At 41.3% G+C, this 121,896-nt stretch overlaps 1 protein-coding gene across 1 annotated transcript; it reads left to right on the forward strand.

Moving 5' to 3' along the window:
• The first annotated feature begins 78,848 nt into the window (after window positions 1–78,848).
• LOC126162992 (chromosome transmission fidelity protein 8 homolog) lies at window positions 78,849–119,401 on the forward strand. Its single transcript, XM_049919847.1, has 3 exons — window positions 78,849–78,982; window positions 100,214–100,331; window positions 119,043–119,401. Exons 1-3 carry the CDS (start codon window positions 78,963–78,965, stop codon window positions 119,247–119,249), a joined length of 345 nt encoding a protein of 114 aa, XP_049775804.1. The 5' UTR covers window positions 78,849–78,962; the 3' UTR covers window positions 119,250–119,401.
• Window positions 119,402–121,896: the final 2,495 nt, after the last annotated feature.

Genomic DNA, 121,896 nt, shown 5'->3' on the forward strand with positions numbered 1-121,896 from the left:
AATACCTTTTGGCTTTATTTAAATTTACTGCAAATACAAGATTGGTTAAAGGAAAAATGGTGTAAGTCATTTGGGCCCTTCAAAAGACACATAATTTTGTATTAAACCGTTTTCAATTATGAACACATTGAAACAATGACACCTTCCTGTGATGTAAAACACAAAAAAGTGGTATTGATTTCTTGTGGAATTTATTATAATGCTTCTCACAAAACCTTCTGTTTCTCAAAGTGCATGAAACATGACTCACACCACTTTGTCTTTAACCCCCTCATATATACAACTACAGAAATCTGTAATTATTGATACATGTTCAATTACCCGAAAGTTCCTAAATGCAATGTAACATATACCGTACAGTTAAAAGGAAGTCACGCTTGATCAAGGTCTGCATCACTTTCCATTTTTAACCAGACATAACGTCTGAGAAAGGAAAGAAATAATAATAATAACAGAACACAAAATACTTGTTTCATTTACACCATGCAAGAAAATCAACAGATTACTCACTCTCAAACTAGGTTTTCACAGTTAAGCACAGTGTAAACACTCAGAAATTAACATGGACATATGAATAATAGAAATGAAAACACAAAAAAAAAAAGAAAAAAAAAAAAAAAAAAAGGAGGACCTAAGAATTTAAAGCCTTAATATGTGCAACATTCTTATACCTTTCTCAGTGTTACCACTGGGGTTCACTGTTACTTAAGAATTGTCTCCAGGGAAATTTTTTACTCTCAAATGACCTTCGTATAGTAGATAAAACCTATAAATCTTTTTCTTGATTAGATTTGATTGCAGGTGATTGTGAAGCAGCACCAAGTCTCCTTCTTCAACAGCAAGCATCTTTGCAGTGCAGTCAAGGCATTCTTTCCTTAACTTCTCCTTCCTGTGAATTCTCCTTATAGCAGTAGCTAGCTTTGATTCAAAATCTATGAACAGTGAAGGAGATAATTTTGCTGCTGCTCTTACCAGTGTTTCTACTGACCCACCTAGCATTAACGCAGGTGAGGAATAGCCAGTTGTGTCACGTGTCAGTCTTTTGAAGATATCTTCAAACTGGGTCATGTGCTGTATCTACCACATGTGCTTCTTGGAACAATGAATCTTTGCCAGCTTTCCTGCCTTGTGGAAGCACCTATCAACCAGGTTCACTGTCACATGGTAGACACTCATTTGGTGCAAGGTTACTTCTCACTAATGTGTTCTGAAGATACAAGTCTAGGGAGCAAATTGTGGGCCATTGTTCTCCATTCACATTCTACAGTGTGCACCCAATGGGAGTCACTCTCCTGTATATTCAAATTTGCCAATGGAATCCATTGTCAATGGCAACACAACTTCTCTGGTGACATACAGGAGTGTCTTCAGCCAACAGTACAACTTTTGGCTCTTCCTTCATGCACTTTCAACTTGCATTGACATTAAGTTTCCTCCTCCTTGGGGATACTGATGTGAATTGTTTCCTTGTCTTCACCCTGGCAGATTGTCTACTCATCTAGACCTGTCGTCATTACTGTTACTGGAGTTTAGGGACTGTTGTCACTGCAACTCTTCCCCTCTCTGATGGTGTTATGTCAGGTTCTCTCCTCACAGAATTCATCTGACATACCCATTAATTCTAATGGTTGTTCTATGCTTACTATTGGTACTGCCAGGAGCTGCCTCCTTTCCCATCAGTTTATCTATTACAGTATGGCTAGATACTCATTTATACCAACTTTCTTCAAAGTCTAAGAAGTTAATAACTGCAGGGGATTTTAATGACAGTTTTCTAAATGAGAGCAGTAGTAAAAATATCCATCTGAGTCTTTTAACCTGGTGACACAGTACGTTTTTTGGCAAGACTGACTGATAACTGTCAAAGTCAGATTGATAATATATGAGGGTCACTCCAAAATAAATGCACACTATTTTTGTAAAAATACAGTTTTCATTCTGCATTTGTGAAAGTTTTACAGTGTGTAGATATATCCTTCCTGCTTGTTTTCAAACTTAGTTCAACCTGCTCCCGTGAGTGGTGCCATCACAACATGTCTTCAAGATGGAAGCTACACTTGATGTTCGTCAGAAGCAATGTGCTGTCATAGAATTCCTGTGCTGTGAAAACGAGACAGTGGGAAACATCCACAAGAGGTTGAAAAAGGTGTATGGAGATGCTGCTGTCGATTGCAGTACAGTTAGTCGGTGGACAAGCATGTTAAATGATGAAAGTGGGCACGGCAACATTGAGGATTGTCCTCACAGCAGCAGGCCTCGTACTGCACACACTCCACACAATGTGCAGAGAGTTAACAAACCACTATAAATTCTGATGCATATGTGATGACACTGAAGAAACATCAAGCTCGACTGAGTCGTATTTGACCACATTGACAAAAGCAGGATATTTTGCTGTTGCATGACAATGCATGGCCACATGTCAGTCAAAAAACCAAGGAAGCAATCACAAAACTCGGATGGGCAACACTGAAACACCTGCCTTACAGTCCTGACCTGGCTCCATGAGACTATCATCTCTTTGGGAAACTGAAAGACTCTCTATGTGGAACAAGGTTTGAAGATGATGACTGCCTTGTGCACACTGCCAAACAGTGGCTCTAACAGGTTAGTCCAGAATTTTACCATGCAGGTATACAGGCGCTGGTTCCAAGATGGCGTAAGGCAATTCAGAGGGATGGAAATTATGTGGAGAAATGAAAATATCGTCCCTAAAGGATGTATCTACATACTGTAAAACTTTCAAACATGTAGAATAAAAGATGGATTTAAAAAAAATATTGTGCATTTCTTTTGGAGTGACCCTCGTATTTATAGACAAGGAAAGAATCAACAGGGTTAGTGTGCATCCAGTCATTAATGGCCTTTCGATTATGATGGTCAATTGCTTACAATCACTGACATCAGTTTGTGCAACAGGGCTGTACATTCTTGGACATCACTTAGGACAATAAATGATGGGGGTCCTTAAAAATTTCAATTACAGCCTGCAAGAAGTTGACTGGAGTCCAATTTTCAATGAAGCACATATAAATAAAAAGTATATTACATTTTTAAATTAATTCATGTTGCTCTTTGAAGCTAACTTCCCAAAAAAAAATTATAAACTATCCTGTAGGGACTGACAAGAAAATACAGCTCACTGCAGGAATAAATACATTCTGCAGAACAAAAATTATGCTATATAGCTCTCTCAGAACTTGCAAAGATGCAGCAGCACTACAGTCATTACTGTACCACCTTAGAATAGGTAATAAATAAATCGAAGTGCATAAAATCTGAAATTGAGAAATCAGAAAACAAAACAGAAAACATCTGGAATGTGATGGAGAGGGAATCTGGTGGAAAAATGAGGAACATGACACACACAGTAATTTAAAAAAGATAATAATATTGTACAGAAATGTGGAATGGTTGCAGAAATATTAAACAAACATTTTTGACAGCAGCAGAGAAGGCTGGCTGGACCTGTGGATGAAGCAATGGCTCTTCTACAGAAAGCTATGAGCAATGTAATGCTGCAGATTTCTCTACCTCAAGTTACAGTAAATAAGCCTGAAAGAACAATTAAGTCAACAAAGATTAAAAAATCTGTTGGTGTGGAAAATATTTCTAGTAAAATATATAAATATGGTTATAATAGAAGGAAACATTCCACGAAGGAAAAATATACCTAAAAACAAAGATGATGCGACCCACCAAACGAAAGCGCTGGCAGGTCGACAGACACACAAACGAACACAAACATACACACAAAATTCAAGCTTTCGCAACAAACTGTTGCCTCATCAGGAAAGAGGGAAGGAGAGGGAAAGACGAAAGGATGTGGGTTTTAAGGGAGAGGGTAAGGAGTCATTCCAGTCCCGGGAGCGGTGTGTCTGTATATGTGTGGATGGATATGTGTGTGTGAGCGAGTGTATACCCGTCCCTTTTTCCCCCTAAGGTAAGTCTTTCCGCTCCCGGGACTGGAATGACTCCTTACCCTCTCCCTTAAAACCCACATCCTTTCGTCTTTCCCTCTCCTTCCCTCTTTCCTGATGAGGCAACAGTTTGTTGCGAAAGCTTGAATTTTGTGTGTATGTTTGTGTTCGTTTGTGTGTCTGTCGACCTGCCAGCGCTTTCGTTTGGTGGGTCGCATCATCTTTGTTTTTAGGTATAAAATATATAAATATTGTTATAAATATGTATGTCCAGTATTGTGTAACATATTCAGTACACTGAGGTGACAAAAGTCATGTGACGGGAATATCACATATACGGATGGCCACAGTATCATATACACAAAATATCAAAAGGCAGTGCACTGGCAGAGCTGTCATTTGTACTCAGTTGATTCATGTGGAAAGGTTTCTGATGTGAGGCATGACAGGGATTAACAGACTTCATTGACTGGAAATGGTCATGTTTGGCTAATTGGAGACCATTTGTTGTAGGCAATCATATACTTTGTGTCCCCAAACAATAGTGGAATTTTTATGGACGACAGTGCACTCTGTTGCTTGGCCACAGATGTTTTCAGTTGATTAGAAAGCATTCTGGACAATTCGCGTGAGTGGTTAGCCACCCAGATCACCCTGACAGGAATCCCGTCGAACATTTATGGTACGTAGTCAAGAGGCCAGTTCGTGCACGGAATCCTGAACTGACAACATTTTTGCAATTATGGATGGCTATAGAGACATTATGGCTCAATATTTCTGCACTGCATTTCCAATGACTTGTTGAGTCCATACCATGTCGAACTGTTGCACTGGAAATGCCATGTGGCTAGGGCCTCCCGACGGGTAGACCATTCGCCTGGTGCAAGTATTCAGAGTTAATGCCACTTCAGTGACTTGCACGTTGATGGGGAGGAAATGATGATGACAAGGACAACACAACACCCAGTCCCTGAGCGAAGAAAATCTCCAACCCAGCCAGGAAGCAAACCCGGGCTGTTAGGTATGACATCCTGTTGCGCTGACCACTCAGCTACCAGGGGCAGACAACTGTTGCATTATGCTGGGCAAAAGGAGGTCCAATACAATATTAGGAGATAATCCATGACTTTTGTGACCTCAGAGTATACCTCTGCAAGAAGGAGTTGTCCTTGATTGACTAAAACTGCCTGTAATGATACTACTCCATAAAAAAGTGATAAAACTAATGTCACAGACTATTACCCAATATTCCTTTCAACTATTTTTCAAAAATTTTTGAAAGCTCAGGCACAGAATGAATGTCATTGATCTAGACTTCTACAATATCCTACCATAAGTCAATTTTGGTTTCATCCTGGTCTTTCTACTAAAGAAATAATATTCTCTTTTAATAATCAAGTTTTGAAAGCCTTTAACAAAAAATTTCATCAGTGGATATTTTTTGTGAGCTCTCGAAAACCTTTGATTGTCTAAGCCATCAAATTCTCTTGAAAAAAGGGAGAGTATTATAGTTTAGAAGGTGCTGTCAGATCATGGCTTCAGTCATATCTAAAGGATCGAAAGCAGATTGTAATGCTGAAGAGCTGATCTTTCATGTAAACTGCTATTTTGTAATTTCATTAATGACCACCTACTTTGTTCTGATACAAAGTGTAAATTTACCCTCTTTGCAGGTGATACCACAATCTTCATCAACAAATTGTCAAAAAATAGTCTCGAACAAACTGCAAAATCTTAGACTGGTATTGCTCAAATGGTCTCTCACTCAATGCAGATAAAATCTGTTGTCTGAGGTTCCATACACCACAAAGAAGCCATGAAGAAATTGACATGAGGTGTAGAGATCAATCGATACAAAATGTTGATGATACAGAATTCCAGGGTGCTTTATAGACAGTAAATGTAGTCAATTCATGTACTTCATCTTTTCAAAAGGCAACATTTACTCTTTGGATTATTGCTTCAGTGGCTGAAGTAGACACCATTAATGCTTCCTGCTTTGGCTACTTTCATTGATTAATGTCATATTCACTTATATTTTTGGAAAACCACCCTCTTGCAAAAAAAAAGAAAAAAATCATTGCACAAAATAAAGTCATTAGAATGATGAATGGTGCCCATCACAGGCATTCTTGCAGATACCTATTTTGAAGGAAGGGGATCCTTTTCACAGCTTCACAGTATACTTTTTGCTTATTGACTTTTGCCTGTAATAATGTTTTCCTCTAGAAAGACAACAGCAGATAGATTAGTTTACAAGATGGCCGCGAGTGTAGAAGTGTGTGAATCTAACTTGAGAAATAGTTATAGTTATGCTGTTAAAAAGGGTGTTTGTAAGAATTGTAACACTGCAATAACAACGCTAAAAGAACGAATTGCTAGCTTACAATTCATAGTCAGTTCCTTGAGAAGCGATATTGACTCACTCAAGAAAGAAAATCGGGATCTGCGATCGAAGCCAACACTTAGTGAAGTGATGCAAGACAAAAGAAATATATCGTCCGAGTGGGTAAAAGTGCCGTACAAAAATAGTGTTCCAACTACAAAAAGAACAACAAAATCTGCTAAAAATGTCACATTTTCGGAGAAAAACAAATATCATGTTTTGCAAACAAGTGACTGTGATAACGACTCTCCAAATGATCGTGAACTTGAAAAAGACAGTGAACTGAAAATGAATAGCGTTTTTTCAAATAATGTCAACAACAAACACAGATCATCAGGGAAAAAGAGTAGTGTACTATTACTAACAGACAGTCATGGCAGGAATCTATCCAACATGCTCCGTGAGAAAAATCGCGACTTAGCAGTGACTAGTGTAGTGAAACCGGGAGCGGGATGTAAAAATGTTGTAGACATTAACTCTCAGACGAAATTAATGCAAGAAAATGACTTTATCGTCTGTATAATGGGTTCAAACGATGTGGCAAAAAGTGAAGCAGAGGTTTGCGTGAAAACGCTACAGAATTTTTTACAAGCCAATAAATGCAGAAACACAGTAGTTGCCACACTTCCTCATAGGCATGATCTGATTTATAATTCGTGTGTAAACAAAGAAATTCGGAAAACAAACATTAAAATAAGGAAACTGTGTTCTCAATACACTAAGTGCGATGTACTGGATATAAGCAAGCTACATGGAAATCTGCACACGAAGCATGGAATGCATTTGAACTATGATGGGAAAAGATTTGTTTGTGACCTTGTTAGTGAAATAATCAAAGAAAGACTTGTAAGGGATAGAACAATTTATCAGCTTCCTGAACATCCTTCCAACAGCGAGGAAAACAAAATAAACAAGAAAGAAGAACGAAAATACAACGCTGCTGACGTTCCTAATTTAAACTAGAGGTATGTGATGCTGTAAATATGATTCCCAATTACCAAATCGTGAATACGCCCGAACTAAAAATTTATCACCATAATGTGCAATCCCTGCGTAATAAGATCGATGAAATTAACGTTCTATTAACACATGAACTTAATGATATCTCAGTGTTATGCATTTCAGAGCACTGGCTTAACCCAGAATTAATCCAGAATACGAAAATAAACAAATTTGTCTTGGCTGCTTACTACTGCAGGAATAACAGCAAACAGGGTGGGGTAGCAATTTACACAAAGGATAATGTAGATTTTATTACACTACCTGCCTTAACTAGGGCAAATGTCGAAAAGGATTATGAAATTGCAGCTATAAAAATTACTCAGTTCAACCTGGTTATTGCTACAGTTTACCGATCACCGTCCGGGAATTTTGAACTTTTCTTAAACAAAATGGAGTCATTGCTAAATAAAGTAAATAAAATGGATTGTGAATTGATAATCTGTGGTGACTTCAATATTGACTTCCTCACGAATAGTGGAAATAGGGAGACCATTTTGAACCTTGCAACGTCCTACAATTTAAAGGCTGAAGTAAAAGCAGCTACCTGAGTATCAGAAACTTGTCAAACAGCTCTTGATCAGTTTCTAGTAAAGAAGAGTTTACACAACACCTCACTAAAAATTTTCAATGCAGGTTTTAGTGATCATCTTGCTAAAATATTAAGCATAAAAGTACAGGGCAGTATTATTAACAACATGTCTTTTAGAATAGCATATCGAAGTTATAATCAGCATAATGTGAACTACTTCAACAACTTATTACAGAAAGAAAAATGGCTAGGAGTGTACAAAATGAACGATATAAATGAAAAATTCGACACTTTCATTGATACATTAACCCATTTCTTTGAACTTGCATTCCCGCTGAAAACATTAACCATAGAGAGAAACTCTAGAACAAACAGCTGGATCACAAAGGGAATAAGGGTTTCATGCCAGAAGAAAAGACTACTTCATGAAATATGTAACTCAAAAAATTCCTCACCTGTAGTACGCGCATACTATAAAAAATACTCCAAAATATTAAGAAAAGTAATAAAAGCAGCAAAAATAATGCATAATGATGAAATCATTTATAATTCAGCTAATAAATCAAAGGCTATGTGGAGTGTTATAAAAAAAGAATGTGGAGAATACAGACAACCTTGGAAAAATATAACACTATCACATAAAAATAAAAAAGTAACAAACCCCTTAGAAGTAGCTAACACATTTAACAACTTTTTCACAGGTGTTGCTGAAAATGTGTTACAATCAAACTTTAAGAGCATCCAGGCAAATGAATATAAAATAAGTACATGTAGAGGATCAATGTACATCAGTTCTGTTTCACAAGATGAAGTAGCTAAAGCAATAAAAGGACTAAAAAATTCCAAATCGGCAGGTATTGATGGTATACCTGCAACAATGTTAAAGAAGAGCGCATCAAACCTAATTGAAGTACTCACACATTTATGCGACTGCTCACTTCAGGCAGGCACTTTCCCTGATGTGTTAAAAACATCAAAAGTTATTCCTGTATTTAAAAAAGGGGATAAAGACAATGTAAATAACTACAGACCCATCACAATTTCCTCCTGCATCTCCAAAGTACTGGAAAAAGTTATGTATGAGAAACTTATGAAATTTATAAATAAAAACAACATCCTATGTAATGAACAACATGGATTCAGAAATAAGAGGTCAACGACAACTGCTGTCTATGAGTGCATCAATTCCATCCTAAACCTGTTGGACAAAAAACAGGAAACAATAGGAGTCTTTATTGACTTGTCAAAAGCTTTTGACATGGTGGACCATAAAATTCTGCTATCAAAGCTAGAAAGATATGGTATTCGAGGTCTGTCCAACAAGTGGATCAGTTCCTTCCTGACAAATCGTATGCAGGCAGTGTGCGTCAAGCACACAAATATTGAACTAAAAACTGTATCTAATCACTTATCTGACTATAAACAAATAAAATGTGGTGTACCCCAAGGATCCGTATTGGGACCCCTTCTGTTTCTTCTGTACATAAATGATCTAAGCTTAAATATTGATGCACACAAATCAATCATATTTGCAGATGACACCACGATTCTACTAAAAGGAGACGACGATGAACAGTTACAGCAGTCAGTAAACACGGTCACGAAACAACTTAGCAGCTGGGCACAGAGTAATCAGCTTGTAATAAACAGTAAGAAAACCGTTGCTCTAAAATTCCACAATGTTCCTAACAAGGATATGTTTATCCCATCAGTCTCTATCAATGACGAACCAGTTGGTAACAGTACTGAAACCAAATTCTTATGACTTTGGCTGCAGAGTAACATCAGATGGAATAAGCATATTGAATGTCTCAATGCAGAACTGAGCAAAACATGTTATCTTCTTTGTTCATTAAAATCATGCTGTAGTGAGAAAACAGTATTGAATGCATATCATGCGTACTTTCATTCTCGTCTTAGATATGGGGTCACCTTCTGGGGAAACACTAAAATAGCTAATAGCACTTTTAAACTACAAAAAAGGGCCATTAGAATCTTGTTTGGGTGCAAGCCTAGAGACTCTTGTAAACCCCTGTTTAAGAAATCTGGTATTCCCCCATTACCGTGCGTATACATTATGGAAACCCTTTTGTTCTTTAAATTAAATGTAATAGGCAAGGACCAGAGGCTACAAAAAAACTGTGATATACATGAGCACTTTACCAGACAAAACAGGAACTTACATATGACTCGAATCAGCACAGCACTGTGCCAAAAAGGTACTTTTCACATGGGAGTTAAGCTTTATAACAAACTTCCTGAAAACATAAAAGCTATCACTGAGGTCAATACATTTGGAAAATCTCTAAAGTCATATTTACAGCATCACTGCTTTTATTCCATTGAAGAATATTTAAATTTATGAAATGTGTTATATAAATACTTGTGTGTAAAGTGTATTATTGTAAGCTTAAATATGTATGCCTTGAAATTACTTTCAGCCTGTATATTTATAACTTGACTTGTCCAATGTCTTATGCATAAGCTGCTATGTAGACAACAGGACCAATAAAATACAATCTACAATCTACAATGATTACAACACAAGAATCGAAAAACAGTCTGCATATTGAACTGAAAAGTCTTAATCTGGTTCAAAAGGAGTTTATTACTACAGCATTAAACTTTTTAATGCACTCCCATCACATATTAAATGTCTTCATAATCAATTGCCCAAATTTAAACAAATTCTCAAAGAGTACCTAATAGAGCAATGTTCTTCTACAACTGATGAATTTCTGAGACAAAATGAATATCACTTCTAAATTTACAATCATTCTAAAACTAGATTTGATAAATTTTGCATCGGGACAGCTAATCTAAATGTGATTGTGGTGCACTAATTAACAGTCTGTGCAAACTACAGTATTTTAGTCATATTTTCATCTTTTTTATATTGCTGGCCTTACAATTGTTTTTGAACTATTATTGACTAATTTTATGTTAGGAATTCCATTTTAAAAATAACTGTTGTGCTCCATGCAAGAACAGTGTAACATACTTTGTCTGTATCATATATTTGTTCTTTATTATCTTCTTAAGTATGTGCTAAGTTTAAACAATTATCACACTTATACTTATTTTGGACACTATCGCAGCCAAGTGAAAATTTGGCATTTGTATTGATATAATTCTTTATTGTAATAGTTAGTATAATTTTTCTCTCTGTATATATTACTTGTCCTCCCACAGTGGCACACAATTTTCCATCAATTCAGTGTCTGTTCTGTATCTGATATTTTATTTCCATTATACAGGGTGTTTCAAAATGAACATATTGGTTTTAAGGCATTGTAGCATTTATTACATTCAACTTACAATTGTAAATAATACACCAAATGAAAGAGCAACTCAAACAGTTTTGTTTGTATACCTGTTGTATTGTATTTTTGTATTTTTTATTGATCCAGGCAATCATAGTATTGTACAGCTGAACATATGATATTGGATAGGTCAAGAGAGCTATTTACAAGTAATTTTTACAAATTGATTTTTACATTATTTTGTAGCAAGGAAATTATCTATCTTAAACAAAACAGTTAATACAAATTTTTACAAATTGATTTTTACATTATTTTGTAGCAAGGAAATTATCTACCTTAAACAAAACAGTTAATATAAATCATAGAATTGTAAGGTTGTACATACGATATTGGACAGGTCAAGGGAACATATTTACAAGTAATATTTAAGAAATTGATTTTACATTATTTTGCAATGAGGAAGTTAGCTATCTTTAACAAAACAGTAAATACAAATGTTGCATGGTAAAATACAAACAGCCAATAAAAATGTAATATTAAGTAGTCCAGTGTATTTCATAGACATGCACAGTATATAATAATCCAGTATATTTCATAGAGATGCACAGTATATAATTTTCAGACCTAATTGAACATTTCTCATATTGTTTACATTTTTAACCCCTTTCAAAAAAATGATCAACTGCATAAAAACAATGGTCCAAGAGATATTTTTTTAACTTATGTGAGAAGGCTCTTGGGTTCTTTGTTGCTTTGATTTCATTGAGTAAATTATTATACATTTGTATCCCAACATTTAAAACACTGTTTTGGTAGCAGATAGTTCTGGACTGAATCATATGTAGGTCAGATTGCTGCCTTGTTGCATAGTTATGAATATCTCCATTGAATTTTAGTATGCAGTCATTGTTTAACAGGTATGACTTGACAAATGAGACAATATTATAAATGTAAACAGAGGGCAGTGTCATAATGCCATTTGTTTTGAAATGTTGTCTGCATGATTCGTTATGTCTTAGATTACATATTATGCATATTGCCTGTTTTTGCATTTTGAAAATATATCTACCTCCAGGTGAGTTCCCCCAAAATATGATTCCATACTGTAATGTAGAATGGAAGTAAGCATAATATATTCTGTCCTTCTATAGCATGTACTGTACTCTATTGTATTATATGTATGACTTTGTCTATTGCTGTAATGGCTTAAAGACAATAAAATTATTATTATTATTATTATTATTATTATTATTATTATTATTATTATTATACATGTATGAGAACAGATTTTGTGACTGATTTTTTGAGTATCCTTAAAATGTAACACACAGTTGAGAGCTTTTTTGAGATATAATTTGTGTGAGTCTCCCACTTAAGATTTCCTTCAAGCCATATGCCAAGAAACTTGACAGAGTCCACAAACATAAGCTCTTGGTTATTTAGAATCACATCAGGCATTTCTTGTTTTTGGGATGAGAGTCTGAAGTTGATGTACGTTGTTTTCTGTATGTTTATAATCAGTTTGTTCTCGTTGAACCATTTGCTGAGTGATGATATAAGCGGTTTAATTTTTAGGTTATGGTCCTCTGTATTAGTACCCGTTATTAGTATACTTGTGTCATTGGCAAATAGTGTGGTATGTCCTGTAGCAAGCTTCGTGCTTATATCATCAATGTATAGCAGAAATAGTATGGGTCCCAGGAATGAGCCTTGTGGCACACCATATCTAATGGGCATTGTGTCAGAGGAGTGAACAGTAGATCGATGGGTGGTTGTATTCTTTTTTTCAAAATTAATTTCAACTTTTTGAAATCTGTTTTATAGGTAAGATTCTAACCATTTCTTTGCAATTCCTCTTATACCTTTATTTGCTAACTTCTTAAGGAGTATGGTATGGTCAATTACATCAAAGGCTTTGGATAAATCTAAAAAGATACCAGTAGTGATTTCCTTATTATCCAGTGCTTTTAAGGTTTTGTTGAGATACTCATAAATAGCTGTGGTAGTTGTCTTTTGCTTTCTAAAACCATGCTGGTGTTTTGTCAATATGGATAGTTTATTAGTAAAGTCTTCCAATCTGGTGTAAAATAATTTTTCAAATATTTTTGAGAATGAGCTGAGTTGTGCTATGGGCCTGTAATTGGCTACATCATTTTTAGAGCCCTTTTTGTGAAGTGGGGTAATTTTAGAAGTCTTTAGTAGGTCAGGGAAAACTCCATTTGTAAAGGATGCATTTATTATGTGGGTTAGGGGTTCTACAATGGATTCTCCACATTTCTTTACAATTAAATCAGGAATGTTGTCACTACCACTGGAGTACTTATTCTTTAGTCCTTTTATAGCTGTAAGTACTTCAGTATTGGAGACTTTGTGAAGAAACATTGATGCCTGTACTGGTATGGTTTCTATTAGTGTTTGGTGTTGAGTATTTGGTCTGTAGCAGTTGTTCTTTATCAGGTTTTCTGCTATTTTGCTAAAATAGTCATTAAAACCTGTTCACAGTGGGAAGAGTATGGAACGACAAAGAGTGACTGAAAAACGTGTTGAACAAGTGCGAGTCTTTCACTCGTAACCCCAAGAAATATCCCCATGGAAAGTTTATGGAGCCTTCTTTTTCTGTGAATCAAATTAATGTTTCTTATCTCAATGTTCTACAGCTATGGCCCATCCCTCAGTGGGAAGAACAACACATCTTTATTTGGGAGCAAGATGATGCACTGCCTCACTTGCGTAACTCAGTACACAACTGGTTAAAGGACATTGTATCAGACCGGTGGATTGGGCGCAAGGGGCCAGTTGGCACAGCAATTTATGCATGACCTCCATGTTCACACATAATCTGATGCAATCATGTGTATGTGCCTCCGATACCAGCTGATCTATCCAACTTTAGAAACAGTGTTATTGCAACAGTTACTCCTGACACATTGATCAAGGTTTTGGAACAACTCGCCTATTGACTCAATGTGTGATCGGTGTTTACACTGAATAATTGTAATAGAAACTGTTTGTGTTTCTCTTTCATTTGCTGTATTATTTATAACTGTAAGGAGAATGTAATATGTGTTACAAAGCCTTAAAACCAGTATATTAATTTTGAAACACCCTGTATTTTTATTGTAAGGTAAATTATGTTTCAACTCTGTACAACTTTACACATTCCATATCCTTGTGATTCATGTGCTGCCTGGATCTACAGAACATGAAGTAAATAAATAAAATAAGTATCTCTTTACACAGGTGATTATCAGAAAACAACATTAGCATTAAAAAGAATCAGATGTTACTGATTCTCTTGGACAAATTATGCATTATTCAAGTGGTAATTAACTATAGAAATATACCTTTGCGGTTTCTGTTGTTAATAGTACAAGTAATTTGATCAGAGAGTGGTTTTGACCCTCACTTGACAAATATGGATTTTAATGTTAACTTTAAAAAAAGTTACTTTTTCAAGTGCTGTTCGTTAATGTAATATGTGTAAAAATATAACTAGAGTTCTGGTATTAACAAAAAAAAAAAAAAAAAAAAAACCACACACAAAGGAATTATCAGAATGGAGTGGAAATTGTTAGATGTGATGTACATGTGCAGATAAAGCGATGATTTATTCAAGACAAAGGGCTTCACAAACTGAGCAAGTCAGTAAAATGTTGGTCCACCTCTGGCCCTTCTGCAAGCAGTTGTTCAGCTTGACATTGATTACAGAGATGTTGGATGACTCCTGAGGGATATCATGCCAAACTCTGTCCCACTGGCACATTAGAACATGAAAAACCCCAGCTGGTTGGAGGGCCTTGTCCATTATGTTCTAACTGTCTCAGCTGTGGCTGAGCAAATTTGTTTTTTTGACCTTACTGGTCAAGGTAGGGTTTGGCACGCAGGAAGACAAGTGCAAGTGGACACTATCTTGCTGAAGTGTTATCCCAGGATGGCTTGCCATGATGGCAACAAAATGGGAATATTGCTGACATAACATTGTGATGTAAGAGTGCTGTGGATGACAACCAAAGAGGTCGTGCTGTACAAAAAAATGGCACTCCACCATCATTACTGGTTATTGGGCCATATGGAGAGTGACAGTCAGGTATCCCACCACTGTCTGGGGCATCTCCAGACATGTCTTCAGCCTGAAAACTCACTGACTGGGGTAGAATGGTTGTTTAAACTGAATTTTTACTGTTGAAAATATGTCCAGCTTGTGTAAACAGATGTAGTACTGTGTACTGGGTTTTTGTAATGTAACAAGCATATGTGAGTGATGTACAGGATGTTTCAGAAAGGACTTTACAACTTTAAAAATTCATATAAATTTATTGAAAGAATATATAGAGCTGGGCTTAGTGTTATTTTGTAGTGAAACACATAAAGTTTTTTTTTTAAAAAAAAAAAAAAAAGCTGTTGTATGTGGCTTCCATTGGTTATCCTGCTTATCCTGCACACATCTCATTGGAAATAAATTTCTTCCCAAACTTTCTGTAGCATTGCAGGTGTAACTTATGTAGTGGAGGCATAAATTCTTGCTCTAAGGTCAGGTAGAGAATCTGGCACAGGAGGTACAAACACAGTATCCTTGATGAAACCCCATTTAAAAAATTGAGTGGTGTCAGGTCTGGGGAACATGGGGGCCATGCAGTTGGTGCATCACGGCCAATCCATTGACCTGAAAAGCAGTCATTGAGAAAATCCTGGATGTTAGCCAGGTAGTGGGTCGGTGCACCATCTCGTGTGAAGTAAACATTTCATTCTTGGTCATCCTCATTTCTCTGTCTGTTACTTCTGATGTAAATGTTATAAAAATTAATCTTGTGGCTAAATATTTATCTCAATGATTATTAGACTGTGGGACAAGGTTGTTTAGGTTTGTGGACTCTTTCCGGGCTCTTTTGTTGTGAGCAAAATTCATCTTCCTGTATTTTGCAGATAATAGGACTTACTATGTACTGGTAATGAAAGAAACTCTGCAGGAAATATATGACAAAACTGCCTCTGTACACGAATTTTGAGGGCATACTAATTTCAAGATCAATCAAGATAACGAGTGAAAATTAGAAAGAACAGAGGAGCTCCAAACAATGTGTTCAGCGATAACCAAGATGAATATAAAGTTTAAATTTACATTTTTTTGTTTAAACAATTTGTGATTACATCAACAATCATGATCATCATTGAAGAAGTGAATAAGTCAATCACATATAAGTCAAGATTTAGATGATTTGCAAATTGATAAGAAACCAGTTCAGGAATATATATTGAGAATACTGTTGGCCAAAATAGGAAAATTCAAAACCAAACTGACAAGGTAAATTCAAAATTAGAAAATGTAGTCTCAGCTATGAAAGTAAACAATGATTTGTTAAAGTTAGAACTGCCAGGTGACATGGACTCATCTATAAAAGCCAACAGTGACCTTTTAAGAGGTGAAATGAAAAACATCAACAAACTTTTACAATTGACTATAAAATAAAATAATGATCTTTTGAAAACAGAAACCTTAGAGTTAAAAAATCATTTAGTAGAAGGTATAAAACATGTGAATCCCAGAATAGATGTAATTGAGAATAACTACATACTTTTAGAAAATGTGTTTGCCAAAGAAGAAGTAGTGGAGGAGAAAGTCATTAACTTAAGTTCTGAAACAGAGGGAAAAATCATTAAGTTATTTTCAATAGTAAATGGGGTACATGAAACTGTAACAAACAGAGCAAACGTATTAGACAAAAATATTAATGAAATTCAGTTAAATTTAACATAAAAAACCTATGTATGAGTAGTGGCACTGTATAGTCTAGTGTACCTGTGAAAAACTTTCCTCATAACATTTTACACCCTGCAACACTGTAAACACAACTTTGTGTCTGGTATGTAAGATCATTTAAGGATTGAATTTCTCAAAATGTTTCTTAGAGGAGAGGCATTGTCTTGAGCTAATCAACATTTTAATCAGTGGCAAACCATTAAAAATTTTAAGAAAGGTTTCTTGAATAAGTTTTGGTCTGAGTTTGAGAAAGCTAGAATCACGAATGATTATTTAAGTTGACCTATTTTCAGAGTTCAGAATAGAATGCTGAAAGATTTTCATAGGGACCACTTAAAGAAACTAGTACTTTTAGACAAACCCGTTGATGAAATGACTCAGATAGATACACTCAAAAGAAGGTTCCCAGTAAGATTACAGCGAGGTTTAGTTCATGGGCCAGACAATTCAACTGATCAGTTTCTCAAATATGTAGACAAATTAGATAAGACTATGGAGAGGAATCTTTCATATAACTTTGCTATTGAGAACTATCACAATGGGAGTTGCAATTCATATAACAACGGGCAGAATTTTAGAAGACGGGATAATGGGAACTTTAGGTATGAAAACCAGAATAACAGGGCAAGAGAGTATAATGCTAATGTAAGAGGTGGAGGCTGGAAACAAAATAGTGATAACAGAAATGGAAAATGGGATGGGGGAAACATAATGCAAAAAAAAAAAAAAAAAAAAAATAAAAATAGAGTTGGGATCACTGCAGAAACCGTTTAGAAATCACAGGAACACCTCAGTCAGAGTCTGCAGTTTTGTGGCAAACTGGTCAGATTATAACAGGACCTCTAACTTTTACTGGAATTCAAATAAGCATAATAACCGTGCCAAACAAAGTCAGACTGAGCATAGGGAGCATCAGATGAATCATATAAGTTTTGATACAAAGATATGGGATACTATGAGGAACAGTGATCCACTACAAAGCAAGTTGTGACATTCGCCTGCTTTATTTCTTTGTTGATGATCCTCGGTTTGTTTGTTTTGCTTTGGGTGATAGTCTCAATGTACCGCGTTGTTATACTGGCTGAAAAATGTGGGGCAGAAGTTCAGCACTGACTACCATAAATGATGTAGCCAATAGGTGCACAGTTGCATTTCACAGTTCTTTACTTTCATTGTTCACAACCCCCCAATGTACACAGTTGATATGGCCAGTTAACTATTGGAAAATTTTGATAAGCCTTATTAGTAGGTTGCAGGCAAACTTCACTATACTACTATGACAGTTTACTGTTGAATATCTATGAGCAGTAAAAACTTAACCGCACTGTTCTTGCAGCATAATACAGTATGTATTGTTTTAACACACAGCCTATTGATTTCACAGTTAAGTTGATAGCATTGTTGTTGACCTAACCAATACACATTCCTTGTCTGAAAATCGGCCATGGCCTGACTGTCGGCCCTTAAATATCATCACGGTAATAGGTACTGAAACTACACATTGCTTGATGTGTAATTTACAGAAATTGCAATTAAAACTTGACTCATTAAATCAACTGAACACTTCGAAAACTTCCATCTTTTATACGTTTCTCCTAGTACAAGGGTTTAGCTGAATTATTAGTTTAAATCATGAAATTAAAACACATAGTTGCAAACAATACTTTTGACAAAACTTTAATACTTTGGAATTAATTTAGGGCTGGCTTTGCTAACATGTTTTCAAATAGAGCCAAATAGATCCTTTAAGAATACTATTAGTTATTACTCAAAATTTTTATAATTAGTACAGAATTTATATTTGTTTGTAAGTCAACAATATAATTTAAATTACGAAACAATTACTGATTTCACTCTATAACAAAAGATATTAACTAGAGATAATCAAAATAAATTGGAAAATCAAGTACCTACATAACACTAAGCATGAAACTAGATCTGGTATTATATTCTTTAAAACTGAGGGCCAACCTTTCTCTTTTAAGAAAATGCAGATCATACTCATGTATGTTAATGGTAATTAGTCAAAATGAAAAAACGAATTTTAAGGAGGCAGATGGCAAAACAAGATGGGAAGTAAACATATCCCAGCTCGCTTCATCACAAAGTGTGTTAAAAACAACAAGTAGAAAATCCAGATTTGGGTGTGGAGGCTCTAACTGATTTTTGCAACTGAGTGGAAAGTGAGGTTCAAAATAATAATGAGAGGAGTGGTAATTGTTTGGTTCAAAATTGGGGTTGGGGGGAGGGGGCTTATTGGGAAGAGAGCATGTGATGACTTTGTGAATGTTTCTACTGGACCACAAGAAGCTGGCCGGTTAGCCTTATGTCTGAAAGAACGAATACCATCTTCATATAATTAAGGCTAACTGGCCATTGACCTTCTTCATCTGTGCTGGATACACACACATTGCCCGAACTCTTATGGGACTCAGTAAGATTGTCTGCCACGAGTAAAAAGCGTAATGGACAGGGGCACTACAAATGTAGTGTTTGGACATTAAGTTGGGGATGTGCGTCTCACAGGGAGCGTGCAAGGGATAAATCCCTGCAGTCGCACTATTCTCTGTGCTCTTGGTGGCTCAGATGGACAGAGCGTCTGCCATGTAAGCAGGAGATCCCGGGTTTGAGTCCCACTCAGGGCACACATTTTCAACTGTCCCCACTGATGTATATCAATGCCTGCCGACAGCTGAGTGTCTTGATTTAATTATCATTTCATTATAAGAGAGCTGCATGGTCACCTATGGTATCTGTTCTTTCGGACATGTCTGAAAGAACAGATACCATCTTCATATAAGTATGATTTGTTTTCTGTTCAGCCAATGCCTGAAATTACTGTAGACTCTGATCCCTCTGTGGGTGCGAGTGGCTTTTTTAGTGAAGTAACATCCTGAACACCACTTTAAATGAATATTGCTTCATTGCAAGTAACACATTTACATAAGTCAACCCCACAGTTCAATAGTCAACTGGAGACTGCATGACTCCTTGGCAGGCACCAAAGACCTCTGTACAGATATTTCATATTCCTCAATGCATTGATTTGCCATGCCTTTATTAATTTAGTGGAAACTGAAAGGGATGAAATTGAGGGAAATTTTTAAAATGTTGAAAATAATTTTTTGTATCAAGTATGTGAAGGGAAGGGAGTTGATAAAGAGCTAGGTTGTCCTTACATTAAAGCTGAAGTAGATCAATGGGAACATAAATGCTTAATTGACACAAGAAATCTTATTTGTAGAATTTCAGTGAAATTTAGGGATAAAATCAGAAATAGGAAAGACTTTGCAGCAATGCCAATAATTAACTGGAGTGAAAAATTCGAGGATCCACTAGGAAGCAAAGCAAGTTGGCGTAGAATCAAGTGTTATTAACTTTCAGAATTGAAAATTTAACTCTTGTACAAGAATGTCTGGTGATACCAAATTTGTATGAAAATTTTATTCTTGCAATGGATTGGGTGCTAAAAGTTGGTGGAAGCTTTAGTTGTGATGAAAATCGAATGTTAATTACACAACCTAAGACTAATGTAGCTTTGAAAACTGATCTCTATATTCTAAATTGTGGCAATAATTGAAGCCATGTCAGAGGTATAGATAGCTATGGTGCAAATCAATTTCTTTGTAAGGACAGTAGTCATATCAGAGGTATAGTGAGCTATGCTGAAAATCAATTGCTTTGTAAGGACATGTCTTTAGATTACACAAGTGAACAAGATTTTGTATAACTGGTAAATTTCAAGGTAAGTGAAGCCATAAATATAAAGGTTAAATCAGAACCCCCCCCATGAACCATGGACCTTGCCGTTGGTGGGGAGGCTTGCGTGCCTCAACGATACAGATGGCCATACCATAGGTGCAATCACAACGGACGGGTATCTGTTGAGAGGCCAGACAAACGTGTGGTTGCTGAAGAGGGGCAGCAGCCTTTTCAGTAGTTGCAGGGGCAACAGTCTGGATGATTGACTGATCTGGCCCTGTAACACTAACCAAAACAGCCTTACTGTTGTGGTACTGCAAACGGCTGAAAGCAAGGGGAAACTACAGTTGTAATTTTTCCCGAGGGCATGCAGCTTTACTGTATAATTAAATGATGATGGCATCCTCTTGGGTAAAATATTCCGTAGGTAAAATAGTCCCCCATTTGGATCTACTCAAGAGGATGTCGTTATCAAGAGAAAGAAAACTGGCATTCTACGGATCGGAGCGTGGAATGTCAGATCCCTTAATCGGGCATGTAGGTTAGAAAATTTAAAAAGGAAATGGATAGGTTAAAGTTAGATATAGTGGGAATTAGTGAAGTTCAGTGGTAGGAGTAGCAAGACTTTTGGTCAGGTGAATACAGGGTTATAAATACAAAATCAAAAAGGGGTAATGCAGGAGTAGGTTTAATAATGAATAAAAAAATAGGAGTGTGGGTAAGCTACTACAAACAGCATAGTGAACGCATTATTGTGGCCAAGATAGACATGAAGCCCACACCTACTACAACCGTAGTACAAGTTTATATGCCAACTAGCTCTGCAGATGATGAAGAAATTGATGAAATGTATAATGAGATAAAAGAAATTATTCAGGTAGTGAAGGGATACGAAAATTTAATAGTCATGGGTGACTGGAATTCGACAGTAGGAAAAGGGAGAGAAGGAAACATAGTAGGTGAATATGGATTGGGGCTAAGAAATGAAAGAGGAAGCCGCCTGGTAGAATTTTGCACAGAGCATAACTTAATCATAGCTAACACTTGGTTCAAGAATCATGAAAGAAGGTTGTATACATGTTTACTTGTTTGTGTCTGGTAGGTGGCAAACTGTTGCAGAGCAGAGCTATGAGTATTCATCTAGTATATTCATTCCTTGGGCTATTGATTTTTGAACAAGATAATTCACTTCTGTTTTGATGCAAGCTGCGGATAATTTTAAGAATTACGAAATCAGTTTGTATGTTAATTGGGTGGTGGTTCTGTGCTACTAGGTGATGAGCAAATGTTGAATGGTGACTATCAGTTTTTAATGCTCTGGGCTGCAACATGCCAAAGATGATTCACGCTAGCATTGCACTGCCCGACAAGAAAAGTAAAGCACACGGAAGACATAGTCGGCTATTAATATAACTTCGCGCATGTACACACCATCAGTGTGTATGTAAATGATTAGAGTTGCGGTTCTCAGTGGCATGGCTCTGAGCACTATGGGACTTAACATCTATGGTCATCAGTCCCCTGGAACTTAGAACTACTTAAACCTAACTAACCTAAGGACAGCACACAACACCCAGCCATCACGAGGCAGAGAAAATCCCTGACCCCGCCGGGAATCGAACCCGGGCGTGGGAAGCGAGAACGCTACCGGACGACCACGAGATGCGGGCCTCAGTGGCATGTACAACACTCATTGGAGTGTATTAGTGTCATCGTATTCAGTGTTTTTACCAAGTATGGTATAAGGGGCGTGAACATCGTCTGATATTCAGTGATTACTGTGATAGGCAAAGAGATGCCGCATACTCGTACGAGAGAGTTCAGAAGGGGCTCATTGTGGGTTTTCACTTGGTCGGTCGGTCGAATCATGCAAGTTGCGGCGCATTCGAATGTTACAACAACCCGACGTTGGAGTAAATGCGACTGTGAGGGCAAATATACTCGTCGTCCAGGTTCCGGATGGTCTGACCACCACAAGGGAGGGTTGCCATTTTGCGCACCAAGCACATTGTGACCTGTTATGCGAGTAAAAGTATCAGCAGCCGGACTGTGAAATTATTGTCCGATGCCTAGGCTGCAGCTAACACCACAACACAAACGGCTGCATTTAGAGCGGTGCCATGACCGACAAACATGGATACGTCGCAGTTCTACACTATCATCGGTGAACATCGTTGGTATGGCGGGGACCAGGGGAGAGGTCCCATTCTTCCAATGTTTTGGAAGGTATAGTGGTGTTAGTCCTGGTGTCATGATGTGGGGAACCATCCAGTATGACTTCAGAACAAGGCTGGTAGTGATTGAGGGAATTCTGATGGCACAATGAAACATCACGGACATCCTCAGTGACAGTGTCATGGCGCCATTTTTCGAATGGACAATTTTCTTCATACATGGCACCTGTCTCTATGAATTGTCTGAGTGGTGCTGAGATATTCCTGTGGCCAACAAGATCCCCAGATCTGTCCCCAATAGAGCATGTGTGGAATCAGCTCAGACGTCAGTATCCATGATATCAAGGACAGTTACAATAACTTACTTCGTGAGGGTATAATTTTTTTCACAAAAAATTATTTCCATGTTCTTTACCAGCTTTTCAGTTGCTTTCCAGCTATGATTCTTTTTGTCGGAGCGTGGTTGCTTATTTTAGTGATTAAAGCGTCAGAAAGCTGGCTGATTTTGCATGCTTCTATTCGTTAAAGGCACATACAATAATTTCATGGCACAGTTCCGTACTTAGACAGTAAGCATTTAGCATTAACTACAAAGAAATATCCTATAAGGATAATATCTTTGCCTTCTATGTACCTACTGTAGGTAACTGGTAGGGGGAAAATGTAGACGTACTAACAACAGCCTGATAATGCATTTGCTTTCATATGAAGTTGTTGCGAAGAACCAGTTAGAATTTGAAAACAATAATAACATTCATAAACAAAACACACTGAAAAAATGTAGTTCGCTACCCATACCTTATCTTTCAAGGAGCAAAGTATGCAACAATGAAGGTATGTGACCACTCCCTCTTCCTGGCGGTAATAAAAACAGTTTTGAAACCAAATAAAATCAATTCTTCTTGACAATTCCTTCTATTCAATAGATACCTTTCTGAATAAATGATATACCTGTATGGTTCTATTGCCATTATTAACTTTAATTTTCCATTAAGATTCCTAAAACTATTTATGTAAATCGTCATCGTGTAGACACGCCACATGTGATTGAGGAAATATTTAATTATTATAAATCTCTGTGGACTGCAGACTGCGAAGCAGTCAAAAAACCTTAGAAATGTACAACCTCTGGAAAATTAACCTCCGAGAAGTCCGCCTGATGCTGGTTAACACAGACATTCTTTGCTCCCAATAGTCTGACTACTAAATTGTAAATATGTGCTTTTAGCTTGCGCAATGTTATTAGCAATGAAGAGTCTTCTGTCCACCATCACTTTGGGTTTGTGTACTTCTACTAACTTCCCGAAGGCGACAACTACAGTTTTGGCTGTAGAGCACAGCAAATTTTGTTAGTTTACCACCTACGAAATGCATGCAACAATGCTACGCTACACCCAACAGTGTAGTAACCACAAGGAAAACTGAATTTTGGACAAATCATGGAAAGTAGAGATCATCAGTGCGATCTGCAAAATATTTTCATGTGCTCAGATGCCAGCCTAAAACGTGAAAGTGCACCAACACTGTCAATGGTATTAGTGGATGTGAACAATACCCACAACATGAACACTTATTGGGTGATTTTACGCCTTACAATCATGGTGCATCACAGCAACAGCAATTTGTTCTTGCAGTGCATTCGGTTTATTATGACGGACATTACGGCGCGTTATCGGTTCCTTCCGCCCTGGTCACTGGATACGCCAACCAGTTCACCGTTAATTATGGAGCCCAACAGTTTGGGTATGACATGTCTCCTATCACACCGCTAACGCCTCACGAGCTTTCGTCCACTGAGATTATCACGCTCCGATCCCCAAACTACCAGCTTTCCAACCCGACCATGCAGCCACGTGGTTCCACATCGCCGAAGTGATCCTACAGAGCCACGGCATTACAGACGACTTATGGAGATTCGCGGCATTATTTATCGACATCTCCGGACATATGTATTTGACCAATGGCTTCATAAATGCAGCGCACATTACCAGCAGATAGGAGATAGCTAAAGCTGCACTCTTACAATGCACTGGAACAACAGATACGTGAAGTTTTGGCGAAAAACAGATTAGCTTGCGAACACTTTCGCAAGTTTGGAGTCATTCGCAAGCCACAGTCGACCTTAGCATTATGCCAGACGTTGCACTATGGTCTGTTTCGATGCTACGATTACCTCCCTCACTGTAGTCAAAACTAATGTTGAAGGAATAGGACCCCACTGCTATTAAACTAAATTTAGCAGACAGACTTTCTACTGTCCAACAGATACAACAAGAAGCATTTGTAAGACACAACAATGTCTTGGATTTCAAACCAACCGCGCCGTTGTGGCAGCCACGATAGCGCAACAAGTCTTGACACCGAGCCAGCACGAGTGCCGCCGACAACAACCAATCACAGGGTGTCGACTCGTTGACGTGCTTGATCCTCCCCCCCTCCCACTGTGAACAATAAAAGTGCGATAGCTGACGCGCGGGCGTGGCCTTATCTTTGCTCGTTTCACACACGCTTGCGCAGCAGAGGACGCTGCTGTTCGACTCTTTGCGAGTTCCCAAATTCCGACGGCAGCCCAAGATAGGTGCACTAGACTACCCAACGAAATGGAGACGCCTACACGAGAAGAAAAACCAAAACTGTTTAGCTATTACTACACTCGACACTCTACTCCAGGTTTTTTATCACATGTCAAAGAAGCAATTCTTGGTGGGTACAGAATCGACAATCAGTGTCATCCTAGGGGAGCAACACCGTCGACAGCAGGATCTTCTCACGCAACTGAGAGCAGCTAATGACATACCAGTGCGACAATCACGAACTGTCAAATTAGCGGTAGGTATAGGACTGGCGACAACGAGCACGTGGCAGTTCGTAATAACAGACGTGTGTGAACCGATGTTAGGAGATTTCCTTTACCAATTTCACATTCTGCCGGACCTAGTAAAAAAAGCACTTAGGCCAACCACTTCAGGTGAAATTGTGCACGGATACGCCGATTTCACGGAAGAACTTCATACCTCGAATCTACAACGCTGTCCCCCCACAGGCAAACTGAACCCAGTAATACCGTGCGGTATCGGGCGCCATCCGGTCGGCCGCACTTTAAAACACGCGCGCCGCCAGTCACCCCGCCATGTTTCCTACAGCCGCTACCGTGGGAGGAGGGCGCTGCCACGAACGATTACGCTGCTGCCACTGACAAGCATCCCCTCTGCGGATCTCCAGCGGCGGGTCTGCCAAGTTCAAACATCGATGCACAGAGTCCATTTTGCGTGTTTGCCTTTTCGTAACATTTACAGACTTCCATAGTGATCAGGGCTGGTCATCAGTGGAATAGTCATTGCAGTGAAGACTGACTGAGTTGTAAACCTTTGTATCTGTATATATTTCAACACTCAGGTCTAATGAAACTTCCTAGCAGATTAAAACTGTGTGCCGGGCCGAGACTCGAACTCGGGACCTTTGCCTTTTGCGGACAAGTGCTTTACCATCTGAGCTACCCAAGCACGACTCATGACCCGTCCTCACAGCTTCAATTCTGCCAGTACCTCGTCTCCTATCTTCCAGACTTCACAGAAGCTCTTCTGCGAACCTTGCAAACTATCACTTCTGGAAGAAAGGCTATTGTGGAGACATGGCTTAGCCACGGCCTGGGGGATGTCTCCAGAATGAGATTTTCACTCTGCGGCAGAGTGTGCGCTGATATGAAACTTCCTGGCAGATTAAAACAGTGCCTGACCGAGACTCGAACTCGGGAAGTTTGGAAGGTAGGAGACGAGGTACTGGCAGATTTGAAACTGTGAAGACGGGTCGTGAGTCGTGCTTGGGTAGCTCACATGGTAGAGCACTTGCCCGCAAAAGGCATAGGTCCCGAGTTCGGGTCTCGGTCCGGCACCCAGTTTTAATCTGCCAAGAAGTTTCATATCAGCGCACACTCCGCTGCAGAGTGAAAATCTCATGCTTCAAATCTAATGTTAGCAACTGATGCTGCAACTACGGCAACAAAGTTATCTATTACTTTCACTATTTGATATTAGATGTGGAATAAACTAATATCTGAATGCTCTGTCCACGAACTGCATCTGTTCCTTGCTGCTGTACCCACTAAATAACCACAAAGTGTGCAATGGAAGATACAAAATATCGGACGCGGTCGTGCTGCACAAAGCAGGCAAGTATGAAACACAGCAATTACCGGGGGGTGACTGGAGCATTTAAAACTTCAATACAGACAGCGCAAGAAGATTACCGCAAGGTGCATGCACGTCTCACGAAAGTACAATGCGTATGGCAACAGTGCCACATACTTCAGCATCAACGTCAACATCGTACACCAACAGCAGCCACTGCAATAGCAGCATTCCAGCAAACCGTGCCTAGAGCAACAGCCACGATCCTCACCGAACTTCAGGTCAGTCACTGCAGTATTAAAAGTGTGCAAGTGTTCCCATCATGTGGTGCTCATATCAAACTATCGCTAAGTGGACAGGGTTCACAGCGGGGAGTCAAACACGATACTGTGCAACACATACATACTACACCTCGACTGCCGATGCATTTTAAAGCATGGCACCTAGCGCCAGACAGACTGCGTGCAGCTAAAACTGTGGCTGATGAGCTACTGCACGCGGAAACAGTGCAGCCATCAGATAGTTCGTTGCCCTCACCCATACATTTAGTACCGAAAAGGGGCGGTTCATACAGACTTCCTGGAGACTATAGGGCTCTGAAAGTACGAACAATAAAAAATGGTTCAAATGGCTCTGAGCACTATGGGACTCAACTGCTGTGGTCTTAAGTCCCCTAGAACTTAACTACTTAAGCCTAACTAACCTAAGGACATCACACACATCCATGCCCGAGGCAGGATTCGAACCTGCGACCGTAGCGGTCGTGCGGTTCCAGACTGTGGCGTACGAACAATACCTAATAAATATATCCAATCCCGAATATCCTTTTCCCATCCGTTGTCGGGTGCCACCATTTTCACCGAAATGGACTGCAAGGAAACATATTTTCAGATTCCTATGACGAGCGAAGATGTGCCAAAAATGGCTGTCATCACCCTGTTCGGATTCTAGGAGTTTTTTTGTTTATGTCACATGGGTTAAAATATACTGCACAGTCCTGGCAGCACTTCATTGGCAAACTGTCGCTCCAATTTCCATTTTGCTTTTGTTACCTAGATATCACCCTAATTTTCTCAGCTTCCCCAGATGAACACAAGGAAGCTCCATACAGTTTTTAATGTGCTAGAACTGTATGGCAATGTTATAAATGAAAACCTAGGTCGTCAGGCAGGCATCGACCCCGCACGGGAATATACAGAACTTTTGCAAGCACTACCTAGCTCTCCCAGTTACCAGAAACTGAGGAGATTTCTTGGAGTGTCATTCTCACAGGTGTCATTTACCTCGGGCAGCAGCACTACAGTACCCTCACTAATGCCCTCACAAGAAAAAAACAAAACAAAACAAAAAACAAAAAAACAAGGCGCAAGCAGAGCAACACGCGTTTGACAACATCTAGCTATGCTTACAACAGGCAGTCACACTAGCACACCTCGTACCTGATGCTCATCTCTTAAGTTCTTAAGTTCAAATGGTTCAAATGGCTCTGAGCACTATGGAACTTAACATCTGAGGTCATCAGTCCCCTAGAACCTAGAACTACGTAAACCTAACTGACCTAAGGACATCACACACATCCATGCCCGAGGCAGGATTCGAACCTGCGACCGTAGCGGTCGCGCGGTTCCAGACTGAAGCGCCTAGAACCGCTCGGCCACCCCAACCGGCTTGATATAAGTGATACAGCCATCGGTGCGGTGCTGCAGCAATTCGCAGACAGTAAGCAACAAGCACTATTCTTTTTCATGGGTGCTCACGCACTCGCAACGAAAATGGGCAGCATTCGATCGCGAGTTGTTAGCAGTGTATGAAGCGGTACGCCACATTAAGGCCGAAGTGAAAGGTAGGCAGTTTACTGTCCTTACAGACCACTGCCCACTAGCAGAAGCAATAAGAAACCCAAGCAGCGACTGTTCACCAAGACAGCTTCAACATCTTGGCTGCCTGTCAGTTCACTACTGACGTACAGCGCATCAGGAGAACCGAAAACGTGGTGGCCTGCTATCTGTCGCGAATCAATGCATTGTCCACGAGCATAGATTACGAAGAGCTTGCGGCAGCACACGAACGAGACCTCCAAATTCAGTAACTTTTGCACAACGTGAGAAACAGCCTCCAGTTCGAACATCGTTCGCTCCCTGGCTTGGTGAAGCAGATTTGGTATGCCATTTTGCAGGGCAGGGCTTGCCCCTTGGATCCTTCGACTGTGCGGAAACATGTCTTTGAATGCTTGCACCGATTGTCTCATCCAGGGTTACAGCCCTGAACGAAATTGGTAACATATCGTTTCGTGTGACTGGAAGTAAAACACAACTGTAACCAGTGGACACACAAGCATGTGCAGCATGTTCAAAAATGTTCAAATATGTGTGAAATGTTATGGGATTTAACTGCTAAGGTCATCAGTCCCTAAGCTTATACACTACTTAACCTAAATTATCCTAAGGACAAACACACACACCCATGCCCGAGGGCGGACTCGAACCTCCACCGGGACCAGCCGCACAGTCCATGACTGCAGTGCCTTAGTCCGCTCGACTAATCCCGCACGGCATGTGCACCATGTCAGCAGAGCAAAACAAGACGTCACGCCTCCACCCCGCCGTAGGCCCATTCGCTACCCCTACAAGCAGATTATAACATGTTCACTTAGACTTGGTTGGGCCCGTTCTGGAGTCAAATGGTTATAATTACATTCTCTCGGTGATTGACAGTGTGACACGCTGAGTGGAGGGAGCACAATTGGCAGACATTCCTGCAGAATCAATAGCTAAAGCATTCATACGGTAGCAGATTCCTAGATTTGGTTGACCGGGTGTTATTACCAACGACCAGGACCTTCAGTTCGAGTCAGCGCTGTTAACGGAACTTTGGAGGCTTCGTGGCTTCAGGCGCTTTCACACTACCGCCTACCACCTTCAAAGCAACGGGTTGGTGTAGCGGTGGAATCGCTCTGTTAAGGCAGCTTTAATTTGCCACGGGGTCAATGGTGCGACGCACTTTCTTGGACGATGTTGGACGTACGCACTGTCTTCAAAGAGGACTTGCAGGCATCACTAGCAGACGTGTTGTACGGCGAACCTTTACATCTCCTGGAAGAATTCGTTGAACCACCGAAGTCGCAGTTACCGAAACCAGCAGAGTATGAAAACTCATCGCACGAATCCACACACACCTTCGCCACAACCACAGAGCATACGAAAAGTTTTCGTGCGTAAGGCACTCGCACATTGTAAGTATGTGATGTGAAGAGACGACCCCATATGTCCGGCCCCACATATAGTTCTCCAAAAATAGTTTATAATATTACTGCACGACAAGACTACAATGGTCTCCATTCACCTTTTGCAACCTGCTGTGGTCCCTCAACGCCGATCCATTTACATACGCGTCAGTCGCTGTGGCGAACACGATGGAGGAGCCCCCCATTTATCGCACCGCATCGTACAAAAAACATTGCGTCCAGGTGCGCTCACACCCATGAGTCCGAACGACGAACAGCGCTGCTGTTTCACACGCGCCCGCCGTCCACAGCGGCACTTCAGGACTACATTCTGGACTGAGTGAAAGCAACGTGCTTCCCCCACCTCCTCAACTGTGCTGAGGGGGGGGGGGGGGAGGGGTTGGCTGGTGGAACTGCAAACTTCGAAGCAGTCAGAAAACATTACTAACGGACAAGCTCTGACGAAGTAAACTCTCTGACGTCCGCCTGAGGCGGGTTAACGTAAATATTCTTCGCTTCCAGCTGTCTGGTTCTACTAAACTGTAATTATGTGCTTTTAGCTTGCGCAGAGCTATTAGCAATAGAGAGTCTTTCATCATCCGTAATTTCAGGTTCGTGTACTTCTATTCACATCCCTACGGCGATAACTACAAATCTGTCGACACACTTCACATCATACCGAACTGGTGCGAGCATGATTCACATAACATGCAAACAACCTAGCTACACTAATTAGCAAATTACTTTTCCACATTTACAGAATGAAGCACGTAATTTTCTTCCCTAATGAAGGCAGTTGCATGAATTAGCAGCAATCTAACCAGGAAATAAACTGTAACTTAACTGTTACTCTCAAATTACTTAACTTTTTACAAATTTAAAAAGTACTTGCTTCCACTGTATATTTATCGTTTGGTAATGAAACTGAAGCTGTTGCTGTGGATGAATGGCACTTACTGACCTTATTTTTTAAGCTTTGTTTGTTTTCTCTGAGTTTATATCGCGCAAAGATATTTCCAAAAACGTCTGCACCTATAAAAACTTTTTTCCTAACTTTTAAAGCTGTTGACAGGTTTATGGATTTCAATAAGCTGTAATTAAATTAATATGGTATTTCTCTTCGTTTTTCCGTGGTGGTCACGTGCACACAAAAATTAATTATCAGGGGAAATAAAATCTGCCACGGTACATTTTGTAACATAAAGCGTTAATAGTGGGAAGTTCTCATGTTTGATTATCTTACGTCGCCACTACCGAAATCTGCCTGGAAGTTTCATACAACTCTTTGTCCGTGGACATACCACCTTCTTTATCTTTGACGTCATTTAGACTCGCAACAAACGGGGACAACATAGTAACCGTGCAACTCGATGTCAGCTGCTTCTTAACTGACATTGTGTCAGGATTAGTGCTTGGCTGTTGGCTACATTTAAATTAACAGTGGTTGCCGTCGACCGTCAGCGCTATTGCTGCCATATTATCAAATACTCCACAGTTAGGGCAATAAAATACGATCCTGATGAACCGGAGGCAGATTAATGAAGGTCGAGAAAACAAGATTGTACATTATCACTATTACTCACAATCAGACCACAGACGGTTCGAGAACACTTTTGCACACAAGCGTCATATTATTTAGTACCGCCCTCTCCCCGTCCGTTTTCAAACATCAGCTGCCTTTACTTAGAAATAAATGTAAATCTAGTTATCGAAAAACCGGTTGTTTTCTCTTTTAAAATAAATACTGCATAGACATTCCTCTGCAACAGTAATAAATTATTGAATCCTATTCCAATTCTAAATATTAAAAGATGAAACAATTCATTTTACTTTTAGGTAATTTTTGAGATCTTTAAAAGCTTTTTGTGAAAACAGAGACAATTAGGCATGTTGTACTAATATCGGTTAAAAATATGCTACCTATTAAATAAATAAGGATGAAAACATCAATTTTCTATTATTTTTTAGTTTCATAATGAAACTTTTTAATTATATAGTTCACCATTTTTATCTTTTCATGGAGAAAGTGGGACAGAAGCATAAGAAAAATTATTTTATTTTGTGTTGACATGTTAAACATAACAACTTGCTAAAGTAGTGTTGTGTTTCTTGTTAAAGTAGACCTTGTGTGAAATTTGAGCGCACTTAGATGGTGATATAATAGAAAAAATTCGTCAGATACATTAATCCCTCTCCAGATCGAAAAATATTGCTACCGTTTGGCGTTTCCGGAGAAAATTGTTCATGATATAAGTGGAGAGAGCAACAAGATGGTCAACTGCAGAACGATGCTTCCGAAATCCGCATTGGGCTGGTGTTAAAAGACTGCGGGATTCCAGCCACCAAGCTAAACGGTAATTCACCATACGCTCCAAAACCTTACAGACACTACTCGTGAGAGAAATAGCTAGAGGGGAGATGTTTGTCCTTTCCAGGTTTCGGAACGGGAACGACAACAGCTTCCCGCCACCGTCTGGGAAAGGTACTGTCGGTCCAAATTCGATTATAAAGGCGAAGGAGGTAACGCAGACTATGGGTTGATAAATGCAGCAACATTTGGACATGGATACCATCCGGTCCTGGCGCGGAGGAGCGAGAAGAAGAGAGGGCATGTTGGAGTTCCCGCATGGAGAAAACAGTATTGTAGCTTTCGTGATTTTGAGAGGAGAAAGCAAGATGTCGCACTTCCGCTGCACGTTTCTTCGGGAGAAACGCTGGCGGGTAATTGGAAGAGCTCGAAATCTCAGCAAAGTGCTGACCCAACGAGTTAGAAATTGCGACGGGGTCCACTATGGTATCATGCGCGACAGTGAGCCCAGAGACCGGGGAGAAACTAGGCGCGCCTGAGAACCGTCGAAGCCGACTCCAAACTTCCGAGGAGGGAGTGAAGGTGTTAAATGAGCTAATAAAGAATTTCCAGCTTGCCCTCTTGCTATCGCGGATGACGCGACGGCATCGCGCACGGAGCTGCTTATAGCGGATACAGTTGGCCAAAGTAGGATGGTGACGGAAAATGCGAAGAGCACGTCGCCGCTCACGTATTGCGTCACGGCATGCCTCGTTCCACCAAGGAACTGGGGGGCGCCGGGGCAATTCGGAGGTGCGTGGTATTGAACGTTCCGCAGCTGTAAGAATAACGTCGGTAATATGTGTGACCTCATCGTCGACGCTGGGAAAGCGACGGTCATCGAATGTCGCTAGAGACGAAAAAAGTGTCCAATCGGCTTGGGCAAATTTCCAGCGTCGCGAGCGCATATATGGCAGTGGAGGCTGCAGTCTAAGGACACATGGAAAGTGGTCACTCGAGTGTGTATCATCAAGGGCGAACCATTCGAAGCGCCGAGCTAGCGGAACAGTACCGACCGCAAGGTCCAAATGAGATAAATTTGTCGTGGAGGCAGACAAAAATGTGGGGACCCCAGTGTTGAGGCAAACTAGATCCGCTTGGTGGAAGACGTCTAGCAATAGAGAGCCACGTGGACAAGGATGTGGAGATCCCCAAAGCGGGTGGTGGGCATTGAAGTCCCCAACCAGCAAATAGGGGGGTGGAAGCTGACCAAGAAGATGAAGGAGATCAGCTCGTGCCATTGGTGTGGATGATGGAATGTATACAGTACAAAGAGAGAACGTGTATCCAGAAAGGGAAAGACGGACGGCGACAGCTTGGAATGAAGTGTTTAAGGGGATTGGGTGATAATGGAGAGTATCATGGAGAAGAATCATGAGTCCTCCATGGGCTGGAGTGCCTTCAACAGATGGGATGTCATATCAGACGGACTGAAAATGAGGGAGAACAAAGCGGTCATGGGGACGCAGCTTTGTTTCCTGAAGACAGAAGATGACCGGCGAGTAGGATCGTAAGAGGATCGCCAATTCATCCCTATTGGCTCGAATGCCGCGGATATTCCAGTGGATAATGGACATGGGGTGAACAGAAAATGGAGGAATGTGACCAAAGTTGCTGTCAACTCAAAGACTGCTCGGAGCTAGCAACCGACAGCATGGAATGGCATTCAGCCGAAGGCAGAAGATCCTGATCCATAGGTTGGTCAGGAGCAGCGCCTGCCACCAGCGATCGGCCGGTTGACCGGCCACCAGCAGTGCGCCTCGGCGACACAGAAGACGGCCGAGGGCGATTTCCGCCAGGTGGTGCTGTAGATGGGACACGCCTTGGCGGAGAAGGAGAGGAACTGGGTTTCTTTGTAGCCTTCTTGGAAGTATGATGTTTAGATGAAGGAGGAACCGATGGTTGTGAAGTTGCGGTACGTAAAAACTCTTCACGAGTATGCTCTTTTTTCGAAGACTTGGCGTCTGACTTTTGGGCTCGAGATTTAGCAGAACCCGACGAAGGGTGAGCCATAGAGTGGGCAGGCGAAAGTGGTGAGGTTGAACGAGCGATCTTTGCGCTGGCCGATCTGACGACCGTGGCACTAAAGGTGAGGTCACAAGTCTGCGTGGCCGCCTCCTTTGTTGGCCGAGGAGAAGCAAGGACAGTGCTGTATTTTCCTGTCTGAGGCACGGTGGGCTTGCGACTGGCGAATAATTTTCGAGCAGCAAAGGTCGACACCTTTTCCTTCACTCTTATTTCCTGGATGAGCTTTTCGTCCTTAAAAACGGGGCAATCTCGAGAGGAAGCAGCGTGGTCACCCATACAGTTGATGCAGCGAGGGGATGGAGGTGGACAAGCACCCTCATGGGCATCCTTGCCACACTTAACACATTATGCCGGATTGGAACAGGACTGGCTGATGTGATTGAACCGCTGACACCGATAGCAACGCGTAGGGTTTGGGACATAAGGGCGAACGGAAATTATCTCATAGCCTGCTTTGATTTTCGATGGGAGTTGAACTTTGTCAAATGTCAAGAAGACAGTGCGGGTTGGAATGATGTTCATGTCAACCCTTTTCATAACTCTATGAACAGCCGTTACGCCCTGGTCAGACAGGTAGTGCTGAATTTCTTCGTCAGACAAACCATCGAGGGAGCGTGTATAAACGACTCCACGCGAGGAATTTAAGGTACGGTGCGGTTCCACCCGGACAGGGAAGGTGTGGAGCAGAGAAGTACGCAGCAATTTTTGTGCCTGGAGGGCACTGTGTGTTTCTAACAACAGGGTGCCATTCCGTAATCTGGAACAAGACTTTACAGGACCTGCAATTGCGTCGACACCTTTCTGAATAATGAAAGGGTTGACCGTGGAGAAGTCGTGACCTTCATCAGACCGAGAAACAACAAGGAACTGTGGCAACGATGGAAGAACTGTGGCATACGATACCTGTTGGAGGACAGGCATCCTCCGCACACTGTTCACTTGGGCTTTCGAGGCCGGCTGCCCCTTTTTCTTCGCGAATTTGTGGCAGAGCGCACTTTTAGGGTGCGGGTGAACACTACTCTCTCCCGTACTTTCTCCCAAGAAAACGGGGTACCCCAGGGATCCGTGCTGAGTGTTGTACTGTTTGCCATCGCCATAAATCCAATTATGGATTGTCTCCTTCCTGATGTCTCGGGCTCCCTCTTTGTGGACGATTTTGCGATCTACTACAGCTCTCAACGGACCAGCCTTCTTGAACGACGTCTTCAAGGATGTCTCGATCGCCTCCACTCGTGGAGCATCGAAACCGGCTTCCGTTTCTCACCCAGTAAGACCGTTTGTGTCAATTTTTGGCGACGTAAGGAGTTTCTTCCGCCCTCCTTACATCTAGGTCCTGTCAACCTTCCGTTTTCAGATGTCGCTAAATTCTTGGGTCTTATGTTTGACAGAAAACTGTGCTGGTCCTCCCACGTTTCCTATCTTTCGGCTCGCTGTCTGCGATCGCTTAACACCCTCCGTGTCCTGAATGGTACCTCCTGGGGAGCGGACCGAGTGGTCCTTCTCCGCCTCTATCGCGCCTTAGTGCGCTCGAAATTGGATTATGGAAGCATAGTCTACTCCTCTGCTCGGCCGTCTATTCTTCGGCGTCTCGACTCTATCCACCACCGTGGATTACGTTTAGTGTCTGGAGCTTTTTATACTAGCCCTGTGGAAAGCCTTTATGCTGAGACTGCTGAACCTCCGCTGTCCAATCGGCGAGCAGTCCTCCTGAGTCGTTATGCTAGCCATCTGTCTTCCATGCCTGCTAATCCAGCCCATGACCTTTTTTTCGACGCCTCCTTTGATGTAGGGTATGCAGGCCGCTCCTCCCTACTACCCCCGGGAGTCCGCTTCCGTCAACTGCTCCATTCTCTTTCCTTCCGCTTTCCTAAAACCTTCTTGACAACTTGGGGTACAGCACCGCCTTGGCTACGTCCCCGGATCTGCCTGCTCCGTGACCTTTGTCAATTTCCCAAGGATGGTACCCCTCCACTTGTTTATCGTCGGGCATTTGCTGCTCTATGTGCAGAAATGACGGACGCCACATTTATTTACACCGACGGCTCGAAAACATCGTTAGGTGTAGGGAGTGCCTATATTGTTGGCGACACCCCAAATCGCTTTCGGCTTCCCGACCAGTGTTCGGTTTATACTGCGGAGCTTTACGCTGTTCTCCAGGCTGTCCACTACATCCGCCGCCATCAGCGGATACAGTACGTTATCTGCTCAGATTCTCTCAGCTCTCTCCTCAGTCTCCAAGCTCTTTACCCTGTGCACCCTCTGGTCCACCGGATTCAGGACTGTCTGCGCTTGCTCCACCTGGGGGGCGTCTCGGTGGCGTTTCTCTGGCTCCCGGGACACGCTGGTATCTGTGGGAATGAGGCGGCCGATATAGCGGCCAAGGCTGCAGTCTCTCTTCCTCGGCCAGCTATTCAGTCGCTTCCCTTCACCGATCTACGGAGCGATTTATGTCGCAAAGTTGCTCATTTATGGCATGCGCATTGGTCAACACTTCCCCGTAATAAATTGCGGGAAGTGAAAGCCCTTCCTTGCGCTTGGACCTCTTCCTCCCGAACGCGTCGTCGGGAGGAGGTAATTTTAGCTAGACTCCGGATAGGGCACTGTCTTTTTAGCCATCAACATCTTTTAAGCGGTGATCCTCCCCCACTCTGTCCCCACTGCTCTCAGCTGTGGACGGTAAGACACCTTTTAATTGAATGCCCCTATTTTAATCTGTTACGCTCCCGTCTACAGCTATCGCCTGATCTATCGTCGATTTTAGCAGATGACACGCGCTCAGCCGACCGCGTTCTCCAGTTTATTAGTGACAGTGAAATGACGTCAGTCATTTGAAGCTTTTTTTGGGGACAACCACCCCCTTTCTGTAGTGGATTTTTAAGCATTCCTTCTACTTTTAGTTTCTCGTATTTTATGACTTTGTTCCCATTGCTGCTGGTTTTCAATTTCGGTTTTTTACTGTCTTAAGTCACGGGCTGGGCGCTAATGACCATAGAAGTTTTGCGCCCTAAAACCACAAACAAAAAAAAAATAAAGATACATTAATAAAAACTACGACAATATTTGATACGAAGGTCAATGGGGGCTCGTAACGGCAAATTACTTAAGTACCTCATAAACAGCTGTTTTGCGGATCCATGTTCACTAGAATGTTTTTGCTTTTAATGTTACACTGCCGGAAAAAATCAACACCCTCAAGGACTATGTTCTGTGGCACCAGGACACAGTATGGACATACCGAGAGGTTGTAGTGTTTCCTTTTCTTTTTGAGTCATCAGCCTTCCGACTGGTTTGATGCAGCCCGCCACGAATTCCTCTTTTGTGCCAAACTCTTCATCTCAGAGTAGCACTTGCACCATACGTCCTCAATTATTTGCTGGATGTATTCCAATCTCTATATTCCTCTGCAGATTTTGCCCTCTATAGCTCCCTCTAGTACCATGGAAGTCATTCAATGGTATCGTAACATAAGTCGTATCATCATGTCCCCTCTCCTCGTCAGTGTTTTCCACATATTCCTTTCCGTTCCGACTCTGTGCACAACCTCCCAGTTCCTTACCTTATCCGTCCACCTAATTTTCAACACTCGTCTGTAGCACAACTCAAATGCTTCGATTCTCTTCCGTTCCGGTTTTCCCACAGTCCCTGTTTCACTACCACACAATTATGTGCTCCAACGAACATTCCCAGAAATTTCTTCCTGAAATTAAGGCCTATTTTTGATGCTAGTAGACTTCTCTTGGCCAGATATGCCCTTTTGCCACTGCTAGTCTACTTTCGATGTCCTCCTTGCTCCATCTGTCACAGGTTATTTTGCTGCCTAGGTATCAGAATTCCCCAACTTCATCTACTTCGTGACCATCAATCCTGTTGTTAAGTTTCTCGCTGTTGTCATTTCTGCTACTTCTCATTACTTTCGTCTTTCTTCGATTTACTCTCAATCCGTATTCTGTACTCATTAGACTTTTCATTCCATCCAGTAGATCTTGTAATTTTCTTCACTTTCACACAGGATAGCAATGTCATCAGCGAATCGTATCATCGATACCCCTTCACCTTGAATTTTAATTCCACTCCTGAACGTTTCTTTTATTTTCATAATTGCTTCTTCAATGCACAGATTGAACAGTAGGGGCGAAAGAATATATGCCTCTCTTACATGTGCTTGCACATATTTATTGTCTATCCGTCTCTCCCTACAGCTTACCCTTACGTTCCTCAGAATTTCGAACATCCAGCACCACTTTACACTGCCGGACGCCTTTTCCAGGTCGACAAATCCTTTGAACGTGTCTGGATTATTCTTTAGTCTTGTTTCCATTATGAACTGCAACGTCAGAAGTGCCTCTCTCGTGCCTTTACGTTTCCTAAAGCCAAAGTGGTCGTCATTTAACACATCCTTAATTTTCTCTTCCATTCTTCTGTATATTATTCTTATCAGGAACTTGGATGCATGGGCTGTTAAGCTGATTGTGCTATAAATCTTGTACTTGTCAGCTCTTGCAGTCCTCGTAATTGTGTAGACGATATTTTTCCGAATGTCAGATGGTATGTTGCCAGACTCATACATTCTACACACCAACTTGAATAGTGATTTTGTTGCCACTTCCCCCAATTATTTTAGAAATTCTGATGGAATATTATCTATCCCTGCTCCCTTGTTTGATCTTAAATCCTCCAAAGCTCTTTTAAATTCTAATTCTAATACTGGACCCCCTACCTTTTCTAAATCAACTCCTGTTGCTTCTTCTAACACATCAGACAAATCTTCCCCCTCATAGAGGCCTTCAATGTACTCTTTCCACATATCCAATCTCTCTTCTCCATTTAACAGTGGAATTCCCGTTGTGCTTATAATGTTACAACCCTTGCTTTTAATTTCACCAAAGGTTGTTTTGAGTTTCCTATATGCTGAATCAGTCCTTCCGATAATCATTTCTTTTCGATTTCGTCACATTTTTCATTACGTCTTAGTTTCCCTGCACTTCCCATTTACTTCATTTCTCAGAGACTTGTTTTTCTGTATCCAGAATGTCCCTGAACATTTTTGAACTTCCCCCTTTCATCGATCAACTGAAGTATTTCTTCTGAACCCCAGGTTTCTTCGCAGTTACTTCCTTTGTACCTATATTTTCCTTTCCAGCATCTGTGACTGACTTTTTAAAGACGTCCATTCCTCTTCAACTGTACTGCCTACTGAGCTATTCCTTATTGCTATATCTATGGCCTTAGAGAACTTCAAGCATATCACGTCATTCCTTAGTACTTACGTATCCCATTTCTTTGCATGTAGATTCTTCCTGAGTAATCTCTTAAAATTCAGCCTACTCTTCATGACTACTACATTGTGATCAGAGTCTATATCTGCTCCTGGGTACGTCTTACAATCCAGTATCTGATTTCGGAATCTGTCTGATCATGACGTAATCTAACGGAAATCTTCCCGTATCATCTGGCCTTTCTCAAGTTTTAGTGTTATTGATTCATTTGTCACGGACGTCGGAGAACAGATGGTACTTAGGAGTCTTGCCTGTGCGCCACTTGGTCTTGCCTAACTGTGGGGTTTCAGAGGTGAATAGTGTTTGGAACAGTCATTCTATGGTACAACCATATACCACAACCGAGTTCGTACTCTTGTTGAACAACTACAGCCATTTGAACTGGATAGCATCATAGGTCTGCAGGAAGCTGATCGGACGCATCGACGGACTGCTGCACCTGTTGGGCACAGTGTATTGGCGGTGTGTTGCTGTTTTCAGCAATTAAATATGTCCATACCAATTAGACCAGATTTTGGACGCTCGAGTACTACACAAGCACGTCAAGATCGATTCATTGTGCGAACAGCAGTGGCCGACCAAACATCGTCCAGGGAAGAAATACTGGCAGATTTTCCACCTGCTGTGTCACCGAGAACCAATGGGAACCACCTGCTTGCAGCAGGACTAAGATCACCTATGCCGCTGGCCAAACTACCACTGACACCGAGACACTGCCAAGCATGGCTACTCTGTTGTCGTGAAAGGGTCGACTCAAAGACCTTGTAAAAAATAACTAGACTCACTGATGGCGCTGCAGTCGCGGGATAATTTGAAGCTTCGGCTGGGCGCCATTATAGTGGTTGTAGTCTGATGTGTTGTGTAGTACTGTTGTTTATGAAGACCCTGATTCAACGTTGTATATTTGTTGGGGCGTACATACAGTATTTGTTACTCGTAATTCTACTGTCTGTACGTTCCAATCAAAAGAAGTACAATGGTGAAGAGTTGTGCAGCGATTAATTGTACAAATAAATTCGAGAAAGGAACGAATATTACATTTCACAGGTATGTGGATATTTTAAGTTGTTTTTTATGTCAGTGCACTTGCTTAGTAAATGTTTTTGTAACACGGTATTAGCAAAATGTCTGTGCATATATTTGCAGGTTTCCTTTCTCAAAACCATAGCTGTTACAAAAATGGTTACACGCTGTCAGAAAGCTGAAAGATGATGCTGTTCCATCCATCTTTCGTTTTCCAGACCATATACAGTAGAAGATAAATTTTTCTTTGTGAACCACATTTTATTTTAACTATAAAAGTTGAGTTGCAAGCAACACGAAATTTGAGTTAGCAGGCTTTTTATCGTTATAAAATGCAACTGAATGTGTGTAATTGTAATCTGATTTCACAACTTCTCTCGATGGAACAGTTGTTGAGTTTTATTTATTATATGAAAAAACCACACATATAAACTGAAGTGTACATCTTCGAAAGTAAATATTGTGACTAATGCGATACTGGATGCCTACCTAAAGTCTTGTTTGTTGTAGCTGGCTGATCGGTAGTGTTTTCATGGTCTAGGTTAGGTTGAAACTTGATAATTTGGTCGTGAGTTGCGAAAACACTACGCCATATACAACGCACTTTTCGTCATAAAATCTAAAGCAAGGTAGAGTCAGAAAATATCTATTAACATAGTGGGCAAATCTTAGAGTATTTTTATGCATTTTGCGTACATCTATCGTAAATGAACTACGAAAAATGCTAGGGGTCCAGTGCATAACTTTTAGCTACGGCAGATTCCATGTACTACGTAACATAAATTCATAAACAGTCACTAGTTGCTGTTTGTTCATAAATTTAAAATTATATTGTAGTAACGTATTTAAATGAGACATTATGTTTGTGACCTAACTCTAGGGAAGGCATTTTATAACCAAAAGCGATGCATAAACATTCGAAATCCGCGCGTCAGTTTACCACTCTAATGACCGCCGGCCAGCTATTCAATTTGTCCGCTCTTCACAGTCGACCACTCATGCGGTTGTGGGGGCCTGGGTCGACTGGACAGTGGAATGGCACTCTGTCGTCTTAAGTGATGAGAGTGGGTTCCGTCTGTATGCGAGTGATTGACGTACACGTGTCGGCATAGACGTGGTGAGTGGGCTACTCCAGAGTGCAGCCGCAAACAACAGATCCCACCCCACGCCTTATAGTGAGGGAGCCATCAGTTACAACTAGCGGTCACATTTGGTGTTTCTGCAGTATAAAGTGACTACATTGCACAGGCTGTCATCTCCGTGCTTGCGCCAGGAAGATGATGTGCTTTCTCAGCATGATGATGCACGACCTCATACGGCCGCTACTATGCAACGTGCCCTTCGTGGTGTACATCTGCTCTGGCCAGGAAGAGCACCAAAGCTCTCGGTAACTGAGCACTTATGCGACATGGTGAAGTGCGAACTTACTCCTCCTCTACAGCACATAATGCATCTTCTTGCCATTCTGTTGCATTCTATTACTTGTTGAACAATATTCCTCTTGTCTGCAGCAATAGACTACTCTGTTATCTTGGCTTTCCATTCTTGATGCAGAAAGCTGTGGACACATAGATGTTTACAATAAATAGACTTATTAAAGGCGGACTTCAATGCGAGACGCCTGTAACACTTTCCACAACGAAAATTTGTCTCGAAACCTGGCAGAAAATCCAAAGAGATTCTGGTCGTATGTGAAGTAAGTTAGCGGGTAGAAACAACCAATGCCTTCTCTGCGCGATAACAATGGAGATACTATCGAAGACAGTGCTGCTTCGAATCGAGAACAGCTGCCGACATGAGTAACATAGAAGTAAACATCCTCAGAGTAGTGAAGCAATTCAAATCTCTTAATAAAAGCAAGTCTTCTGGTCCAGACTGTATACCAATTAGGTTCCTTTCGGAGGATGCTGATGCATTAGCTCCATACTTAACAATCATATAGAACCGTTCGCTCGAAGAAAGATCCGTACCCAAAGAATGGAAAGTCGCAAAGGTCACACCAATATTCAAGAAAGGTAGTAGGAGTAATCCATATCGTTAACGACGATATGCAGCAGGATTTTAGAACATATATTGTGTTCGAACATTATGAATTACCTGGAAGGAAACGGTCTATTGACACACAGTCAACATGGGTTTATAAAACATCGTTCCTGTGAAACACAACTAGCTCTTTATTCACATGAAGTGCTGAGTGCTATTGACAAGGGATTTCAGATCGATTCCGTATTCCTGGATTTCCGGAAGACTTTTGACACTGTACCACACAAGCAGCTCGTAGTAAAATTGCGTGCTTATGGAATACCGTCTCAGTTATGTGACTGGACTTGCGATTTCCTGTCAGAGAGGTCACAGTTCGTAGTAGCTGACGGAAAGTCATCGAGAAACAGAAGTGATTTCAGGCGTTCCCCAAGGTAGTGTTATAGTCCCTTTGCTGTTCCTTACCTATATAAACGATTTGGGAGACAATCTGAGCAGCCGTCTTCGGTTGTTTGCAGATGACGCTGTCGTTTATCTACTAATAAAGTCATCATAAGATGAAAACAAACTGCAAAAAGATTTAGAAAAAATATCTGAATGGTGCGAAAAGTGGCAGTTGACCCTAAATAACGAAAAGTGTGAGGTCATCCACATGAGTGCTAAAAGGAACTCGATAAACTTCGGTTACACAATAAATCAGTCTAATCTAGAAGCCGTAAATTCAACTAAATACCTAGGTATTACGATTACAAACAACTTAAATTGGAAGGAAAACATAGAAAATATCGTGGGGAAGGCTAACCAAAGACTGCGTTTTATTGGTAGGACACTTAGAAAATGTAACAGACCTACTAAGGAGACTGCCTACACTACGCTTGTCCGTCCTCTTTTAGAATACTGCTGCGCGGTGTGGGATCCTTAACAGGTAGGACTGACAGAGTACATCGAAAAAGTTCAAAGAAAGGCAGCACGTTTTGTATTATCGCGAAATATGGGAGAGAGTGTCACAGAAATGGTACAGGATTTGGGCTGGACATCATTAAAAGAAAGACTTTTTCGTTGCGAGGGAATCTTCTCACGAAATTCCAATCACCAGTTTTCTCCTCCGAATGCGACAATATTTTGTTGACACCGACCTACATAGGGCGGAACGCGCGCTATATGAGATTGGAATAATAGAAAATTGTGAAGGTGGTTCGATGAACCCTCTGCCAGGCACTTTAATGAATATATATATATATATATATATATATATATATATATAATGAATGGACGAAAATGGGGAAGAAATGCCTTTAAATATTTTTGTTATTCACTCTTTCAGTACGAACTTTGTTGTAGAACCCTTTTTTTACGTGTGGTAATAAAAATTCATTTAGACAGAATTAAGCACATTTAAAATTACGTGAACTTTAGCAACTCTCTCATGCTGATAAGTTCAAACTAACTGATTAATAACATTTGTGACTTTGAAAATTATTTAAATTAAATTTTTTTGCGTATTTCGGCCTTGGCCCACATTTTGTAAATGCAGTTTTTTTTAAATATTTACTGAATTCTTTCACGGCGTTAGCTATGGAACACAAGACTGTCTCTGTTAGCATAAAATGGTTAAATATTGCCAAGCCGACCTGAACGTTTAATTATCATTGACAAAACACACTTCACTATACGTTTAAGTTATTTGCTTTAGAAATTGAAAGAACCAACAGGTTAACAACTTCAACGTTAATTATCCGCCTATGAATGCACAAATGTAAAACCAGTAATAAATTCAGTCAGCCTCAGGATCGCTGTAAAAGAAAAATATTTCGTAATTCACTGCTAATTTTACCTGCTCCCGATTTACGGGTTTCGTTAATTTTATAGCGGAACAATTTTTTAAATGTGCCGCCGTTGCAAATCGTTCAGTCGCGGCACAGCCCAGCAACACCAACGATAATCGCTAAAAGTGCTGAAAATTCTTTAAAGAAATATTATAGATGACATGGGCAAGCTAATTTACATTAGTAATACACAATTTTGATCAATTATAATGTATTTAGACCACAACAATAATTAAAATTACACACCTTTATAATTTCTCCTCTAATGGCGGCTAAAAACAGATACAGACAAGAGAAGTCTACTCCTGCATATAATGCTACGTCAAAGGTTACTCTCTCTCTCTCAGCTCTCGAGGAAGACGACAAAGAAGGCACATGTAGTGCTATTTATACTATTGCTGATTATTAATATCTCTTTGTAATCTTACAACATTATTTTCCTCTGTGGCTATATTTTACATTTTTTCATCGCAGATATTAACATATTTCGTAATTACATTATGAGTATAGAAATATTACAATCATCGAGAATATTGTTACAGAAAATATTACAATAATAACCAACGTCCTTTATAAAAAATTAAATAATATTTTTGTTAAACAATTACAGTACATACGAATTTCTTCATAGCGGCGTACATAGTACAATTAAACGTCATTTCAGTTTATTAACAGTGTGTGTGCTGCCAGGGAACGTTACAGCACTTAAATGTGATTTGCAGAGTATCCATGTAGATGTAGATGTAGAAAGCCTTCTTTTCTCGACGCAAGCGTCTCGTAAACTGTACACTTTAGGCTTAGACGTACGTACGGATAGCGAAGAAATGACAGCGCTCACGCAATCCAATTATAAAAATTAGAATTGCCCGAGTGGTGGGGGTGGGGGGACTTGCACACCATTTGGCGAAACGTCAGTACTCCGGCGCCCCGACGCAATTAGCTGAGGGTGTAATGACGTCGACACACATACATTACGCCACTGACCATAGTGAGAAGAGGGAAAACTATTGATGTATTCCAACAAAGGGTGCAAGATATTTGGAACACTCTATTTCAGAGTGTCATTTGGTACCTTTATCATCGTTTGCATGCGAGAATTCCCGCTTGCGTTGCCGCCAGAGAGAGCTGGGGGCTACACCATGTGTTGATGCGACACAGTTTGGTCACCCTTTCTTGTGTTTTCATTCCGTCTGGTTTTGTTGTCACACATTCCATACTGCTACAATGACGAACCATCTGTCACATCGCTTGTCAGTAAAATTACCTTGCCCTTGTAGGGATTGCACTTTTTTTACGAAAGTTTCTATACTTGGACCTTAATCCGGCCGTGACTCAGACACAGCGGAATGTTTAATGTGCCTCTAATTGCATTCTCTCTTTTCTTGATGTCCTCATAAAAATTCTTACTTCTACAGGATGGAAGTAAGAATGATCGACGGCAAGGATATTAGAGACAAAGAATGACCTACGTCTGCACAAGGTTGGGAAGGAAACCGCTCAGTGCAAGTGTCTCGGTACATCTACAGGACTCTGGCAGGTTTGAGAACATTTTCACACCACACTTTTTCCTCGTACACGTTCATCTGCGTCAGTCTTCCCAACTAATTGCTCTTCAGCTTGGTGCCCCAAGTGACAGTTACTTATTGTGTTACGTGCTGTGTAGATGATGATGATGATGATAATGATAATTTCGTGGTGCTCAGTGGTCTGGCCTTTAGTCTTTCAATAGGACGCCACTTTGGCGAGTTGGGTGTCCCTTACCTACCCCACTTAACCAACAGGGCAAAGGGGACCTACAGTTTAACGTCGAATCAGAATCACATGATATTTCTGGTGACTCCACACAACGTTTAGATGTGAATGCTAGGTTAAGACGCTACTGGGATTCAATTCCACGACCTCTCTGTCTCCAGGCACACGCTATAGCGCTAGACAATCAGGCCCAACAGCTGTATAGAGATCCTACAGTTGACTTCCCAAGTGGCAGCTGGGCGAGAAATAGGGCTGTTGATAAAATATCGATACATCGATGTTTTTACTAAGAAGTCGGAGAGATGTTTTCCCACTGTGTATCGATACATAGATATGGAACTGGCAATATCGAGTGCCGACATTTTTATTTTATATTACGTTATTTTTGCAATTTTCGATAAATATATGAAATTGTTCTATTGAGATTGTAGCAGAACATAATTTTACTTTCTCTGTGTGAACGAGTCTTATCACTTTTTGAGCTCCCACCACGTCCAGTCTCTCTCTTTGGCTGTGTGAAGCATGTATAGGGGATGCAGAGAAGAAGTCCGACTGCACTGAGGGGGGGGGGGGGATAGAATAACAAGATTTGCGATGTGAAGAAATAGCACACAAGTTGCGAAAGAAAAGAAAAACAAATTTTAACGCAACTAGTGTACTATTTCTTCACATCGAATTTCTTCAAACACAATTGCTGAAAAGGACGACCATAATCTAATTGGCAAGATTGGTTTTTGCAGTGGACGGGGACGTGTGAGGAGAATATGCTAACGTAACCGGCGCTTGGAGCTACCAACAGGAAGTGCAACGCTTTAACTTCACTACGCTTTAACTTCGCTACAACTGCTAGGTCGCTGGCGTTTGAGCAAATGAAAGAACAGGGAAGGCAGCATAAGGTGTTGCAGGCAAGTGCACTATGTGACGAAACCGAACGACAGACCCTCAGACACCTTTTATTGTGTCACTTATCTGCAGTTACCATTATTAGCAAAGTGGCTATCGCCGAGCGTGAATGTGCATCGTTTTCCTTTCAGTTCTTGCTATAAGGAAGACAAACAGGCAGCTGTCTTGTTGACGTACAGAATATCTAATAATAAATCAATACTTAGATATACAAATAATAAACCGGCAGCATATTTACAAAATGAAGCCGATATTTTTATAGGCCGGTACGTCGATACTTTTTTCGTCGATATATCGATACTATTTTTGCGTATATCGAAGACCGATAATGAAACTTTTTTAAATGTTAGTATATCGGGTTCCCGATATTTTTAAAAATATCGACAGTCCGTGTCTGAAACCGGCCCTGCCAGAACGACTCCACTGCCAGTGTATGAAAGCGCAAAACTGAATCGGCATAGTGTGAATCTTCTACAAGTGCCTAATCACACATTATCACCTTATTTGCCATATTCATGATGAGACATCCTCTAACGGGTCAAACTGATCTTGTAAATATTGTGTTGTCGTATATCGATTAAAGTGCAAGAACATGAGGTCACCATGCACAGCAACGACCAGTGCTGATTGGCTTAGCAGGTCGTACAGATTTACCGGACACTTAGGTCATGAATGTTTGTGGTCAAACCAATTGTCGTGTACCATTGCAGTTAGAAATGCATCGAACCAAAGGTTACGTACGACCATAAATATGGAAATCCGATCGTTATTAAAATGGTGTATTAATTTTAATTCAGACATAAAATTGAAAAACTATAAAAACACTTCAAAATATAATTTAACCAGTGAAGCTCATAGCGAAGCAATCAGAAAGTGCAAAAAACGTTAAGTGGAGTGGTATATGTTCCTTTCTCTTGACAAGTATAAGCATCTGAGGTTACTATGTCACAGTATGATTAGTCTGATTCAGAGACGGCAGTTTCGGCTCCTAGTGAAGGAAAAATATTGCCACGCCAATTTTTAGCCCATACGAGGAGAGGTAATATGGAATTCTTGATTAACGTCCTGGTTAATTACAGCTTCTTATTAGATGAGGAAACGGATGCAGGTGAGAAAGTCGTATTTTCCTCGCTTTTCTTTTATTGTCGTTTTCAGTCCTTCACTCATTTTCAGTCCCTTGACAGGTGGGAGCAAGCGTCTGCAATGCAGATCTATGCTCTTCATCTTTCTGGTAATGAAAAACAGGAAAAATTTTGTGAAATTTAAGAAGTACAAAATATTTAAACGTTTCAAAAGTGTTAAAACTGTGGCAAAGGTTTATTGTATTAGAGGTTCTTGTGGCTGATGAAGTTAACTTTCGGTGCAAACACTTGAGGTTAACCCTAACCATGGCCATTATCAAGAACAAATGAAATACAAAAATAACTGAAAAAGTGATATATATTGATTTTCCCACTACGCGTTTCGAAAGACCATATCTCCATCATAAGGTAGATTTACATTTATTAACAAAACGACTTTGTGGGCCACCTCTGAAAATATCAAGCCACAGAGAACATAAAAAGAGTTTTACGTGAATGCTTTGAGTGCAATGAAAACTCATTATATTAATACTTACTAATGCAAGCAAAGCACTCATATAAAACTTTGAACTGTGATATAAAATATTTCTTTTTTTATCCTCTGTAGCAAGTCAGTGTCACAGGCTGTCCAGATAAACTGTACGAATATATAGGAATAGTCCACAATGTTGACTGAGGTACAGTCACCCGGTATGCGCAGTGAGGGAGGAAAGAAAAGTGACTGGTTACATACATTTGAGTATTTCAGTACAGCTGTTCACCAATACTGATGAATGAGGAAAGTGTGATGGTAGAGAAATGAGCAGAACTCTCACTGAGGAAGGCTAAAAATTTTGGAAGAACGAAGGTGTGAAGATGTACGATATGGAGCAACATTAGAACACGTAGGTTAGAATGTAGTGTAGAGACCAGTGGTGAATGATCTTTGCAGTGGATTGTGGTGCGGGGCTACTAACGGTGTGGAAGGCCTGCAGTTCATCAACCTGGACGTGGTTGCAGCGGTGTGATAGGCAGGTACCAGCGAGATACCCGACGTCACGTCTTGGAGACAGATTTTACAGAGCATTTTTGGTTCCATGCCAGAACACATTAGTTACCATTTGTCTCTGAAGTTACTCACGTGTATGATAGCTACACATGTATTCTGGCATAGAATAACAGATTCTCTGTAAACTTGCCCCTGCACTTATTGTATATAACCACCAAACAGTTCCAACTCGTCGTAAGTCAAGGAAGAGTTTTGTCTACGGACATTACCGCTACAAGGCCGACATGAGTTTCGCCTCGTGTCTACACCTACATCTACATGACTACCCTGCAGTTCAGCCGGCCGGAGTGGCCGAGCGGTTCTAGGCGCTACAGTCTGGAACCGCACGACCGCTACAGTCGCACGTTCGAATCCTGCCTCGGGCATGGATGTGTGTGATGTCCTTAGGTTAGTTAGGTTTAATTAGTTCTAAGTTCTAGGGGACTGATGACCTCAGAAGTTCAGTCCCATAGTGCTCAGAGCCATTTGAACCATTTTAACCTGAAGTTCAGACTTAACTGCCTGACAGAAAGTTCATCGAACCACTTGCACATTATTTCTCCACTATTCCACTGTCACTCAGCGCGCGGAAAAAACGAACCTTTTAAATCTTCCTGTGCGAGCTGTGATTTCTGTTATTTTATCGAGATGATCATTTCTCCCCTTGTAGGTGGGCGTCTACAGAATATTTTCACATTCAAAGGAGAAAGTTGGTGACTGAAATTTCACGAAAAGATCTCGCGACAACGAAAACCACCTTTCTTTTAATGATTGCCACTCCAACTCGCGTGCCATAACTGTGACACTCTTTTCCCTTTATGAATAAAATAATCTTGGGTATTAGGCCGCGTTATTATAGAACACTACAGCGACTAAATTGCCGATGTACCGACCGGCTTCCTGCGGTCCTCTTCAGCGTGGTTAATTGGCCTGAAGAGAACCGCAGGAAGACGGTCGGTACGTCGTCAATATGGTTGCTTTAGTGTTCTATAATGAGGCAGCCTAATACCCAACATTATTTTATTCAAAATAACACTGGTGGTGCAAGCTGACGAACTCTATCCCCTTTTTTGGGGTAGTTCAAATCGAGCTGCCCTTCTGTTAACTTTATCGATGTTCTCCGTCAGTCCTATCCAGTATGGATCCCAAACAGCACAGCAATACTCTAGCAGAGGATGGGCAAGCATACGATTAGTGTCAGCAGTCTCCTTAGTGGACTTGTTGCATCTTCTAAGTGTTCTGCCAATAAAATGCAATTTTTTTCACCTTACCCACAACATTATCCATGAGATCGTTCACCTTAAGTTGTTCATAATTGTAATCCCTAGTTATTTAGTGGAATTCACAGTTTTTAGATTTGTGCGATTTATCGTGCAACCGAAATTTGATGGATTCCTTTTAGTATTCTCATGGATGACCTCACACGTTTCATTATTTAGGATCAATTCCCACTTTCTGCAGAATACAGACGTCTTTTCTGATCATTTTGCAACTGGTTATGATCTTCTGACGACTTTACTAGAGGGTAAATGACAGCTTCATTTGCAAATGATGTAAGACGGCTGCTCAGATTATCTCCAAACTCGTATACACAGATTAGGAACAGCAGAGGGCCTATAACACTCCTGGGGAACACGAGATATCACTTCTATTTTATTCGATGACTTTCCATTAATTACTACGGACTGTGACCTTTCTGAAAGGAAATCACGAACCCATTGGCACGCAGTTTGATTATAAGCCGCTTGCAAGGAACCATATCAAAAGCCTACTGAAAATATAAAAATGTGGAATCTATATGAGTTCCGCTGTCGATAGCATTCATTATTTCATGAGGATGAGGAGCTAGTTGTGTTGCACACAACCAATATTTACTGAATCCTTGGTCGTTTTGGCTCTGAGCACTATGGGACTCAACTGCTGAGGTCATTAGTCCCCTAGAACTTAGAACTAGTTAAACCTAACTAACCTAAGGACATCACAAACATCCATGCCCGAGGCAGGATTCGAACCTGCGACCGTAGCGGTCTTGCGGTTCCAGACTGCAGCGCCGTTAACCGCATGGCCACTTCGGCCGGCCCTTGGTCGTTTTCTGTGAGATAATTTACAATGTTCGAACACAGTATATGTTACAAAATGGTAAAGCAAATCGACGTCACTGATATGGGTCTGAAATTCAGTGGATTACTCCTATTTCTTTTCTTGCGTATTGGTGTCACTTGTGCAACTTGACAGTCTTTAGTTACGGATCTTTCGTCTAGCGAGTGGTTGCATATGATAGCATAGTATGAAGCGTACTCTGAAAGGAAGCTAATTGGAATGCACTGGGAACCACAACACTTACCTTTATGAGGAGATGTGAGATGTTACGCTACACCGTGGATATCAACTTATAAATTACTCATGCCGATAGCTGTTCTTGAGTGTAATTCTTGAATATTTACTTCGCCTCCCGTGTTGTTGTTTGTTGTTTGGTCTTCAGTCCTGAGACTGCTTTGATGCAGCTCTCCATGCTACTCTATCCTGTGCAAGCTTCTTCGTCTCCCAGTACCTACTGCAACCTACATCCTTCTGAATTTGTTTAGTGTATTCATCTCTTGGTCTCCCTCTACGATTTTTACCCTCCACGCTGCCCTCCAATACTAAACTGGTGATCCCCTGATGCCTCAGAACATGTCCTACCAACCGGTCCCTTCTTCTCGGCAACAAGCTTTCTATAAATTCTAAAACACTGAGATGCAGGGTTAGCAAACAGCCTCTTGTCACGGCCATTGGCTGTGTCGCCCTGGGCAGCGGGCAGCTTGGTCAGCACTCCCGCAAAGTAGTGCTGACACAATCCCTGAAGCAGGACAATAGGGAGCTTAGGCGGCCACGCCAGCTGGTGCGAGACACACTGGAGGGTGCGGAATCAAACTGTGGACCCCAGGACGGACGGCGGCAGCTCACAGTGGCGATGTGTGCCTGCACAGGAAATGGCGAACAGCTACAGAGTGCCTGCAGAGGCGATGGCAGCTCGGTGGCTAGGTGGCCCAGGGACGAACTATGGTCCCCCAAGATAGTCAACCAACGAAGCGACTCAGCAGATGGCCCGCCAGTTTTTAGGCGCCATGTCAGGGGCATTCGGACTTGGAACAGACACCAGGCCTGCAGCTAATGGAGCCAGTGTCTGCCGGTGGAAGGTTAGTGACCCATTTCTTAGTAACGCCTGTCGTAGTCTTCCACTCGTAGCTTCTGACTGAATATTGACTATTTGAAAACAGTAGTTTTTTTCCTTTGTAGTGGATTCCACAGCAATAAATTTATTAAAAGTTGGTCGCATTTTTCATTTTGGTGTGTTTATTTCATTGGTTCGCAACTAGATTCTGCCTTTGAGACCATTCTGAAGTGATGTTCTGTCTGAAGGAGAATGCACTATGTTACTTTCATGAATAGAAAAACTGTGATATGAATGTGAATATACTGGAACGATATTCTGTTGCAGTAGAAAAATGTGCCATATCTATTGAAATGTATGTTAAAATTTATGTTTTCTATTCGTGTTGGTCCACATACGCTGTCTTGTTGGTTTGACAGCTTCCCATTTACAACGGCTAAAATTTTAAACGTGGCTACACTCATGAGTGATGCACATAGAAACTCGATACAGTTGGAAAGTAACATCCGACCAGTTACAGAATTGAAGGTTTATTAAACCTTTACCATGATTTCGACAAACATAAATTTGTCTTCTTGAGAAGGAAAATTGACTCATAAAATCGTATATTGACATAAACGGACGTTGAAGCCATAAGGCATTTTGTCTAGTACAGTGTGCATGTCACCCACAAATATCAATTGATAATTGAAGGTAGCAACCCAATGCTGTAGGCCTTTGTCGTAAAAGTTTAAAATAAAATACATGTGATATTGACACCAGCAGACATGGCGCATTACAAGGCTTGTGACATGAAGTGACTAAGATGTGCAGGCACTGGCGACAGGTAACTATGGTACGTGGCGCTTACTGAGTGACCGAGTGTGCACATAGCTGCACTGAGCAGCCATCTCAGCTTCTTTTTCCAGGCATAGTAGAATCGAGACACGAGGCGTGGCATTTAGGCAACCAAGACCACTGCTCTAGTTTTTCCGTTTCGTCGGCAGGTTCATCGTCCTGGCTGTGATGTTATAGTTTAGTATTTTTTCCTTTCAGAAGCCTAGCCTGATACTGCTGCAATGTCAGCATAGCCCGTATACGGCTTTTGTCCCAAGAACACCTATGCTGAATTTTCTTGGATCACCCTTGCTATGACGTCTCCGTGTAAGTCGGTCACACGAGTCCGTTGTTACTCCAGGCGAGGCAATGGCACAATACGACTCCGAAGAAAGCGGACTGATCACCACCTGGGTGGTATCGCCTCGTCAGAAGCAGGGTGAGCGCAGGAAAAGGAAATAGAGACGTGTTCGTAAAGTCAGCGATTGGGCTGGCAAGGCGGAATCTTTTGAGTAGGGTTCGCCTGAGGCTTGGAATATCGCTCGCAGAAATAATGTTATGAAAAAGTATATCTTTGGGCTCGATATGCTAAAGTCGATGGAGTATTTTCGATCTTCTTTTGTAAAAACCTTCGACCATAGATACTAGTAGACTGGCCTTGCTGTGCAGAAGCTAAGGGGCTAGTGTGGCTCCAACCACGTCACTGTTGGCAAAACGTGGCGGGATTTCAAATCATCGGTGTGCCATCCTATGTTTGTATCGGGTTTTCCCCACATTTCTCAATTGACCGCCAAACGCTTCCAACAAAAATTACTTTTTTATTTGTGAAAAATTATGCCAGAACTACATTTGACCTGGATTTGTTCACAGTACCACTTATAAAATGTAACAAATACATCGAACGCCACTCTGGTGTGCAGTGGGACGAAATTACTATAAACTATCAATTAAAGAAAAATGTCGTTAAAATTCTTTTAAACGGTAAGAGTGGGCTCGTGTCAAAACTTTAAACATTGTATTCGCCACGGTTTGAGCTCTAGTCACTTATAAAAGAAAATGGGATATGGGAATTGTGTCAACTATAGGTGTCAAAATTGTTGACTTTAGGAGCAGGTCCATTTTAGAGTATCAATTTTAGGTGCACTTCAAAGGTTCAGTTCCCACTATTTTTACAAAAGTTTAAACTATCAGTTTTAAAAAAAGTGAAATTTTAGATGAAAGGTGAGACTTTGAAGTTTCAGAAAATAATTTTGGAGCCTAGTTTTAAAAATGACAGACACTGTAATTACAAATTATAGATATACATTGTAAATAATAACTAACCTATCAAAACACTTCTCCGCGAAGTGCTTCGAGCAAAGGCGCGTATGTGCAAATGGCTTAAAGTTTTTCCGTTTCAGGGCCTGTATCCAAAGCTGCCTTCGGTTTTCATCCTTAGGGAACCTATGAGTAGGAACGAGAAACGATTATACTTACTTCTGTAACCGAATTATCACAGATACTTTCCAAAATGTAATCTGAGTCTGGCTTTACAGGCATCACTTTCAACACTTTAATTGTCGTAATACTCTATTTCAAGTGCAAAAAACATATAAAAGTCACTTCAGCAGATTTAAATAAACGCATCTACATCATCATAGAAACACTTACACGTGAAATGTAATGCCATATCCCCCGACAAAATGCTGAGTCCAGCCATAAGCGCAACACGAAACAACCATGTTTTGCCAACATTCACGTGACTTCAGCCCAGAGATGTTGGAGCCACGAAAATGACGTCAGGACCAGTCTATTATATTTATGGTCGAAGGTAAAAACACAAGGAAGGCTCACTAAGAGTTCTTGCACTTCACTTGATTTCTTCTCCTTCTGCTGTCTAGATGCATGTAAGGAAGAGATATTTGTAATTTTAAGTAAACTGAGAATAATAAATTTTCTGGTGAGTTAAATAATTCGTTGTTCATTGAATTTATTTCTTATACGTAATTTATTATTCCCATTAACAGATTTTATGGTTCAGCTTACAAATTCCCCTGGGAAGTGCAAGTTTGGTGATGTGATGACTACGCGCCTTCCACGTGTGCGTATTTGCGTCCTCTTTTCCAGAAGCTGCAGTCTAATGTTATTTACAATACGAAGTCCATCAGATTCGTTAAGGACTGCGACATATTTCATCGCATTGTGTTACATTTTAACGCAGTCAACCATCACCCAACTTACCGCGCTGTCCTATAGAGATCTGTGCGCCTATCGTCATCACAACAGGAAAAATAATGGTAACATGCGCGGTATCAGATATAGTGAAAGTTTACACAAATCGTTTCCTAATTCAAAGCCGATCAGATCAATTCCACTCCCGCTGTAGCTCTTGTAATACTGGGTGTATCAAAAAGAATCATCCGATATGGCACGTCTATACTTCTAAAACTAAAAAACATATACAACGAATTTTCTCTTTTGATGAACGGGAAACTTAAAAAGTTTTTCTTTCGTATATTTTCATAGATGTTCAGTATGCCCGTGCGGTATTCAAATTGTTCCCACACTGCGGTGAGCATGTCTGTGTTACAGCTTCAACAGCTGCTGTAATGCAGTATCAAAGTTCATTCATTGTTGTTGGTAACGGAGGCACATAAACAGAGTTATAAGTACTCACAAGGAATAATCACATACAGTCAGGTCCAGTGACCTTGGAGGCCAGTAATGTAAGGCTGAATCATTTGGTCCAATTCGAGCGATCCATCGTTCAGTAATCCTTTGATTTAAACATTCCCGCACTTCCAGATGCCAGTGTGGCGGTGCCCCATCCTGTTGGTAAATGTAGTCGTTCGAATCAAATGGTTCAAATGGCTCTGAGCACTATGCGACTTAACTTCTGAGGTCATCAGTCGCCTAGAACTTAGAACTAATTAAACCTAACTAACCTGAGGACATCACACACATCCATGCCCGCGGCAGGATTCGAACCTGCGACCGTAGCGGTCGTGCGGTTCCAGACTGTAGCGCCTAGAACCGCTCGGCCATTCCGGACGGCCCGTTCGAATCAGTCCCCAACTGTTGGAAAAGAAAGTTCTCAAGCATATCGAGGTATGTGCTTTCTTTAACAGTGTTCTTGGCAAAGAAAAATGGACCATACACCTTCCGTGAAACTGCATAAAACACATTACATTTTGGAGAGTCCTTCTCATGTTTTACAACTTCATGTTGTCGTACTGTACCCCATGTTCTCATAATATGACGGTTCGCCTTTCCTTTTAAATGGAATGTTGCCTCGTCACTAAACTCTAAGCTTGGAAGAAAACTATCTTCCTCCATCTTGCCAAGAACGAAATTACAGAACTCCACAAACTGTTGTTGAGGGACATGAAAGGGAAGCAGTGGTTGGGAAGGGAGTAAGACAGGGTTGTAGCCTCTCCCCGATGTTATTCAGTCTGTATGTTGAGCAAGCAGTGAAGGAAACAAAAGAAAAATTCGGAGTAGATATTAAAATCCAAGGAGAAGAAATAAAAACATTGAGGTTCGCCGATGACATTGTAATTCTGTCAGAGACAGCAAAGGACTTGGAAGAGCAGTTGAATGGAATGGACAGTGTCTTGAAAGGAGGATATAAGATGAACATCAACAAAAGCAAAACGAGGATAATGGAATTTAGTCGAATTAAGGCGGGTGATGCTGAGGGAATTAGATTAGGAAATGAGACACTTAAAGTAGTAAAGGAGTTTTGCTATTTGGGGAGCAAAATAACTGATGATGGTCGAAGTAGAGAGGATATAAAATGTAGACTGGCAATGGCAAGGAAAGCGTTTCTGAAGAAGAGAAATTTGTTAACATCGAGTATAGATTTAAGTGTCAGGAAGTCGTTTCTGAAAGTATTTGTATGGAGTGTAGCCATGTATGGAAGTGAAACATGGACGATAAATAGTTTGGACAAGAAGAGAATAGAAGCTTTCGAAATGTGGTGCTACAGAAGAATGCTGAAGATTAGATGGGTAGACCACATAACTAATGAGGAAGTATTGAATAGGATTGGGGAGAAGAGAAGTTTGTGGCACAACTTGACCAGAAGAACGGATCGGTTGGTAGGACATGTTCTGAGGCATCAAGGGATCACCAATTTAGTATTGGAGGGCAGCATGGAGGGTAAAAATCGTAGAGGGAGACCAAGAGATGAATAAACTAAGCAGATTCAGAAGGATGTAGGTTGCAGTAAGTACTGGGAGATGAAGAAGCTTGCACAGGATAGAGTAGCATGGAGAGCTGCATCAAACCAGTCTCAGGACTGAAGACCACAACAACAACAACTTTCACGAAGAGCTTGTAGTAGCTGAATTTTGTACAGTTTCATGTGTAAACGTCGACGCAACACACGCCAGACGGACATTAATGGCATGTTGAGATGTCGAACTGCATGGTGAGCGGTTTCTGCGGATTCCTTGTGAAACTAACGCCGATGCGTTAGATGTCTGCGTCAGACACTCGAGGACGGCCTGGCGATTTGCCTTTACAAGAACAACCTCTTTCTCGGAATTGTTCATGCCTTCGTCTAATGCTTTGTGATGTAGGAGGATACACACCATACCTAGTACGAAAGTCACGCTGAACAATTATTACTAACCCGCACTGCGCAGAACGTAGAACACAAAACGCCTTCTGCTGTCCCGACACCATTTTTACTAGAACTGAAGTCGGTGCACACTACTGCTACCTAGCGGGAACCGTGTAAGACTCGAGTGTTTGCTCTTTCCAACAGTACGTTGTTCACGCACATATCTCAAATAACATAATAGTTATGATTTTTTTTAAATCGGGTGATTCTTTTTGATACACCCTATATTACGCGTACAAATTTGTTGTCCCCCCCCCCCCCCCCTCCTCGAACCATAGACCTTGCCGTTGTTTGGAGGCTTGCGTGCCTCAGCGATACAGATAGCCGTACCGTAGGTGCAACCACAACGGATGGGTATCTGTTGAGAGGCCAGACAAACGTATGGTTCCTGAAGAGGGGCAGCAGCCTTTTCAGTAGTTGCAGAGGCAACAGTCTGGATGATTGACTGATGTGGTCTTGTAACACTAACCAAAACGGCATTGCTGTGCTGGTACTGCGAACGGCTGAAAGCAAGGGGAAACTAGGGCCGTAATTTTTCACGAGGGCATGCAGCTTTACTGTATGGATAAATCATGATGACGTCCTCTTGGATAAAATATTCCGGAGGCAAAATAGTCCCCCATTCGGATCTCCGGGCGGGGACTACTCAGGAGGACATCATTAACAGGAGAAAGAAAACTGGCGTTCTACGGATCGGAGCGTGGAATGTCAGATCCCTTAATCGGGCAGGTAGGTTAGAAAATTTAAAAAGGGAAATGGATAGGCTAAAGTTGGATATAGTTCGGTGGCAGGAGGAACAAGACTTTTGGTCAGGTGAATACAGGGATATAAATACAAAATCAAGTAGGAGTAATGCAGGACTAGGTTTAATAATGAATAAAACAATAGGAATGCGGGTTAGCTACTACAAACAGCACAGCGAACGCATTGTTGTGGCCAACTGTGGACCCCAGGACGGACGGCGGCAGCTCACAGTGGCGATGTGTGCCTGCACAGGAAATGGCGAACAGCTACAGAGTGCCTGCAGAGGCGATGGCAGCTCGGTGGCTAGGTGGCCCAGGGACGAACTATGGTCCCCCAAGATAGTCAACCAACGAAGCGACTCAGCAGATGGCCCGCCAGTTTTTAGGCGCCATGTCAGGGGCATTCGGACTTGGAACAGACACCAGGCCTGCAGCTAATGGAGCCAGTGTCTGCCGGTGGAAGGTTAGTGACCCATTTCTTAGTAACGCCTGTCGTAGTCTTCCACTCGTAGCTTCTGACTGAATATTGACTATTTGAAAACAGTAGTTTTTTTCCTTTGTAGTGGATTCCACAGCAATAAATTTATTAAAAGTTGGTCGCATTTTTCATTTTGGTGTGTTTATTTCATTGGTTCGCAACTAGATTCTGCCTTTGAGACCATTCTGAAGTGATGTTCTGTCTGAAGGAGAATGCACTATGTTACTTTCATGAATAGAAAAACTGTGATATGAATGTGAATATACTGGAACGATATTCTGTTGCAGTAGAAAAATGTGCCATATCTATTGAAATGTATGTTAAAATTTATGTTTTCTATTCGTGTTGGTCCACATACGCTGTCTTGTTGGTTTGACAGCTTCCCATTTACAACGGCTAAAATTTTAAACGTGGCTACACTCATGAGTGATGCACATAGAAACTCGATACAGTTGGAAAGTAACATCCGACCAGTTACAGAATTGAAGGTTTATTAAACCTTTACCATGATTTCGACAAACATAAATTTGTCTTCTTGAGAAGGAAAATTGACTCATAAAATCGTATATTGACATAAACGGACGTTGAAGCCATAAGGCATTTTGTCTAGTACAGTGTGCATGTCACCCACAAATATCAATTGATAATTGAAGGTAGCAACCCAATGCTGTAGGCCTTTGTCGTAAAAGTTTAAAATAAAATACATGTGATATTGACACCAGCAGACATGGCGCATTACAAGGCTTGTGACATGAAGTGACTAAGATGTGCAGGCACTGGCGACAGGTAACTATGGTACGTGGCGCTTACTGAGTGACCGAGTGTGCACATAGCTGCACTGAGCAGCCATCTCAGCTTCTTTTTCCAGGCATAGTAGAATCGAGACACGAGGCGTGGCATTTAGGCAACCAAGACCACTGCTCTAGTTTTTCCGTTTCGTCAGCAGGTTCATCGTCCTGGCTGTGATGTTATAGTTTAGTATTTTTTCCTTTCAGAAGCCTAGCCTGATACTGCTGCAATGTCAGCATAGCCCGTATACGGCTTTTGTCCCAAGAACACCTATGCTGAATTTTCTTGGATCACCCTTGCTATGACGTCTCCGTGTAAGTCGGTCACACGAGTCCGTTGTTACTCCAGGCGAGGCAATGGCACAATACGACTCCGAAGAAAGCGGACTGATCACCACCTGGGTGGTATCGCCTCGTCAGAAGCAGGGTGAGCGCAGGAAAAGGAAATAGAGACGTGTTCGTAAAGTCAGCGATTGGGCTGGCAAGGCGGAATCTTTTGAGTAGGGTTCGCCTGAGGCTTGGAATATCGCTCGCAGAAATAATGTTATGAAAAAGTATATCTTTGGGCTCGATATGCTAAAGTCGATGGAGTATTTTCGATCTTCTTTTGTAAAAACCTTCGACCATAGATACTAGTAGACTGGCCTTGCTGTGCAGAAGCTAAGGGGCTAGTGTGGCTCCAACCACGTCACTGTTGGCAAAACGTGGCGGGATTTCAAATCATCGGTGTGCCATCCTATGTTTGTATCGGGTTTTCCCCACATTTCTCAATTGACCGCCAAACGCTTCCAACAAAAATTACTTTTTTATTTGTGAAAAATTATGCCAGAACTACATTTGACCTGGATTTGTTCACAGTACCACTTATAAAATGTAACAAATACATCGAACGCCACTCTGGTGTGCAGTGGGACGAAATTACTATAAACTATCAATTAAAGAAAAATGTCGTTAAAATTCTTTTAAACGGTAAGAGTGGGCTCGTGTCAAAACTTTAAACATTGTATTCGCCACGGTTTGAGCTCTAGTCACTTATAAAAGAAAATGGGATATGGGAATTGTGTCAACTATAGGTGTCAAAATTGTTGACTTTAGGAGCAGGTCCATTTTAGAGTATCAATTTTAGGTGCACTTCAAAGGTTCAGTTCCCACTATTTTTACAAAAGTTTAAACTATCAGTTTTAAAAAAAGTGAAATTTTAGATGAAAGGTGAGACTTTGAAGTTTCAGAAAATAATTTTGGAGCCTAGTTTTAAAAATGACAGACACTGTAATTACAAATTATAGATATACATTGTAAATAATAACTAACCTATCAAAACACTTCTCCGCGAAGTGCTTCGAGCAAAGGCGCGTATGTGCAAATGGCTTAAAGTTTTTCCGTTTCAGGGCCTGTATCCAAAGCTGCCTTCGGTTTTCATCCTTAGGGAACCTATGAGTAGGAACGAGAAACGATTATACTTACTTCTGTAACCGAATTATCACAGATACTTTCCAAAATGTAATCTGAGTCTGGCTTTACAGGCATCACTTTCAACACTTTAATTGTCGTAATACTCTATTTCAAGTGCAAAAAACATATAAAAGTCACTTCAGCAGATTTAAATAAACGCATCTACATCATCATAGAAACACTTACACGTGAAATGTAATGCCATATCCCCCGACAAAATGCTGAGTACAGCCATAAGCGCAACACGAAACAACCATGTTTTGCCAACATTCACGTGACTTCAGCCCAGAGATGTTGGAGCCACGAAAATGACGTCAGGACCAGTCTATTATATTTATGGTCGAAGGTAAAAACACAAGGAAGGCTCACTAAGAGTTCTTGCACTTCACTTGATTTCTTCTCCTTCTGCTGTCTAGATGCATGTAAGGAAGAGATATTTGTAATTTTAAGTAAACTGAGAATAATAAATTTTCTGGTGAGTTAAATAATTCGTTGTTCATTGAATTTATTTCTTATACGTAATTTATTATTCCCATTAACAGATTTTATGGTTCAGCTTACAAATTCCCCTGGGAAGTGCAAGTTTGGTGATGTGATGACTACGCGCCTTCCACGTGTGCGTATTTGCGTCCTCTTTTCCAGAAGCTGCAGTCTAATGTTATTTACAATACGAAGTCCATCAGATTCGTTAAGGACTGCGACATATTTCATCGCATTGTGTTACATTTTAACGCAGTCAACCATCACCCAACTTACCGCGCTGTCCTATAGAGATCTGTGCGCCTATCGTCATCACAACAGGAAAAATAATGGTAACATGCGCGGTATCAGATATAGTGAAAGTTTACACAAATCGTTTCCTAATTCAAAGCCGATCAGATCAATTCCACTCCCGCTGTAGCTCTTGTAATACTGGGTGTATCAAAAAGAATCATCCGATATGGCACGTCTATACTTCTAAAACTAAAAAACATATACAACGAATTTTCTCTTTTGATGAACGGGAAACTTAAAAAGTTTTTCTTTCGTATATTTTCATAGATGTTCAGTATGCCCGTGCGGTATTCAAATTGTTCCCACACTGCGGTGAGCATGTCTGTGTTACAGCTTCAACAGCTGCTGTAATGCAGTATCAAAGTTCATTCATTGTTGTTGGTAACGGAGGCACATAAACAGAGTTATAAGTACTCACAAGGAATAATCACATACAGTCAGGTCCAGTGACCTTGGAGGCCAGTAATGTAAGGCTGAATCATTTGGTCCAATTCGAGCGATCCATCGTTCAGTAATCCTTTGATTTAAACATTCCCGCACTTCCAGATGCCAGTGTGGCGGTGCCCCATCCTGTTGGTAAATGTAGTCGTTCGAATCAAATGGTTCAAATGGCTCTGAGCACTATGCGACTTAACTTCTGAGGTCATCAGTCGCCTAGAACTTAGAACTAATTAAACCTAACTAACCTGAGGACATCACACACATCCATGCCCGCGGCAGGATTCGAACCTGCGACCGTAGCGGTCGTGCGGTTCCAGACTGTAGCGCCTAGAACCGCTCGGCCATTCCGGACGGCCCGTTCGAATCAGTCCCCAACTGTTGGAAAAGAAAGTTCTCAAGCATATCGAGGTATGTGCTTTCTTTAACAGTGTTCTTGGCAAAGAAAAATGGACCATACACCTTCCGTGAAACTGCATAAAACACATTACATTTTGGAGAGTCCTTCTCATGTTTTACAACTTCATGTTGTCGTACTGTACCCCATGTTCTCATAATATGACGGTTCGCCTTTCCTTTTAAATGGAATGTTGCCTCGTCACTAAACTCTAAGCTTGGAAGAAAACTATCTTCCTCCATCTTGCCAAGAACGAAATTACAGAACTCCACAAACTGTTGTTGAGGGACATGAAAGGGAAGCAGTGGTTGGGAAGGGAGTAAGACAGGGTTGTAGCCTCTCCCCGATGTTATTCAGTCTGTATGTTGAGCAAGCAGTGAAGGAAACAAAAGAAAAATTCGGAGTAGATATTAAAATCCAAGGAGAAGAAATAAAAACATTGAGGTTCGCCGATGACATTGTAATTCTGTCAGAGACAGCAAAGGACTTGGAAGAGCAGTTGAATGGAATGGACAGTGTCTTGAAAGGAGGATATAAGATGAACATCAACAAAAGCAAAACGAGGATAATGGAATTTAGTCGAATTAAGGCGGGTGATGCTGAGGGAATTAGATTAGGAAATGAGACACTTAAAGTAGTAAAGGAGTTTTGCTATTTGGGGAGCAAAATAACTGATGATGGTCGAAGTAGAGAGGATATAAAATGTAGACTGGCAATGGCAAGGAAAGCGTTTCTGAAGAAGAGAAATTTGTTAACATCGAGTATAGATTTAAGTGTCAGGAAGTCGTTTCTGAAAGTATTTGTATGGAGTGTAGCCATGTATGGAAGTGAAACATGGACGATAAATAGTTTGGACAAGAAGAGAATAGAAGCTTTCGAAATGTGGTGCTACAGAAGAATGCTGAAGATTAGATGGGTAGACCACATAACTAATGAGGAAGTATTGAATAGGATTGGGGAGAAGAGAAGTTTGTGGCACAACTTGACCAGAAGAACGGATCGGTTGGTAGGACATGTTCTGAGGCATCAAGGGATCACCAATTTAGTATTGGAGGGCAGCATGGAGGGTAAAAATCGTAGAGGGAGACCAAGAGATGAATAAACTAAGCAGATTCAGAAGGATGTAGGTTGCAGTAAGTACTGGGAGATGAAGAAGCTTGCACAGGATAGAGTAGCATGGAGAGCTGCATCAAACCAGTCTCAGGACTGAAGACCACAACAACAACAACTTTCACGAAGAGCTTGTAGTAGCTGAATTTTGTACAGTTTCATGTGTAAACGTCGACGCAACACACGCCAGACGGACATTAATGGCATGTTGAGATGTCGAACTGCATGGTGAGCGGTTTCTGCGGATTCCTTGTGAAACTAACGCCGATGCGTTAGATGTCTGCGTCAGACACTCGAGGACGGCCTGGCGATTTGCCTTTACAAGAACAACCTCTTTCTCGGAATTGTTCATGCCTTCGTCTAATGCTTTGTGATGTAGGAGGATACACACCATACCTAGTACGAAAGTCACGCTGAACAATTATTACTAACCCGCACTGCGCAGAACGTAGAACACAAAACGCCTTCTGCTGTCCCGACACCATTTTTACTAGAACTGAAGTCGGTGCACACTACTGCTACCTAGCGGGAACCGTGTAAGACTCGAGTGTTTGCTCTTTCCAACAGTACGTTGTTCACGCACATATCTCAAATAACATAATAGTTATGATTTTTTTTAAATCGGGTGATTCTTTTTGATACACCCTATATTACGCGTACAAATTTGTTGTCCCCCCCCCCCCCCCTCCTCGAACCATAGACCTTGCCGTTGTTTGGAGGCTTGCGTGCCTCAGCGATACAGATAGCCGTACCGTAGGTGCAACCACAACGGATGGGTATCTGTTGAGAGGCCAGACAAACGTATGGTTCCTGAAGAGGGGCAGCAGCCTTTTCAGTAGTTGCAGAGGCAACAGTCTGGATGATTGACTGATGTGGTCTTGTAACACTAACCAAAACGGCATTGCTGTGCTGGTACTGCGAACGGCTGAAAGCAAGGGGAAACTAGGGCCGTAATTTTTCACGAGGGCATGCAGCTTTACTGTATGGATAAATCATGATGACGTCCTCTTGGATAAAATATTCCGGAGGCAAAATAGTCCCCCATTCGGATCTCCGGGCGGGGACTACTCAGGAGGACATCATTAACAGGAGAAAGAAAACTGGCGTTCTACGGATCGGAGCGTGGAATGTCAGATCCCTTAATCGGGCAGGTAGGTTAGAAAATTTAAAAAGGGAAATGGATAGGCTAAAGTTGGATATAGTTCGGTGGCAGGAGGAACAAGACTTTTGGTCAGGTGAATACAGGGATATAAATACAAAATCAAGTAGGAGTAATGCAGGACTAGGTTTAATAATGAATAAAACAATAGGAATGCGGGTTAGCTACTACAAACAGCACAGCGAACGCATTGTTGTGGCCAAGATAGACACGAATCCCACGCCTACGACAGTAGTACAAGTCTATATGCCAACTAGCTCTGCAGATGACAAAGAAATTGAAGAAATGTATGATCAGATAAAAGAAAATATTCAGATAGTTCAGATAGTGACGGGAGACGAAAATTTAATAGTCATGGGTGACCGGAATTCGATAGTAGGAAAAGGAAGAGAATGAAACATAGTAGGTGAATATGGACAGGGGGTAAGAAAGAAAAGAGGAAGCTGCCTGGTGGAATTTTGAACTGAGCACAACTTAATCATAGCTAACACTTGGTTCAAGAATCATAAAAGAAGGTTGTATACACGGAAGAAGCCTGGAGATACTAAGAGGTTTCAGATATATTATATAATGGTAAAACAGAGATTTAGGAACCAGGTTTTAAATTGTAAGACATTTCCAGGGGCAGATGTGGACTCTGACCACAATCTATTGGTTATGAACTGTAGATTAAAACTGAAGAAACTGCAAAAAGGTGGGAATTTAAGGAGATGGGACCTGGATAAACTGACTAAAGCAGAGGTTGTACAGAGTTTCAGGAAGAGCATAAGGGAACAATTGACGGGAATGGGGGAAAGAAATACAGTAGAAGAAGAATGGGTAGCTTTGAGGGATGGAGTAGTGAAGGCAGCAGAGGATCAAGTAGGCAAAAAGACGAGGGCTAGTAGAAATCCATGTGTAACAGAAGAAATATTGAATTTAATTGATGAAAGGAGAAAATACAAAAATGTAGTAAATGAAGCAGGCAAAAAGGAATACAAACATCTCAAAAATGAGATTGACAGGAAGTGCAAAATGGTATTGGCAGGCATGGCTAGAGGACAAATGTAAGGATACAGAGGCTTATCTCACTAGGGATAAGATAGATACTGCCTATAGGAAAATTAAAGAGACCTTTGGAGAAAAGAGAACCACCTGTATGAATATCAAGAGCTCAGATGGAAACCCAGTTCTAAGCAAAGAAGGGAAAGCAGAAAGGTGGAAGGAGTATATAGAGGATGTACTTGAGGGCAATGTTATAGAAATGGAAGAGGATGTAGATGAAGATGAAATGGGAGATATGATACTGCGTGAAGAGTTTGATAGAGCACTGAAAGACCTAAGTCGAAACAAGGCCCCGGGAATAGATAACATTCCATTAGAACTACTGACAGCCTTGGGAGAGCCAGTCCTGACAAAACTCTACCATCTGGTGAGCAAGATGTATGAGACAGGCGTAATACCCTCAAACTTCAAGAAGAATATAATAAATCCAATCCCAAAGAAATCAGGTGTTGACAGATGTGAAAATTACCGAACTATCAGCTTAATAAGTCACAGCTGCAAAATACTAACACGAATTCTTTACAGACGAATGGAAAAACTGGCGGAGGCCGACCTCGGAGAAGATCAGTTTGGATTCCGCAGAAATATTGGAAGACGTGAGGCAATAATGACCCTACGACATATCTTAGAAAATAGATTAAGGAAAGGCAAACTTACGTTTCTAGCTTTCGTAGACTTGGAGAAAGCTTTCGACAATGTTGACTGGAATACTCTCTTTCAAATTCTGAATGTGGCAGGAGTAAAATACAGGGAGCGAAAGGCTATTTACAATTTGTACAGAAACCAGATGGTAGTGGGTGAGACAGGGTTGTAGCCTCTCCCCGATGTTATTCAGTCTGTATATTGAGCAAGAAGTAAAGGAAACAAAAGTAAAATTCGGAGTAGGTATTAAAATCCATGGAGAAGAAATAAAAATTCTAAGGTTCCCCGATGACATTGTAATTCTGTCAGAGACAGCAAAGGACTTGGAAGAGCAGCTGAACGGAATTGACAGTGTCTTGAAAGGAGGATATAAGATGAACATCAACAAAAGCAAAACTAGGATAATGGAATGTAGTCGAATTAAGTCGTGTGAAGCTGAGGGAATTAGATTAGGAAATGAGACACTTAAAGTAGTAAAGGAGTTTTGCTATTTGGGGAGCAAAATAACTGATGATGGTCGAAGTAGAGATGATATAAAATGTAGACTGGCAATGGCAAGGAAAGCGTTTCTGAAGAAGAGAAATTTGTTGACATCGTCAGGAAGTTGTGTCAGGAAGTCGTTTCTGAAAGTATTTGTATGGAGTGTAGCCATGTTTGGAAGTGAAACATGGACGATAAATAGTTTGGACAAGAAGAGAATAGAAGCTTTCGAAATGTGGTGCTACAGAAGAATGCTGAAGATTAGATGGGTAGATCATATAACTAATGAGGAGGTACTGAATAGGATTGGGGAGAAGAGGAGTTTGTGGCACAACTTGACTAGGAGAAGGGATCGGTTGGTAGGACATGCTCTGAGGCATCAAGGGATCACCAATTTAGTATTGGAGGGCAGCGTGGAGGGTAAAAGTAGTAGAGGTAGACCAAGAGATGAATAAACTAAGCAGATTCAGAAGGATGTAGGCTACAGTACGTACTGGGAGATGAAGAAGCTTGGACAGGAGAGAGTAGCATGGAGAGCTGCTTCAAACCAGTCTGAGGACTGATGACCACAACAACAACAACAACATTTGTTGTTCATAAGTGTCAAAGTATATAAATGTGTCGAAATATATAAATAAACTTTCAAAATTTTACTGTCCTACAGAATTCGCTGTATGTAAGGATCACACCTTGCCGTAGCAGGGAAACCAAGGGAATCAGCGGAAAAATGTTCCTGTCGGAACACCAAGGAGGCGAATACATTCCTCTCTGATTGACTCTTACAGAAGACCTGCCTCAGTCCTCATTCCGCCCTTACTCACCAAAACATTTTAGCATACAAACATATTCGCCCTTTTTTGTTTTGAAAGAGAGTAGCAGACAGACAGTGATGGTGGACGGGGGAGGAGGCATTGCAGTCGAAGAGAAAGAGAGAGGAATCAGCGGTGATGTGAGAGAAAAAGTTGTAATGAAAGAGAAACAGAGATGGATGGAGATAATCGCAGTGGTAGCTGAAGAAAGAGGGGCTACTGATTGTCAGTGGGATGCAGTACAGTAAGAGAGAAAGAGAAGTGGATGAAGATAGAAGCAGTGGGAGGAAAAGATAGAGGAGACAGTGGAAATGTAAAATACAGATAAGTTGAGACCACACATAGGCCTGGGGTATGAAACTTCCCAGACCAGCGAACTTTAACACATATGTACGAGGATTGGAACTTAAATGAACATACAATTAAATTAATACCATTACCTGCTGACGGTCGTTGATATACATCAACGGGAACAGTTGAAAATGTGTGACCCAAGATCTCCTGCTTACATGGCAGATGCTTTTTTCCATCTGAGCCACCATGGGCACAGAGGATTGGGCGACTGCAGGGATTTATCGCCGGCATGCTCCCCGTGAGACCCACATTCTCAACTTATAGTCCACACACTATATTCATAGTGCCCCTGCCATTATACCCATTACTCGCGGCAGACAATCCACTGAGTCCCGCAAGAGTTCAGGCAAATTGTGTGCATCCGCACTGAAGAAGGTCATTAGCTGGTTAGCCTTCAAAGTAGTCACCAGCGTTGTGTAGAACCCGTTGCCAGCGATGTGGAAGGCGTAGTACACCGTTAGCAGAGCCTGTTCTGTTGATGGTACTAATGGAGCGGTCTACTGCCTGTTGAATCTCTGGAACAGTTCTGAAGCGAATCCTATGAAGTGGTTCCTTCAGCTTAGGAATCAAATCAAAGTCACAAGGACTTAAGTCCGGGGAGTGTGATGGATGGCACAGTACTTCCCATCCGGCCTGTGTGGCTTCAGTCTGGAACCGCACGACCGCTACGGGTCGCAGGTTTGAATCCTGCCTCGGGCATGGATGTGTGTGCTGTCCTTAGGTTAGTTAGGTTTAAGTAGTTCTAAGTTCTAGGGGACTGAGGACCTCAGATGTTAAGTCCCGTAGTGCTCAGAGCCATTTGAACCATTCGAACAGTACTTCCCAGTCCCATCGACCGAACAGAGCAGCCGCAGCTTGCTCTGTATGCGGCCGCGCATTGTCGTGCAAAATGATGGGTGGGTTGCGCAGAAGGTGTCGCCGCTTCTTTTGCAAAGCTGGTCGCAGATGATGCTCTAAAAACGAACAGTAATACTGTGCATTGACAGTCTGCCGTGGAGGAACGTAATGCGTTAGGATAACACCATCACAGTCGTACACGAGAATCACCATAACTTTCACCATTCTGGGGCTGTGACGCACTTCGACTTTCGCGGCGACCCATAATGACGCCATTTGTTGGATTCGAGTTTCAGTTTTGGCTCGTACGATGTGGTCCATATCTCATCCAGTGTTACGATACGGCGTAAGAAAACCGCTCCTTCGCGTTCATAACGCTCCAAGTGCGTCTGAGCAGTGTCGTAACGCATCCATTTCTGCATCTCCGTCAAGTCATGCGGAACCCATCGTGACGCAATTTTTCGCATGCCCAGGCGTTCCTTCAGAGCTCACGAATCGTATGGCGTCGATCACTGTCCACTAACGCGGCAACAGCATGCACTTCTTCTTCAGAGACGCTAGGACGACCTGCCTGATGCCTGTCTGCCACAGTTTGCCGACATTCGTTGAAGGCTTTTACCCAACATGCTACTGTTCTGTAGGGCAGTGCTGATTCCCCACACGCCTCTTCAAGACCTTGATGACACTGTCGTGCTGTACGACCTCAGGCACATTCAATCTTGATCCAACTCCGTTGTTCCTATTTCGAAAACATAGTGACACCGTTACGTTAGACCGCTCGCTCACAAGTGACTGTGTTTCTCTCGATTGTGTGCATGCCGGTAACGTGGGACGGGCGAGTGCATTTGCTCGGAGATAAGGTAGGTATGTCAACAATGTGTGACATCAGCGACAATAGTAGATTCCACTGCATAGTGTCTCCACAGCGCTGTTGCCACTATTTAAGTTCCAACCTATGTATAAGGGAGGGCGCATTTTGTGCTGAAATTTAAACACGTGAATGTAGGGAAAAAGAAAAATACAGGGTGTACATGAAGTTTAGGAACACTTTCAATAAATTATTGCTCAAGAACTAAACATTGTACTGATGTCATACATAATTCAATTTGAAGAGAAACTCTGAAAGTTTTGTTTTGCAAACATTCGATATGCGAACCATTCGTGACATGGCAGACGTCAATAGGGTAATCGAATTCTTGCCATACCCTTCCCAGCATGGCATCGTCGACTGTGGCAGTCGCTTCCCTGTTCTCTCCCAGAGTTCTGCTACATCACGTGGTAGAGGCGGTGTATATACCAAATCTTTAATGTGTCCCCATAGAAAAAAGTCACACAGAGTGAAATCTGGTGATCGGGGAGGCCATTTCATGAAACAGCTGTCCCTTTCTGTAGCACGACTGCCATGTTTGCGACTAGTGCTGACTATCGGCAAAAATACCAAACTACGCTGTGGCGGTAGGCCTACACATGAAAAAAAAAAAAACTTTCAGGGTTTCCCTTCAGAATAACATATGTATGATATCTGTACAATGTTTGGTTCTTGTGCAATAAATAATTGAAAGTGTTCCCGGACTTCATGTACACCCTGTATGTTGGACCGCCCAGAATTTTTAAGCTGCCAAGGTATGGTGCAGACAGTGTCAGTGGGAAAGAAAGACATAACGAGACAGTGTAAGTGAGAGTGGGCACAGTGGCAGTGGGATTTGCTGTAAAACAGTTGGAGAAAAAGGAGACAATGGGAAAGAGAGATACACTGACGGAAAAAAAATCTCAGTGCCGAGAAAGAGTTGTGTAACACTAACGAAAGTTAGCACTCGTGTTTCTATATCTAAGAGATTATGTGTATTTAAATTTCAAGTCATTCGCATAAGAGTGGCCCTAGTAACGCCACTGTAAGGATGCAAATCAGGTTGTTTTAAATGCAAGCTGTAACGGTCGTGAGCGTTAGTTACCTTTGAGATTGGACATGGTGAGATGATGTTAGTCAAGAATGCCTATAAGGAGACAACGGCGCCATTGTCAACACTGCACTGAGTTTGAACGAGTTTGTGTAATAGGGCTACGAGAAGCTGGATGTTCCTTCTGCGATATTGCACAAAGACTTGGCAGGAGTGTAGCCACTGTACACGATTACTAGCAGAGGTGGTCACGAGAATAAACGGTCGTAGGAAGACTGGTCTCCGGGCGGCCACGTGGCGTTACCGAGAGGGACGAACATCGTGTTCGGCCTAGGGCTCTGGCGCATCATAGTACAGGGTTATTACAAATGATTGAAGCGATTTCACAGCTCTACAATAACTTTATTATTTGAGATATTTTCACAATGCTTTGCACACACATACAAAAACTCAAAAAGTTTTTTTAGGCATTCACAAATGTTCGATATGTGCCCCTTTAGTGATTCGGCAGACATCAAGCCGATAATCAAGTTCCTCTCACACTCGGCGCAGCATGTCCCCATCAATGAGTTCGAAAGCATCGTTGATGCGAGCTCGCAGTTCTGGCACGTTTCTTGGTAGAGGAGGTTTAAACACTGAATCTTTCACATAACCCCACAGAAAGAAATCGCATGGGGTTAAGTCGGGAGACCGTGGAGGCCATGACATGAATTGCTGATCGTGATCACCACCACGACCGATCCATCGGTTTTCCAATCTCCTGTTTAAGAAATGCCGAACATCATGATGGAAGTGCGGTGGAGCACCATCCTGTTGAAAGATGAAGTCGGCGCTGTCGGTCTCCAGTTGTGGCATGAGCCAATTTTCCGCGGGCTACGCGTGAAACTTGCCCGCACGCGTTCAACCGTTTCTTCGCTCACTGCAGGCCGACCCGTTGATTTCCCCTTACAGAGGCATCCAGAAGCTTTAAACTGCGCATACCATCGCCGAATGGAGTTAGTAGTTGGTGGATCTTTGTTGAACTTCGTCCTGAAGTGTCGTTGCACTGTTATGACTGACTGATGTGAGTGCATTTCAAGCACGACACACGCTTTCTCGGCTCCTGTCGCCATTTTGTCTCACTGCGCTCTCGAGCGCTCTGACGGCAGAAACCTGAAGTGCGGCTTCAGCCGAACAAAACTTTATGAGTTTTTCTACGTATCTGTAGTGTGTCGTGACCATACGTCAATGAATGGAGCTATAGTGAATTTATGAAATCGCTTCAATCATTTGTAATAGCCCTGTATATGTGCAGCAGGAATCTGAGCAGCCGTTGGTACCACAGTGACAGAACGAACTGTTACAAATCGGTTACTTCAAGGACAGTTCCGAGCCAGATGCCCTGTAGCGTGCATTCCACTGGCTGCAAATCATCGCCATTTGCTTCAGTGGTGTCAAGCGAGAGCTCATTTAAGGGTAGAGTAGATCTGTTGTGTTTTCCGATAAAAGCTGGTTCTGCCTCGGTGCCAGTGACGGTCGTGTGTTGATTAGTAAGAGACTAGTTGAGCACCTGCAACCAACCTGTCTGCGGCTTAGATACACTGGAGCAACACCTGGAGTTATGGTCTGAGGTCCGATTTCGTATGACAGCAGGAGCACTCTCCTTGTTATCCCACAAACCCTGACTGTAAATTTGTACATCAATCTGGCGAATCGACCTGTTGCCATGCCATTCATGAACAGCATTCCAGGGAGTGTTTTCCAACTGGATAACGCTCGCCCACATACCGCTATTGTAACCCAAGATGTTCTACAGAGTATTGACATGTGACCTGCTCGATCACCAGATTTGTCTCCAATCGAGCACATACGGAACATCATCAGATGATAACTCCAGCGTCATCCATAAACAGCATTATCCGTCCCTGTATTGACCGGCCAAGTGCAATAGCACGGAACTCCACCCCCACAAACTGCCATACAGCACCTGTACAACAAATTCACGCACGTTTGCAACTCCAGCGTCACCCATAAACAGCATTAACCGTCCCTGTATCGACCAACCAAGTGCACCAGGCATGGGACATCACCCCACAAACTCGCATACAGCACCGGTACAACCCAATGCATGCACGTTTGCATGTTTGTGTTCAACATTCTCTCTCTTACATTAACCTGTGATAAATAATGCTAATCACTTACATACAGGGTGTTTCAAAAATGACCGGTATATTTGAAACGGCAATAAAAACTAAACGAGCAGCGATAGAAATACACCGTTTGTTGCAATATGCTTGGGACAACAGTACATTTTCAGGCAGACAAACTTTCGAAATTACAGTAGTTACAATTTTCAACAACAGATGGCGCTGCGGTCTGGGAAACTCTATAGTACGATATTTTCCACATATCCACCATGCTTAGCAATAATATGGCGTAGTCTCTGAATGAAATTACCCGAAACCTTTGACAACGTGTCTGGCGGAATGGCTTCACATGCAGATGAGATGTACTGCTTCAGCTGTTCAATTGTTTCTGGATTCTGGCGGTACACCTGGTCTTTCAAGTGTCCCCACAGAAAGACGTCACAGGGGTTCATGTCTGGCGAATAGGGAGGCCAATCCACGCCGCCTCCTGTATGTTTCGGATAGCCCAAAGCAATCACACGATCATCGAAATATTCATTCAGGAAATTAAAGACGTCGGCCGTGCGATGTGGCCGGGCACCATCTTGCATAAACCACGAGGTGTTCGCAGTGTCGTCTAAGGCAGTTTGTACCGCCGCAAATTCACGAAGAATGTCCAGATAGCGTGATTCAGTAATCGTTTCGGATCTGAAAAATGGGCCAATGATTCCAGCGTGATTCAGTAATCGTTTCGGATCTGAAAAATGGGCCAATGATTCCTTTGGAAGAAATGGCGGCCCAGACCAGTACTTTTTGAGGATGCAGGGACGATGGGACTGCAACATGGGGCTTTTCGGTTCCCCATATGCGCCAGTTCTGTTTATTGACGAAGCCGTCCAGGTAAAAATAAGCTTCGTCAGTAACCACGAGGTGTTCGCAGTGTCGTCTAAGGCAGTTTGTACCGCCACAAATTCACGAAGAATGTCCAGATAGCGTGATTCAGTAATCGTTTCGGATCTGAAAAATGGGCCAATGATTCCTTTGGAAGAAATGGCTGCCCAGACCAGTACTTTTTGAGGATGCAGGGACGATGGGATTGCAACATGGGGCTTTTCGGTTCCCCATATGCGCCAGTTCTGTTTATTGATGAAGCCGTCCAGGTAAAAATAAGCTTCGTCAGTAAACCAAATGCTGCCCACATGCATATCGCCGTCATCAATCCTGTGCACTATATCGTTAGCGAATGTCTCTCGTGCAGCAATGGTAGCGGCGCTGAGGGGTTGTCGCGTTTGAATTTTGTATGGATAGAGGTGTAAACTCTGGCGCATGAGACGATACGTGGACGTTGGCGTCATTTGGACCGCAGCTGCAACACGGCGAACGGAAACCCGAGGCCGCTGTTGGATCACCTGCTGCACTAGCTGCACGTTGCCCTCTGTGGTTGCCGTATGCGGTCGCCCTACCTTTCCAGCACGTTCATCCGTCACGTTCCCAGTCCGTTGAAATTTTTCAAACAGATCCTTTATTGTATCGCTTTTCGGTCCTTTGGTTACATTAAACCTCCGTTGAAAACTTCGTCTTGTTGCAACAACACTGTGTTCTAGGCGGTGGAATTCCAACACCAGAAAAATCCTCTGTTCTAAGGAATAAAGCATGTTGTCTACAGCACACTTGCACGTTGTGAACAGCACACGCTTACAGCAGAAAGACGACGTACAGAATGGCGCACCCATAGACTGCGTTGTCTTCTATATCTTTCACATCACTTGCAGCGCCATCTGTTGTTGAAAATTGTAACTACTGTAATTTCGAAAGTTTGTCCGCCTGAAAATGTACTGTTGTCCCAAGCATATTGCAACAAACGGCGTATTTCTATCGCTGCTCGTTTACTTTTTATTGCCGTTTCAAATATACCGGTCATTTTTGAAACACCCTGTATGTTACCTAGACATATGTATTCCCGAAATTTCATTACTCTACATTAATTATTTTTTGGTGTTGCTATTTTTTTCAGTCGATGTATGTAGACTGTGGCAAAGAGAGGGAGAAGCTGAGTATGAAGGCCTAACTACAAAGAGGGATTGGGTAAAAGGATTTAGAATGCTCTTTGTTAAAAGAGCGCGAATATGTCCACATGGTCAAAGTTTTTGGCCAGGAAGGCGGAATGAGGAATGAACCACATTTTCTGTCAGAGTGTTTTAAAGAACATTTCACCATTTTGGGTGTCCGACAGGAGCATTTTTCCGCAGCTGATCACAAATTGGAGTTAATGACATTTAACTCAGCCAGCCTACATATCACTCACAGTGCCTTTTTGCTTGACCAGAGAAACCAAGAAGCCCATTCGGACTGAGAATGTACTGACGAACGTTGGAAAGTGAATCGAAACACGACTCTCGATTTCTAGTTCGCTATGGTCTTAAGATGCTGAAGCCACAAGATTAGAGTCTCCACTCCTGAATACAAGGCCAGGTTGCTTAAAAGCGCGTCATAATTTGTCCTAGAGTACAATGCTGTTTTGAAAAAAAATATCTAATAACGTAAAAGGCTGGTGCTATGGTGTTTCATTTACTTCTCAGAAATGCACATACTACTAACATAACGTACTCACTGACATTAATCTCCATGTTTTTCTAGGCTTAATGAATGATCTATTACATTCAGAACAGGGATGGCCAACCTGCAGGAGATGGACTGCATGTAGCCCACTAAGTATCAGTGCAGCCCAAGAAGTGAGCATCTATTAACATGTTGGTAAGAAATCTATAAAATCCACAAAATTCCGTTTATGAAAAGTGATGATAAATTGAATATTTTGAATTTGGAACTCTGTCACACGTCGGTATTCTCTCATTGGGACATCCAATTCTCTCTCTCTCTCTCTCTCTCTCTCTCTCTCTCTCTCTCTCTCCCTACCTCCTTTTTCCCTCCTCAGCGCCCCAATTTTTTTTCTTCCAATGTCGCCCAGGTAAGCCAAAAGGTTGGATGACCCTGATTTAGAGCGTGTCCTATATTTTGGCCATATACCTTTCGTCATCTTCTGACTAAATTACCAAACTGAAGCTAATGCATTCGTTCTGTCTTTTTGCATCTGTGGACGGTGTCACTGCACATGGGGCCACAGATACACAAAGTGCCAGAGACGTTTGACAGCAAAGAAGTATGCATAAACTGAATCTGTGGTTAAACGGTCACACAGTTTTGGAATATCGACATATCATTAGGAGCTGCGGTGTTTTCTTCAATAAAGTAGTAAAAATGTCCCCAGAGTGCAGCTACAGTATTTTTTTTAGTAAAACTCGCAAATGCATCTGTAAAGTTCAGCTCCTATAATTGTGCCATGACATCTCTCGAATAGCGGACAAAAACAAATGGCTTGGTCAGCAGGAAAATGTTTCCGTGGTCTCATGCAAGAAGCCTTGAAAAGCAGCAAGCTGTGTGGCTGGTCTCTTTCATTCATCATTGATAAATAATTTGACCGTAAATGAGCTGACTTAGATGGGGTCTTATAATACAGTGGTTGTACGCACTGATGTCGAATCTTCTTTTTAAATGGCTTTTATGAGGGAGCTTCAGCATTGAGACGCGCTGAGGGTACAGGACAGGAGAGTCGCAACAGTGCAGTACCGAAGTTGACCCCCTTCCGGATGAGGGAGTGCGGCCTTTGTAGAATTGCTAGTGGGAGGGGGGGGGGGGGGGAAATCGACAGATATAAGCTAGCCTTGTGTTGTCTTGGGGAAAATGGCCTCGGCTAGCATCATACTGGCACCCAGCCCATTGTGCAGTTTATTGCACGTATCCACTGTGGACAATGAAGCTGAAAGCACTTGTTCTGGACGATGGAACTCTGCCTGGCAAGAGATGAGCGTTTGGGCCATATTAAGAAATGTATAATCAGCTTATAAACATCTCTCAGGTGACAAAAAAGCATGGATAAACAACTTTGGCGTATTACAGGTTTAGAGAAAGGAAGTCTTACACCAAGTTTTATAGGTTTTCCCGTGATCTGTGATGCAAGGCTAGCTGCTGCCTCAGAGGGCACTGATTAGTGAAACTGATGTGACATGAGGAGGACGTAACACAATTTGCGAAGTTTTAAGCAAAAGTGGGGAGATGTTATGTTGCTTGTGTAGATGGAAAATACGCTATATACACGTTCTGTGCTGCTGAATTACTGGACAAGATAGTGGCAAGGGTTTTGGGCTGCTCAACAGAAGGGAAGCATCATTTTGTATTCATTATAGATTTCTGTATTTATGAAAAGGGCTTTCATCTACAAGTTTGTAACCTGCGTCGAAAGACCAGTGGGTACCATTATTATGTTTGTTTGATAAAGGGGATGAATCAAGATGCTTGTATTACAGTTTTATAAAAGTAATAATTTTGGATTTAGTGCTTTTAAAGATTCTTGTCTCAACATTCTGCTGTCTTTGATTATCAGAAACTATGTTATGGAAGTTAAAGGTTATAAACTGCTTTTTAAAAAAAGTTTTTGCTGCAGCAGTTCAATTTTTAGTAGGTTTATCCTGTTAGTAATTCTTATGTTAATCTTCAGTCATTACACTACACTAAATAATATATGAGGATATGTGTTGTCAGACATTCAATTTCTTTCTCCTTTTCCCATTATCGATAGCGCCAACAATTTGCAATAACAGTCATCTGCTGTGAGCTGTTTGACGCCAAATCGCTCTTCATGAGAGCCACTTGTTCAAGAAACGAAAAGATCGTAATGAAAGTGTATAACTTTGAGGGAAGTAATGATTCAACATTAATTGTGCATAAATTCGAAAAAAAAACATTGTCAAATGAAGTTACTCGTTAGTAGAAAGTATACAAACAAAAGCAATTGCATACATTAACATTATCAGAATAAAGAATACCAAAAGCCAGTGAACTGCTTTGGACGTATTTACAAATGGTACTACTTATCGAAGACTTCGGACTGAATGACATTAGTGCTACTGTTGTAGTTGCTTGATGGTGATAAAATAAATGAACTTTGTCAAGCGTGCATTAGATAAAGGGCAACGGGAACTGTAGGTAGGACTGAGCACAATATTTTTATAGATGAAAGTGGTAAAAATCGTAATAGGTGCATAACTTTAATAGTGCACTTTATTTGGATTTACCGCTAACATGCATTCCATTAGCCTCATTATTCCTCCTTCATTGAGGAAGAGCTGAAATTTGTATTCTTTATATGGCATACAACATTCTAATCTATATTTGCAAAGCACTGTGAAGTCAGTGTATTTTTCCAATTTCCTTGAGAGTATATGCTTAATGCATGTAAGCTCATTAAAAGATTACACCTGCTGTAACGTTGTATATGTGTTCCAAAATGTATAACACGAGAACCAAAGAGGTATATAATCGTACATACACGCAAGTGTTCTCTGTATAAAATTCACTGATTCATGCGAGTGACGAAATTCTTTGCGCACGTAACTACTGTTCATCTTTGCTACGGCTATTCTGCATTTCCGCAAGAATTGTTTTTGGCGGGAAGTGTTCAGAAATCAGAAGTGTTGACGTTACTCATGAAATATGCAGATACCAGTGAAAATGTAAGTTTCTTATTAATCTACATTATGCAGAATGCGGCTTGGTTTCCTATGTTCAAATTGAAAACTTTTTATATTTAAATAGAACGAATGATCAGTATTTGAAATAAATAGCATGCAAGTTGTATAGGACATCTATGTAGATGTCGCATTACGTACGTTTATCATGTACGTAAATATTTTTCTTGGCAAAATTTACTATTGGGCCACCCTGTCCAATCTCCCATGAGGTAATAACGTAACCATTTTAGAATTTAATCATACTTGGTGCATGTCTTAATTGTCAACTTGATTTTTTTGCTGGAATCTTTACGTACATGGTAGCAATCTTAAGTGCAAAGAAGAATATCCTAACTGACTCTATTCATTAGCAAAGACTAATATGAAAATACCATTTACGCATACCATCCATATTCAACACTGCCGGGAATTTGTAAATAAAAACCATGTGTATTCCTTGAAAACTTGTTACAATGTTTGTGGTTGACCTGTAGGTCAGATCTGTAACCAGACGAGAGCTGAAAACGGTTATCAGTCATTTTTATTAATGTATATGTTGTATCTGATAGTTAAATGCTTTTTCTGTGTAAAGAATTAGACACACATCTTGGGTGCACAAATAGAATGATATATCATTATTTTGTTACTGTAAATTAAAAAGACATCGTGTATGAAATTAAATAAAACATTGCAAGCAATAATGAGGCATTAATATTTCTATTTACATATAGGCCTATACTGTTACACATAAACATAGATTCGGCGAAGAACAGTTTCATAAATAAATTCAAATATAAAGGAGGAAATGATATTTTAAAACAGTACCTCCATGCAGATAGCATTGTTTTTCTTGACGTCTTGATCCAAAAATGACACAAGTTCATTTATAGGTGAGAGACAAGATCTTCTCATATAACACTGGAGAAGGGGACCCAAACAGAATGTTTTCCACTGGGGCCATGAAAGGCACTGTTGTTCAGCGGGAGACATACAGTTAATCTCAACATCTTTAAATTCGTATGATACCTGGGAAATGAGTACTATCTACCAGTTTTCTGCCTCACTCTCAGGTGTCCTGACTAAGTGTTTTCATGAGGTGCTGTAGCAGCAGTGGTCACATTTGCATCAGTTGAAAGTATCGTAAAAAGCATGGTGTTAGTAACTGACTAGAAATGTGCAGTACAATCATGTTTCTAAAACTATTCCCCCTGTGCTATAGCTCATCAAATTTGACCCTTTTTTTTTCATGTCGAGTCATGTTTAAGTGAAGATAAGAACTATTAACTGCCTGCCAATGCCAAATATTTTTCATTATTATTTGTACTTAATACTGATACTCAGCACAAGCAGAGGTCTGCACTATTTCTTTCTACAAAGTTGTACCTTTGTAAAAAAAAAATTGCAAATTTAAAGCACAGTGTGGAAAACTTTTTTTTTTTTCATAATAAATCCACATGATGTACCCTACTTATTATACACTGTATCAACTTGATGGCCTATGTGCTAGATGCATAAAATAGAGGTCTGTAGGTCAACCCATTACTAAGTAGTAAATCTGTGATCACATGGGAATTGGTGCCTCATTAATGACCAGGTACACACCCTTGTGCCTTTAGACTCGAATTTGTCAGTGATAGAGTTAGGGCAATCCTATTTGGCAGCTTTACTATTAAGGCTTGTAGGTATCCATGTAGCAAATATGACTAAATTCTGAAATTGTCACCTTAGGCTCTGTCAAAATATCAGAGTGTTTGCATGGTATGAGCCCATAGGCATTCTTTGTTTGTTAGTACATGTTTTTTAAATGCAGTTTTGAGTTACTTGGTTATAGCAAAAATGTTCAGTGTCATGCAGATAAATACCATTTTGATATTGAGATAATCATACTGTGAGAGAGTGGTTGCTGGAGCCTTGGGTTCACATCACAGGATGCATGTTCTTCACAGAAGGAGCAATAATATTTCTTCTTTATAAATTTGCATTCTTTGACATATATTTCAGGATTATGGAAGTGTCCAATTCCACCTGTCCACTTTGACCCATGACGTCATCAATATGATGGAAATGGCTATTCTAAGCGTCTCCAATATAGCACCTATGACATCATAACACACGCACGACAACAAACATGAAAATACATATAAATAAGACAATAATATCTCCCTCCAGAAATACAGTCAAACTAAAGGGACAACCGTGGGAAACTAGGGGTTTTAGGGTGAGGACAAACTAAATACACTCATGCTCATAAATTAAGGATAATTCCAGAATGTGGTGCCACGCAATGTGGCACTACACAAAACTGGCGCTAATAGCATAGGCACATAGGGAACACACATGACACCGATCTGTAAGTGGTATCTGCAATAAGTTGAGAAAACTGTCCCGAAACAAATGTGCTACAAAACGCCACTGTTTCCTGCGCATGTACCCCAACATCAATATGGGATATGATCACCGTGCACATGTACACAGGCCGCACAACAGGTTGGCACACTCTGGATCAGATGGTCGAGCTGCTGGGGTATAGCCTCCCATTGTTGCACCAGTGCCTGTCGGAGCTCCTGAAGTGTCGTATGGTTTTGAAGATGTGCGATGTGCAGCGATACATCGACCGAGAGCATCCCAGACGTGCTCGATGGGGTTTAGGTCTGGAGAACAGGTAGGCCACTCCATTCGCCTAATATATTCTGTTTCAAGGTACTCCTCCATGATGGCAGTTCGGTGTGGCCGTGCTTTACCATCCATCAGGAGGAAGGTGGGACCCACTGCACCCCTGAAAACACTGACATACTGGTGCAAAGTGACGTTCAGATACACCTGACCTGTTACAGTTCCTGTGTCAAGGACATGCGGGGGTGTACGTGCACCAATCATAATCCCACCCCACAACATCAAACCACGACCTCCATACAGGTCCCTTTCAAGGACGTTAAGGGGTTAGTATCTGGTTCCTGGTTCACGCCAGATGAAAACTTGGCGAGAATCCCTGTTCAGACTATATCTGGACACGTTCATGAACATAATCTGGGACTACTGTTCCAATGACCATGCGCTGTGTTCTTGACACCAGGCTTTACTGACTCTCCTGTGACCAGGGGTCAGTGGAATGGACCTTGCAAGTCTCCGGGTGAATAACCGTGTCTCTTCAGTCATCTGTAGACTGTGTGTCTGGAGACAATTGTTCCAGTGACTGCGGTAAGGTCCCGAGCAAGGCTACCTGCAGTACTATGTGGCCGTCTGCAGGCACTGATGGTGAGATATCGGTCTTCTTGTTGTGTTGAACACTGTGGACATCCCGTACTGTAGTGCCTGGACACATTTCCTGTCTGCTGGAATTGTTGCCATTATTGTGAGATGACACTTTCTGGCACACAGAGGGCCCGTGCTACGAACTTCTGTTTGACCAGCCTCCAGCTGCTCTAGTATTCTACCCCTCACAATGTCAGCAATGTGTGTTCTTTGAGCCAGTTTCAACTCACAGTCACCATTAGCACACCTGAAAATGTCCGCCGCTCGTGGTCTCGCGGTAGCGTTCTCGCTTCCCGAGCACGGGGTCCCGGGTTCGATTCCCGGCGGGGTCAGGGATTTTCACCTGCCTCGAGATGACTGGGTGTTTGTGTTGTCCTCATCATTTCATCATCATCCAGGAAAGTGGCGAAATTGGACTGAGCAAAGGTTGGGAAATTGTACGGGCGCTGATAACCACGCAGTTGAGCGCCCCACAAACCAAACATCATCATCATCACATCTGAAAACGTCTGCACACTTACTCGCTGCACCGTACTCTGACATGCACCCACACACACCTGCGTATGTGGACTGCTGCCAGCACCATTGTGCAACGACCTGGCACCCGGCAAACTGCCCAACAGAGTGTTGTTTCACCTTGTATCAGCATTAGCCTTAATTTATGAGCATGAGTGTATAATAGTAAAACACACACACACACACACACACACACACACACACACACACACACACCGCTAGAGGTCACTGTGAAACACAAGAAGAAGACATCTACATAAACAACCAACTCATGAACACCGTGCCTTAATGACGTCGCACACAACAACAACACCCTTACGTCACGGATCAGAGCGGATGGGTGGAATCGGACGCTTCCATTGACCCTGTATGCCTTGTATATTTTAACCACCAGACATTCGTATAATTACTTGCTTGTCATACAAATAGTGCAACACACTTTCATTCGAAATCAGGACCATAACTTTTTCATTTAATCAAATAGTGAAGTTCAATTTCCTTACAAAATTGTAAATAGTCTTATAGTACATCAACTTAAAACTTAATAGCGAACCACTAAATTTCTTTCGTTTCATCTGACTTTGGAGTACATTAGACCAACCCCTTTTTAATATTCATTGGCTTGCTGTTAACTCATTATTGTTTCATTCTTTCTGGTGTTGCTTTCGTTTCTTCTTCAGGATTTGTGTTATTCATTTGTTTTGATTTTGACCCTCATTTTTTTGTCATTGGTAATGTTTTTTCGTAGCTTTACCTGTGAGCATAATTTCTGTGATTTGGAATTGTTTATTATTCTGTTTCCATGAACCTCTTTTTTATGTATGTAATAAAAAAAAAATTGGTTCACAGTGTTTGGGTACATTCTGAGAATGTATCCATAATATCAATTATTCGTTTCGTAATTGTGTATGAGGGTATTCCAGTTATTTGGCAAAGGGTTTCATTTCTGATGTGGATTAGTTTGTTATGGAATTCTTTCTTAATATTTTCCTTTCTTTGATCTGCAGCCTTTTATCTGGGCCATGCTTGGTGATGGTTGTGACTGTGTATAGTGCCTCCAGTTTCATTTTTGTATTATGGTGTGATTTGTGTAATTCATCCAATTGGTTACAACAGGATTGAACCTGACCTGGTTTTGACACTATCGGTATCTTCATCAGAAAATTCAAAGCAATAGCCTAAAAAATTACAAAATTGTTAACATAGAGGGAAACCAAGAATAGATAATTATTATACGGAACAAATTTAAGAAGACCATACTCAAATGTTGTGATAGACGAACAGATTTATGAACAAAATGCTATCATCATATAAAATAACTTATTAAAATTACATTTAAAACCATAAAAAATCACAGGTACTGGAACTGACATAACATTGGTACTTGGCAGTAAAAATTATAGCTGCTTGACGTGGCACACTATATGAGGAAAATATGCACTGGAGGTGGCATCTAAGAGTCTCACAGGCCAAAGTTACCACAACATGGACACAAAATAAGCTGTGCCGCCCTATTAACAACTGAAGAAATCAGCTGCTTGCATTAAACATATATATTTCAAATAGCATATAAGTGTTCATCTCACAAGTCAACAGCTAGTTTTATGTAAAATAAAAATTTATACAGAACAACAGACTAGCTGATATTCTGTACATTTTATGTAAAAATGAATTACCATGTAATAAATAAAAAGGTGGGGGAAGGTAAGATTTTAGAGTTTACTCTAAGGAAAAAGTGTCAATTTTAGGCATTTCTAAGTTATGGCTTTATACCATTAAAGAAGAAGTATATTGAGTCTGAAGCTTTTCTGCATCCAGGATGCTGGCATGAACAGAAGCTTATTGCTTGTGATTAATAAGATCACTAAAGGACGAGTTATAAACGTTTGTACCTCCTTTATCCAGGACATGTTCTTTAAATACAACAGCAATTGCTCGTCCTATTTAATAAGCTAGACATGTGTCAGAAGGAATTTTATAGACACCTGATTTTTGTAAGGGAGAATGCACTGCTTTCAAATTACGAATAAGATTATTTTTCAACCTGTTATTAGTAGAAAATGCTATTTTACAGCCATGATCGTGTTTGTTTTATAGGAACCGCTAAAGAAGTGCAAATTGTGGTTATTCTATTATTGGTTTTATTTTTGAAAATATTGTCCACTATGGATGGTTTGTATCCATTATTGACTGCGATAGTTTTAATCAAATTGCTCTCAGCATCGAGATTTTCGTCAGGTAAAGGAGTGGAAACAGCTCTGTGAATGGAAGAATGAAAAAGCCTTTTTTCTGAGAATGAGAGGGCTGAAGTCACTGCCACGCACCGTCAGGTGGCTTGCGGAGTATGGATGTAGATGTAGATCCAGTGGCACACAGGACTGCTTATCTACTGCTCAGAGGTTGGCAACGCATCTGTTTGTGTAGCCAATGGGATGTTTCTTTGACATAACCAATGAGAGGCAGTGTATTTCTAGCTCCGAAATTGAAACCAGTGTATTAGTGAGTTTCGAGAGAAATATTTTGTGATTATGGCAGCGACTGCTATAAAGTGGACTGATCCAAGTGCTATAGTTCTGCACGGCAATGTCGTCCGTTAGTGCATGTCTCACGTATTAATTGCACACACATGGAAATGTATCAAATGTGGTGTGAAATGACGAGGCAATCAATCTGTTTGAGCTGACTAAATGGATCTATGTTTATTAATCAAATCATGGGAGCAGGTAGGTAGATTAGTGTTCATTAATAGAGTTGCACATTCTATATATTTATAAGCATCGATCCACCCACCTTCTCCCTTGTTTTAATTGAAAAACACTGAGCCAGTTACTCAGTATGCTCGCACAGAATTTGAACTGAGATCGTGACTTTTAGGCTGTGACTTGTTGTTAGTCAGCTGTCTTGTGAAGCGGTCTGAGTAGAAATTTAGCATCATTACTGTGTAGAGGATCCAATTCTCTTTGCAAAACTGCAGTGGGGTCCTCATGTATCTTCAAAAACATGATTTTCCTCAAAAACCTGTCAAAATTTTTTTTACGTTCTCCTGTTTCCTATCAACAACTAGGCCATTGCCTTTATCAGATTTCATTATTAATGGATGATACCCATTAAGCTGTACATTAATGCTTATAGTTAAGTTTTTGTCACAGTTATCTGTACTTTGAAAATAACGCAAAGTTTTGTTTACAGTATTACACACATCATGAACTATTCTGGCCTGGTAAGAGCTATCAGTTATTATGCTATTGAGACCAGTTTTTAGATCTACAGTCAGATTTTGATAAGACAAATTAGTCATTAAATTATACTTTAAAACTTTTTCCAGTAAGAAAACTTAATTTGTAAAATTTATGTCAGTTCTGTTTAAAATTTTGATATAAAATTTGTTCAGAGTTTTTGGAAGCTATAGCATCAAATGATTTTTTCTTTTTTTTTTTTTTTTACAGGCAGAAGGCAAGAAAGCTAACTTAATTTCATTTCACGCCTAATTTGGATGATTGGCTTAATATTTTCTGAGCTGTCACTGATGTGTGCTACATCATGTATCTATAATTTTTATTGACAAGTACCATTTTTATGTCAGTTACAGTACCTGTAATATTGATATGATCAGTGCATTTTGCCCATAAATCAGTTCATCAGTCAGTACATGTGAGTATAGACACCTTATAGTTTTGTTTGGTATAATAACCATCTATTCTTGATTTTCCTCCGTGTTAATGGTTTTGTTATTTTTTTAGGTAATTATTTTGGATTTTCGGAGAGAAGACACACCCATAGTCGCTGTAGAAATCAGGCCAAGTTAAATCTTGTTGCAACCTGTTAGCTGTAGGCCTATTATACAAATCATATTCTTGTGTGCCTGTAGAATTTTGCACAGAGCACAACTTAATCATAGCTAACACTTGATGCAAGAATCATAAAAGAAGGTTGTATACATGGAAGAGGCCTGGCGATCTCGAAGGTTTCAGATATATTATATAATGGTAAGACAGAGATTTAGGTACCAGGTTTTAAATTGTAAGACATTTCCAGGGGCAGATGTGGACTCTGACCACACACTATTGGTTATGAACTGTAGATTAAAACTGAAGAAACTGCAAAAAGGTGGGAATTTAAGGAGATAGGATCTGGATAAACTGACAGAACCAGATGTTGTAGAGAGTTTCAGGGAAAACATTAGGGAGTGATTGACAGGAATGGGGGAAAGAAATACAGTAGAAGAGTGGGTAGCTTTGAGGGTGAAATAGCGAAGGCAGCAGAGGATCAAGTAGGTAAAAAGACGAGGGTTAGTAGAAATCCTTGGGTAACACAAGATATATTGAATTTAATTGATGAAAGGAGAAAATATAAAAATGTTGTAAATGACGCAGGCAAAAAGGAATACAAACGATCTGAAAAATGAGATGGACACAAAGTGCAAATTGGCTAAGCAGGGATGGCTAGAGGACAAATGTAAGGATGTAGACGCATATCTCACTTGGGGTAAGATTGATACTGCCTACAGGAAAATTAGAGACTTTTTGGAGAAAAGAGAACCACTTGTATGAATATCAAGAGCTCAGATGAAAACCCAGTTCTAAGCAAAGGATAGAAAGCAGGAAGGTGGAAGAAATATATAGAGGGTCTGTACAAGGGTGATGTATTTGAGGACAATATTATGGAAATGGAAGAAGATGTAGATGAAGATGAAATGGGAGATAGGATACTGCGTGAACAGTTTGACAGAGCACTGAAAGACCTAAGTCGAAACAAGGCCCAGGGTGTAGACAACATTCCATTAGAACTACTGATAGCATTGGGAGAGCCATCCCTGACAAAACTCTCCCATCTGGTGAGCAAGATGTACGAGACCGGCGAAATACCCTTAGACTTCAAGAAGAATATAATAATTCCAATCCCAAAGAAAGCAGGTGTTGACAGATGTGAAAATTACCGACCTATCAGTTTCATAAGCCACGGCTGCAAAATACTAACACGAATGCTTTACGGACGAATGGAAAAACTGCTAGAAGCCGACGTTGGGGAAGATCAGTTTGGATTCCATAGAAATGTTGGAACACGTGAGGCAATACTGACCCCTATGACTTATCTTAGATAATAGATTGAGGATAGGCAAACCTATGTTTCTAGCATTTGTAGACTTCGAGAAAGCTTTTGACAGTGTTGACTGGAATACTCTCTTTCAAATTCTGAAGGTGGCAGGAGTAAAATACAGGAAGTGAAAGGCTATTTACAATTTGTACAGAAACCAGATGGCAGTTATAAGAGTCAAGGGACATGAAAGGCAAGCAGTGGTTGGGAAGGGAGTGAGACAGGGTTGTAGCCTATCCCCGATGTTATTCAATCTGTATATTGAGCAAGCAGTAAAGGAAACAAAAGAAAAATTCGGAGTAGGAATTAAAATCCATGGAGAAGAAATAAAAACTTTGAGGTTCGACGATGATGTAATTCTGTCAGATAGCAAAGGACCTAGAAGAGCAGCTGAACGGAATGAACAGTGTCTTGAAAGGATGATATAAGATGAACATCAATAAAATCGAAACACGGATAATGGAATGTAGACGAATTAAATCGGGTGGTGCTACGGGAATTAGATTAGGAAATTAGATGCTTAAAGTAGTAAATGAGTTATGCTATTTGGGGAGTAAAATAACTGATGATGGTCGAAGTAGAGAGGATATAAAATGTAGACTGGCAATGGCAAGGAAAGCGTTTCTGAAGAAGAGAAATTTGTTAACATTGAATATAGATTGAAGTGTCAGGAAGTCATTTCTGAAAGTATTTGTGTGGAGTGTAGCCATGTATGGAGGTGAAACGTGGACGATAAATAGTTTGGACAAGAAGAGAATAGAAGATTTTGTAACGTGGTGCTACAGAAGTATGCTGAAGATTAGATGGGTAGATCACATAACTAATGAGGAGGTATTGAATAGAATTAGGGAGAAGAGAAATTTGTGGCACACCTTGACTAGAAGAAGGGATCGGTTGGTAGGGCATATTCTGAGGCGTCAAGAGATGGCCAATTTATTATTGGAGGGTAAAAATCGTAGAGGGAGACAAAGAGATGAATACAATAAGCACATTCGGAAGGATGTAGGTTGCAGTAGGTACTGGGAAATGAAGAAACTTGCACACGATAGAGTAGCATGGAGAGCTGCATCAAACCAGTATCTGGACTGCAGACCACAACACATTCTTGTGTGGTTGCAGGCTCACAACCATGTTTCAAATTGTAGTATTGTAGTGTCATGAAGTGAAGTGTGTAAGAGTTTCTCAATTGTGCCTGTCTGCAACTTAACAGGGCATCTTTGGGTAAGTAGCTTTCTGTCTTTTCCTACATGATTTTAAGTATTATAGTCTCTATTTTTGTGTTTCAAGAGAATATATTCTTTTTGGAATGTCAGTTAATCTTTATTTTTTCTATATTCCATTATTCTTTGGCTTCTTGCCAGGTCTCTGCAAGGGCTAGGCAGTTTACTTTGATACCTTAGTTCTTGTTCTTAGCCGGATTCCGTGTTCCACTGTCTGAATACTTTTTATGGGATGTAGTTGAATAGCAGTTAGGAGAGTCCTCCTAGCCATGCACTAATTTTTATTTTAAAAGATTTAGAGTGTTCTCACATGACTTTCACTTTGGAGTATGTGTTGGTTAGGGTTTCTCTGATTAGGTTTGTTATGTAAGTTTAGTTCTTTTAGTTTTGAGATGAGGGATTCCCAGTCCATTTAGTCATATGCTTTCTGATAGTCAGTGAAATTGAGGGTGTATAGTTTTCCTCTTCATTTTTCGTAGGCCCTGAGGTTTTTGAGGTTTGGAATTTGTTGTGAGAGGAATCTTCCTTTCCTGAGAGCTCCTAGGTATTCTCTAAGTTGATGGTCTAGTAGGGGTTCTGCTCTGTTTAGTAGGACTTTAAAGAATATGCTGTAGGTTGTGTCTAGGAGTGGGATCCTTTTGTAGCTTTTGGGATCTGCTTTGGACACTTTCTTATGCAGTAGGTGAATCAAGGCCATCTTTCATTCATCTGTCATTCTTTCATTTATCCAAATTGTTTCAAAGATTTTTGGAGAGAGACTTTTGCAAAGTTCAGCTGTGATTTAGTTTCCTCACGAGGCCTTATAGTTTTTGAGATTAACTTTAGTTGATTGTAGCACCTTGACACGGTGGATGGTTCCAAGGTTGGGTTGGTTGGTTTTTGAGGCACTAAAGTCCATTTTTCTAAGAGTTCTTAACAGTTGAGGTGGTTTGTGAAATATTCTGCCAATATTATGGTACCACAATTTGCTAGAGGTTATTATCTAATTTTTATACTTTTTCTACTGATGTTTTCAAGCTGATATTTCAGATAACAATGTCTTCAGTTTTTGCAACATCACAAGCTACCTCAAAGTTAGCTCAGCTGCATTACTCTCTCTTCAAAGTGCCTGTAACTACTTTTGGCACACAGATCACTGTTGCCGTATCTACTCGAATGTAAGCCGCACTTTTTTTCCGTTTTTTTGTAATCCAATAAACCGCCTGCGGCTTAGAATCGAGTGCAAAGTAAGTGGAAGTTCTGAAAAATGTTAGTAGGTGCCGCCACAACTAACTTCTGCCATCGAATATATGTAGCGCTACACAGGTGTGCTTTGCAGGCACAAAGATAAATGTTGTTGTTGTTGTTGTTGTTGTTGTTGTTGTTGTTGTCTTCAGTCCTGAGACTGGTTTGATGCAGCTCTCCATGCTACTCTATCCTGTGCAAGCTTCTTCATCTCCCAGTACTTACTGCAACCTACATCCTTCTGAATCTGCTTAGTGTATTCATCTCTTGGTCTCCCTCTCCTATTTTTACCCTCCACGCTGCCATCCAATGCTGAATTTGTGATCCCTTGATGCCTCAGAACATGTCCTACCAACTAGTCCCTTCTTCTTGTCAAGTTGTACCATAAACTCCTCCCCAATTCTATTCAATACCTCCTCATTAGTTATGTGATCTACCCATCTAATCTTCAGCATTCTTCTGTAGCACCACATTTCGAAAGCTTCTATTCTCTTCTTGTCCAAACTATTTATCGTCCATGTTTCACTTCCATACAAGGCTACACTCCGTACAAATACTTTCTAAAACGACTTCCTCACACTTAAATCTATACTCTATGTTAACACTGGTGCCAAAACCTGTGCGTCAGTAAATAAATTTAAAAAAAGAGAAGGTGGGAGACGAGCTTTTTTCCTCCGCCCCGAGTTTCGACCACTGCATTTTCATACATTGTCCATCGAAGTAAATACAAATTCCATATTGTTCATCTTCGAATGTTGCAGCGTTTCAATGTACTATGAAAATCCGACTGGCAAGACTGTTAGGGATGTTTGCCAATATGGCCAACTCTACGTTCTGAATTTTTTTCCTACCTGTGAGAAGAGATGGTTGTTAATAGGAACTTTTATGAATTGTGAATCACATGCAGTATTCTCTTCATCATAGGAATAATACGAATATAAACATTTTGCCATGCATTCTTTCGTGTTTGCTGCTATCTCGTTTAAATTCTGTCTGCCTAATCAACTACGAAACTAGAGTGAGACAACAGCAAACGCGGAAGAATATACATATCATGTCATATTTATATTCGTATTATTCTTATGCGTAATAGTGATAGTCAGAAATGAAGCACGGCAATTCACTAGATTTTTAAATCTAAGATGACTCTAATTTCTGTGCAGAATGTAATGTACTAAAGAGGCGTCTGCAAAGATTTTCAAACAGAGAAAAATTTTTGCTCTACTGTCGTTCAGAATATCTTCAATCATACGCAGTCTATTATTTGGTTCTTGTTGATCATTATCAAAGAAAGCAGCAGTGTAAGTAACAACAAATAGCAGTCTCTTGCCATTGTTTTGCTAATGAGATGATTCCTCTCTCTCTCTCTCTCTCTCTCTCTCTCTCTCTCTCTTTTAATTGTAAGCAGTGGTAGCACGCACAAAAGCAAGCCATGCCGCGAGTGGCGACAGGCTGTCAATGTGAAAAACAATGCATGACACAGTACAGTATGCATCTTCAGCTTAGAGTGACATAAACACCTATAACAAAGAGAACGGTACTTATCAGATGAAATAAAATAAAGCAATCAATTCAAACCAGGCGAAGCACATGGAAAAGGAATGGTACCTGTATAAATACGGACGGAGCGCCTGACACACTGCAATGGCTACCGGGTAAAGCTTAACTGCTAAGCTTAAGACTTGAACCAAACTACTGTAGCTGTATCGTCATTCATTCGATCTAAATTGTGTCTCATATTAGAATGGACCAACTTTGTTTTGATTTAGAGGTGCGGCCTAAAACTTTTCTCTTCCCTTGAATCAGTGTCTCAAATTTCAGGTGCAGCTTAGATTCGGAAAAATTTTGTTTCCTTGATTTAGAGTCTCATTTTTCAGGTGCGGCTTGGATTCGAGTAAATACGGTAATAGATTTGTTTCAGAATGCTGAGATGCTATAAAAAACTAATACAGAAGTCCCAATAAAAAGTTTCCAAGAAGTAGACAACACACTTCATATTATTACAGCCAAGTACAATTTCAATGCCAAAATTCATTTTAATAAGGTTTACTTTTGTGATCTCATTTTAGGAATTTGCAGCTGTAACTTTGTGGTATTGGACAACAGCTGATGCACTTGGGTCAAACAGGACATAAATTCTTCTGTGTGACACATGATGCACTGGGGATGGGGAGACAGGATCTTTGGCTAAGATCTTTACTCTCTTTCAGTTACAGGCGACATCTCCCATGTACACACATAATGTCTTTAATGTACTGGTTTCATTGCCTTGTGCATAACTGGCACAAAACAAAAATGGCTTTGAAACAAATACTGTACTTCATTCATGATGCGGATTTTCTGTTGCTATATCATAGAACTATTTCATATTTATCAGTGAAAGTAGTTGCAGCTTTGCATAGTATTTGTATATTTGCATGTATACTCTGCAAACCACCATGAAGTGCATGGCACTGGATACATCCCATTGTACCAGTTATTATGGTTTCTTCCTGTTCCATTCACATATGGAGCGTGGGAAGAAAGATTGTTTGAATGCTTCTACATACAGTAATTATTCTAATCTTATCTTCACTATCTCTATATGAGTGATATATAGGTATATTTGTAAAATCATCATTTGAAGTCCGTTTTTGGAACTTTGTTAATATACTTCATCAGGAGTGTCTACGTCTATCTTCAAGGGTCATCCAGTTGACATGATTGCTTGACAATTCATACAGTGAACAGTTTTTTTTTTAAACACATGTTTAAAACTGTTAAAATGAAATGTCCAATGGTCTGCTGTAGAGTATGCTGCATAGTAACAATCATCAATTGATAAAAAGACCATCATCAGTTATGAGTGTCATGTCTATGTCAAGTTGTGAACTGTACTGTTTCCGATTAAAATATGCTCTTGTTGACCTATGTCAGGCAACAAAATGCCCCTTCTCTGTATACTTCCAGTATCTCCTGTTAGACCTATTTGGTACATGTCCCACACACTTGAGCGATATTTTAGAACAATTTGACGAATGATTTGTAAACTATCTGTTTTTTAGGTTCATTACACTTGCCCACTATTCTACCAGTAAACGGAAGTGTAACATCTGCCATACCCACGATGAGTGTAAGTGATCATTCCATTTCATATCCCTACAAAGTGTATTTGTATGAGTTGGCCGATTCCAATAGTGTCTCATTGATATCATAGTCATAGGATACTATGTTTTTACATTTTGTGAAGTACACAAGTTTACATTTCTGAATATTTAAGAGCACATTGCCAATCTCTGCACCACATTGAAATCTTATCAAGATCTGACTGAATATTTATGCAGCTTCTCTCAGATAGTACTTCATTATAGGTACCTGCATCATCTTCAAAAATGGTGATTTTACTATTAATGTTGTCTGCAAAGTCATTAATATACAACATGAACAGCAAGGGTCCCAACACACTTCCCTTGGACCTACCCCAAGTTACTTCTAAATCTGACAATGACTCACCATCCAAGGTAACATGCTGTGCCCTCCCTACCAAAAAGTCCTCAATCCAGTCACAAATTTCACTTGTTACCCCATATGATTGTACTTTTGACAATAAATGTAGTGCTTTTCGGAAATCAAGGAACACTGCATCTACCTGATTGCGTTGATCCAAAGGTTTTAATATGCCATGCGAGAAAAATGCAAGTTGGGTTTCACACGATCGATATTCTCAAAACCCATGCTGGTTGGCATTGAAAAGGTCATTATGTTAAAGATATCTCATTATGTTTAAGCTCAGAATCTGTTATAAGATTCTACAACAAATCGATGCCAGGGGTACTGGACAGTAATTTCGTGGATCACTTTTACCCTTCTTTTAGATGGATGTGACATGTGCCTTTTTCCAAGAATTGGGCACTGTTTTTTGTTCGGGGGTTCTACAATACATTACAGTTAGAAGAAGGACTAATTCAACTGCAAATTCAATATAGAATCTGACAGGGATTGCTTCGAGGCCTGGAGTTTTGTTAAATCTTAAAGATTTCAGCTGTTTCTCAACGCCACTGACACTAATACTTATTTCTTCATCTTTTCAGTGCTACAATGATTAAATTAGGACAATTCTCTTTGGTTTTCCTTTGTAAAGGAACATTTGAAAACAGAGTTAAGCATTTCAGCTTTTGCTCTTTTTTGAAAAGTCATTTGACAATATTCTGCTACGTTGGTCATTGAAGCTGTCATGCAATGCTCTCCTGACAACCAAATGAGTTTCATTCAGCATCTCTAACTGTAGCTCCACACTGTTTCATACCTATTATGTAATAATCTCCTTTCAGAAGTTTCTTTGCAGTGACTGTGTACTATGGAAGTACCTTCCCATTATGAACTGTTCTGCTGGGTACATGTCTATCCAGTGTATGGTCAGCTATTCTTTTAAACTATGAACCATAGTTCCTCTACATGGTCCTGCCCTGTACTGATATTTTCCAGTTGCTCATTGAGATATGGCACCAGTGACTTTTTACCTAGTTTACTGAACACGCATATCTTTACGCTCATTTTAGTTGTTCTTTGTACTTTGGTAATGATTGTTGCCACAACCGCATCATGATCCAATACAATTTTTGATGTGGACATCCTCAAAGAGGTCAGGTCTGTTTGTTGCCATTAGATCCGCTATATTTCAGTCATGAGTGGGGTTCCTAACTATCTGTTCTAGGTGGTTTTGAGAGAAGGTATTTAGTAATGTTTCACAGAATTTCTTATTGTTTCCACCACTAACAGAATTGTAATTTTCCCAGTTTATTGTTGGATGATTAAAGTCTCCACCGATGATTACGGTGTGATCAGGAAACTCTGGTACAAGAAAATTTTTTGTAAAGTTTTTGGCTACATTACGAGACGATTCTGGTGGGCAAGAGGAGGATCCAGTCATGCCCACCCAGGTACTGAGTCTTGCCCAAACAATCTCAGATGCAGCTTCAGTTTCTGCCTCAGTGGGTTAGAGTTGATTTGAGTTTTTTGTCTACTGTGACAAATTCACCACCTCCATTTCCCATTTGCCTAGCCTTTTGATATACACTTAAATTTTCCTCAAAAAATCTCACTGCTATCAATTTCAGGTACCGACCAGTTTTCTGTACCTAGTATTATGTGAGCTTCACTTCTCTTCAGGAGTGCTTCAAACTCTGGCACTTCATTACAAATGCTTCAACAGTTAACCGTTAGAAAGTTTATTTTTTCACCTCTTTTGATCTTACATTGATAATTTTGGTTTTCCTACAGCTATTGTTTTCCGGATTGGATGGAGAGTCACTGAATCTAAAAGACCCTTGTGTGCACCCCATACACAGTCAGCTACCTGAATAGCAGCCTCTGATGTGTAATGCACACCTGACCCATTTACAGGAACCCTGCAGTTCTCAACCCTATGTCAAAAGTCCGGGAAGTTGCAGTCTAGCTTGTCACAAAACCTTCAGTGCCTCTCATTCTGTCCTTCCACTCAAATCAGAAACAAAGGGTGAGATCTATTCTGGGGACATATGCTGCAAATTATGAGCTTCATTGAAACTCCTTGCAGAAGGTTGGTCTTCTCAAACTTCTTTGCCAGTCGCTGGAATGCCCCAAGTATAACCTCGGAGCCCAGAGGGCAGGCATTATTTGTTCCATCATGTGTGTGCAGTTGGTTGCATGCTGTTCCATCAATGGCCTGGAATAGCCTCTTCAGTATGCTGAACGAGGCCCCAGGAATACACACTGAGTGCACCCTTCTGCTTTTGCCTCTTGACACCATACAAATCGGTGACAACTCTCTGTTTCAGCGAAACATAGCACCTCGAACTTGGTGGTTAGGGGGATGAGTACAGTGCCCTGAGTCCTCCCTGGTCCCTGTTCACCCTATACGGGATGCTTGGAACTACCATTGACATGCCACTCGCAGTCAAGTTGACGAATAATGACAGATCGTGTACATTCTGCAGAGGAGACAGGATCTACAGAGAGGATAGTACTTGAGGTGTCTCTCGTACTGGTATCGCAGGTACACGACTTTCAGGAGCTCTTCCAACACACCAGTTCACAGCAGCTGCCAATCAATTGACAGTAGTCAGAGCAATTTCCAGCTGCTTGCAGATGTCACCCAACTCATTGTGTGTTCGTGAACAGTATTCACAGTAGGACTGCATTTTGGATGGTGCAATTAGTTATGGGGTAATGAACAAATAACTTTAAATTAAGCCTAGCTATTATCTTTTGGTTTGTTGAGCCAGAAAGTTCTTAATTCCCTATAAGAATTGAAGCAAATATACAAAACGAGTTTTCTGTTAAGGCAACACAAAAACCTGTAATAAAAACTACTGGTTCCCTAAAACTTCCTGAAATATATTTGTTAGCAAACTCAGAAAGAGTTTACTTACAATAAATGTAGATAATATAATTGGCTATGATTTATTAATTGATCACTTAAAAATAAATGACAGCATTCGTAGATTTCAGGTTTGTGTGTCAGTCTTCGCCTGTAAAAGGTGCCAAAATTCCTTCAAATATTGTGTGGGTTCCTCTTAGTGTAAGTTTTGTCTCGTATGTAAGATCTCAAGTCAGGACATGGTTGGAGCATTTAGGACATGGTTGGAGCATTTAAGAGTGCCAATAAATTTTATGGTGCTCTGTTTCCAAATTTTCTTCTTGTGTGGGAACAAATATGACACACTATGATATGGCAGGTCGATAGACACACAAACATACACACAAAATTCTAGCTTTCGCAACCAATGGTTGCCTCGTCAGGAAAGAGGGAAGGAGAAGGAAAGACAAAAGGATATGGGTTTTAAGGGAGAGGGTAAGGAGTCATTCCAATCCCGGGAGCGGAAAGACTTACCTTAGGGGGGAAAAAAGGACAGGTATATACTTGCGCGCGCGCACACACACACACACACACACACACACACACACACATCCATCCACACATACACAGACACAAGCAGACATTTGTAAAGGCAAAGAGCCTTTCCCCCTGTTTATCTTCACACAATCAAAGAGACCCTCACCATCTCATCATGTAGCATTCTTCCTTCCACCTCTCCTGGCGGGAGTTTGGCATCTAATCCTCTACCCTATTCGAATCAACTTTACTAGGTTGACACGTGGATTTTTACTCCACAATGAGCTGCCCCCGGTTTGTAGTTGCAAGTTCCCCGTCATGGTGATGCATATTGTGCTGGACTGCCCCCACATTTTGACCCTTCACACTAAATGTGCCCTCCCACTTTCCTTGTACAGTTATTAGTGGACGACCATTGTATTTCAGTGATTGGAGACTATTTGTATAGCAGTGCCCAATGTTCTCAGCTTTCTTTGTGATAGTGGTTTGTCCTCCCAGGTTTATGTCCTAGAATTTCCCTCTGGAATTGGAGTCCCTCAGTTAGCATTGATGATTGTGAAGGCCTTGGTGTTACCTCCACACCAGCCATGTTATCCCCCCTTCTTCCCTATGACTTGTGTGGTCTTTTCTGCCATCTTGTTTCCCCTTTCCTTGTCTTTTCCCCCCCTAGTGTTCAATTGTATTGTGATCATGGAGTGGTATGGGGATCGATAAGGGTCGGTAGTGGTGCTGGTGCACAAACGTGTCCTCACCGTTTCCCTCCACGCCCCTACTGTTCTTTTCTCTTACTGCTGCCTTGACTTTCCTCTTACCTCTTCATGCCTGTTTTCCCTTCCCCTTGACTGAACTGTGCTGTTTGTGGGAGAGGAACAGTGGGACTGTTAGGCTGCAAATGTCTTTGAGACTGGGATAACCAAGGGAGATTACAGCTTTTACGTAAGAAACAAGCGCAGTTATGTTCACAATAGAGATCCATCATAACAAATCCATAAACTTTCTAGATCTCAATATTAATACCAATGCAGAAACACACTGTTCCCAGGTCTTGAAAAGAAAATTAATAATCCTTTTTCTTTCCTTTTATTTTCAGGAATTGGAGACTATTTGTTTAGCATTGCCCAGTGTAAGAGTTCATGTGTCAATATAGTAGATAAATATCTGCATAGAGGCACAGGCTGCTTTTTAGTGTCAGAACACATCGTTAATCAGTATGTCTGTAACAAGTGGACTTCTGTTTCTGCTTAACAGACTAACTATTGAGACACAAGGATATTTACTAGATACATTTTACACACTATGTATCTATTTGCAACATTGGTGAGGGTATTATATATGCTTTCCTCAAGCATCCCAGTCATTGTTTTCATTCGTACACAGCATTAAAATAATTTTTTTTTTGCTAGAGTCGTGACACCCCCCCCCCCCCCCCCCCCCCCCGACGAAATCCAGATTTCGGCGAGTGCCTAGTCATTATCACTGCACTATTTTCCTTCAAAGAACTGTGACTGATGCCCGAACAACAGGGAACGGACATGTGTTGAGACTAGACAATAGTGCATTAATAGTGGCCAGGCACTAGCTGAAATCTGCGTAAGACGACTGATTGCTGCACTCCATAATTTATAAATCATATCACTGTCGTCGTGTGCATCCACGTTCCTAACAGAAGGTAACATGACGAAGTTAAACATTTATATGACTAAAAATATTGTTTGACGTTTCACCCAACATTTTCTAAGAAATTAGTTGTGGTGTTCAGAACTTGAATTTTACCACATTGTCTCCCGTTACTACTGGGTTCTGCTGATGAAAAATTCAACCACTGCTGGAATTTAATCTGGCTGTGTATGAGATAGTCCGCCCCTCAGTGATCACCATATCTGGTTGCAATGCGGAGGGTCAGGGTTCGATTCCCAGTAGTGTCAGGAATTTTTCCTTGGTGAGAGGACTGGTATGAGTGCACTTGACTTTGTGATGTCAACTTTGAACTGAGGAGCTATGTAAATGAAACGTAGTGGCTGCAAGGTCTCCAAACGAGCAACAGCTGGGAGATTGGTATGCTTACAGCATCTGCAAAATGTCATGCAACACGACATGGTGGTCAATCAGTTGGCCCTTTTGACTCATATGGGCCACACTGTGGTGCAATGCTGCCTTAGTCCTTGGGCAGCTATTGTCTTACAATTATAATTTTTGTGTGCATGATTTTTGTTTTCCTTTTGCTAATCTTAAAGAGTATTATGGGTGTATTGTAAGATATCTTGTCAGTTCTGTGGCTTCTAAAAATTTCCATCAAAGTGATAATTGGCGGATCACACTCTTTGATTATTTTTACAAATAATATTGTCAGTCACTGCTTACAATACCACACATGAATCAACACTAGATTCCCAATGGCCATTTACTGCTACAGCATGCAGTACTGTTACATAGCTAAGGTTGGCAATGAGCACAAACATTCCAGAGGGGCACAAAGTCAGCTGAAGTGCACCCATCAGAGAGGGGCCAAGTAAAATTGTGCGATTTGTACATAAGCATACATGAACCGGCACTGTTGTTTATCTTTGGGTAATTCCCAACAGTATCTCAGCATTCAGCCTTTTTAATAGTAATTACATTAGTTAGATTTGCTCTGATGGTACCTTTGGGACATTTCTTGCTACTTTCATTACCTCCTCCTCCAGTAATACGGCTTACTTTGCAGTGGAAAGTGCCAAGTTTTACTGTTATTTTGATTACATGTTGAATTATAAGTCCACTTAGCTCCGGTTTGGTAAGTCACGTCAAGGTCAAAGAATGGCAAGGACAGACTGCCTACAAGAAACATAAGCCTTGTAAAGTACAGTAATGTTCAAACTGACTTTCTATTGCTGCTTTTATTCCAAGTATGTTTGCACACTACATGTTCTGGAGCAGAAATTTTGCCACTATTGATTTTGGAATTTGAATGGGCAGATGGTCTTTACTTTTAATAATTTGTTATTGATCTTGTAATCATGTGAGCTATTAGGAGTGTGTGAATGTAATCAGCTTTGACCTTTTTTTATATTCACAAAACATATTTTTCCTTTTCAGTGCTGATGGCAGTGAGCTGGGTGAATGGGCCATTATTGAGTTACAAGGAGACCTTCGGAACAGGTCAAATGACACTCTACACTCACAGTTTATTGGAGACTTGCATTACACAGAAAAGGTGAATGTAACAGGGTTAATCACTTAATTTAGTAGTGTTATTACATAACAGTAAACATGCTTCTTTGTGTCATTGTCAGCCGCTTAGCTCCCTAGCTTTTAATTTACATGTCATCCTCAAAGGGACACATATTTTTATAAAAGATTTTTCCTCGTATGTTTTATGAACAGCCTCTCATGTAGAGGTGGCTAGTGAGGTACTAGTTTCCTGCCAGATGTCTCCCAGCAAGACTTGCAGTCTTTAGCACTGGACCACAAAACTACTCTGAAACTTAGATAGGGCTGCACAGTTTATATATAATTATTTTTGGTTCTAATATTGTCGTTATGGATTTCACAGTTCATTCCAGGTTCCCGTTCACTGTTAACAACAAATTCCACTTGGGAGAAATCGCATTGTCATGTAAGTGTAAGACACTTAGGGTATCCAAACCAACTTCTGCAACGGTTTGATTATAAATTTTACACAGTATTCTTACTGTTTCTTTGGAATAACTGCATTGCTACAGAATATTATGCTATAGGGCAGTACTGGATGAAACTATGCAGGCAATCCTGTTTGCAAGTCAACACATTGTGAAAGTTTTCCGAGTGTAAACCAGGCAGAACTGAACTTTTTGGTCAATGTATCCATATGCTGGTGCCGTTGTAGTTTATTATCCACTTGGAAGCCTGAAAAGTTCACATTTTGAGCCTCAGCTAGTGTGTGCATATTTCTCTCTACCCTGTAAGTCATTTTGACAATTTTTGGAATTGCATAATATAGACCTTTCTTAAGTTTAAGGGCTAAGCTGCTTGGTGTGAATCATTTGTAAGCTTATTCCATTATTCTCTTGAGTATGTCTATACCCTTTATAAGTCTTTTGCACATCAGTTTCTAAACATTCCCCCCCCCCCCCCCCCTCCCCCCTGGATTGGCAAATCAGTCATGTAAGTCGAAAATGATAGTGGGGAAACACCGAACTGTATGATGTACAATATTTAAATTTTCATCACTCTGAATCTACTTTTATTCAACCCTATGTTTTCTGTTGTTAAGCAAGAGGAATACTTTCATACAAAACAGTTTTGGTTTCCCCTAATACAATCTTATAGTACACAGTTGAAGACCTTGACAAGATCAGAAAAAATGTCAACAGTGAAATTTTTGTTGGCTTGTTCTACCAGAAGTGCATTGCTCAGATCATATATTGCTTTCTCTGTAGAGAAGCTTTTATGAAATTACTACCATCATCATCATTATCTGTTGTGAGATACGCCATTGAGACTATTGTCAGCTGCAGTATAAGCCGTTTGAAACCCTCTGCTGAATAAGAATGTCGTTCAGATTTCTTCATGCGTAATGGTCTTCTGATACAGACGTCACATTGCTCGTAAATATTTTCCAGTGTCATCTACACATCTTCCATTGTGTCATTCTGTTTCCTGCACCTGTATTCTTTTCTCTCCAGGTGATACACATTTCTATATTTTTCAAGGAGACACACTGTAAATCAGTTTTGAAAACTTTATTTGAATTATCAGAAGCTCCCAGTCTATTTAAAGGCATCTGTTTCTCTTATTCACTTATTGATGTAATGGCAATAGCATTTCTTAATGTTAACAACCAGTTTGTCACTGGTAGTCTTGAGACACACTGCTTCTTTTGGTGCATGTCCAATTTATGTATTTACATAAATAAAATACAAAGACTGGTAGGAGTGTTTGTGGAGCAATGTTTGCTGCACTCATTAAGAAGTTTGATGGGAGGACTTGAAGGTAAATGAACACTTGACTGTAAATATCTAATATGGGAACAACGAGCAGACAACATATTTCATAGTAATCAGTTAAAAGTAATTATGCCAAATCCTCAGATGAAAAAAAAGTGTGAAATGCTCATTGTATTTGAAAAAATATTGGTTGTGATGCCCAAAGTTCACAGACTGTTCAAGGTTACATTAAACATTGTTTTATAGTAAATGAGAAACAATCAGCATTTTAGTGTAAAGTAATGTTAAAGATGTGTAACTTTTGTTCATGGCCTGTCTACAGGATATCTTCTTAACCGTCCAGTACTTGCATGAAAACTTATCATATCACACTCATCAGTTGTGCCAGCTCACAACCTGATTACTTATTCCAGTCTAATCCAACCAAGCAGGCCAAGTAGCAGGACAGTCTGTCAGTACTACTATTAGCACTGCTTACTAGGAAAAAAAAAACTATTTTCAAAGCTGTGATAACGGAAGTTTAAAGCTCTCTTGTAGCATGCAGTGAAACCATGAATAAACATGTGGAGAACCTCCTTTTTCGCCTCTCTTGAGTTATTTAAATTGATTTGATTTTTGTTGATCCCAGAAGTCCTATTGTGTGTTGTTGCATGTGGAAATCGAACAAGTCAGAATTACAGGCAGATTCCATTTTCCTATATTGCCAAGAAGCATTTGACACCATGCTCCACTGCAGATTTTTAACAAAGGTAAGATTCGTACCGAATAAGTGCCCAGATATGTGAATAGCACAAAGGACCTAGTAAGTTGTCCTTGATGGCAGTCGTTCGTCAAAGATAAGGGTATCGTCAAGAGTGCTACAGGGAAATTATGTAATAGGACCATTATTATTCTCTGTATATGTAAATGATCTGACGGACAGGGTGAGCAGCAGTCTGCATCTGTTTGCTGACGATGCTGTGGTGTATGGGAAGGTGATGTCACTGAGTGGCCGTAGCATGATACAAGATGAGTTGGGGGGAAAAATCCCATGATGTTCGAAAACAGCAGTGTTAGTGTGCCACATGATGCGGTCAGGTCGATTAAAGATCTAGGTGTAACTCTGTGAAGCGATATGAAATGTGAAGAGCATTTAAGAATTGTAGTGAGGAAGGCGAATGCTCGACTCTGATTTAATGTGAGAGTTGTAGGAAAGTGTGGTTCACATGTGAAGGAACCACGTTTAGAACATAAGTGCAATCCATTCTTGCCTGCTACGCAAGCTTTAGGGATTCCCACTGTTATAACGTCAAGTTGAACACACAAATTTCAAAATGACGATACATGTAAGTCACTGAGCAAGTTGACAAAGCACGACATGTGAACACGGTGACATTCAAATCAGCACTGAGTCAAAGTCTAGCGGCCGCTGGCTGGCTGGCCGCTTAGGTGGCACGGCTGCTGCATGGCTGACAGACAGCGCCGCATGTAGAGGATGTGCGTAATTGCGCGGCGGCACTTTGAATGTTCGGCAAGTCACAACACTTTTCCCCCTTTGAAATTTTTGCACAGGTCTTGATGGAGGTGGCCTGTAGATTGCTAATGTCCATAGGCGTTGTTTGACTGGCTGTAAAGTCTCGAGGAGGCGGCTTCCCGTACGGACGGAAGTGTCCCCGATGATAATGGGTCAAGATAACGAGACGTAGGGGTCGAATCTGCTGCGGCCTCGTGCACCAATCTGCCCGTTGCGGCAAGTGCGGTTGATATAACAGGAGACGAGCGATGTGTCAGCGTCCGTAGGAGGAGGAGACGAGTAGTTGCTCCAACAGATGATGGTCATCCGGTTCCTGCATGGGCACGTCTCCTGGTGGCGTCCATTCTTGTACTGGCACCGAGATGACGGTTAGAGGGCTGCGTTGTGAGTAATGAGAGGTGCCAAGATCCCGAGTGTCAGGTAGAGCTGAAGGTGGTCAGCGGCATTTGGAACAGGCGTTGCCAGCACACGAGGCCGAAGCTGGTCCGAATGATGCACTGCAACACCCGTGTCCGTCTGGATTTCATACAGGCGTCGGCCACAGTGGCGTAAGATGTGGCCCGGACTCCATTTTGGCCACCTGCCATATCCTCGTACCCGTACAAGGTCGTCGGCGGTGAACTGGCCAAGCGAAGACACCCGCAGCCATGAGGTGGAAGGCCACAGAGGTTGAAGTAGTGTGGCACGGGGCCTGTTTCAGCATAGTCTGCAATTTCTGGAAAGCCGCATCGCATGGCGCGGACCAGTGAAAAGACACGTTTTTATGCAACAGGCGATGCAACGGCTGAGCCACCAAAGCCGCAGACGGTAAAAACCTATGATACTGTGCTATTTTCCCCAAGAAAGCCTGCAGTTCCTTAACGGATGTAGGGCGAGGAAGGGCATCGATCGCAGTGACAGTTTGCTGAAGCGGATGAATACCATTCCGAGAGAGTTGGAACCCCAAGTACGTGATAGATGCCTGAAAAAACTGTAATTTGTGAAGATTACACTTAAGACTGGTGGTCTGTAAGACATGAAAAAGTGTGCGGAGATTCTGAAGGTGTTCTTCAGTGGTGGAGCCAGTGACAACAATTCCATGTAATTGATACACCCAGGGACAGGGAGCAATAATTGTTCCAAAAATCGCTGAAAGAGAGCAGGGGCACTGGCAACCCCGAATGGCAAGCGTTGGTATTGATAGAGGCCGAAAGGCGTGTTAAGGACCAGAAACTGCCGGGAAGCAGCATCAAGAAGAAGCTGATAAGCTTCTGAAAGCTCAATTTTAGAAAAATACTGGCCTCCAGCAAGTGTAGTAAACAATTCTTCAGTTCGGGGCATAGGGTAAGTGTCAATAAGGCATTGAGCATTTACAGTGGATTTAAAATCGCCACAGAGACGAATATCACCATTGGGCTTAGCAACGATGACAGGAGAGGACCACTCACTGGAGGTGACAGGAAGCAAGACCCCTGAAGTAGTAAGATGACCCAGCTCCCGTTTTACCCGATCACGAATGGCCACAGGAATGGGCCGAGCCCAAAAAAACTTGGGCCGAGCAGTGGGTTTGAGTGTGATATGAGCTTCAAAGTCATTTACGCGGCCTAACCCAGGAGAAAAAAAGGGACGAAAATGTTGACGACAAGGAATCCAATTGAGCATAAGGAATAGCATCAGAGACGATATTGGCAGAGTCATCTATGGAGAACCCTAAACGCGAAAGGCATCGAAACCAAAAAGATTCTCTGCATTACTCTGGTCGACCACAAATATGGGAACAGTGTGAACGACGCATTTGTAAGATACCTCAACATTAAATTGTCCCAAGAGAGAAATCTTCTGTTTATTGTACGTCCTATCCGAGTGACGGGTGATAGGAGTGGAGAACCAAACTGAAGATACATTTGAGAATTAATGACAGTGGCAGCAGAAGCAGTATCCACTTGCATGTGAACATCCCTACCGAGGATTTGGACAGTGAGGAATAACTTCCCTGAAAGGGAAGAAGTGCAGTTGACAGACAACACAGAAGCAGAATCAGCGTCATGTTCATGAACATCATGGATGCGATCGGATTTGCAAACGGAAGACACATGACCCTTCTTTTTGCAATTGTGACACACGGCCCAATGTTGGGGACAATCCTCCCGTGAATGTTTCGTAAAACACCGTGGACATTAAGGAAGTTGCCAGGGGTTTTGCTGCAGATGCTTAGAGGGTTGTTTACGGTTAGGCCGAGGCTGCGCATGGGACCGTACTGTGGCCACGTTGGCCGGTGGGGATACGCCGCATGCGTCATCAATAGTGCACAGAGGTTGTATTTCCCCGACGTCACCCCATGCCTCTATTTGCGCCCCAGTGGCGCGAGACATTTCAAAAGACTGCACGATGGAGAGGACTTCATCTAGAGTCAGATTTGCCAACTCAAGGGCACGTTGCCTAACTTCTTTGTCGGGTGCCGACCGAATAATAGCATCCCGTACCATGGAATCAGCATAGGATTCTTTGTGAACGTCAGTAAGAAATTGACACTTTCTACTGAGGCCGTGAAGTTCAGCAGCCCAAGCGCGATAGGATTGATGCGGTTGTTTTTGGCAACAATAAAAGGCAACACGAGAGGCTACCACATGTGTTTGCTTATGAAAATAGACAGACAGAATTGAGCACATTTCAGCAAAGGACAAAGACGCAGGATCTTTCAAAGGAGGCAATTGCAACAACAACTGATACATTTGAGGTGAAATTCATGAAAGGAACAGAGACATGTTTGTTCGTCCGTGACATGAAATGCCAAGAAGTGCTGTCGAAGACGTTTTTCGTAATCAGACCAGTCTTCCACCATCTCGTCATAAGGAGGAAAAGGAGGTATAGACAACGACGAGAAACGGCCCGCATTTGATGCCGCGATGAAATCGCGAATCGCTGATGTTAGAAGCGTTTGCTGTTCAATGAGACCTTGCAAAAGTTGCTCTACAATAGCCATGGAAACTGGCGGGTCAACGATGAATAGGAAAAATCCACTACCTCATCGCCAATTGTTATAACGTCAAGTTGGACACATATATTTCAAAATGACACAAATACATGTAAGTCACTGAGCAAGTTGACAAAGCACGACATGTGAACACGGTGACATTCAAATCAGCGCTGAGTCCAAGTCTAGTGGCCGCTGGCTGGCTGGCCGCTTGGGTGGCACGGCTGCCGCATGGCTGGCAGACAGCGCCGCATGTAGAGGATGCACATAATTGCGTGGTGGCACGTTAAATGATCAGCGTGTCACAACACCCACCAGATCAGATTAAAAGAAGACATTGAAGTAACTTGGAGGTGGGCTGCTAGATTTGTTCCTGGCATGTTCGATCAACACACAAGTGTTACGGAGGTGCTTCATGAATTCAAATGTGTATCCTTGTAGGGAAAGCAGCGTTCTTTTTGGGGAACACTTGAGAAAATTGAGAGATCTGGCATCTGAAGCTGGTCGTAGAATAACCCTACTGCCACCAACTTACATTTTGCATAAGGTTAAGGTTCATTCATATCAGCTTCACGATCTGGACTCCTATCTCCATTCCTTCACAATCTCAACACCTTTCTCCCATCTGATCTACCTGGGTCTCCTCTAATCAATGTGTGACCTTCGTGGACATTGACCTCCACCTCTCTGACAGCTCCGTCCACACCTCTCTGCACATTAAACCTACTAACCACCAGCAGTACCTGCATTTTGACAGCTGTCATTCCTTCCACATCAAAAAATCCCTCCCATATAGCACACCCATTGACACCACATCTGCAGTGACAACTCCCTTGCCCAGTATGCTGAAGGCCACCCAGTATGCTGAAGGCCATTCCCTCGTCACCCAGTATGTCCCTGGACTGGAGCAACTGAGCCATTTTCTTTGCCAGGGCTTTGATTATCTTTCATCCTGCCTTAAAATGGACTTTCCACCCAAGAACCTTCCCACCAGTCCTAAAATTGAGTTCCATTGCCCACCCAACCTACAGAACATCTTAGTTCATCACTTTGCCACTGCCATCTCAACTATTTGCCACTGGGATCATATACCTGTGGCAGACCAAGGTCTCAATCCATGCACGCAGTACCTCGTACTCTAGTCCTGTCACAGGCTTATCCTATCCCATCAGAGGCCGAGCAGCTTGTGAAAGTAGCCATGTCATATACTTGTGAAAGTAGCCTTGTCATATACCAACTCAACTGCAAAAGTGCACAGCTTTTTATGTTCGTATGACTATCGAGCAGCTGTCCACTAGGATGAATGGCCTGCATCCAATAGTGTTGTCAAGAACAAAGTTGACCATCCAGTGGCACAATGTGCAGTAGCATGCTCAATTTCAATGGCTGCTTCACAACCCATGCCATCGGGATCATTCCTTTCACCACCAGCTTCTGTGAACTATGCAGATGAGAGTTGTCCTTACAGCACATTTTCTGCTCCTATAATCGCTTTGGCATTACTCTCACGTAATCCACTGTCCCCTCACCCTCAACCCAACACTTCCGCTTCCTGCATTCTATCACACTCTTCCAATTCATGTCCCCACATTACCTTCAGCTTGTGCTGTTTCCCACCAGCCGATACAGTCATGGCAGCCCATATACCTGCTACCTGGCCCTCCTTCATTACTAGCTGGCAAACCGACCGCGTCCATCCAAGCCACTAGCCGACCTCAGTGCTTCTCCCTGTCTCCCACTCCCTCTGCCTCTACCCACCACACACAGTCCACCTGGCAAAAAAAAAAAAAATTGTATTGGTGCTGTTACTCCAGCTAGCACTATGTAGGTACTTGTGTGTGTGTGTGTGTGTGTGTGTGTGTGTGTGTGTGTGTGTGAGAGAGAGAGAGAGAGAGAGAGAGAGAGAGGGGGGGGAGGGAGTATTCATTCTTCTGTGTGTACCTATCAAATAAAATAATGGATGTCTCTAAAGTATACTACTTTTAGCGCAATGCTTTGTGTAAACGTACAAGAGAAAACGTTGACAATTTGAAATAGTACTTTCATGACCAGGTGCATGGTGTATACGTTACACTGTAGCTGCAGTTCCACGAATAACTTATTATTGCTCTTGATCTTGTTGATGCTGCAATCACTCTGGCACAACTAAACAGAAGTTGAACAGTGACTAGAAAGGTATCACCAGTGAGATGGCTCAAGGCTTGGGATTTTTCCAGTCAAGTGCAAAAGGTGACTGGTGTATAAAATACACTAACATGCTTACCCCAGGTTTAATTGGCATTTTCTAATGTCACTGCAAATGTTTCTGCACTGTGTGATGTTGTCGGTTGCTTCTTAATCTGATCATCTCTGCATTTTTTACCTAGGATTTTTCTTAAATTTTTTCTTTTTTTATACAGAATGTTTGGTATATGCTTTCCTGTAGAGAATTAATGGTTCTTAAACATAGGTATGTTCTGGTTAAATGACAGTTGTTATGTTTCAGTTTTGTGTCCTTTTTTTTAGTTGTTGTTGTTTTTCAACGACAGATTATGTGCAACTTTTCTTTTTCACTTCCATGAAAAGACTTATGTAATGTTAAAGCAATGAGGACAGTAGAAACAAATTAATCCAAACTGTTGTTTGTTGTATTACACAGTGTGAACAGTTGCTTTCTGCCACCAATTCTACACTTAAAAAGTTTGCTTTTTACAAGTCATGATCGATTTTCAAACTAATAGAAGGGTGATTGTCTTGCATGTGGCTTCTTTCTTCAGATTATTATTTTTCTTTCTCGTCATACGTTTAAATGCAATATTTCACTGGTAGCTCTAATAACTTTTTCTTTGCCTCCTTCCCCAGTCATTTTCTTTCGCATGTGTAGGCTGCTGGAACTAGCAAAGATTAATTAACTAGATCTGAGTGGGGATGTTGAAAGACCAAATCCCATTTTGGGGCAGTAAAAGACTATATGGCGACAGTAAAAGTTTATATGGGACTGAGGAAATATGGAGCTTATTACATACCATGCGAGTGAGGGAAAGCATATATCGGACAAAATATTTGCATAGTTGAAGCAAGGTGCACAGGAACACAAGTGGCACACCGACCTCCAGTAGCCCACAAAATCAGCAATTGCTGAACATTGCCTTGCAACTAACCACAAAATGAAATACGAAGACACAAAAATTCTGCAAAACACATCCCACTATAGGAACTGCGTACAAGCATGTTGTCAAAATGTGGCTACATGAGAACCTCATCAAGAAGAATAATGGGTTTCAACTTAGTCTAAAGTGGACTCCAGCACTGGAAATTCACCAAATGCAGCGGAAACTGAACACCAAACATAGCGAAGTCCTTACACAGGGTCAGTGGAGGGAGGAGACAAACTGATATACATACTGCACCTGCTGGCCCAGGAAGTCAGTCAACAGGAGTAACTTGATGATGATGATGACATTTTATACTGTCGAAAGTTCGTCCTACAATGATTGATCAATCCGGCTGCATGTCCAAGAGACTTTAAGGCCATATGAGCTATTTCTACATGTCATTTCTACCATAGCAAATTATCTGTATGATGTGGCAAAATTGCCTGTACTAAACAGGAATCTCTCTCCTCAAGTCTCCTTACCCCCTTTGGCTCCAAACATCCTACTCCCACCACTTATAGAACTCGTGGCTGCAAAAGTTGCTGTGGTCACACAGTACTGATACCACCAAATTTGAGCATGTTAAGTGATGAGGGAGAATGCAGGAAAATGCTGAAAAGAACGACATACTATCAAGATTCTGCTGTATCATGTAGCTAACAGAACTTTCTAGATTTTTGGATCTAGATATTCAGATAACTGGCAAAAAGATGAGCTAAGAAAGGATGTTTCTCATTTTCGTTTGAACTTGATTTCCAAATTTCTTGCTTTGTGCTGGCTGGTTATTTATTGAATAGCTTTACACCAGAGTACATAAATCCGTTCTGAACCCAGGGTTGTCACAAGTTCTGGAAATCAGGGAGGGAATTTCAAACGTGTCACGGAAATTAAAAAACTGGAAAAAAATCTAGCTTTTGTCTCAGTAGATGGAATGGTTTGTTTACTGAGACATCATGCATTGTCATTGGCTGGGTGCAGCTGAGTATGTGAGCCACTTCCCTACTCACTCATTCTTATTGCTTCTTCCCTTTCTGCTGCTCCCCTCAGCTTTCAGTCTCTGCTGTCACTATTTCTTGCTGCTAGCCGAGTAGCGGCCGACAAGAGGCAGGGAGGTGTGAGGCGAGGTTTGTTTGGATCTGATTATCAGAGACTGTTGATGCAGTGGCCAGAGACAGCAGTCATGTGTGCATGAGTTGTCTGAACGGTTGTGTGCGCTCGTGTTCTGACAAAGGCTATGGCCAAAAATTTAGTTGTGCGAGTGTGATTGTCTTTTCTATGTACCTGTTTGAGACTTGGCGATCATCTTCACGGTGAGTTGTTACCTATCATCATTAGTATTGATTTTCAGAGTATTCACGCAAGTTATCTGTTGCATGGATTGATCATTGCGGTCTCATTTTGTCAACATGGTGTCTGTGACATGTAAATATCTGGCCACACTAGTGGACTTCAATAACGGGCCAAAACTGCAGGACATTTCTCTGAGTATCTCTAACTGATTGGGGCTGCCAATTTGAAGCCCATCATTTCCCACTAATGTGAAAGTCCTGCCCATTGGATCTAGTCTCACCGATCTGTCTGCAGGCCAGGTCTGTTAGTGTGTAGTGTAATGCGGCAGATTTTCGTGATTTATCTGTGGACTCAGGACTGTGGTGCTCCTCGGCAGGCCAGAGCCCATGGGCAATAGATTTCAGAAATTGTGACTGTCTCACCGCAAGAATATTGTACAGTGCAGCATTTTATAGACATTTTATTTATTCTAGTACAATTTGGTACTTTAATAAGAGAAAGAAAATAGTGGAGTCACTGGCAGTTCGTACACTGTGTACTCACATATTTCGTGAAGGAAAAACCACACAATACCTGTAAAATAATAGACATAACACAGTGGGCAACAACTGACAATAACAAACATAGTAGAACTAACATTTTATTGGCAGTAACCTATATCGTTGGTTTACACAACTCTTCCGTGCCTTATACACGTCTTTCAAGAGGCCTACTTTTTTCTGAAGTTATTTTTGTCACCAAGTGTGTTTTATTGAAATAAAATAACATCTAATATTTTACTTGCTTTCTCCATCTAAAAACAGATCATTGCAATAGATGGTGATGTTAAGATCTTTGCTCACATGTGACTTCTCAGTGACAGTTTCCCTAACCAATTCAGTGCTGCTCATGGAACCTTTACTGCTCTTTATCTCACTCTCCTCACCTGCTCTCTTGGCTTGCCAACATTGGTCACTCCCTGATGATCCTTGTGACAGTAACCACTTCCTAGTGATTTTGTCATTCTCCTGCCGCTGTCAGGCAGACAGGACCCCACATTGGGCATTGCACAGGGCCAAGCGGCCTTTATATACGTCTGCTGTGCACTTCGATACCTCTCTCTTGAACTGCATTGATGCGGTCGTGCAGGGTATTTCTGCCAATGTTCTTCATGTTGCTGACACTGCTGTCCCCTTATCCAGAGGTCCTGTGGCAATTGCTGTCTAGGACCGCTGACGGGTGCTGCAACGATTTAAACGATGCCCTTCACAGACCAACCTCCTTGCTTTTAAGCATCTCTGTGCTAAGACTCGTTACCTTATTAAGTAGATTGAAAAGGAATGCTGGAAGTGCAATGTTTCCTCCCTGGGGACTTATGGCTCTTCATCACAGGTTTGGCCCAAGCTCTGTAGCCTTCCAGGCCACCAGTGACAGTTAACTGTCCAGGGGCTTATCGTCCAAGATGCTCTGGTTACTGATCCGTTGGTCCTTGCAGAACACCTTGCGACACACTTTGCAACAGTATCGGCGTCCTTCCTATCCTGCCACTTTTCTCTGGCAGAAACACAGAGCTGAACAGACACCCCTTCTGTTTCAGTCCTTACCAAGCTGAACCCTATAATGAACCCTTCACTGAATGGGAATTCTTGCAGGCACATGACATGGCCCCAGGCCCAGATTCCATCCACAGCCAGGTGATCCAACACATGGACATTACACAGTGGCAGTATATACTGAGGGTCTTCAACCACATTTGCCTCACAGGTACCTCCCCCTCACAATGGCGAGACAGTATAGTTATCCCTGTCCTTAAGCCTAGGAAGAACCCAATGTCTCTCTACATCTACTGCCCAATTAGCCTGACGAACGTACTTTGTAAACTGCTTGAAAGGGTGGTTAGCTTCCGATTATGTTAGGTACTCGAATCTCGAAGTCTTTTCTCCCCATATCAGAGTGACTTCTGGGAACGTCAATCTCCAACTGACCATTTACTCAGATTTGAAACTGCAATCCGACTGGCTTTTACTAACAGTAGGCACACGACATGGCTTGGTGCTATCGCATTTTAGTTACCCTCCTTGACTGGGGCTTTCGAGGCCCCCTTGCGATTTTTATTCATGATTTTTTTAACCCACCGGCTCTTCTGGGTTCCAGTTGGTACTTCACTCAGCATCTCGCAGATTCAGGAGAATGGTATCCCACAGGGTTCTATATTAAGTGTCACACACTTCCTCATAGTCATCAATTGGCTTATAACCTTTGTTGGCCCTCAGGTTACCCCAGCATTGTGTGTTGACGATTTTTACATCTGGTGCAGCTCCCACTCGGTAGCATCTGCTGAGTGCCAACTACTAGACGCCATCTGACGGATCTGTCTTCTGTGGCTTCCAATTTTCTCCCTCCAAAAAGCGGGTTATGCATTTTTGTCAATTCATAGTACACCCTATTCCAGAACTTCATTTAGGTGACCAGCTTATAGATGTTACAGCAGAGGTTTTTTTTTTTTTTGAAAAGTTGACGTGGCTAACCCATATTTCATATTTGCCGCCTGAAGACTACATGCATGCGGAAGCGTAATGCTATCTGCTTCCTGTCCCACACATCTTAGGGCATGGACCATGCTACTCTTCTCCATCTTCACAGTGCTCTGCTCTTGTCCAGACTAGATTATGGAAGTCAAGTTTATGGCTCAGTGGCTCCTTCCACTCTGGAAGTACTAGATCCTGTTCACCATTGTGGGGTGCGTCAGGCTGTTGGTTCCTTTCGCACTAGTCCTATTGACAGTCCCCTCACAGAAGTGGGGATTCTCCGCTCTACAAATATGATGAAGCCAACTCCTGGTTTCTTATGCAATCGCCATTCGCAGTTTCCCTGACCATCCCGCATACCCTTTCATTTTTGCAAGCAATCCCTCCTGATCACTGCCCAAGGGTGGGATAGCCAGTTGGAATGCATCTCACTTCCCTCTGTTCAGGATCACCATCTCCATTCACGGAAATATGCGTGCTGTGTATTTCCTCCCACACTGCTTAGACCACGGATTAGGACTGATCTATTCCATTGTCCTAAGGTCTCTGTTGCCCCTATGGTTTTCCAACCTTTTCTACATTCCATCCTAGCAGAGTTCCAGGGTGCTATTGTTTTCCACACGGATGGTTCTAAGACGATAGATAAAGTGGGATATACTTTCACATCTCCTACTGGCTTAGAACACCATTTATTGCCGGAATCATGTAGTGTGTTCACAGCAGAGCTGCTAGCTGTTACCAGGGCCCTCCATTTTGTTACTCAGGCATCCCTCCACAGTTTTTAATATGTACAGACTCACTTAGCAGCCTACTGCCCTCATCATCTTTTGGTCTCTGCTTTCCATGAACTCTCCTTCCTTGGCCATGCTGTCTGCTCAGTTATCTTTCTCTGAATCCCAAGTCACATGGGTATTCCAGGGAATGAACGGGCTGGTTGTCTGGCTAGATAAGCTGATACTCAGGCTCCATTCCCTTTCGTGACTACAGCTGTGGATGTGCATGCATATCTATGTCTAATCTCTCTTTGCACAAAACTGTAATGACATTTTGTGCGCTAGTGCTCTCAGTAATAAACTCCGCACTATCAAGGAGACTGCTGCACTTTCGTGCTCTTCCTTCCCCTCTTCTCAAAAGGAGTCCACTTCTTTATGCTGTCTACGCGTTGGTCATACCCATTGTGTCCTGTGTAATGAACCACCGCAACAATATGGTTGCCAAGCCAGACTGGTGATATCCCACATTGGTAGAATATCCCCTTCATGCTAAGTATAGTCTTCCTTAATTTCAGTATTAACAGACAACTTACGGATGTTTCCAGAATGAGATTTTCACTCTGCAGCGGAGTGTGCGCTGATATGAAACTTCCTGGCAGATTAAAACTGTGTGCCCGACCGAGACTCGAACTCGGGACCTTTGCCTTTCGCGGGCAAGTGCTCTACCAACTGAGCTACCGAAGCACGACTCACGCCCGGTACTCACAGCTTTACTTCTGCCAGTACCTCGTCTCCTACCTTCCAAACTTTACAGAAGCTCTCCTGCGAACCTTGCAGAACTAGCACTCCTGAAAGAAAGGATATTGCGGAGACATGGCTTAGCCACAGCCTGGGGGATGTTTCCAGAATGAGATTTTCACTCTGCAGCGGAGTGTGCGCTGATATGAAACTTCCTGGCAGATTAAAACTGTGTGCCCGACCGAGACTCGAACTCGGGACCTTTGCCTTTCGCGGGCAAGTGCTCTACCAACTGAGCTACCGAAGCACGACTCACGCCCGGTACTCACAGCTTTACTTCTGCCAGTACCTCGTCTCCTACCTTCCAAACTTTACAGAAGCTCTCCTGCGAACCTTGCAGAACTAGCACTCCTGAAAGAAAGGATATTGCGGAGACATGGCTTAGCCACAGCCTGGGGGATGTTTCCAGCTTCTGTAAAGTTTGGAAGGTAGGAGACGAGGTACTGGCAGAAGTAAAGCTGTGAGTACCGGGCGTGAGTCGTGCTTCGGTAGCTCAGTTGGTAGAGCACTTGCCCGCGAAAGGCAAAGGTCCCGAGTTCGAGTCTCGGTCGGGCACACAGTTTTAATCTGCCAGGAAGTTTCAACTTACGGATGATTAAATGGTCCTCAGTTTCCTCTGTGAAAGTGGTTATTTCCGGGTATAAGGTTTTACTTTGCTCCTGGAGCAGAGGCAGTGGGATTGTGGTTGGGGCCTCTCTTCACCGTTTCTCTGTCTGGGACCCCATGACCACTCCTCCATGGAAAGATCATTCTTTTTTCCATTTTTAGATTTGGTCTAACCTTCTGTGCCTTTTACTGTGTGTGTTTTAACTTCCTTGTTTTATAGTTTGACTTCCTCGATCAGATCCATCCACTTTTAGCTGAACCTCTTTGTTCTGTGAGTAACTTTGGAGTTGTGGGACTGATGGTCTCGCTGTTTGGCTCCATAAACCCTCTCGGTTAATCAATAAGTATCAAAATTTGTCAGGGAGAAATGCTAAGACCTGTCTAGAAATCAGGGAATTGTGCTTGGTGAAACTTGTGGCAACCCTGGAACCTCAACAAGGAGAGAAAGTATGTATGAAAATTATTTTTGTGTCTTATATTTTGACCTTGTACATCACAGTTCAGCTGAACTGACTTTCACTGGAGGGGGGTATTAGGAAAGAATTCTAAGAGCCTCTGCAAGATGGGCACATTGTTCTTATTGCTCAACTCTGCTAAATAAACACCTTTTTTGCTTTAAATTTTCTGCCCCGTAAGACAACAAGGAGTAGAAATAAGCCAACACACGTCTTTAGGTCAACACAATGACAGATAGTACTAAGAGTAAAACTTGGTGGGTTCAGCTGTTTCCTTGTGTTGCCTCCACTTAATTTTTTATCCATTTGGATCCTACAAAATTTCATATAGCATTTTACTGTATGACCCTTAATGTCCACTTCTGGTGCATAGTATGAGACGTAGTGGATCCAAAACTGTTGGCTATGAGCCACTTCTAGGCATCCAGTAATAAAATACCAACAGCCATAGTTTGGTTTTATTTGTTAGGCAACCAGTTTTGGCATTACTTTAGGCCTGCATATATTGAGTAACCGTTGTGTCATGAATCATTGCAGCAATGTCAGCTGGTATCATGAAGATCTTTTTTTTCCCAGGCATGTGCGCTCCTTGCACAGTTGTCAGCAACTTGAGGAGTGCACATGCCCATGAGGGGGATGGGGAACTTGACAATACCAGTTGACATTACTGCATTGGTTCCTAACATGAGGGTTACTCGATGTATGCAGGCCTGAAATGACATAATGTAATGCCAAAACTGGTTTCCTAACAAATAAAACCAAAATAACGGCTGTTGGTATTTTATTATCAGAAATCGACCAGCCGAAGACACGCCCTCCAGACGTAGGCTGGAGCTACTATTACTTGTAGGCATGTCCAGCCTGTGTTGTCATTCAGCACCCTCCCTCTTTCTCCTCCTGGCAAACATAACCAATTTGTTTCACTTCTCCAAGAAGGATCCTATACTTCTACTGAAGTCTAGCAGTGCTATTAACAATGTTTGTGTTTCTCTGTCAGTATTATATTTGAGTACTGTCATTTTGCATAACATCTTTTCAAATTTCCAACTGTATCCCTGGACTAATGAAAATATTGTGAAAAGGATAGATTTCTACTCACCAAATAGCAGAGGTGTTAAGTCGCAGACAGGCACAACAAAACGACTGTCAAACATATAAGCTTTGAGCCAAAACTACATTCATCGGAATGAGACAAAACACGCATGTGCCCGCACGCGTGCACTCTCACCCCCCCCCCCCCCCCCCACACACACACCAGACTGGCCTCAGTTGCCAGACTGTGTGTGTGTGTGTGTGTGTGTGTGTGTGTGTGTGTGTGTGTGTGTGTGTGTGTGTGTAGATTCCAATTAGGGCCATTCTGGCTGAAAGCTTACTTGCTGTGCTTATCTGCAGTTCAACCTCTCCATTACATGGTAACGATCTATCCTTTTCATAATATTGTCATTATTCTATCCATTCCATTGTCTGATTACATCTGCACTGTTACAGTGCATTTTGCAACTGCTTGAAGTGCTGTCTGTACTTATTCTTTTGTGTTTGTTTCCCCAAGGGGAGAATGCTAATGTTAAATTTTCTGTTTTTTCCCTAACTATGTGAACGTCTCCCCATATAAAGTACCACATGACTCACATTGTAAGCACAAACTCAACTTACATCCATTGTTTATCTTACTGGTTTGATGCAACCCGCCACAAATTCCTGTCATGTGCTAACTTCTTCATCTCGGAGCCGCATGAAATGTTCTCAGTTATTTCTTGGATGTATTCCACCCTCTGTGTTTCCCTGCAGTTTTTACCCTTAACAATTCCCTCAGGTACCATGGAAGTTATTTGCTGATGTCTTAGACATGAAGAATCATCTTGTCCTTCCTTCTGATCAATGATTTGCACATGTTCCCTTCCTCTCCAATTCTCCAGAGAACATCTTCATTTCTTATTTTATCAGTCCGCCTAATTTTCAGTGTCCTTCTATAGCACCAAATCTCAAATGCTTCAATTTATTTCGTTGCTAGTTTTCAAACAGTATGTGGTTCACTTCCATATACCACCATCCGTATACACAATAAAACACCAGGAGGTATGTAAAGTCTCTTTGTAGTGTACGTAATGTCAGATTTATGAGGTGTATTTGAAAAGTAAAGTCCAATTAGGCACGAAATGGAAACCACTGTGAAACTGATGGAACTTTGTACACATTTGGGTGGCATTGTCTTTAGTGTGTCTGTCAATCGCATCACCTCACTTGTTTCAGTTTAGAGCGAAAAATGATCATGTAGAAATGCCTAAAACAAGTGTCTCCTGCCAAGTATGTGAATCTGGTGAGAGATTTCACCTGAACCAATGCAACCCACATACCATAAATGTCATACATTTCTTTCTTCGAGACAATTTTCAGCTGCATTCTGCAGGGGCAAAGAAGACGCTCCTGCAGCATTTTCGGCGGAAAGTGTTTGATCACCCACAATACGACCCTTAATTGTTCATCTCTGCTCACACGAACCGCTGGCTACGAAGACAACATTTTGGCACAAATAACGAAAGGCAGACCAGTGTAGAGAAGTGGTGGAAAGCACAGGCCGATGCTTTCTCTGACGAAGATACTAGAAAGTTTGTACAACCCCTACTATTTAGAGAGGTAGCTGGAAGGTGTGGCTAACTGTTGTGAATAAAAAATTTTCGATTTTCTCTGTGGTGTTCATTTCGCAACCAGTTGGGCCTTACTTTCCGAACAGCCCTTGTATAATGAACAATCTAAATCCTTGCAGTCATTGTACACTTTTGTGGGTTTAGATTTGTAATTTTAACAGCTGTCATAAAATGTATGCTCATGTTTATGATTAAAACTTTGGATTTTGATTCTTGTTAATGTAGTTTAATGGGCATTAGGCTTGGTCTAAGGCATGGTTTTGTGTCTTGTGCCAAGCACACAAAGTCAATACAAATAAAATGGCCAAGAATTTAAATAACAGCTGTGAAAGCCTGCTTTGTATGGACTCTGATTTTGTTAATACAGGGTGATTTTGTTAATACAGGGAGCCCCTGTTCTAATAGTTGGCCACCATATCCTTTACGGCAAGGAACAAGCACTGGAGAAACCATTTATTGTGGCAGAGCGTGTCAGGCACAAGTCAGAAGATAGCACCAGAACAGAGTACCTTGTGCGTGCTGTTGTAAAAAGGAAACTTCTCTTCAAGTCACGTCCAAAACCCATTATTGCAACAGTAAATAAATCTGTTTGAACATTATGAAGAATGGTTTGAAATGTGTTGATTGTATATTTTATTTTGTGTGTACCATATATTGCGTAGATTATTCAATACGCCCATCCAACCCTTACGTACAGAACTGTCTAAAGTTTTTTGATAGTATATGTTGTAAATATTTTGAAGAAAACTACAATAAAAATGATAAAAATTAAATGGAGTGTTTATCACTATCCCTTGTTTTATTCAGTAACTTTCTAAAGCAAATTTTATTAATCTTGATGGATTTCAGTCGTTGAAAAATGCCAATCATGTCATCTCATGAAGTTGCAGATACATCTGTAAATATATATTACATACGTGATATGATTACAGAACCATCATTGTAAATTCTGGTAGAACTTAGAAAAGGTATCAGATTACTTAATGTCTGCATGTTTGTATTCAATAATAAGAAATTAATTTTCGAGGTGAATGTATTTCAGCCCCCAGTCAATTTATGTTCTGAAAATAGTATGCAGCAGTGGCGGCAGCAGCAGTATGCATATATTTTGCTCTCATATATCTGAGGAGTTGTAATAGTCAACGTGTAGCTGAAAGACACACAGATTTTTCACGAGAATGATATTATCATGTGGGCCAATCGCAATTATACAACTGCAGTGTAATTCACATTTGTAAAAATTGATGAAAAATTGTTTTTGAGTGTTCCAGAGAATGAGAATACGTGTAAAATGTGGTGGCACTGTACCGGCGGATTGCAATCACGTCGATGCACAAGTTCACGAACTTAATTACAAATGTGTTGCTCTGTGAGGTTAACATTAACTTACCTTCGAGATATGCTCTCCCTCTGTTGCAACTAAGGATAGCATCTTTCAATGAAATTAAACTCCTAGTGAATATTGTCATTTTACCCAACTTCAAATCAGTTGTTTGGACAGTATAATGTCAAATTTTATAAGATGATGTTCATAGATTACTGGTTAGAATTTTAACCCAAAAGAGCATTTTAAGTTACTTGTAAAACGACAATCCTCTCATATGAAAACCAAATCACAATTACAAAACCTCACTACACCAATCAGAGGCAGAATATTTGTGAGTTTTCCTTGCTGTTTACATGCTTTTACATTTGCAATCACTGTTCACAGATGTCATGTTCAAAAAGATACTTTTTAGGTAGTGTGATCGCACACTTTTTACTTTATTAGAAACAATGTTTTTATCTTCGTACTGTCCAGTTAGCATCCTTATTGTTTAAACTTTTGCAGTTACATAAAGATGAAATAAGTCTGCTTCAAACGGTAACGTTAGTTTGCTCACAAACATTTATGTCACCTTCATGTTGTAGATTCTTTCTCTCAGTCCATATAACCTCACCGTCGTACACCTCATTGTACTGTGGGTGTATGGTAATATCTTCACTACTACTGATGCTTTCCAGAAAACTGAATTGTTTGTTCGAAAAGTAAATGAATTTATCCTCTATTTTCTGTTTCTCAGAGTAAGACTAATGCGAAGCTGTATATAATACGTGCCACAGTCGAAACAACTGCTACAAACTTAGTAGTAAACCTATTGCAGAACAGTTGCACACACCTTGTCACGTGTACATTTTGGTGATGTGCATAGCAGTCTGCCTGGCATCTTTTGAAAAAGGGTTCTGCAAATCACATTTAGGTGCCTGGCAGAGGGTTCATCGAACCACCTTCATAATTCTCTATGATCCCAATCTCGTATAGTGTGCAGAAAGAATGAGCACCTGTATCTTCCCGTACGAGCTCTGATTTTCCCTTATTTTATCATAGTGATCATTCCTCCCTATGTAGGTCGGTGTCAATAAAATATTCTCGCATTCGGAGGAGAAAGTTGGTGATTGGAATTACTTGAGAAGATACTGTTGCAATGAAAAACACCTTTCTTTTAACGATTTCCAGCCCAAATCATGTATCATTTCTGTGACACTCTCTCCCATATTTCGCGATAAGTGTCCTGCCAATGAAACGCAGTTAATGAGAATTTGAGTGTATCTTTTTTATTCTTTGATGCTATTGATGAGTTAGTTTAATTCAGGTCTGGAGTGTAGCATATTTTCTGTCCGTATAGCTTGAAAAATTGTATAAATTGCATTGCTATGGTTCATAGTGGCTTCACCACTGCAGGTTTTTTGTAAAGTGAGAAAACCAGCATCCTGACTAACTTAAGGGTCATGACTGAAGATATCCAACAGCAGCCATGAGTGGGTTTCTTTAGCACAGGATCCCAAACCTGATAAGGGTTCCTTCTGCAAGATCCCAAGTCTAATGATGTTTTTTCTTTAAATGTTCCAGGCCAAAGATAGAACAGATTTCTTTTTGGATCTTAAGCTTATGTTTACTCGAAGCAGCTTGAATTTTTTAAAGGTTTTGTTAATTTGCTGTTGAATATCATAAGGAGAACTACATTGCCCGCCAAACACTGTCACTGATGGAACTGGAATAACTACAGTAATGCTGTGGTGCAGAACCCAACACTTTTCACTGTTTGATGGCTAATGAAATTAATTTGCTGGGCCATGTGGAGACATAAAGTATCTTAAGCATCCTTCCATTCAGCGGATATTTCACAGAAAATTCTAATTTACCACTTTTTTTCATAAGTGCATGCAGCATATTGTCCTGGCTCTAGGTCCGATGTTAAC

Source organism: Schistocerca cancellata, chromosome 2 (genome assembly GCF_023864275.1).
Source record: "Schistocerca cancellata isolate TAMUIC-IGC-003103 chromosome 2, iqSchCanc2.1, whole genome shotgun sequence".
Lineage (NCBI taxonomy): Eukaryota > Metazoa > Arthropoda > Insecta > Orthoptera > Acrididae > Schistocerca > Schistocerca cancellata.

Coding starts and splice junctions, on each gene's coding strand:
- LOC126162992 (XM_049919847.1), top strand. CDS start 78,963: ATGCAGATACCAGTGAAAAT. Junction 78,983..100,213: donor ATGCAGATACCAGTGAAAAT/GTAAGTTTCTTA, acceptor TTTCCTTTTCAG/TGCTGATGGCAGTGAGCTGG. Junction 100,332..119,042: donor ACTTGCATTACACAGAAAAG/GTGAATGTAACA, acceptor TTGTTAATACAG/GGAGCCCCTGTTCTAATAGT.